The sequence below is a fragment of the Anolis carolinensis genome, chromosome 2 (genome assembly GCF_035594765.1).
Source record: "Anolis carolinensis isolate JA03-04 chromosome 2, rAnoCar3.1.pri, whole genome shotgun sequence".
Taxonomy (NCBI): Eukaryota; Metazoa; Chordata; class Lepidosauria; order Squamata; family Dactyloidae; genus Anolis; species Anolis carolinensis.
In genome coordinates this window covers 168,054,604-168,198,782 of record NC_085842.1, presented here as the reverse complement: position 1 = coordinate 168,198,782, position 144,179 = coordinate 168,054,604, and the positions used below count along the sequence as shown (strand labels likewise).

At 41.1% G+C, this 144,179-nt stretch overlaps 4 protein-coding genes across 7 annotated transcripts; 2 read left to right on the top strand and 2 right to left on the bottom strand.

The window, feature by feature from the left end:
- Nucleotides 1–47,378: 47,378 nt before the first annotated feature.
- pin1 (peptidylprolyl cis/trans isomerase, NIMA-interacting 1) lies at nucleotides 47,379–94,000 on the bottom strand. 2 transcript variants are annotated; one of them, XM_062971050.1, is made up of 4 exons: nucleotides 93,848–94,000; nucleotides 80,265–80,465; nucleotides 61,218–61,328; nucleotides 47,379–48,916 (listed from the first exon to the last, which is right to left on the bottom strand). In XM_062971050.1, exons 1-4 carry the CDS (start codon nucleotides 93,903–93,905, stop codon nucleotides 48,807–48,809), a joined length of 480 nt encoding a protein of 159 aa, XP_062827120.1. In that variant the 5' UTR covers nucleotides 93,906–94,000; the 3' UTR covers nucleotides 47,379–48,806. The 2 variants fall into 2 exon arrangements, with proteins under 2 accessions (XP_062827120.1, XP_062827121.1); XM_062971051.1 differs by lacking the exon at nucleotides 93,848–94,000 and adding an exon at nucleotides 89,946–90,055.
- Nucleotides 94,001–95,441: 1,441 nt separating this feature from the next.
- On the bottom strand, nucleotides 95,442–103,195 carry ubl5 (ubiquitin like 5). 2 transcript variants are annotated; one of them, XM_008114445.3, is made up of 5 exons: nucleotides 103,055–103,195; nucleotides 99,112–99,246; nucleotides 98,275–98,358; nucleotides 97,047–97,084; nucleotides 95,442–95,687 (listed from the first exon to the last, which is right to left on the bottom strand). In XM_008114445.3, the coding sequence occupies exons 2-5, from the start codon at nucleotides 99,165–99,167 to the stop codon at nucleotides 95,644–95,646; spliced, it is 222 nt and encodes a 73-aa protein (XP_008112652.1). In that variant the 5' UTR covers nucleotides 99,168–99,246; nucleotides 103,055–103,195; the 3' UTR covers nucleotides 95,442–95,643. The 2 variants fall into 2 exon arrangements, with proteins under 2 accessions (XP_008112652.1, XP_003223260.1); XM_003223212.3 differs by having other exon boundaries at nucleotides 103,015–103,155.
- On the top strand, nucleotides 103,153–114,244 carry fbxl12 (F-box and leucine rich repeat protein 12). Of its 2 annotated transcripts, none has more exons than XM_003223251.4 (3): nucleotides 103,153–103,291; nucleotides 106,680–106,752; nucleotides 112,589–114,244. In XM_003223251.4, exons 1-3 carry the CDS (start codon nucleotides 103,182–103,184, stop codon nucleotides 113,408–113,410), a joined length of 1,005 nt encoding a protein of 334 aa, XP_003223299.3. In that variant the 5' UTR covers nucleotides 103,153–103,181; the 3' UTR covers nucleotides 113,411–114,244. The 2 variants fall into 2 exon arrangements, with proteins under 2 accessions (XP_003223299.3, XP_062827119.1); XM_062971049.1 differs by lacking the exon at nucleotides 103,153–103,291 and adding an exon at nucleotides 104,943–105,911.
- Nucleotides 114,245–123,049: 8,805 nt separating this feature from the next.
- LOC107982279 (hepatic lectin) lies at nucleotides 123,050–143,977 on the top strand. The gene is made up of 6 exons (XM_016994992.2): nucleotides 123,050–124,635; nucleotides 127,188–127,295; nucleotides 134,900–134,965; nucleotides 137,579–137,730; nucleotides 140,559–140,674; nucleotides 142,315–143,977. The coding sequence occupies exons 1-6, from the start codon at nucleotides 124,551–124,553 to the stop codon at nucleotides 142,454–142,456; spliced, it is 669 nt and encodes a 222-aa protein (XP_016850481.2). The 5' UTR covers nucleotides 123,050–124,550; the 3' UTR covers nucleotides 142,457–143,977.
- The last annotated feature ends 202 nt before the right edge of the window (nucleotides 143,978–144,179 follow it).

Genomic DNA, 144,179 nt, shown 5'->3' with positions numbered 1-144,179 from the left:
AGAGAATTCATGGGAAAAGAAATAACTTCATGGGTGTCTATTAATTGGCAAGTTGTTTACCTAAGACAGTGGTTCTCAACCTGGGGCCCCCAGATGTTTTTGGCCTGCAACTTCCAGAAATCCCAGCCAGTTTACCAGCTGTTAGGATTTCTGGGAGTTGAAAGCCAAAAACATCTGGGGACCCCAGGTTGAGAATCACTGACGTAAGAGTTAGTTCAGGCAACACAGCTGTAAAGAAGTGTGATGTTTTAATTTATGGATGACATGTTTGTTTGACTTTGTTTAAACAGTCAGGTTTGGCTATGTTTAAGTATTAGAGTTGCTATTTCGTGGGGGAAGGCAGGTTACCCTAGCAACGGGGGCGGAGCTAACCGCTGTTTGAAGAAAAAAGGAGGGAACGTTTTAAAACCCAGTTTCTGTCTGTGATTTTTAGTCGCAGGAAGAAGACTGATTCTCATGTGGAGGATCAGGGTGGCTCAAATAAAAGAATTTGAGTCAGGTCTAAAATAAAAGGATTTATTTTAGATAGTCTGTGGTTTTGAATCACAGGGAGCAGTCTGGTTTCAAGACTGAAGGAAACCAGGAGGGACAGACCTCTATTAGGCCAGACTAAGCAAGTTAGGGACTTGTTTAGGGTCAGTTATAGAGGCTGTGGATTAGGGAAAGTTAATCCCAGTAGATCCAGGAGGATCAGGTTTTAGTCTGGTTGGGAGGAAGAAGTATTTTGAAAGTTTGAACACCTCATATCTGTTTGTAACCATTAAGCCAGGGGTCCCCAAACTTTTTAAACAGGGGGCCAATTCACGGTCCCTCAGAGTGTTGGAGGGCTTGACTAGAGTTTTTTTTAAAAAAAACTATAGACAAATTCCTATGCACATGCCTCATTTTGAAGTAAAAACAAAAACAAAACCGGAATAAATACAGCCTTGATGTTAATAACAACACCAACAACAATAATAACAACAACAATAAAGAGGGTTGGAAGAGAGCCCTTGGGCTACTGAGTCCAGCCCCATTCTGCCTTTGTGCACCCAAAGCACAAACAAAGCACCCCTGACAAATGGCCACCCAGACTCAATGTTAATAATAATAATAATAATAATAATAATAATAATAATAATAATAATAATAATGAGGGTTGAAAGAGACCCTTTGGCCATTGAATCCAACCCCCTTCTGCCTTTGTGCACCAAAAGCACAAGCAAAGCACCCCTGACAGATGGCCACCCAACCTCAATTTTAATAATAATAATAATAATGATGAGGGTTGGAAGAGACCCCTTGGGCCATTGATTCCAACTTCTTCTGCCTTTGTGCACCAAAAGTATAAGCAAAGCATCCCTGACAGATGGCCACCCAGCCTCAATGTTAATAATAATAATAATAATAATAATAATAATAATAATAATAATAATAATAATGGTTGTAAGAGAAGAAGAGACCCCTTGAGCCATTTAGCCCAACCCCCTTCTGCCCTTGTGCCGTGGGGACCGGATAAATGGCTTTGATGGGCCGCATCCGGCCCCCGGGCCTTAGTTTGGGGACCCCTGCATTAAGCTAAGTGCCTTTAAAAAGTTATAAGAAACCATCAAGCTCTGTACAAGCAATAAACTTGTTTTGATTTTATTCCACCTAAGTCTCTGTCACAATTATATACCAAGTTAAGCGACATCATCATCTGAGGTAAAATAAACAAAGAAATCAGTAAAAAGAACCAGTGCCATCTGCCTGACGTCTCCTCAAATGGTGGCAGCGAAGAAGATAATTAAATAAATAATTAATTAAAATCATCATTCATAAAACATCTTTATAATTGGTGGTATCTGTGTGTGTGGTGGGATCATAAAGGATTCCATCTCTGTCACACATCTCACACCTCCCCACAATTGGTGGCAGCGGTGGGATCAAAATGGATTCCTCCCTGTCACACGTCTCCACAACAGCGTTCAAAAGAGAAGCTAGGCCTGAGTTCCCTGGTTCTTGTCTCAAGTCAAGGCTTGATTTTGGATTTAAGATTCTATGTTTTTGTTTTATATTCCTGCTCAAGTTTTACTAAGAATACTTTTGCTTGTGGATTTAAGCTGTTCTTGTAACATTCTGGCTATTTCTGGACTACATTACCTTGGAATTTTCATGAGACATTTGTATTACTGCCTGGTTACCAACTTTTGTTGGATTATACATCTTCTTTCCTTATTCCTGTTTTTCATATATTTTATGTGTTTTTACAATAAACTGTTTGCTTATACTTTGGACTCTTGTGTGGTGCTATGGTCATACAGGTTTTCAGGCCTGGGGTGCAGTAACCACAGTAGAAAAAAACAAAGGAATTCAGTGTTCCTTTTAGTTTTTTCAAGGACCGTGCTAAGGTTTTGCCTTTTGCCACTCAATTCAGAGAACGAGATGGTCCCTTTCTTGATTAGAGTTAAATTACAGTACTCCCATTAACCTATGGGAAAGTCAACTCAGGGTTGTAGACATTTGCATGAGTATAGGTAAAGGTAAAGGTTTCCCCTGACATTAAGTCCAGTCATGTCTGACTCTGGGGGTTGGTGCTCATCTCCATTTCTAAGCCGAAGAACCGGCGTTGTCCATAGACACCTCCAAGGTCATATGGCCGGCATGACTGCATGGAGCGCCGTTACCTTCCCGCCGGAGCGGTACCTATTGATCTACTCACATTGGCATGTTTTCGAACTGCTAGGATGGCAGAAGCTGGAATTAATCGCGGGAGCTCACTCTGCTCCCGGGATTTGAACCTGGGACCTTTTGGGCTGCAAGTTCAGCAGCTCAGTGCTTTAACACACTTCGCCAGCGGGGCTCCCTTGCATGAGTATATAGGGCAGCTACTTCCCTTGTACCAGATCTGCCCTGGGGGGGAGGGGGGGGACTGAAACCAGCCTGATCCCTCAAGTGTGGGGAAAGAACATCATTCTGTACCAGTGAAATGAAACCACCAGCCTAGTTCACTCTGTTCATGGGGAGAAACAGAGCCTCTGATGGCGCATTGGGTTAAACCCTTGTCCCGACAGGACTGACTGAAAGGTCAGCAGTTTGAATCCAGGGAGTGGGGTGAGCTCCCATCTGTCAGCTCCAGCTTCCGATACATGGACATCCCCTGGACAACATTCTCTCACACTAAAAGCAACTTGCCATTTCTCAAGTTGCTCCTGACACAAAAAAAATTGGGGTAAGCCTTTTTTTTGTCTGTGGAAACGTTTTGAAATAACTGTGGAGGGTAGGAGAGCCACATATAGCCTTAAATACCTTCCTTCCATTGATTAGCCTGCAGGGGTGAGTCAATGCATACTCATTAGGCTTCCTCGTCTCTTTTGATCCCAGTAGGCAAACACACACAAAACCATGGGAGATAACTAAACTGTCTTCAGATGGGACCACGTTGAAATAATACAGTTCTCTCCTACAACTATTTATCCTTACTTGATATAGTTCACATCTAGAGGTCTATGGCTTTATTGAAGCTGCCTCTGGTACCAGGGCAAGACCTGAAGCCCCTTGGTGTTGCTAAGCAATGGGAAGAGGAGTTTTGTGGAAACAGAGCTCAGAGTCGCCAGGCAACCACAATGGACAATTCTTCCTGTTATGAGACAGATCAAGGCTAGCTGAGGAGCAGCCATTGACAACAAGAAAAAAGTCTGGCCACCTGTTGAGATGGGAAGAAGATGGAGAGATGGTCTTCTGAAAGCTAGTTGCTCTCTGTGCCTCCGAGCAGAGCCGGTCCAACAATGAGGCGAATTAAGCGGTCGCTTCGGGCACCAAACATACGGGGGCGCAGTCGAGACTGCTTTTTCTGTTGGTTTGTTGTAAAACATGATGTTTTGGTGCTTAATTTGTAAAATCAATGTAATTTGATGTTTAATAGGTTTTTCCTTAATCCCTCCTTATTATCCAACATTTTCGCTTATCCAACGCTTTTATTTTTCAGTGATTGTTTTGGGGGATGCCAAAATTCTGTTCGCCTACACTTGAAAAATACCTAGGGCCGGCTCTGCCTCCAAGTCTTATATCAGCTTATGGTGACCCTATGAATTTCATGGGGCTTTCTTAAGCAAAGGATACTCAGAGGTAGGTTTTCTCTGAAATAAAACCAACAGCAACTGGCAGTCTTCCATCCAAGTTCTAACCAGGCTAACCTTTCTTTACTTCCAAGATTAGACTGCATCTGGTATTATACGTGAAACATTCTTATTTCCTGTAAGAGAAACATACATAGTTGTAGTAGCAGTAGTGGTAGCAGTGTTTAGCTCTGCATTGGAAAAAAGGGCAGTTGTGAATCTCTGATCCTGAACAGGATCCCAGTCTAAAGTACTGTCCCTACACAAAACAATTTCCTCCCGAATGTTATTGCTTTAGCTGCTGCTGGCTCCGAAAGATATTGTTTACAGCAAACAACAATTTTGGGAGCATAATATAGCCAGGAGGAAGATGACTTTGCTAAGAGAAATTAACACAGGGCTGTGGTATGACTCACTTTAATTCTGGTTGTGAAAATCAAATAACATAACTTGTCTTTTGTCCCAGCTAAGCCATCCATATATTTAAGACCATCTCTTTCAGTCTGCTGAGAAGAGGACGGAGTCAAGTTTGGGTCTAAGCAAGTACTGAATGCAGAGTAGGCCACTGTTCAAGTAGGTGCTTAAAAAAAATAAAAGACAGAGCTTGGAAAAACTCTTGTTGACAATAATTCCCAGAATCCACAGCCAACATGACCACTGCTGGGAATCACGCTCCCCAAAGTAACTTTCAAAGCTCCACAAGTTACTTGCAATTAGTTATTTTTCCAATATGCAAGGCACAACTACAATACCGTCAAACCTAGGGTGCATGGTTTTTTTTTATCCTATTTAAAGTGCTTTAAAAATGGTTATCTGCTGAGTCCTCCACTCTCACTTGCATTGCAGGTCTATCCCAGATGTTAAGATATCTTCCATAAATGCTGAATTAAGTCTTTGGCATTGTAATTTACTTCCAGGGGGATAACGGGGGATAAGATCTTCTGGGGAGGCCCTGCTCTTGGTCCCACCTCCTTCTCAAGTGTAGTTGGTGGGAACGAGAGACAGGGCCTTCTCAGTGGTGGCTCCTCGGCCCTGGAACTCTCTCCCAAGCGAAATTATATCAGCGACTTCCCTCTTGGCCTTCAGAAAGAAGACAAAGACATGATTGTGGGACCAAGCTTTTGGCCAGTAAAGTTATGCAGTGCAAGAAATAAATAGGCAATATGTGTAATTGACGATTGGAACGGCCCCGGTCTACGATTTTGGAACATGTGATTTTAATGTTTATATTAGGTGTTTTAATTCTATGCCTTAATGTCTAAATGTTGTCTATATTTTATGTTTTAGTGGCCTTATTGATTTCAATGCATAGTTATATGTTTATTGATTAGATATATGATTTGGTTTTATATGTATGTTTGGCATTGAATTTTGTCATTAAATCGTTTTTCAGTCCCCTCAGGGATGAGAAAAGCAGTAAATAAATACAATAAATAAATAAATAGATAGATAGATAAATAAATAAATAAATAAATTATGATGGGAGGGAAGTGATGACATTGCTCCCCCAATAAGAACTCTCATCCCTCAAAGAAGTTTTCCTTCGGTCCCAAATTTCCAGCATTGCAGGTAATAAGACCTTGAAAATTATTCACATCCTGGATTCTTATATTTGCTGTGTTCTCATTCCCTTAGTCATTTGGTCTGCCCCCCCCCTTTTTTTGGGGGGGGTGCCTAAATTATATTTCTAAATGCTCAGTGAAAATTTTATTTTGCTTCAATGCTAGAAATAACATAAAACTATGTTCATGGTTAGCTTATTATTTATTTATTTGTTTACTTATTTACTTATTTTGATTCTGCTTTTCTCCCATGAGTGGGCTTCAAAGCGGCGTACATGGCTAAAAACAGCAAAATAAACATAGTATAAAAAATTCAACAAAACATAATAAACCACATAAATAGATAGCACACAATACATATCATAATTAGACAGATTAATAAATTACAGTGAATATCATTAAAAATTCCCTAATCTATTAGCTTAATCCATTAGTTGGTAATGAAAATGTTAAGGCAGCAGTAGCTAGTTTTTGGATATTGCAGCTGCAAGCTTCTGCCTTTCCCTGCTCTGCCCATATCTCCAGTATTCAGTATATTTCTCTGTTCAGACTTTTATGTGTAAAGAGATGGTAGATGGACAATCAATATGAAACCCCACTGATTTTCAGTGCAACAAGTGTGCCTAATTGTGTTACTCATCATTTTGTGTTGGGACCACACCAAGGTGCCATCAAAGTGGTAAAATGCTTTGTCATTGAAATGAAATCTCCTGGATGAGCTTAAAGCACCACATGGTTCTCAGTTGTTTCTTATGGAGGAAGCAATGTGGAGGATGAGCGAGCTCGATTTTCTTAAATTTTAGAGAGCTGACACATTTTCTTTTTCAGAATTAAAACTAGAGCCATGCTTTACTCATACACTCAAATTATTTTTAGAGAAGTCTTCCCCAAACCTGGCCAACTAAATGTTGTTGGGTCATAATCTCAGCCATCCCACCCAGCATAACAAGGGGTCAGGGATTTTTATTTTTATTTTATTTTTGGTGTCAGGAGCAACTTGAGAAACTGCAAGTCACTTCTGGTGTGAGAGAATTGACCATCTGCAAGGACGTTGCCCAGGGGATGCTTGGATGTTTGATATTTGACCATCCTTGTGGGAGGCTTCTCTCAAGTCCCCGCATGGGGAGCTGGAGCTGACAGAGGGAGCTCACCCGCTCTCCCCGGATTCGAACAGCCGACCTATCAGTTGTCAGTCCTGCTGGCACAAGGGTTTAATCCATTGCGCCACCAGGGGCTGCTCTTTTTTCACATTTTTTGTTATTTTATTGTTTTATCCCACTCTCACCCTCCCCTCCTTGCACATGCAATTTATACAGCAAGCTACAGAAGTTCCATTTGAAATATCATTCTCAATCTTAATATTTCCACTCCACATCTTAGCACATTCTCTAAATAATTCCTAAATGGTTCCCACATCCTCCTAATTATTTTAACCTTTTCAGTTTTATCTATATTGTTCCATTTGCAATTTGTTATTTCCCCATTTAACATATTAACTATATACTTACACCAGTTTGTCAGAGTCCATTTTCTTTTATCTTTCCAACCCCTCACTAAAATAATTTGTGCACATGCTATTAATTTGTCAACCAATTTTTCTCTTTGTATATTCTTCAGATCTGTTATGCTTGCGTGTAGTACATTTCTATTAACTATTACTATTTGTAGATTTAACATTCTATTGATTTCTCCTTCAATTGTTCTCCAGTATTCTTGCATTCGATCGCATTCCCATATCATGTGATTAAACACCCCTCTTTGTTCACAACCATGCCAACACTTGTCCTTTATCCCTGGTAAAAAAAACCGTGAAAGCTGTGCAGGAGTTCTGTACCATTTTTGTAACATTTTCCTTCTTGCTTCCCTTAATACATCACACTTTTCTTTTGCTATATTACTTATTTCCCATTGGATGGTTTTTCTCTCAATTTCCATGTCCATTCTCCATTTTTGGAAAATTTTCTCTATTATTTCTTCTTTTACCGTTATGATTTGTTCATACAGACCTCCTGCTACCTTCTTTTCCTCTCTCAAACATTTCCTTATCGCTTTCTCAAATGGTTCTCTAATTTTGTCACTCCGTCTAAAAATTTCCTGTCTTATAGCCCAGCTTCTGGTGTGAGAAAATTTGCTGTCTGCAAGGATGCTGCCCAGAGGACACCCGGATGTTTGATATTTTATCATCCTTGTGGCAGGCTTCTCTCATATCCCCGCATGGGGAACTGGAGCTGACAGAGGGAGCTCACCTGCTCTCCCTGGATTTGAACTGTCAGTCAGTCAGCAGTCCTGACGGCACAAGGATTTAAATTTTTGTGCCACCGGGGGCTCATAAGGAGCCCCCAGTGGTCAGAGATGACAAGAGCCACTGAGATCTGGTGTCACAAGATCAGGAAAGGTCATTGTAGAGTATGAAAGATGCTGTATATGACTATACATATACACACACATATGTGTGTATATGTATATGTATCCTGTCTTTTCCTCAATACTCAGGGCAGTATACAAATTATTAAAACCAGTACAGACTAAAACATGTAGAAACATCAGTATATACATTATTTTAAAACAATGTAAGATTCTGTAGAATACAATTTAAAAATCACAAAAGGTTTTTAAAATCAACAAAACTGCACACTACTAAAAGCCCATCAACATCAACTTCTGAAAGCCTGATAGAAAAATAAAGTGTTCAATTGCTAGCAGAAGGAGAGGAAGTGGGGAGCCTTTCTAGCCTCCTTAGGGGTCGGGTGTTTAGTCTGGAAGTGGCCACCAAGACGGTACTCTACTGTTCCTACTTAAGAGGTGTGCCCAGTATTTGTTCCATTTGTTTCATTTGGGTATTTGTTTCATACCGTCCATTTGGATGGCACGAAATGAAAGAGCCTATTTTCAGAATAAAACAAAAGATGAAACGAAATAAAAAGTTGCACGGTTTCGAGCTATGTGACTTTCCTCACGCGGCCCAGGGAGTTCTTCCACATGCGTCAGAGGAGGAGGAGGTGATGTTTGTGGCTTTTGGACAGTCAGAGGCCAAGGAAACTGTGATGTTGCCAGCATATTTAATGGGGTGACCACCCTCAAAATGCCCATTGTGAGCACATCCTTGGCTGGTGCTGGCTGGCTGCCTGGTTTGCTGCTGCTCGCTCATCTCAGTCTCTCTGTGCTTGCTTGCTTGCTTGCTGTCTTGTTGTCTTGCCTTCCTTCCTTGCCTTGCTGCCAGGGTAAAGAGATGTGTTAGTATTTTATTTTTTCCCCAAGCTTAGCTGCTTGGCTTCTATTTTTTATTCTTTCTTTGATGGGAAGGGGGCTGGGATTTTTGAAGGGGTGGGGGTGAGGTGGATTTGGCTGGAGAGCATGCACAGCGTTTTGGGGGTGGGGGAAAGAAGGGGATCTCTGAGGTTCTATTTGCTGTACTATGATATTTATAAATCTTTAAATCTTTTATTCTTAATTCTTTGTTTAACACACACCCCCTTTTCCTCCCCCTGACTCTTCCAACAGGCTTTTGGAGAGTAAATTCCCCATCCCCGTGATAGACCTTGTATCTATGACCATTTCCACATCATTGCACTTTATCTTGCCCTATCTGTTTATGATAGTCACATGGTCCACCCCACCCCAAGTTGCTCTCCTATTGACGGTAGCACTTAATCAACGACCTTGTTTACAATATTCACTCATTGCACTTTACCCAGTTCATCTTATCCCCTCTACTTGGGTGCCAAATTCATGTTTTTACTTTGATTATCATTTTATATTTTATCATGTTTTGAGTGTTAATTTAATTTTTGTGTCTGTATTTTCTGATGTCATTTTATTTTGGTTTGTTGTTTTACCCTGGCTTGGCCTCATGTAAGTCGCCCTGAGTATCTGCAGGGAGATGGAGGCGGGCTATAAAAATAAAACATTATTATTATTATTATTATTATTATTATTATTATTATTATTATTTAGTATTGTTTTTAAAAAAATATATTTTTAAAGGAAATAAATTGTTGGGCTTCTACCCTCTCCATTTAGATAACTTTTTAAAAGTTGGTGGGCCATTTTCACCCATCTAGCCCTAAAATTGAGGGGAGGACAAGCCTTTGAAGCCTTCCCATTGCCACCAATGGTCAGAAAAAAATTGTTTTTTTTGAACACGAGACAAAAATCCCATTCAGCTATGGTCCCATTTTTGGAAGTGGCAAACGAAAATGAAAATGGAGCGGAATGAATGAAAAAAAACAAATCGGATTGTGATTTCATACAAATGCACATCACTACTAAGTATGCTGGTTGACAGTTAGTGGCACTGAAAGAAGATCCTACCGTGTTTTCCCGAAAATAAGACAGTGTCTTATATTAATTTTTGCTCCCAAAGATGCTCCAGATCTTATTTTCAGGGGATGTCTTATTTTTCCATGAAGAAGAATTCACATTTATTGTTGAACAAAAAGAATGAACATTTATTATATACTGTACAGTAGTTGTCATCATAAACCAGCATAACCAGACAAACTGTTAATCCTATCAAGAATTTCTTGTTACTACCAATATTTCCATGTACTACGCTTTATGGTACGTACATTTACTGATCCTGCATGCTCTGGTGTTCTGTTTGGCGGGCATGCTTCCAAACAAAAACTTTGCTAGGTCTTACTTTTGGGGGAGGCCTTATATTTAGCAATTCAGCAAAACCTCTACTAGGTCTTATTTTCTGGAGATGTCTTATGTTAGGGGAAACGGTATCCCTAAGGCCTCGGAGCAACAACAAATTCAAATATTCAAATCCTTCAAGAACACAGGTAAGATTGCATTATATCTGGGACTGAAAGAAATTCAGCCCTAAACTAGGAGTCATGCAGACAATATAACAGTCTTTCCTCATGTTAATTCTGCCACTTCATGTATTTATTCTTCTGACTCCCGTATCTCTCTTCATCTCCAATACCTCTTCAGAAAAAAATGGCAACCTATCCCCATTTCCCAGATCTAAAGATTTACACATGCTTAAGAGGATGTGAAAGAAAGAAAACAGCAGTACAGATAAAAATGATTAGCAACCAAGTTCATTACATATGAGCCTGGTTCTCTCCAAGGCAGCTGGCTGATCTAGGCACAGTCTTTAATGAATCACACCGGGAGAAGCCAGCTCAGTAAATTAGACCTGGCTGATGATCCAATTAAGACACTGTTTGCAGAGGCACTAGAACCCACCAGGGGCTTCTGCATGGAAAGAATTCAAAATGGTGTTCAGAAATGGTGTTCAAGTCACATTATTTATCTTCCAGGAGGCAAGAGAGCAAAGTGCTCTTCCACATCCTGTTTTATTGAGTTGGACTGCATGATGCACTTCCCCTAGTATAGGATCGGTGCAAGATATGAGATTGAAACACTGATTCAATCTCCATCCAGAATGCAATCCAAGTGGATGCTTGTTGTTCCTGTGCATCTTGAAGTCATTTCCAATGTACAGCAGCCCCAAGGCTATCACAGAGTTTTCAGGGACTGAGAATGCGTGACTCACCCAAGATCAGCCAGTGGACTTCTATAGTCAAGCATGGAATTGATCCCTGGTTTCCAGAGTTGTCGCCAAATGCTCAATCACTACACCACTGTTTCTCAATCCAAGCTGAGTATAATCAATTCCCGGAACATTCCTCTACATGGGCAAAAGGTGAGAGAATAGCATGGAAACTTGCCTCTTCTTGACTCTTCCATTATAAATTAGAAAACTTTTTACCCGGGCTAGATTTGATCAGCTCGACATTAAGTCCAAGCTAGGTAGACATCAGAATATCCCCTATACGAAGAGAATCTGTGGGTGTAGTGAGGTAGATGCAGAAGTGGAGGACTCAGAACATTTTTTCTTAAAATGCCCCTACTACACCAGAATTTGATCTCTCTATTTAGACCCTCTGCTGGAGAATCATACTCATTTAGAGAATAAGGAGAAATTGCATATCCTTCTATAGGGTTCAGATAAAAACTCTATTTTAAAACTGGCCCTTTTTACACAAAAAGCGCTGGCCATTCGTGAGAAGATGGAAGCTGAGAGCTGATACATTATTGCCACTAACAAAATCCAAACTTAAAATTTACTACGGACAAGACACTTGCTTTACTTACCCCTGTCCTTGTTCAAACCTTTCCTTAGGAAATTACTAATTTTAACCTTTTTACTCTGTATTTGTCTAGGAGCGGGTTATTAGGCCGCAGGTCGGGATGTTTTGTATCTTTACATGGTTTTATTGTATGTATGCGTAAGTGTGTACGTATTGTATGTTTTACATGTTTTGATATGGTCAAAAGTGACTAATCAATAAAGAATTGTTGTTGTTGTGACAGAGTAGAAGACAATTCAAACAACACTATTTCATTCCTTTCAGATATCAGAAGTCATCACAAAAATCTCTGGAACAACCATAAGAGCTTATTTTTCACTGTCTCATCCTTTGTCTTAAAATTGTTTTAGTAGATATTATGAAATAACAATAGCAACTGTGTTACTCATGCAATCCTTTAAATAGCACAATAGACATTGGGGATGGAAGCATTTACAATATACTTTTATTAGTAACTGTTATCATGCTTAGATTTTTTTAAAATGAAAGAACATTCATGCACATTGAAACTGCTCCATGTTCTATCTATCTATCTATCTATCTATCTATCTATCTATCTATCTAAATATTTATATCTCACTACCTAGTAAAGATCTCATGGATGTACAATAAAATCAATCTGTTTTTGAAGAGCTAAATATCTGAAACATCACATCCAAAATATCATAAAATCACATCTTATCTTTTCTTCACAAGCAGCCTATAGACATCCAAATTCTGGATGATGAAGCTGAATTCGGCTAAACAATTTTGGGGATTTCCATGAATCAAGATATGACTCCCTCCTCCCCCACGCCTATGTGAGTAGATCAATAGGTACCGCTCCGGCAGGAAGGTAACGGCGCTCCATGCAGTCATGCTGGCCACATGACCTTGGAGGTGTCTATGGACAACGCCGGCTCTTCGGCTTAGAAATGGAGATGAGCACCAACCCCCAGAGTCAGACATGACTAGACTTAACGTCAGGGGAAACCTTTACCTTTACCTTTATGCAGTACATTAATAAACAAATAGTGAAAGACTTGGGAAGTTGCTATTTCCAACCAAGTGGGGCTCCCTGATCTTGAAGTCAGCCATGCCTAGGCTTAAAGATAAAGATGTTTTGCTGCAAAACAAATCAACATCAAATTTCCTATCCTGACATCTAGGTGCAGCACCATTTCCAAGAACAGGGATGATCTGCAAGACAAGGAGAAGATGTCTGTAATGTTGAGGCTGTGATTTCAACTTGCCTCTTCCACCTCTGTATATGCGGTCACTCGCATTCTCCCTTTGCCTGTTTTGCATTCTCCAAAAGCACTTCAAGAGATGATGGGCAGGGAGAGTGAGTGAGAGAAATATAAAGCTGCTCATATGGCCAGGCATGGAGATGACTCAACCTGGTGTTAATACCCCAAGGAGCCCTATTTGCTCACAATAGCAAAATCCCATCTTCTACTGTGATGACTCAGGCTGGGAATCTCCCTGTGGGGTCTGGCCTATGCACACTGCTTTCCTGGAAGGAAGCAGCAGCACAGCTAAAAGAGGCTGTATTTTGTGATTATAGTTTACAATTATAATCCCATAACCACAGCATGTCTTCTCCGGACATGTGGCTTTCTGTCAGAGTGAAACTCAGACATCAGGAAAGACAGCTTCACAGTCAAGGGGCAAGGGGCAGGTGGCATGCAAAAAATGAGGGAGTTGCTCAAAAGACATGTTACGTAGAGTCAGAGTCAGGCTACAAGCTTGTAACCCTGTAAACAGGGTCCCTGGCCCTGCTACCCATGTTTCCACTATGGATTGGATGGCTATGATGCATTCACACGTCAAATCTATGATAGAGGTATGCTATCTAAATTTATGCAGAGGGAATTAGGAATTTTTGTGCAAATGTGCCACCCAGATTCTGACACTGAAAGCCAGAGTTGGTCCAAAACATTTCACAGCCTGAAGCCAAAAAAAGGTGGCCAATTGTCCCAGTTTGGCAGAAAGAGCCCTGATTAATCCTCTGTCATCCCACTTTTTGGCTGCTTTTAAAATGCCCCAGATTCTCCTTCCCTTCCCTTTTTGCCCTCAACATACTTCAGTTGTTGAAAACTGATCTCAAAGTGCAAAACTAGTTTGTACTCATTGTATTGTCAAAGGCTTTCATGGCCAGAGTCATTGGAAGGTTGTGTGGTTTCCGGGCTGTGTGGCCATGTTCTAGCAGCATTTTCTCCTGATGTTTTGCCTACATCTGTAGCTAGATCTTCTGAAGATGCCAGCCACAGATACAGGTGAAACATCAGGAGAAACTGCTGCTAGAACACAGCCTTGAAACCACACAACACTCCAGATCCTACTCAATTAATTCAGAAGGGAGAAGAAGGCAGGAAAGGTCAGAATTTTGATTCAGACTCAAACAAACTGCCTTACTCTCTGCCACTTGGTTGTTATTTTTGCACAGAAGTCCCAAACAGTTAATAATTTTTAAACTGCTCTTTTTACAAAATTTCACAGGGAGCCCATCAATGATAAAACTATGCATTTTTATCTGCAACAGTGAAGTTTATGATCATAAAGATTGCTAGAAATATTTAAAAAGTGTGCCAGTGAAAACGGGACAATATATGTGCAGAAAAGGGCAGCACTGGAATCACTAAATAGTATACGGAGTAAAGAAACACATCAGATTGCATTATCGTTTTGGTAAGCTGCCCCAAGTCCCCATGGGGAGATGGAGCAGGATATAAATAAAATTTGATTGATTGATTGATTGTCTATAACATTTTGTGAGGTTTTTCCGTAGACAGATATAACCACAAGACTATTTTCCATAAAGCCAGTTGAAATGTACTGTATCAATATACCTATAAGGCCTAAACTTTGTGCTAATATACTTTTGAACGACCAGTACTGAGTACTGTGCATTGTTGGGTGAGTAAGTTCAAAGATGTTGAGGTGGGAACATCTGACTTGCATGACAAACAAAGAGTTTGACGTCTTGTGACAGCAACCAGAGTTTCATAAGCAAAAGGTTGACGGATTGATTCAGGACGATTGTCGTATCACTCAGAGAGAAATTTCAAGCATTATCAGCATTTCACAAGAACTTGTGGGTCACATTATTGCTTTGCTTGGCTATCGGAAGATCTAACTCTTTGTCACGCAAGTTGCTTAAGTCACATTGACTGACTGTCTGCGCAGGGTTATTTATTTATTTATTTATTTATTTACAGTATTTATATTCCGCCCTTCTCACCCCGAAGGGGACTCAGGGCGGATTACAATGAACACATATATGGCAAACATTCAATGCCAACAGATAAACAACATACATTAGACAAACTCAGAGGCATTTTTAACATTTTTCCAGCTTCACGATTCCGGCCACAGGGGGAACTGTTGCTTCACCGTCCAGTAGTGGCTGTACTTCCGCATTCCTTTCCTCGTGTTTTGCTGGCAGTTTTTTTATGGTGTTGTAAATTAGCCTCCCGCATAAAGCGTCCCTAAATTTCCCGACCCGGGCTTCGAACTCATGACCTCTTGGTCAGTGGTGATTTATAGCAGCTGGTTACTAGCCAGCTGCGCCACAGCCCGGCCCTTCGCACTTTAAGAACACAACCATTCAATGTTAAGGCTTCCCACAAAATGGACTGTAGAGGAGAGTCTACTGAACAAGCCAGTACCTGCCGCATACCAGTACTGCCATCTGTTGAGGAGTTACGAAGGTGGAGGCATTACTTTTCATTCAACCCTCGTATGACTCTCATTGTGGCTCCTTCCCTTCCCTTTCTTTCTTCCCCTCATACACATGTCACTCAAGCCAATCCAGTGACAGGCCAATCTAGTGACATCACAGGGGGCCAAACCTTCGCCTAATAATAGGCTTTTTGGTACAGATAGATGAGCACAGAATGAGATACATACTTTGATGTGCGTATGTGTGTGTGTGCTTATGATTTTGTCAAATTTTCTGGTATTTTAGCTACATTACCGAAGTATGTTCTGGTTCAGGAGGAGCCCATAGAGAGAACACAATGAACTAATAGGCAGGGTGACACAACCCTAGTGATGCCGCTGGTAGTCTGAGTGCTGTATGTAAGATAAGAGTGTGTGCTGTTCACAGATATATGCATGCCTGTTTATGAAGCCTAAGAATGACGCTAGATGTGCTCTCTGGACTAAAAACATTGTGCATCCTCAATGTAACCATGTACCTTAATGTTTGTTGCCCTCACTTTTTTTTTCTTTCTTCCTGGCCACTTGGCAGTTCTTTTATCCTGCTCTGCTTCAAAAAAGAGAGAAGTATTTATAACATGCTCATTTTATTTTTCTTTTATAACAGCCAGTAAATTCTGGTATATACTCCAGTTATGTTTTGCATCTCCTGCATTGAACTCAAAGGAAATTAATTGGATGTCATAAATTCCCCTATGTCTAGTGTTAGTTCTGCTGACTGACAGTTAAAGAAATAATAACCTCAAACTACATCGTGATGTTGTTCATTTAAGATGACAATGGCTCCATTAACTACCAGGCATTTGAAATGAAGTTAATGGGAACTTGTACTGACAGTGCCAAACTGAGCATTGACTGCAAAAGATTTGTATATACCTGTGACTGTGGAGGAGGCTTAACAGCTGGCATTGCAATAACTGTGGAAATGCAAAGCTGAGGCAAGAGGACCCAAACAACAATCTCATTCATTGAAGAAAGACTCTTATTTTGCAGTGAAACACTAAGACATAGAACACCATAACTGCACCAAAGCAGAGTTCTCTTCTGTAGATCCTCAAGTAAAGGTAAAGGTAAAGGTTTTCCCCTTGACATTAAGTCTAGTCGAGTCCAACTGGGGGTTGGTGTTCATCTCCATTTCTAAGCCGAAGAGCTGGTGTTGTCCATAGACACCTCCTAGGCCACGTGGCCGGTATGACTGCGTGAAGTGCTGTTACCTTCCTGCTGGAGCAGTACCTATTGATCTACTCACATTAGCATGTTTTCAAACTGCTAGGTTAGCAGAAGCTGGGGTTAACAGCGAAAGCTCACTCTTCTCCCCGGGTGATCCTCAAACTTTCCCACAAAAGAGCTAGCAGGAGACATTTAGAAGAGCATCCAACATTTCAGAGATGAAAGCCAAGATATGTGGCCAAATAACAGCAGAGTGTGAATAAGATGACAAAACATATCAATGTGGAAAAACACATAAGCTAAGAGGCAGCAGTAGTTTGCTTTTGCCTGTGTCTACGAGGAAGGGGAAAATCCAACCTCTCCCTTCTCTTTCCTTCTGAGTTGTGCTAACTGTTCTTTACACATTGAATTCGATTTCTGGAAACTGAAGTAATGTGAGAATAAAGGAAGAAAACTGGAGGAAAAAGAGAAATTGGGACATTTTAAAAACAGCTGAAAATGGGAAGCTAGAGGATTAATTGGGTCTGTTTCTGCCAAATTGGGACAGTTGGGTAATATGATTTTGCTTCATGAGGCAAAAGACAAAAAGATGCTTCCACCTACAGATCTGACTGCCTTCAGTACTCGTAATGATACAGCATCTTCCCCCTTCCTGTTTGAAGGCATCAGGCTGGAATAAGACAATGCTGGACCAGTTGCCTGAATGTCAATCTCTGGCCCCATTTATATGGCCATGTGATCCAGATCATCAAAGCAGATAATCCACATTATCTGCTTTGAACTGGATTATATGAATCTACACTGCCATATAATCCAGTTCAAAGCAGATAATCTGGATTTTATGTCGCAGTGTAGATGCGACCAAAGTCCTCCAAAACAGATGACCACTCCTCCACCTAATGGTAGAATCAGCCCTATGACATGATTGATATGATGAGAAATATTTCGTACTTTATAGAGTTACTAAAACAGTGGTTCTCAACCTGTGGGTCCCCAAATGTTTTGGCCTTCAACTCCCAGAAATCCTAAAAGCTGGTAAACTGGCTGGGATTTCTGGGAGTTGTAGGCCAAAATACCTGGGGACCCACAGGCTGAGAACCACTGTACTAAGAGCTGGGGATGTCACTGTCCTACTAACCCCAGCAGCCGAGCTAGCATATCTAAAAATGAGAATTGCTGAGAACAGCATTCCAGCAACATCGGCAGGGTCACATGCTTCCCACCCGTCTACTCTCAGACTAGTCATTAATAAAACAAAAGGAATAAATAATCTGGCATGGCATCAAGAGTTTGGGAATGTTACTATTTTGGACCACAACTTCCAGAAGCATTTTCTCCAACAGGTCACATGTAGTGAACTAACATCAGATTATAGTAAAGATAGCAAAAATATCAATGAGGACCACAAGACAGTCCAGGGGAGGCTGTAGCAGTGTGCCTTTGCTTGGATCTACTGGGAAGGATTCTGCTCTCTCATCTACTCCACTCTTTCCCCTGCTGAGTTAAATGACTGTATATTACTTTGAGATTTTGAACATATTTTGCAGCAACTGAAATAAGCAGGGGACAAGGCAGGAAAAGAGGAGGAAAATAAAAAACAGACACTTTGAAACCAGTGGAAGAAGTGGAAGATCTATGGATTAATTGAGGTTCTTCCTGCAAAATACAGATAGTTGGAGGTTATACTGAATCCCTCAGGGTCAGTGACACTTCCAGTTGCAAAACTAGATGAATCACAAAGCAAAAAACGGAATGTTTCCAAGCTCTCTCTAGCTGCAGGCAGATTTCTAGTATCCTCTGAAAGTGTGTACTCCGGTACAAGGTGTTTTTATAACAAGAGTGGAATGTGCCAATTTTGGGAGCCAGACATTTTTCAGTCAAATGACTTAATCCTTGTTATATGCATCCATGTACGATGCAGTCAGTCATGCGAATGTTGTGCCATCTCTCAAATCTGAATGACACAATGTGACATGATGATGAGAGAAGAGCAACAAAACGGGCTGCTGTGTCCCATCACAACTATACGGATGGCATAACATAAGGGGCCGGGCTGTGGCGCAGGCTGTTGAGCAGCTGCAATAAATCACTCTGACCATGAGTTCGAGGCCAGCCAATGGTGGGGTGAGCACCCGTCGATTAAAAATAAAAAATAGCCCCTGCTCGTTGCTGACCTAGCAACCCGAAAGATAGTTGCATCTATCAAGTAGGAAATAAGGTACCACTTATAAAAAAGTGGGGAGGCAAGGTTAACTAATTGACAACCTGGAATGAGGAAGTGCCGTCAGAGTGGATGATGAAGCAGCTGCTCCCCCGTGGCCAGAATCGAACATCCCCTCAGGAGAAGGTTAACTTGCCTCTGCGTCTGTCTCTGTCTTGGTCTCTGTTTGACGTGTTTATGGGCATTGAATGTTTGCCCTATGTGTGTATAATGTGATCCGCCCTGAGTCCCCTTCAGGGTGAGAAGGGCGGAATATAAATACTGTAAATAAATAAATAAATAACAGTGCCATTGCGTTTACTATTTTATTCAAGCCATCCCCTTTTGACAGACTACTGGGGCCTTAATGAAGCCAAAGGCTGATCGGAGAACAATATCTGGAAAGATTATTCTTTTCAGTATGAATTGCTATCTTAAATGGCACAAACTCTGGAAACTGGTTTGCAGGAGAGGTTCAAGATCATCATTTTTTGTACTTAAATCTTTGGCTATGCAGGCTACAGGAAAGCATTCATCCAAGTAGATTATAAGAAAGCTATTTATTCGGCCTGAGGAGACCACCATCATATCCCCAGCCATGTCCACTTTTCAAAAAAGAAGGATGAATATTCCCCTCCACAAGCACATTTTTCACAAGAAAGCCCATCCTCACAATATCAGATGGGAGATATCCATAACTTCTTGGGCATGGTGGACAAATTCAAAGAAACGTCAGGAAGGTAGGCCTGTTTGTTTCTGAAACAATAAAAACTTTCCCAATACTTCCAAGGGCTGGTTGGCAGCCCCATAGTTTTGTATTTTGGGACAAAATACACCATTGAAAGCATGTTAGCTCATGGTAAGGTAAAGGTTTCCCTTTGACATTAAGTCTAGTCGAGAATGACTCTGGGGTGGGGGTGCTCATCTCCATTTCTAAGCTGAAGAGCCGGCATTGTCTGTAGATGCCTCTTAGGTCATGTGGTTACTGCATTACCTTCTTGCCAAAGCGGTACCTATTGATCTACTCACATTTGCATGTTTTCGAACTGCTAGGTTGACAGAAGCTAGCCAACAATGGGAGCTCATCCTGTCCCATGGATTTGAACCACGACCTTCCAGTCAGCAAGTTATGCAGCTTAGCGGTTTAACCCGCTGCATGTTAGCTCATGAAACAGCATTAAATCCTTTGTCAGGAAAAAGGCAGGGGTCAAGTGAAATGAAATTAGTCTAATTAATTAATGTAGCATTGCTACCAGGAATATTCTAGGGATGGAGGGAGATGGTTATTCACACTGGGATGGAGGGCAGTATGGTATTGGGTTGCTGAAGGTAACCAACTGCCATTGCCTTTGAAATCTGGAACAATAAGACCTTTCATGTTCTAAGATTAACACTATGTTATTCCTATTCCATTAGACAATGCTGTTATTTAATATGACACATATAAGAAGTTTTATTTAAAAGATAAGCTAAACTACAACCAAAATATATTTCTTATTGTCTCAAGGATTAAACCAATTACAAGATGTTTTTTCCCACCCCATCTTGACAGTCTGGAGCAAACATACGGTTGACATACATTTTTTTTCTAACACCTTCTTCATGTCCAGATGCTACCCAAATTTAGCCTCATTATTTGACACATAATTATTTTGGCTTCAAATCCACCAAGCAAATTTCTTTGGCAGCAGGAATGCAATAATTTTTAAAGTAAATTATAGAATATTTGTTTCCTTTTTGTGACATCCATTTACTTCACTTGATGCAAACTGAGGGTTCATTGACACTGTAGAATTAACACAGTTTGGCGTGACTTTAACAGAAATTGCCCAATGCTATGGAATCCTGGGATTTGTAATTTGGTGAGGCACCAGCGCTCTTTGGCAGTGAAAGCTGAAAGGAGAACGACCATGACTCCACAGCATTGAGCAATGGCAATTAAAGTTGTGTCAAACTGCATTAATTCAACAGTGCAGATCCACCCAACTTGAAAATACAGAAATATTTTGTACTCAGCAGAGGAAAGAGAAGCCAGACACTTCCCAGTAGGTTCAGGCAAAAGCAAACTGCTGCAGCCTCTCCTAACTTGTGAGTTGTTCCTTGTTTTTAAACGTTGCCATCTTGACCACCCTTTGACGTCTGAAATCTTGGGGCTCGTCTGGTGTTCCCAGGCATGAATTTATTGTGATATTGGGAGATCGACTGATGGATGATCCCTGTTCATTGTGAGTGGTGCAAGTAATGGAGATTGTGGTGTTTATGCATACTTTATGAAAAAGGTGAGGCATGACTTCGGGAAAATGTCCTATATCATTATCTTGAATTTTCTAAGGGAAGCGGGGAGTTCTCCAGGTCATCTATTCGGATCCCAATTCGAGTTCTATTAGCTGGGTTTTTGATAGCACTTCAGTGTTGCTTAGCCAACACATAGCCCAATTTTCATCTGTGAAATGTTGGATGATCATAGAATCATAGAAGAGATGTGAGAGAATTGGCCGTCTACAGAGATGTGTCCAGGGGATGCCCAGATGTGCTGCTGGGAGGCTTCTCTCATGGTCCCACATGCAAGAGTTGACAAATGAGAGCTCACTCTGTCTCACGGATTTGAATCGGCAACCTTCGGGTCAGCAACCAACCTTCTGGTCAGCAGTCCAGCCGGCACAAGGGTTTAACCCATTGCGTCACCGCGGCTCCTGTATTGCTTATACAGTGGCATTTGATTGCTTTATATGGCCAACATGGGCTTTAATTACACGTTTTTAATGCAAAAAAAAAATTCCTTTGGTCTGTCAACCCTCTCCTAGGTTGCCAAACCAAAGCAAGACTTTTTATTAAACGACCTTGCAAAAGCATTGGAGAAAAGCCAAATGCAAAAACAAATTTCAGCAGATCTTTCTGCTTCCACATGAGCCCTATCTGTTCAAATCACAGCAAAGCACCAAATCAGGGTTCATTTATTTAAAGCAAGGCTGCCCACGGTTTCCTTTTGGATATGCTGGGTCAACATGACATCACTTCCTCTGGGCTCATTTTTGGGCAGCTTCCTTTAGCCACAGCCATGCTTTGCTGATATTGGGCTCTGAAGGGTAGAGATCTTAGACTGGTGCTGGATTCAGAGAAATCCCTTAAATTTAATTTGTTGACAGCAATAGTAACACATCCTGACCACATCACGTCAGCAGCTTTGCCCTCTCCAGAGGGATCATTTACAGTATTTCTTCTGGTTTTTATCCAGTGCCCCCCAGGAACAGACTATCAGATCTGGTAAAATCAATCACATGGCTATAGCTGGTCATAAACCATTAGGAAAGAAAACTCTCATTTGGTAAAGAGCAAGACCTTGGCTCGCATCTTCATGAGAACATGGGCTGGGATCCCAGAAATGTGGACATTTGCATTAACTGAACATCTTATTATTTCGTAATAGCAGCAATTTCAAAGTCAGCGGTTCTTGACATCTCTAGAGTCATGACTTTGCTGCAGAATCATTGTAAAGAAATGATTCACATGAATAATCTCTATGCAACCTTTCACTTTTAAAATAAATCAGTGAGGATTATAAATCCTTATGGTTCTGGACTAATCCCTTAAAGGCTATGGGTACCTTTTGTGTTTTTGTTTTATTTTTCAATAAAACTTAAGATTTATAGCAATCCACACATACTGCTTGGGATCCAGACTTCCTCTTCCATGAATAGATGGTCTGCTTATTTATTAGTAATGTCTCTCCTCATAAACATAAACATACATTACTCTTCTCCTCTCCACTTTTTGATCCTCACAACAATTGTTTGAGGTTGGTCAGGTTACCTTGAATCTCCTACTGCGAGAAAAGTAGGATATCTATAAAATGATGTGCTGGTGGTATATAACACCTGAAAAGCTCTCTAAGATATATAAAAAGAGCTCCAATATTTGCTGGAAATGTAATCAACAAGTGGGGTCCTGGGATCATATGTGGTGGCCATGTAAACATGCCAAGAAATATTGGATTCAAACACACACAGTAATTCAGAAAATTTTAGGGGGGAGCATCCAGCTAAAACCGGAGACTTTTCTACTTGGTCTGACTGATAAAAATAACCAGGATAGACAATGGCAATATATGACTACAGCAGCCAGACTACTATATGCACAGAAATGGAGGAGTACAATATCAACAATGGAGGAATGGATAATAAAAATGATGGACTTGGCCAAAATGGACAAATCAACACATCTACTAAAAGAAGGGACACTGAAACCTACTTTAAAGACTGGAAAACCCTTTATTCACTTTTTGCATGAAAAAGTGAATGACTTGCCAATTCTGAGTTTTGAAGGATAAATAAAAGAGTTTTTGTTGATTTTTTTTCATGTCAGGAGCGACTTGAGAAACTGCAAGTTGCTTCTGGTGTGAGATAATTGGCCATCTGCAAGGACGTTGCCCAGGGGACGCCCGGATGTTTTGATGTTTTACCATCCTTGTGGGAGGCTTCTCTCATGTCCCCTCATGGAGCTGGAGCTGATAGAAGGAGCTCATCCGCGCTCTCCCCGGGTGGGATTCGAACCTGGCAGCCTTCAGGTCAGCAATTCAACTTTCAAGTCACAAGGCTTTTATCCCCTAGGCCACTGGAGGCTCCAGGACTGAGGTTTGGGTGATCCTGAACTGGCAACCATATTCTTGTTAGAACTGTAGTAAGGGATGGGGATGATATCTCCACCAATATTGCCCCTCTTCCCATTATTACTATATTCTGTTCTTTATGCATTTAGGATCCCTGTAGTATCTTGCAGCTCTGAAGTCTGAACTAGTTGAAAGAAGGACCTGAGGAAGAGTCTCCATTTTACTCCCTCCCCAGAAGCTGTCCCACAAAAGTTTGGTCTCAAAGGTGTAGAGGGCATCTATCCCTCAGTGACTTCTATGACTATGAATGTTTCAACCTCGAAAAGGTAATTGGCTTTTCTCAGGGATAGATATGACACAGCAGACCATTTTCTTTCAAGATGTATAGTGTTTTTTAAAAATAGCCCTGGGGAAAATGTGAGCTATCTTTTACTGCTAGCAAGGCAGACTGAATTTCAATGGAACATAGTGAAGAGAAAAACAGGGAATTCAAATGCAGTAAGTCTAGCAAAGAATACCATTCAAATACAGCCCAAGGTGTATAGGAGTTCTTGAAGGCACCTAAAGGAGTTCATTGGAGCTCATCTACTGGACTAATTTATGTTCCATTAAATAGCAATCAGGAACGGCTGAATGTTTTATGCCTGTGGTGTAGTGAATCCATAGTGAATTCTAGTTCAAACTTTAAGGGAGCTATAAAATGATCGCAATATACCTCGATATAGGTAAAGTGTGAGCTGAAATATTGAGTAGATTCAGCAAGAAACCATCAGCATGGAGCGCCACTTGTCATTTTGCAGTCCTGGTGTCTCATTTGCCTCCGCCACAACCACCACCACCCTCATAGCACTCACTGTCTACAATTTTGACCTGTTACTGAAACAGGCTTGCTTTTCTTTTCTGAAGTGTATGAGATATGCTCTTTTGCACGATTCTATAAAAAAAGGTAAAGTCCAGTCATGTCTGACTCTGGGGGTTGGGGCTCATCTCCATTTCTAAGCCGAAGAGCCAGCGTTGTCCGTAGACATCTCCAAGGTCATGTGGCTGGCATGACTGCATGGAGCGCCGTTACCTTCCCGCCGGAGCAGTACCTACTGATCTACTCACATTGGCATGTTATCGAACTGCTAGGTTGGCAGGAGCTGGAGCTAACAGCAGCCGCTCATGCTGCTCCCAGGGTTTGAACTCTATAGTGCACACTAAAAACCAGAGCGAGGTCATATATCTTTATTAGGGGTGTGCAAAATAGTAGAAATCCATTTCGAAATTCAGGTGGCCCATTTTATTTTGAAAATATTTTGAAATATTTGGGGGGGGGGGATTTGTTTCAAAATTGAAATTCAAAAGTTTCAAAAATTCAAAAATTCATTTCGTTACTTTTGTTCCATTGGCAACAATAGGGGAATGTTAGAGGCTCATTTCTCCATCATTTTATGGCTATAAGGATGAAATTTGTAGGACACATTTACAACTCATGTACTGATTTTTGGGGAATTTTTACATTTTCTCTCTCTCCTCCTGAGAGGAGGGTACAACTTGCAGGAAAAAATAGGGAATTCTGGGACTTGAGGTCCAGGACAATGGGGAAGAAAACCAGCCTGAGATTGGCTGAGGTAGACCATGTGATGCAACAACAATAATAATAATAATAATAATAATAATAATAATAATAATAATAATAATAATAACAACAACTTTATTTTTATACCCCGCCTCTATCTCCCCAAAGGGGACTCAGGGCGGCTTACATGGGGCCAAGCCTGAATAAAAACAATAGCAATATAAAACACAACAATAGACAAAAAACATGTACAATTATAAAAATTTAAACATTAGCCAATAAAAACAAATGACAAGAACTAATAAAAACATGGATTAAATATTGCTGCACTCAACCCCATTGCCCCGATAGAGAGATAATGCTGCTTGCTTCAACCTGGGAAAAAACAGTCAGGATATAACAAACCTAAGAAACTTTTACTGGCATTCCATTGGAGGGCTGTTTTGTTCTGTTTGGGTTCTAAGGGAGCCTTCCAATATTTTATTTTGGTGCCAAATTTGGCCAAATTCTGAATCAACCGCCAGAATTTCGCACACCCCTATTATTAATTTTGTAGAAAGGTGGTTTTCAGCTTCTGTTGCTCCTTATACAACCAGATAACAAGTACAGTAGAGTCTCACTTATCCAAGCTAAATGGGCCGGCAGAAGCTTGGATAAGCGAATACCTTGGATAATAAGGAGGGATTAAGGAAAAGCCTATTAAATCAAGATAAAAAATTAGGTTTTAATTGGGAAGAGGTGACTTGGGATAGGATTTTAAAATTAGAAAAGAAAGTAATATCAAATATCTATAATATATTACTTACCTGGTGGACTGATAAGGGAACAGGTTAAAAATTGTATGATAAAATGGGCCCAAAATTTAGAAGACCAGTGCAAATGAAAGAATGGGAGCAAATGTGGAACAAAAATTTAAAATATACATATGCAACGGATTTGAAAGAGAATTGGATAAAAATGTTCCACAGATGGTATACTTCACCGAAACAATTAAGCAAAATGTATAAAACAGTTTCTGATAAGTGTTGGAAATGTAAAGAACTAGTTGGCTCCTTCTATCACATGTGGTGGACATGTAAAGAAGCAACAAAGTTTTGGATGAAGATTCATGAAGAATCACATAAGATTTTTAAAAGAACATTTATAAGAAAACCAGAGTATTATCTATTAGGATTTACAGACTTAGACTTACAATTGACGGAACAAGAAGATAAACTTTTTACCTATATTACAACTTCCACTAGAATTGTTTTCGCTAGAGAATGGAAACAGGAATCAGTCCCACCAATTGAGGAGTGAGTGGAGAAGATAAGAGAAATAAAGGATATGGACGAATTGACTTTTTTGTTGAAGAAAAATACAGGCAAGATAATGAAAAGAACGAATTGGGACGATCTTCAGGACTATCTGGATAATTTGAGAAAATTATGAGAGACAATTTTGCTAATTTTTTTTCTCCTTAGCAAGAAAAAAATATTATTGAATAATAAGAAAATATTATCCAAGAAGATGGAATGGAAGTCATTTTTTTTTTTTGCTTTTTGTTTTTTTGGTGTGTGGGTATATTTTTGTAGATTGTAGACTTTTATCTTTCTCTCTTTTCCCTACTTTTCTATAACTTGGTTGTTCTCACTCTTTCGATGTAATATAAAAAACTTAATAAAATTCTTTTTTTAAAAAAGGAAAAGCCTATTAAACATCAAATTAGATTATGATTTTACAAATTAAGCACCAAAACATCATGTTATACAACAAATTTGACAGAAAAAGCAGTTCAATACACAGGAATGTTATGTTGTAATTACTGTATTTACGAATTTAGCACCAAAATATCACGATATATTGAACACATTGACTACAAAAATGGCTTGGATAATCCAGAAACTTGGATAAGCGAGGCTTGGATAAGTGAGACTCTACTGTAACACCTACTGACACTCTCTCTACTATACAAAAATCAAAGGCATAGGACCACTCACCAGTTTTCAGCCTGGCACACTTAACATTGGTGAAGGAAGAGACTAGCAGCTTCCTGGACCTCAGGGAACCACAGAATTTACTTGAGCAACAGTTGTGAGTGTCCAGTATGGCAGCTCTTGCCCAAATTCAGAGACAGCACATCCTCCCTGACTCTGAGAAGATGTTCACCATTATAGAGGAAATATAGAATAACAATATTGGAACTGCACTATTATAGAGCGTTTCTGTCGCACTTTGGGAGTGGGGGGGGGGGCTTGTAGGTTGTGTTGGATTCCAGATTCCATTATCATTGATTTATGGAACAGTGATGTGGTTGATGAAAGTTGGAGTCCATATATCAGAGACCTCTATACAACCAGAGGCCAAGAAAGATCAGTTTGCTCAAGACAGGGTTGAGAAACTGTGGATTTTCAAATGCAGTGTGCAGTGGGTTAAACCCTTGTTGACTGATGACTTGAAGGTTGGGTTGCTGACCTGAAGGTTGCCGGTTCGAATCCAACCGGGGGAGAGCGTGGATGAGCTCCCTCTTTCAGCTCCAGCTCCATGCGGGGACATGAGAGAAGCCTCCCACAAGGATGGTAAAACATCCAGGCATCCCCTGGGCAACAGACTTGCAGACAGCCAATTCTCTCACACCAGAAGTGACTTGCAGTTTCTTAAGTCACTCCTAACATGAAAAAAATCAAGCCAAGTCAATTTGACCAATAATCAGGGATGATGGGTGTTCCTCCCTCTGATCTAACATAATTAGAAGCAATCCCTGGGTTACAAAGATAGGTTCTGTAGGTTTATTCTTCAGTTGAATTTGTTTATAAGTCAGAACAGATATATTTTCAAGTGTAACTCCAATCTGTGTGTGTGTGTGTGTGTGTTTTGGATAGCATAGGGAAGGGTTAACTGTTGTGACTGCGCCTTCGGGGACTGTGGATGATAATGGTGGGATCAGGAGAGGAAGGAAAAACCCTCGCGAGGAGGGCTCGTTGGAGGATTTGCACAGAAAGAGAATTAGGGACCTCAATGGGGAATCTTCTATGGAAGATTCAGATGGAGAGTCTGTGGAAGAAATGGATGCTGGGGAACAGGTGGTGGCTGAGGAAGTGGGCACTGACTGGGCACGGGCACCGGAGATGCCTGGGGAATTGGGGCCCATGGATACTGCTGAACCTTGGGTATCTTCAGAAGCAGATCCCACTTGGTCTGTTTGGAGGAGGGAGGATGGATCCTCAGGTGTGCATGGTGTTGGGCGTGGGCAGGATGACTGGAATTCTGATGAAGAATTAGGCACGCCCGATCCAGGAACTTTAGCTGTGTGGAGTTCTGATTCAGATTAAGGATTTGGGACACCTGCTCTTTGGGTGTTGGTATTTGGACACCCAGGGAGAATTGGAATAAATTGGGAATGTTTGGTCACTTCACTTTGCATGTGGCAAGGTGTTGCTGGGCACCATTGGGATTCCTGTATGTGTTAAAGAAGACTGGACTGGGACTTTGCTTCAGATCTTGTAATGCCTCATGGGCCTTGTAGTCCTGCTCCCAGTGTCACCGTGGCTGATGAAGATGAAAACATGGGGTTTTCGCCGGCTCAGCAAGAGCCGGAATCTTTCCAGATGCCTGATGTTGATGTTTTTGCCCAAGAACCCATCAAAACAGACCTTGAGCAGCTCTCACCCCCTTTTGCTAGGAGACAGTCCTATGCTGCGGGCAGGGGAGTGAAGGAGCAGGTTCGCAGGAGTTTGAGAATTGCAGCTAAACAAGACACTGATTAGCCATGTTCCCCTGGGAAAATCTAGGGAGTCTCACATCTGGAGAGAGCTGTGTTTCGTTTCCTGTTCTCTAGGGAAAGAGAACGCTGGACACCTGCTTTGCAGGAAAACGAGACCCAGTTAAATGTGCCTGGCACGGTAGGTTCCGTGCGGAGTCAACAGAGCAGCTCCAGGAGTGATTTCGTGTTTCCAGCCTAGTGTGGACTTCGCAAAGTCCGCAAACCCAGTCTCCTTGCTTTGCCTAACCAAGTATTCAAGAATCGCCTTGCCTTGTTCCTAGCCACGGACTTTGTTCATAGAATCAAGTCTTGTTTCCAGCCTTGTTGTGGAATTACCTTGGACCTTGAAAGACTCTGGACATTTCCCCACACTATTGCTTGGCAATAGTGTGTGTTTCGGTTTGTGTGAGGACTCATGGGCCTTGTAGTCCTGTTCCTAGTACTATTGTGGCAGACGAAGAGGAAAACATGGGGTTTTCGCCGGTTCAGCAAGAGCCGGAGTCCCTTCACCTGCAGGATGTTGATGTTTGCCCTCAAGAATTCAGCCAAACAGGCCTTGGGCAGAACTCCCCTCCGTTTCCCAGAAAAGAATCTTATTCCAGAGAAAGGGGAGTCAGAGAAGCCCAACGGAGGAGTTTACGCTTAGCTGCCAAACATCAAGCTGATTAGGCCTGCTTCCCTTGGGAAATTCTAAGGAGTCACACATCTGGACAGAATTGGGTTTCGCTTCTCGTTCTCTAGGGAAAGAGTTCTGTGGTGGGAAAACGAGACCCAATATAGGTATTTGGCGCGAGGGATTCTTTGCGGAGTCAATTGATCAGCTTCGGGAGTGAGACCGTGTGTGGACTTCGTAATCCCAGTTCCTTGCTTCCCGGATCAAGCTTCAAGCCTTGCCCTGCCTCGCGGTTTTACCACGAACCCTGCTTCATGCTTCATGTTTTGCCTTGTCTCCAGTCAGGGATCTAGTCAAGAATCAAGTTTATTTCCAGCCTTGTTGTCAAGCTTCATTGGACTCTAAGACTCTGCTATTTCCCCACACTATTGCTTGGCAAAGTGTGTGTTTCGGTCAAGTGGATTAAAACTTTGAACTCTAATATCATTTATTGGACAATACATTTTTGGACTATATTTGACCTCATTCGAAAGGTCTGCTTCTGAACTATATTCTTCACTTGTTTTTATTGATTTTATATATTTCTTTAATAAAGATATTAGATAGAAACTGGCCTCTGTGTATGGTTATTGGTGCTCTGCTGCCAGGGTTCTGACAGTTTGTTGGATTCTACTTTGAACTCTAATATCATTTATTGGACAAAACATTTCTGGACTATATTTGACCTCATCTGATAGGTCTGCTTCTGGACTATATTTTCTACTTGTTTTTATTATTCTTATATATTTCTTTAATAAAGATATTAGATAGTTATTGGCCTCTGTGTTCGGTTCTTAGTGCTCCGTTGCCTTGGGCGTGACAGATCTGCTGTTGCCTCCGTTGTCTTGGCTCTTTGTGCCATTTCGTGGACCTTGAATTGATGACTACAACCTCTGGACCTTGGACTGGAATTCAACCCTGTTTCTGCCTTCGCTCTCTGATTGGTCTACCCACGGCTCTTGACTTCTGGCTTGCCTCCTGACCCTGCTGCTGTCTCCTGTCCTGACCCTGGATCAACCTGACGACGTCTCTTCACTTTGTCCCTTGAGCTCCTGGCATTACCTGCACTCTCGAAGCGGTTTGCTGCTCTTCCTGCTATTTCGACTTCGGACTGGTTTGACGACATCTTCTTGCACTGTCACTTTAAATCCCCAAAGCCTGCTGCTTGCCGCAGTAAGGGCTTTGAGCCGTACCTTCCCTTTTGCACCGGCTCCAAGTTTGTTTACAAGCTCCTTTGCCCGGTTTTGGTTTCTGTTTAGAGCTTTGTGTTAAAACTGCTAGCTTGTGACTCTTGGGAGTTTTTTGGGAGTTTCCAAGTCTTTGTTTTGTTTTGGCTGTTTTTCCAAGCCAACTTAGTTTGTTTAGAGCTGAATTGCAACACCTTTTGTTTAATCTGGATTATTTGCTTGGATAATCCGGTTTGTTTGCTAAAGCATACTTTTTGATATATTTTTGTTTGGACTGCTTTAAAACACTGAAAGTTAAGTGTTTAAAGCCATCTTTTGTGTTTGTGTCTATTTTTGGGGCTATCTCTTGAATAAACTCTGTTTTGCTCTCAAATTGGCATCTGACTCTTGACATTAACACTTCTGTGGTGTTTGTTTCGCGGTCTGTGCCCCCTGTTCAGAAGATTTCATCTCACTTTCTGTCCCTGTGAAAAATTTGGCTTGTTGTGGAAACAAGGATTAGGGATAAAGCTTCAGTTGGGACACCTTTTTCCGCATGATAACTCTTCCAGGAGTGAATTTCCCTTCCTAGGGGTAGATTTTTCTCACTTCCTGTTGACTCAACGCCCATTCTGAACTATTAGTCATTTATAAATTGAATATTTGTAACTCGGGGACTGCCTGTACTTTGAAGTGAGACCCTCCTAGTTTAGGGAAAGGTACCACTACCATTAATTCAAAGACTGCAGCCCAGTAGGCTGTTTACTTATGATGTTTGTGTCCTAGCTTTCCTTCAGTGGGCTCAAAGGGACAGGTGCCAGCTCATTTGTAAGTTAGGTGTTTGTAACTCAGAGACTTCTTGTACTAAGTTCAAGGAATATTTTAATCCAGACCCAGTTGCATTATCTCAGAAAGCTCTTTTCATATATGCTACTAGATTGTATTGTCTTTCTGTCACCCCGGTCATGGCTAGTAATACTGACATTTTACTGATTGTATAGTTGGTGACCAATTATTTCCTTCACAGCAAAGAAATGAAAATCTCCCTTAATGTGTTTGCAGACTCATAAATGTTGCTCAAGCACAGCATAAATTATTGAATTTCTACCTTTGCCTTTATGTTCCATTATTCAAAGGTTTAAGTGACTGCCTTGTTTTGCCAGCATACAGCTGACAAAAACAGACCGATCGTGGGTGGTGCCCCTTTAAGGGTTCTGGGGATCACAATGATGCAATTAATAAAGCCTGCAATCCTGAGGATTTATCTGTTATGAATTTGGATTTGCCTCCTTATGCCAAATAAGCCTGTGATGATTTATTTTAAAGTCTGTGACGCAGGTTGACCTAAAGCTTGGAGGTGTTACTGGCTCAGTTATTATGCAAGAGCATGCAAAAACTAAGTTTAGAAGACCTTGGAAGTCAGGAGTAGGACTTTATGACCCAACAGGTGTTCATGAGCTCCAGCCTCCACACCCAGCCAGTTTGACCAGTGGTGGGGAAGATGGGATGTTGTAGTCCAAACAAAGTTTAAGCAACCACAGTTTCCCTATCCCCATACCGATGTGTTCCTAAAAATCACTTTTAGATGAGAGGTGCTACCGGTATTTCCATGAAATAGATCATTCTTGTTGCTCGCCCAAAAGCTATTGTTGGGAAGAAACTGAAAGATTTTCTTAGGCCAGCATTTCCCTATCTTCTGAGCGCAGGCACAGTCTTTTCCTGAAGGAATAATGGTCTTTTATCATATGGACCAAAGGATTGCTTTCTTGGGTTGTTTTAAAGGGAAGGATGAGGGTAGATCTCTCCAATTATATGCTCTGTCCACAAAATCGGGGGGAGCCTTTGTAGGTTGGGACCATGAATTGGTTCATCTAACATAGCTTCTTTCCTCCCATCCTTTTAAAACGTTGAAAGCTTCCTTGAAAGTTACAGTTTTTGTCCTTCTTCCTCCTCCTTTCCTGCCAGTTAAAACGAGTCACAATACAACCTGCTGAAAGAGCAAGTTCTCCCATTCCTTGAATGGCTGTGAATAGAGGGTGTATATTGAAAACCAATGGTTCCTGAAGTTCTTGATCTGGCTACTATTGTTTTTACTTTCAACAATGACAAAGTAGATATTGCCACCACAAAGGTGCCAGCTCCTAGAATTTGGTTGGCAAATTGCTGTTTTTGCTGTTGTACACCTTAAAATTGTTTCCAATCTTTGGTGACCTTAAGGTGAAACTATCATTGAATTTGTGTTGTCGAAGGCTTTCATGGCCAGGATCACAGGGTTGTTGTGTGTCTTTCGGGCTGTGTGGCCATGTTCCAGAAGCATTCTCTCCTGACGTTTCGCCCACATCTATGGCAGGCATCCTCACAACCTCTGAGGATGCCTGCCATAGATGTGGGCGAAACGTCAGGAGAGAATGCTTCTGGAACATGGCCACACAGCCCGAAAGACACACAACAACCCTATCATTGAATTGTCTTGGCAACATTTTTTCAGAAGAGCTTTTTCTTCTTGGGCTGAGAGAGTGTGACTAGTTCAAAGTCATGGGTTTCATAGTTGAGTGGGAATTTGAACCCAGGTCTCCAGAGTTACTGTCCAATGGTCAAGCAGTTATACCATGCTGGATTTCCCGAATGAATTTAAGGCAAAGGTAAAGGTCTTCCTCTGACATTAAGTCTAGTTGTGTATGACTCTGGGGGTTGGTGCTCATCTCCATTTCTAAGCTGAAGAACCAGCGTTGTCCACAGACACCTCCAAGGTTATATGGCCAGCATTACTGAATGGAGCACTGTTACCTTCCCGCCAGAGCAGGGAAGGGACTCCAAAGGGACTCGGGGCGGCTTACATGGGGCCTTGCCCAGACACAATAATATAAAAGCAAAAGCAAAACAATAAAACAAATTACTCAACAATTACTCGGTACCTATTGATCTACTCACATTTGTATGCTGCTAGGTTGGCAGAAGCTGGGGCTAAACAGCGGGAGCTCACTCCACTCCCAGGATTGAACCGCTGACCTTTCAGTCAGCAAGTTCAGCAGCTCAGCAGTTTAATCCACTGCTCCACCTAGGACTAGAATAAAATTACTGTATTGTAATTCCCATCATAAAAGATAGAAGCTGGAGGACAACATCACCTGGAGAGTTCTTCAGTGTGCTAATTAAAAGAGGGGATGAGTGCCTCCTCTTTCTCCTCTGTTAATATTTCCCACTTCTCATTGCACATATCCTCCTCTTTTGTTCAAAAACAGTACAAAGGATTTCAAAAATGCACCACCTATGGTGTAGTGGCTTAAGTGTTGAGCTAAGACTGTGGGAGACCAGGGTTCAAATGCCTGCTTAGCCATGGAAACCTACTGGGTGACTTTGGGGATAAGTTATACTCTCATCCAGTCTTTTAGAATCACAAAATTGAAAGAGATCGCAAGGACCATCCAGTCCCACCCCCTGCCACGAAGGAACATAGCCATCCAGCTTCTATTTCAAAACCTCCATAGAAGGAGACTTCAGCACACTACAAGGCAGCATATTCCATTTTTGAACAGCTCTTATCAAGAAGATCTTCCTAATGTTTAGGTGGAATATCTTTTCCTGTAACTTGAATCTATTGTTCTGTGTCCTAATCTCTAGCAGAAAACAAGCTTGCACTCTCCTCTTTCAAATACTTAAAAATGGCTATCATGTCCCCTCTCAACCTTTCCCTCTCCAAGCTAAACATATCTTACTCCTTGTCTGAGATGAAAGCAAAGGCCAATATTTTCAAAAGAAGTCTTGCTGAGAAAACCCTGAAAGGGTCACCAGCTCAGAGTCAACTTGAATGCATATTAACAACAACAAAATGTATTCTCTCCATTCTTAAAAGCAAACAAATTAGAGTAAGGCATACTCACTTTCAAGCAGCAGAGGCTGATGGTGCTCATATCGGTGGGACTGGATCCCCACTTCATATTTGGTCCATATTTGAAAGGATATATCTAACATCCTGAACCCTGTCTGCCCAAATAGGTTCAGTACCTTGGACAGAGGGAATCAGCACGGTGTATTGGTTGTACATGCTGAACTATAATTTCAGAGAACAAGGTTCAGATCATGTTATCGAAGGCTTTCATGGCTAGAATCACTGGATTGCTGTGAGTTTTCCGGGCTGTATGGCTATGTAAGCATTCTCTCCTGACATTTCACCCACATCTATGACAGGCATCCTTAGAAACCTCACACCTCTGAGGATGCCTGCCATAGATGTGGATGAAATGTCAGGAGAGAATGCTTCTGGAACATGGCTATACAACCCGGAAAACTCACAGCAACTCAGGGTTCAGATCCCCACTCAGACATGAAAACCCACTAGATGATTTTAGGCAAGTCAGTCATACTTAGCCTCAGAAAACCGTATGATAGATTCACCTTAGGGCAGGGGTCCTCAAACTTTTTAAGTGGAGGGCCGATTCACAGTCCCTCAGACTGTTAGGGGGCCGAACTATGATGAAATAGCCCAAAATTAGGATTGCTGTTGTTGTGTGCATTCAAGTCATTTTAGACTTAGGTCAACCTGAAGTCTAAAGTTTAGGACAGGGGCCAGGCCAATGACCTTGGAGGGCCACATCCAATCCATGGGCCTTAGGTTGGGGACCCCTGATCTAGACGATCTCATAAGACCATCGGTAAGCAAAGAGACCTCCAAAGACCATCTAGATGGTCTCATAAAACCATAGGTAAGGAAAGGTACCTCAAAGACCATCTAGATGGTTTCATAAGACCATACAGAAGGAAAGGGCCCCCCAAAGGCCATGTAGACAATCTGATAAAACCATAAGTAAGGAAACCCTCAAAGGCCATCTAGACGGTCGCATAGGACCATAGGTAAGGAAAGTGACCTCCAAAAGCCATCTAGATGGTCTCATAAGGCCGTAGCTAAGCAAAGAGACCTTCAAAGACCATCTAGATGATCTCATAAGACCACAGGTAAGCAAAGAGACCTCCAAAGACTGGGTAGACTTAGGTCAACCCTATGTCTAAAATTTAAGACAGGGGCCAGGTAAATGACCTTGGAGGGACACATCTGGCCCCCGGGCCTCAGTTTGGGGACCCCTGCCTTAGGGTCACCATAGATCAGAAACTACTTCAAGGACATACAGCAGCAACCCTGGACAGCTCCTTTAAAATTCATCTTAAACCGGGAGACAAAATTCACCATGCCACTATCATGGAGACCAGGAACCACTCCTGCTTTTGAGACCACTCATTGTCCCTATGTCTGCATCACTAGTGTTCCTTGGCACAGCCCTGTGATTCATGCAATCATACAAGTCAGGAAATCTCCTTTGAGAGTTGGTCTACTTACTGCATCTTTGGATAGGGTTACCACGTTGAAAAATGGAGAGTGATCCTCTGTCATTAATGGTTGTGTAGAAGGGGGAATTCCAACCAATGCTGCGTGCCTACATGACAAGCAACACTTGTTAAAATTCCCTTTTCTACACAACCATTAAAGGTACCAGAGCCCATTTTCAAACTGGAAAGCCAATCATTAAGCCAAGAGAGACAGACAAAACAATATCCAATGCAGTGAGAGAGCCCAGTTGGCTTCTCCTACTTCCTGCTGAGACAAGGCAGGAGCAACTGACAATGCAGTGATGCCATGAGTGGACACTTTGACTACACAGAAATCTTTAAGGCATATTCAAAGTCTTCTTGGGGCACATAGTTTGGACAGTTCTCTCTTAGGCCTATCTGTAGATGAAACAATGTGAAATTGTTTCACTTCCCTATAACTATTCTTTCTTCTGGTAAAATAAATGCCTTTTGGGGGCATTCTCTGAGGCAGCAACATTTTTTGTTATCATTTGTCCTCCAGAAAACCGGTCCTATTTGTTTCTTGTAGCCAAGCAAACAGATTGAAGAGAGAGATTTCATATAGATAACCTGGGCATTGCTTGTGTGGTTCTAAAGATATACAAGTCTTCATAAAACGCTTAAGAAGCTATGCCTTCAATCTCTGGAGCAAGCTGCCTGGCATAAAAACCTAAGCATGTCCCCACTGTATCTTTCCAGTAGAAAGTTTCTGTCTGCCAAGGCTATCAGCTTATCCCGATCTCTGGTCCTGATCTCCCAACAGTTCTATGATTTACTGATAATAGCAAAGGAATGGGAAACCTCTGGCCCTCCAGATGTTGTTGGATTATAGCTGCTGGCATGCTAACCCCATACTGGTTAGGGCTTATAGGAATTAAGAGTTTGACAATATCTGGAAAGCCACCCAACCCAACCGATAATAATAATTTTTCCATGCTATGAAACATGGAAATCACATTCCATGCTACACTTAGAAATCACATTTACACTACACAATTAGAGCATTTTGACATTATTTCAACTACTGTGGGTCCATTCTGTGGACTCCTGGGATTTGTAGTTCATTGAGGTCCTTAAATTCTCTAAGAAGCTCTCATGCTGCAGTTCAGTGGAGTGAATTAGAGCTCTGTAGCAGAGAATCCAAAGTACTTGACTGAATAACAAATTCTTGATGTATTAACATGTAGCTATGACATTTTAGTAGCACCAGACAGCTATAAATGTATAGTGTACGTAAAAAGGCCTCAAAGCAAATCATGCCAAGCTAGTTTTATACAGAGGCTCTTTTGGAGGCTTGAAATGAGGCAATATGAGAAACAAACTGAGAGCTTGTAAAGTGATCATTTTTTGATAGAGCTGACCTTTTTATCTACCTTACCTAGGAGCCCCCAGATGGCGTAGTGGACTAAGTGACTTGAAGGTTGGGTTGCTGACCTGAAAGCTGCCAGGTTCGAATCCCACCTGGGGAGAGTGTGGATGAGCTCCCTCTATCAGCTCCAGCTCCATGCGGGGACATGAGAGAAGCCTCCCACAAGGATGGTAAAAACATCAAAACATCTGGGCGTCCCCTGGGCAACGTCCTTGCAGACGGCCAATTCTCTCACTCCAGAAGCAACTCCGGTTGCTCCTGACACGAAAAAAAAAATCTACCTTACCTGGGACTGAGAACATGTGGTCTTCCGGGTGCTTTTGGACTAAATCTCCCATGATCCCTCACCACTAGTTACCCTGATTAGGGTTGATAGTATTTGTGGTTCAGCACTACCTGGAAGACATTCTTCACTTCATGAAGCCCCCAGTGGCGCAATGGGTTAAATCCTTGTGCCGGTAGGACTGCTAACCAAAAGGTCGGCAGTTCGAATCCAGGGAGTGGTGTGAGTTCCCATCTATCAGCTCTAGCTCTCCATGTGGGGACATGAGAGAAGTCTCCCACAAGATGGTAAAACATCAAACATTCAGGCATCTCATAGACAACATCTTTGCAGACTGCCAATTCTCTCACACCAAAAGCGACTTGCGGTTTCTCGTCACTCCTGATGTTGTAGCCCAGCCTCCATCTGAGCTGTCAGGTGAGCCTGAGGTTGGCCTCATTCAGACTGTGATTGTCCCTGCACCTGCCTTGCCAGAGGACTCTGGGTTTGGGCCTGAGATGCAGCCAGAATTTGTCCCAGTGGATTCTGGGACCAGAGAATGGTTGCAAGCAGGCAGTTTGAACCGCATTCCTCACAGTAGTCAAGGTCGGATCTCCAGGTGCCAGATAGACATTCTAGTTTGGATGTAGGAACTGATAAAGTGGGGAGGGATAATGAGCTCGACAGGAGGAGAGCGATAACTCAGTTGAGAAAAGAAAAGGAGTAGGCGTCTGCTTTTAAAACAAAATAATGAGCTACTTTCTCATGGTATGGGACCTTGAATTTCCCTTAAGAGGCCTTGCTTTCTCTGACACAGCCAGTGGTGGTAACGTTGCAAATTCAAGAAGGAAGATCTTTGCTTTGTGTGTATTTCTGCGGCCTTGTATCTTATTTCAAGTACCTGCCTTGCTTGTCCTGTGTTTCCAGTTGATTTTGTAGTTTGGATTTCTGTTCCAGCCAAGACCTTTGCCTTGTGTTCCAGCCGAGACTCTTGTTGTGTGTTCCAGCTTGGACTCTGTACCTTTGGAGTTTTGTTCCTGCATTCCAGTGTACTTTCCTGTATTTCCAGTTTGATTCATGTCTTGGATTAATCTGTGAAATTCTTGCTTGGACTATCAACGATATCTTTTGTGGGGCTTACTTTGATATCCAGATTGGACTGTGTTCTTTGAGTGATTTTATAGACTCTTGCTTCAAGATTATCAAGTACAGTACTTTGTTCTTGTGGATTTAAACCCATTTTATTGACTCTGAATTTTGATTTTCTATTGCTTGCATATAATCTTCAATAAATGGCTTGCTTATATTCTGGGGCTCCAGTGTGGTTTTGAGGTGCCTACGCAGCTTAGAGGTGCAATACTTGACATGAAAAAAAATAATTATTCACTTCAACTCTTAAGTCAATGTTGCCCATATCACTGGCTATTATCATAGACTTAGGGTGCAAGTACATTGTGGAATGAATCCAGTCTGACATCATTTTACTTGCCATAGCTCAATGCTATGGAATCCTGGGATTTGTAGCTTCATGAAACACCAACACTCTGGAAGGGAAGGCTAAAGCTTTATAAATCCACAAATCCCAGTATCTTATAACACTGAGCCAACCAGTTAAAGTGCTGTCAAACTGCATTAAGTCTATAGTGTAGATGTACCCTTAGTCACTCAGACTCTTTATGCTGGGAAAGCCTTTTCCAACCTAATGTCCTCCAGAAATTATGACTTTCAACTCACATCTGGTCCATCCAACATGGTCAATAGTCAGGAGTGCTGAATTATAATCCAAAACATCTGGAGAAGGTCCAGTTGGGAAAGACTGTACTTGGAAATGTATCAGTGGCCTTCAATATGCAAAACCTATGATCTGCCACCAAAGTACAGATACAGAAGACAGAAGAATTTCATATATACACTGTCTGGGTTTTGTTTGTTTGTTTTTGTTAATTTAAGGAATGCATATAAAAATGAATAAATTAGGGGAGAGGTAACACAAAAAGGTGTGCAGTGACTGAAAAGCACAAACTAAAATGTATTATATTAAGAGAAATTGGTTGCAAGAAATGTTTGTGTTCGGCTAAAGAGAAAAAAAAACGGAAAACAGCAAACGAGATGAGGAGAAATGTGCTCAAAAGTCCATATGAATATTTGAGCATATTTCTTTTACAAAATTGCAAACTGACAAGGAAACAAGTTATAATTAATTTTGGGACTGCAAAAGTGGAAAACAGGAAGCAAAATAGATTTGTTCACCCTACCTATACCCCCCCCCCTTTGATTTAATGCCAATGTCTAGTCCTATTACTTCACCCAAACATAGATCTATTAGGAAATGGCCAGTACTTTCACTTCATCTAAATGTTCAGCTCCAATGAAAATGCCACTTTCCCAGAAGAAAGGCCTTGGCACATCATAAAAAAGGCAGATGAAAGCCCAAATGGCAATCTGTCTTAATTCTCTGGACAGAATCCCCAGTCATGTAATAACTCCCGGGTGGCAGCCAGACATCTTCTAGCCTTATTCAATGAGGATCTGACAGCAAAGTGCTGCTTCCCCTTTGATGAAAGTCTCCTAAGAATAATGGCCTAAGAAATGTGATGGTTTCCTCTCATGGGAAATGCTGAAATGGTCCTGCAGGAAAATGTCTACTAATGGATAGTGGATGATGGCATCACAATGATTCTGGTTTCCTAGTAACCTTTCAACTGCTCCATTACACAGAATTGGCTTGGCTTGGTTAACCTTAAAAACTTTAAAAACTGACACTGAGAACTGGGAAGCCCTGGCCCTTGAGTGCTCTAACTGGAGATCAGCTGTGACCAGCAGTGCTGCGGAGTTCGAAGAGGCACAAATGGAGGGCTTAAGGGAGAAACGTGCCAAGAGGAAGGAGCACTAAGCCAACCCTGACCGGGACCGCCTTCCACCTGGAAACCAATGTCCTCACTGCGGGAGAACATGCAGATCAAGAATAGGTCTCTTCAGCCACCTACAGACCCACCCCCAAGACACCAGAAATGGAAGACAATCGTCCTCGACCTACGAGGGATCGCCTAAGTAAGTACACAAAATATTTTGCAGCAAATTGAGAAAGAAGAGATACATGGTTGCATGATGGTCAGACAGCTAAAATTAGGGCCGGTGATTCTGCTACAGCCAAGAGCGTACTGTGGATGCATACACTATAGCATTAATGCAGTTTGACAGCACTTTAACTGCAATGGCTCTGTGCTATGGAATACTGGGAATACATCACCATTCTTTGGAAGAGAAAGCTAAAGATCTGGTAAAACTACAGCTCCCATGATTCCATAGCATTGAGCCACTGCAGATAAAATGGTGTCAAACTGCATTCAGCCTACAATGTAGAAGCACCCTCCAGCAGAGAGTAAGACTGGCTGTGCCACATACCAATTTACAAAAAGAGAATAACAGAAAGAATATGGAAAGATGTCAGGATTGAAATTAATAAGGAGAAAACAATGCTAACAACATGACTAAAGCTGAACAAAAAACTCTTGTGTGAGAAATTAAGTTTCCAAGTTGTGCAAAAAAAATCAAAATATCTAGGAGTTAACATCTCTACTAAAAATTCCAATTTATTTAAGGACAATTATCATAAAAGTGAGCCCCCGGTGGCACAGTAGGTTAAACTTGCTGAGCTAACGGTTGGCGGTTCGAATCTGGGGAGCGGGGTGAGTTCCCACTGTTAGCCCCAGCTTCTGCCAACCTAGCAGTTCAAAAACATGCAAATATGAGTAGATCAATAGGTACCGCCCCGATGGGAAGGTTACGGCGCTCCATGCAGTCATGCCAGCCACATGGCCTTGGAGGCGTCTATGGACAACACTGGCTCTTTGGCTTAGAAATAGAGATGAGCACCACCCCCCCAGAGTTGGATACGACTAGACTTAATGTCAAGGGAAAACCTTTACCTTTAGCTTATGATAAAATATTGATATTTTTAAAAGTTCTGTTTAGGTGTAAGGGTTTACAACTGTCACATGGGTAGAATCTTAGCTATCAAGATGAATGTTCTACCTCTTGTTTCAAACTTTACTGATTATAACAAATAACATTCCATTCAAACAATGGCAAAAAGACTTGTCAACTTTTATTTGGTGAGGAAAGAGATCTAGAGTTAAAGTATTACAAGATGTCAAGAAAAGAGGAGGAATGGGTCTTCCTAATCTGAAAGTCTATTATTGGGCTGTTGTTTCACATAGCTGTGGACTAGTTAATTTTCAGTAACAAAAGACCACTACAATTAGAAGGAGATGGTATGAAATCTGGGTTTAATGCCTACCTTTGGTATAACAAAATAAAAGTGGATTCAAACTTTAATAACCACTCCACAATGAGATCACTGTTACAAATGTGGAATACATATAAGAATAGATTATATTCAAAGATATCATTATGGTGCTCGGCTTGCCACATGAAGCTTTGTTTAGAAGACAAATCTCTCTGGAAGGGAAATGACTAATCTGTAAACACTTGTTGAATAATGATCAAAATAGACTAAAGACAAAAGAAGAGTTAATATTAGAAAGTGTTATAATACAATGATTTGCACATAGACAATTTTATGGAAAAATGTTTCAATATGTGTATTCTACGGATTGTTTTTAAATGATTGTGTCTTGATTATGTGTTTTAGCAATGTTGTAACTCATCTCAAACCGTGAGGAGGTGGGTAAGAAATAAAATTATTATTATTATTATTATTATTATTATTATTATTATTATTATTATTATATTACCAACTTGATGTTAGACATGCCCCGGCGACTCTTGACGCAAGAAGATTGGTTTATGAAGACTGGTGAAGTTGATCAAACAAACCTTAAACAACTTGATGAAAGACTGGTATTTATTATCTTTTTACACCAAAGATGGGGACAAACTTTTACTATTCCTTTTCTGAATTAGAAAATACTAATAGTCTAAGGGTGGTATTCGCAATATCTTATGGTGTAGAAAATGAAAAAGTTAAAACCAACAGGCAGAGAGTGTGAGGCTCAAGGTGTAGGCGTTGTTGTTGTGTGTATTATATATTTAGTAGTAGGGGGCTGTCATAGTTGTAGTAAGGATGATTATTGTAGACTACATTGTATTAGTTGTAGCTGCTTTTTTATATTAAGAAAAAGCACTTGGTTGGTTTTGTTTTTGTGGGTGGGGGCATTTTGTCGAGTTCTTTATATATTTGGTTGTTTGTGAGTTTGTTGGTGTTTTTCTGTTGAATTAAAATAACATTAAAATGTTTTTGGCTATTTCAATGAATACTCATTGGGAGCTGTATTATAAGACTGGGTCTCCTTTCCTCATACTCATATGCATTGAATAGCCCTGGCCAAAGAGCTTTCCTCAAATTAAAGCCAAAAGTGAGCCCATCCCCAAAATAAAGGTCATGCTCATAGTCTACTCCAAGAAATTATCTACCTCCCTATACTTTATAACATAAGAATCTTACCTGTTTTCGATGAAAAATTGATGTTTTTGGCACATTGTGGTCATTTGAGGTGATTTTCTTTTCTCTGCCTGCTCCTCTACTCCTACTTCCAGGTGGTTTTTTGCCATTGTATGACTAGAAAAATTAGATATTTTTTTTACAAAAAGAAAAATGTTACTATGGAGACAACCTACCTCCCCACATTGTTAGTCTTTTGGTTTTCTCTCAAGTTTGTCTCACCATAGAGTGAGTAGAGGTGAAAAAATGAACACTGTAGACACCATCCTGGAATTTGGGTACATTTAAAATCTCAAAGGATGGCCAGTTTCTCATATGGATCATGGGGAGAACCTTATATCCTGCCCTTCTCACCCGAAGTGACTCAGGGCGGCTTACAATGGCAACAATTCGATGCCTACACAAACTCGATATCAAACAATACATAAAATCAGTTAAGACTATTAAATACAATATAAAATTACAATGTATAAATTTAAAAACGTATGATCAGATCTTAACTTTAACTTCCTTAACTTCCTTCATGTTTACAAGTTTCACTCAGTACACTTTGCCCAGTCCATTGTATGATTTTATTGCTGTGTTTTATCATGTGTTTTATAATGACTGTGGTTTTATTTTTTTGATTTTATTTTATGCCTTTTAATTTTATTTGTGTGTTTTTTGTATTTGATACCACTGTATGCTTGTTTTGTATCTGTGAGCCGCCCCGAGTCCCTCTGGGGAGATGGTGGCGGGATATAAAAATAAAATTATTATTATTATTATTATTATTATATGGATAACATCAGAGAGCCATTTTGACACAATTAGCCTCTAACAAAATCACTATCTGCCCTTAGGACAAAGCACACAGAGGATTTATTTTATTTTTATTTTGAGGATTTCTACCCTTGTGGTTTTAGTTGGTCCTTTGTTTTTTTCGTGTCAGGAGCAACCGGAGTTGCTTCTGGAGTGAGAGAATTGGCCGTCTGCAAGGACGTTGCCCAGGGGACGCCCGGATGTTTTGATGTTTTACCATCCTTGTGGGAGGCTTCTCTCATGTCCCCGCATGGAGCTGGAGCTGAAAGAGGGAGCTCATCCACGCTCTCCCCGGGTGGGATTCGAACCTGGCAGCCTTCAGGTCAGCAACCCAACCTTCAAGTCACAAGGCTTTTATCCCCTAGGCCACCGGAGACTCCTGTTAAAAAAGAAGTATTGACCAACAAGTAACTTCTAGAATCCATTTGGTAACTTGGCAACGTAAATAGCAACAGCAACAATTGGACTAGTGATTCCTGGATTGTTGGCTAGAATCTGAATTATTCATGCTTTAAAACTCCAGTCAGTAACACCCGGGAGACTGTGAAAGCAAAAAACAACTGAGGATGATGAAGAAGAAGAGGACAGAGCGTAGACAATACAGGTATGCTCGCTGCTTCCAATTTATTCAAAATGCTGAGACTCTCTGAATCTCCTCTTCCATTCATACATCTTTATAACGTCTATCTTTATAATGCTTTATGCATCAAGCAGGTCTTCCTTCCTACGGTGATCTTAATTCTCAGGAAACACAAATTTGGCCCATCACACAAAGCAGAAGTATCACTATATACTATCATTTAAGGGGAGAAGACAAGGGATAACAAACATCAAATAGGCAGCATGAAGTTTGTAGATTTGTTTTTTGGTTTCTGTGTGTGTGCTGGGTTTGCCTCTTTAATAGTTGTTGACATTTTGTAGTAGCAGATAGTATGTAGCTGTGTAGTTTTTAGTTTTATTTAGCTGTGTGTGTTTTGTTTTTCTTGACTAAAATGACTTTAAAAATAGGCCACCACACAAACAGGCAGATTTTCTTAGTAGAGGTGTGCGAAACAGCTGAAATCCGATTAGTAATTCTTTCAGATTCATATAGCCCGCACTTTGATTAGGAGGGGTACTGTTTCGATTTGTAATCCAAATCTTCAAAACTTTGTAATTGATTCGTTCCATTAGCGGCAATGGGGAAAATTGCAAGTCCCGTTTCTCCGTCATTTTTATAGCTACCAGGATGAAGCTTGGCATACTTGTAGGCAAGATTTACAACTTTAAGCCTGCTAAGTTTCAGAACATTTTGGTCATCCAATGTTTTTAATGAAATTTTTAGTTATTATTTTTTAAAAAAAAATACAGAAGGTGTTCTCTTGAATTTCTGTACAATGAGACAACATAAGCAAGGCATCAATCTTCCAAAATTTCAGAAAGATTCATTCATCTACTGATTTCTAGGAATTTTTAAAAAGTTGTTTCAATTTTAAAAATATTTTTAACCTACAAGATCTACTCAATTTGTGGCACAGTGAAACAACATGAGCAGGGAAGCAAGCTTGCCAAGTTTCAGAAGAATCCGTATATCCGCTGATTTTAAAGAATGTTTCCAATTCAAGCATGTATGATTAACCTACACAGCCCCGTTGTTCTGGCATGAGCAGAATTCTGGGAAATGTAGTTTAGGACAGGTGTTTTGGCCAATACCTCCCACAAAATCCCAGCAAGTCTACCAGCTGTTAGGATTTCTGGGAGTTGAAGGCCAAAACATCTGGGGACCCACAGGTTGAGAACCACTGTTCTAGACCTACTAACACTCAGCAGATGTACATAATTTATTCTCACTAAAATGCACTGGAATCCTCATAAGATCAGAAAATACGGCAACAAAGCAATTTTTTACAAGTCAATTTGAAAGTTAAAACTTATGAATTACAAGTTGAGTATTCCTTATCCAAAATGCTTGACCAAATGTGTCCCATAGTTTGGATTTTTGAATGTTTGCATATACATAATGAGATCTCTTGGAGATGGGACCAAGTCTACACACAAATCATTTGTTTCATATGAATATTACACACATAAACTGAAGGTAATTTTATATACAATATTTTAAATAATTTTGTCATTAAACAAATTTTGCATATATTGACCTACCAGAAACCAAAGTTATCACTATCTAAGCCATCCACATGAACAATTGTAGAGTATTTTCAATTTCAGAATTCTGGATAAGGATGGTTCAACCTGTACCACCAGTTTCAGAATGGAAAGGGTTAGTATTATTCTTCTGAATTTTAATTTCTGCACTTCTGATAATGTAATCTGGGGTATGACAAGAGCGAGAGCCCACCACCAACCCATTTACAGCATTGTAGAAACTACGATCAATCTCGGAGAATGTAGTATGTCCTTGATTATTTTTATTCTTTTTTCCATCTCTCTTCTCTAATACCACCAACCTCCATCCTCCAGCGAAATGGCCCTTTGAAACTTGAAATAAACATTCCACCTCTGTCAATACAAAACCCACTCCACAAGACAACACTTAGCGTCTCCTACTCAATGATTTTCCATTAGTGCTGCCCTCCAGAATTTGTTACTTACCAAACAGCCTTGGCAAGTCTGATTTGCGCATCACTGGGCAGGTTGTAAAAGGAGTGGAGGAAGTATAGGGAAAAGATGCAGTGGGCAGCAATATCAGCCATTTGCCACACACCCAGCAAGCCACACTCAGTTCACAGCCAAGCAAACTGTGTTTGGGATGGCAGCTCACAAAACTAGGAAGGACTGTTTGTTTTATTATTATTATTTATTTATTTTAAGCCATTATTTTAAGGAGAAACACTTTGGCCACTTCTGTAGGAGGCTAACAGAAACAGAATATGACAGCTGAAATTTCAGAATATAATGAGGCAAACTAGGAATGAAAACCAAGCCATTGAGATGAAGTGAGTCACAACAGATCATGATTTTTTTTTCATTTCTCTTTGAACACATGGTGCTTTGTATCTTAAAATAATGATTTGCTCCTACAATGAAGATATCAGCTCAATTCATTAGTGTGGTCTGGAAATATATACAGTATAACTGCAGGACCAGTATCCACGGTTTCATTATCTACGTCTCACAAACTATGTCCTTTCTATGCATTTAGGTCCTTCAGCACAACTCTAGGATATTCTTGGAGAAGAGATATTTCATTTCAATAGGAGCCACTATTATCCACAGTTTTGCATATGTAAACAAAGTCCACAGATGTATCTACAGTTAACCCTCTATATTTGCAGTTTTCACATTTGTGGATTTGACTAATATAGTATTACTTATTATTGCTATACCCCTAATCCCAGCAAATGTGTAGTGCTGATTGAATGTGGAGGGGGAAGCACCTCTAAAGCAGACTGATAGTCAGAAACATTCATAACTTTAATGTTCCACCTAAGCTTTAGGTGACCTGGCAGGGTTTCAGCGGAAGGACTGTTCTAATAACTTCAGACAAGTTCTTTTAGACATGGTAAGTTCTGCTTTATGGTGAAAAAAGAACAAAGATACATACAATCAAATAGGGCAAGAGCAAAAAAAAAACCCTCACAAAAAGAAACACAGCTCAAGGGCAAAACTGGTGATATTTAATTGGCAAGTTTCTTAAATTTTATTTTTCTTGCATAAGAGAAAGGGGACACTCTCTCTATACAAATATATACACAAAGCTTGCTTGAATCAGACCAAAAGCGAGGAAATTTGTAGGAATCTTATTTTACTAAACAGAAAGCAATGCACCACAACTGAAAATATGACTTTACAGTGTTTTCTTAAAACACAAATTGATTGTGACCTGCCACCTAAAGAAAATAATAACATACTAAAAAAATATCAAACAAACCCATTGAAACCTACATCTACCAGTCTTCCCATAAGATGGCATTTCATTAGCAAAAACCAAACATGGGAATGGTTAACATTCAGTCTACCCTAATGCAATCTAACAAAGACTTAAACTATAAAAGTGGTGAGAGAGAGCTGTATGAGAAGAGTAATGTCTTTCCTGGTCCTAAAAAAAGGCATGTTCAAGTTTTAAGTCAATGTGAAGGGATACTGGAAGAGAACATATAAGCAAGTTAAAAATCAAGTGTCTGAATCCAGAATCTAGGGAGTCATAAAATGCCCAATTTGAAGTTTTGCACAGGCAAGTCTTCTGTATTTGTTTCTATTGGTGGGCTGGTGGGTGAGAGAACAATATAGTAGAAGGGGCACTCATCCCTTCAGATTCATGGAAATTCCTCCTCTATGGACACAAAACAAGGAAGCCAAGTGGAGTCCATCTGAACACCGGTATGGCTAGTTAGGACACTATACAAATGAGGTTGGTACTTCACAGGAAGGCTATCTTGCTGAAAAATTGTTCTTGTTATAATAGGTATCCAAGAGCAATTTTTCAGTGATTGCCCATCAGAAAACTGAACACCACTGAATTTTGGGGTGAGGCGAAAAGGGAACATAGTACTTTTAAACCTAAATAAGGACATACACTAGTGGAGAAGATGCTGATTCAATCTAAAACACTAAGAGCTAAATTTTGTCACCACCAGTGGAGCCCTGCAATAAATAACTCTACTATATGTTGGATGGGAAGCTAAAGCATTGACAAATTATCCTGTAAGCACAGACACATCATTTTAACTGGAGGAATCATCAGCATCAAACTCATGCAGCTCTGAATTCATTTTTCTTTAAAACATCCTCCTCTCTGTGCCCCAGAAAGACACTACTGTCTCTCCATTTTGGATTGTTTTCAGCCTCGCCTAACCATGCATCTCTATAGAACGGGGTGGGTGGGGGAAAACATTACATCAAGGGTCCAAAGAAGGAACTGAGATATGAAACAAGGTTTTTCTTTAATACAGAATAAAAATTAAATTGCTAGATATGAAGTTTGTTCAGGGACAGAGAGCGCTCAAAGGGCTGGAATAAAGGTTTTCTCGCCCCTTTTTTCCCGCCACCCTTTCCTTTCCCAGCGCTTCGCACCAAGGCACTTTCACTCTGTACGCAGGATGATATGGATCCCTGAATCTGTGAATACTGGTCCGCTCATCTCGCCAGTCCTCAGCGCAAAGGAGGCATCTTCAAAAGGTTTCTGCATTTGACCTACCAGGGAGAAGAAGAGAGTTCAATTAAATATAACTAGAGAGCGACAGGCAGCATATCAAGAGAACCTCTGAGCCAATCAGGAACATCCCAAATGTGTCCTCTTGGATCATGAGCAAGATACAAAATGTAGATATATAAATAATCATGGAAAGCCATCCCAATTTAACACCTATTTAAATGTTGAGGGTAAAATATTTTGCTGTGCTGCTGTTTTCATTGATGGTGTGCACATATATGTATTCCATTGCATTGGATATATAATAGAAATCAAACAAGGGGTGCAAAAGTTTGCAAATGATTTTAATTGGCACTAGTATACAACAAATACATTACACACTATTCTTTGCTTTTGGAAAAATAGACCTGTTTTATCTCTTGGCAAAACTCTTATCTGCAATACTCACACACAAGCCCTTCTGCAAACACTCTACTGTTGGGTTCTCTTGAGAGTTATACAGCAGGCTCTTACCTTTCGCCCAACTCCCTTGGCACCAAAAACATGTCAATCTTACGTTCCTCCACCTTAAATGCACTCTCTGGCACAGAGGTGGGAAAACACATTGTAATGTGCATTCCTAGGCATCCTCAAACATTTATGAGACAAGAGGGCAGTGTGAAAAACATAGACTGGGTGTGCATTTTAACATTCCAGATCCTAAATCGAGCATTCTTAGCTACTTAAAACTGAGGAATCCTCAAATATTTCTTGTTAACTGCAGAAATCAAGAAATGCAAGAAAATATAAAATCCAAAAAACAGATATATCATTATTAGGTCAACTGAGAAAGCATCCAATATTTTGTGAATTTTGTTAAATTTTGCTACATGGCCAACACAGTCAGTCTTGAATATGTTTCATTAATCAGGGTCATCCATAGGATATAAAATGAGGTGGGGTTGCAGCATTACATAGTTAGAATCATAGAATCATAGAATCATAGAATAGTAGAGTTGGAAGAGACCTCAAGGGCCATCTAGTCCAACCCCCCGCTAAGAAGCAGGAAATCGCATTCAAAGCACCCCCGACAGATGGCCATCCAGCCTCTGCTTAAAAGCCTCCAAAGAAGGAGCCTCCACCACGGCCCGGGGGAGAGAGTTCCACTGCCGAACAGCCCTCACAGTGAGGAAGTTCTTCCTGATGTTCAGGTGGAATCTCCTTTCCTGTAGTTTGAAGCCATTGTTCCGTGTCCTAGTCTGCAGGGCAGCAGAAAATAAACTTGCTCCCTCCTCCCTATGACTTCCCCTCACATATTTGTACATGGCTATCATGTCTCCTCTCAGCCTTCTCCTCTGCAGGCTAAACATGCCCAGCTCTTTAAGCCTCTCCTCATAGGGCTTGTTCTCCAGACCCTTAATCATTTTAGTTGCCCTCCTCTGGACGCTTTCCAGCTTGTCAGCATCTCCCTTCATCTGCGGTGCCCAAAACTGGACACAGTTTCAAAGTTCAAAGAAGGCATTCTGCTTTCCAATGCTCTCCTACCACACATGGTGTGGAAAGGGGATTAGGATGCTACAAACAGTCCTTCCTAAAATCAGAAAGCTAGTATAACATGAAGGATGATTCTTGTTTTGCAAGGCTTACTAGTCGCAAAGTGTATTGTTATTGTTTACATGTAGTGATCAGCACTTCGCTTGCAGACAAAGCCATGGTGCTGCAGAAAGAAACTAGGTCTCAACTGCTGGCCTCTCTCTACATCTGTTTTCATAGCACAATGCACAGTTGAGGATTCAAATGCACCGAGGGCCCACTGAAGGTGGCACAAGGCCAAGAAATGCTATTTTATAAAGAGAAGTGTGGAGAGGATGCTTAATTTCATTCTTCAGTTGTCAGTTCTTCAATTCGAGGACTTAATGGAGGTTTGGGAGAATCTACAACTTGAAGAGAAAACAATTCCTGAAAATGTCTAGGAATAAAAAAGGCAGCTGCCTCGGTAGTTATTTTTCACCAATCAGAATGCATTGAGCATGGGTTCAGGATGCAAAAATGGCCTTGGAGCATCCTGAAGACATTAACACCTAAATTTTATTCCTTGCTTTTATATGTTGGGCAATGTGCTCTATATTGGGCTACCTTTGTACCAAATTTGGAAACTCCAGCTGGTCCACAATACGGCAGCCAGATTGGTTACAGGAACGTCTAGGAGTGAGCACATTAAACTTATCCAAATGTCACTCCACTGCTGCCAATTAGTTTCTGGGCGAAGTACAAAGTGTTGGTTTCAACCTTTAAAGCCCTACATTGTTTGGGTCCAGGTTACCTAAAGGATAGCCTTCTCTCGTACAATCCGTCCCGCACACTGAGATCCTCTGAGGGGTGTCTGTTCCCATCAGCCAGAACCTGACTGGCAACCATCACCCAAAGGACCTTTTCATCAGCCGCCCCACGACTGTGGAACAACCTGCCAGTAGAGCTCCGACAGCTAGATCAGCTGTCAGAATTTAAAAACCACGTAAAAACCTATGTCTTCCAGCAGGCCTACCCAGCCGGTCTTTAATTATGAATTTTAAACTCCTGTCATGTGTTTTGGTCTCTGTTGTGTGTGATTAATGTGTACTTTACAGAAATGCTTTGATCTGTATCTTTTATGGAAATGAACTTTAATGTGTGTAGAATTTTTAAAGGATTTCTGTGTTTTTAATGGTGCTGTGACCCGCCTCAAGCCATTGAGAGGCGGGAGAGAAATAAAATTATCATTATTATGCCTCATTTAGGCTAATGTAATGGCAATAAACTGTACAATTCAGAGGTATTAATGTTTCTTTATTCTACACAATCCCTAACACTGTATTGATACTAAAGATTGACAGGAGGGGGGGATTCCCAGGGATGTGGGGTAGAAAATATAACTTTCCCTGGAAACATTCTGATGCTACATTTTCTCTTGCTTCTCAGTCACAATTAGTCAAAGAAAATTTGTGGTAACATTGCCTATGCCCATCAATTCATCGATGAAACAAAAAAGTTTAACTAGCTGTACTGGATCAGTTTTTTCTCAATGTAAAATGGAATTATAAGAGGTACAATGGTGACACAGAGGGCCAGATAGGTCCAAATAGATGTTTCAATTCTATATATAATTGAAATTGTAAAGATATTTCTGGATTCTCTGTCCTTCAATAAAAGAAAGCTAAACTGTTGATATGTTATATCAAGTACAACTCTCTTTAGTTATATGCCCTTAAAATAGTGCTGTTTCAATCATTTTTGTTGAATATAAAGGAAGTATATGCCATTTTCATTATTATCACAAATCTTTCAATCATGGAATTTCCACAGCTTTGAATATGTTTGAATATATTATTCAAACCAAACATGCTAAAGGAGATATGTGGAGAAATATAATTTTTCCAATTCTACTTTTTCTGGAAAGAAATAATGGGTACCTCTCTGCTGGACATTGTGTGAGAAACCCAATCTGTTCTAGTGGTTCTTTATCTATTTGCTATCCGACTTATCTGACCTTATCTGGGACAAGAAAAATATGTTGTGGTGTTATGAATCCTTCTTTGCCTGCCTGAACCAGTTCAGTCCCAGCAATAAAAGAAAAAGTTCTTGCCATGTTGGTCCACTGTATTTTCAGCAGAGGCTACTTCTGGTTCCTGCATTTCTCTTCTTTTCTCTGCAAGATCGTGTTTTCTGAATTCTGACTTTTCAGAAAGTCTCTTTTCATGCATTACTCCATATTAGTTCATAACGCAGACTTTTTCCTTCTCACATGCCCTCTTTCTTGACCCAGCATCAGCTCAAGTCAAGATTATTCTAAACAGATAAAGTTCAGAATCCACAAAGCTGGGAATCTGTTTTATAAGAAGAGATCAGAATGTGGGGGCAAATGCTAAGAGAAAAGGCAGTTATTAAACAGCTGCAGCAAGGCACAAAGCAAATGATACCTGTAGCATCTTATTTTAAGGAAGTCCAGGAGTCAGTAGCTCCCAGCTCAAAATAACGAGACTTTTAAATATTGCAAAAGGGCACCACCTCTGCAGAAACTCATTTGAGTTCTGGGAGTTAACAGGAAGGAAAAAACAGAGAGGTAAGCTCCATGCTGCCTGAACTCAGCTCTGAAAGCCAACACAAGCATTGCTGCCTTGAGATGCCCGACATCGCATGGATCAGGCTAAGAAAGACCAAGTAAATCTCTTGTAAGTTTATGACCCTTGTCTAAGTGTTGCAAGCCATTGCTGTAGGAGACGAATATAGAAAGCTTAAAGGCAGTGTGACAGATGAATCCTTTCCCCCCTTCTTTAAAAAAAAGAGTGACGTTTGGATGATATACTAATCTCTTTGCGGGCTCTGTACGAGCTGTGCATCACAGATGCATCATGAGTCTCGGGAAGGTGGATAGAATTTATATATTCTACTTTAGACTTTAAATCCATCTGTGCCTTTTCTTTCTAGTTGGAACTCTAAACTTTCTTTTCTAAGATTAGTAATTATGTCTTTGGCCTGTTATTTCCCATGAGTCTTAGTTCACAAAAGGATTGGGAAAGGAAGTGAGTAAAGAGACATCTATCTAACATCGCAATAATCCTAGGTGTGTGGCTGCTAGAATTATTAAAAATGAAGGAGGGGGACATCTACACAGGAATGGGATTTCTTCCTTGATTTTCAGCTTCGACCATAGACAACAGTGAAAAATGTAATATCCTCCCAACAAGGACACAGAAATGGTGGGAAAGAGGGTTGCGAGGAAAGATATAAATTGAGATGAGAAAAGTATATCTTATAAGAGCCCCACATGACCCTAAAAAGGGATCTGAAAGTTTTCCCAATTTGGGGCAAACATAATATTTTTTGGATGGACTGTGATAGGTATGTGATCCTACAAGATATCCTGTCTGTACTGTCAAAAGCCTCTGCCTCCGAACTGTAGGTTTTTAGTTAATTTAAGATACACTTTTATGGTCCCCGGTAAGGAATACATTGGATGTCTTCCATTGAGATTACATGAGAGGATATACCTGAGAGACAGGCAAGCTCTCTCCCAGCCACAATTAGTTTACTGTATGCTAAGAAAGACTATTTGTGCAGGATCAACAGCCTTCCTAGACTCCAGGCACAGCTCTGACACAGCAGCAGATGTATATCTTCCCTAGAGTTAATGGAAATTAATTTCCCCCTACTGGCTAGGTAAACCAGAAACAAAAACACAATTTTGCTCTACTGCATGAGCCTAGCGGGAGACTTTAGACTCAACAGTTCATCCCTTTGCTTTTGGCTCCCTGCACCTGATAGATGGGGTTGTTCTGTTGAAGGACAGAGGAATGTTGATGGATGAGGAAGATTTAGAAATTATGAACAGTGCTGATGGTAGAATCATAGAATCATAGAATAGTAGAGTTGGAAGAGACCACATGGGCCATCCAGTCCAACCCCCTGCCAAGAAGCAGGAAATCGCATTCAAAGCACCCCCGACAGATGGCCATCCAGCCTCTGCTTAAAAGCCTCCAAAGAAGGAGCCTCCACCACGGCCCCGGGGAGAGAGTTCCACTGTCGAACAGCTCTCACAGTGAGGAAGTTCTTCCTGATGTTCAGGTGGAATCTCCTTTCCTGTAGTTTGAAGCCATTGTTCCGTGTCCTAGTCTGCAGGGCAGCAGAAAACAAGCTTGCTCCCTCCTCCCTATGACTTCCCTTCACGTATTTGTACATGGCTATCATGTCTCCTCTCAGCCTTCTCTTCTGCAGGCTAAACATGCCCAGCTCTTTAAGCCGCTCCTCATAGGGCTTGTTCTCCAGACCCTTAATCATTTTAGTCGCCCTCCTCTGGACGCTTTCCAGCTTGTCAACATCTCCCTTCAACTGTGGTGCCCAAAATTGGACACAGTATTCCAGGTGTGGTCTGACCAAGGCAGAATAGAGGGGGAGCATAACTTCCCTGGATCTAGACGCTATTCCCCTATTGATGCAGGCCAGAATCCCATTGGCTTTTTTAGCAGCCGCATCACATTGTTGGCTCATGTTTAACTTGTTGTCCACAAGGACTCCAAGGTCTTTTTCGCACACACTGCTGTCAAGCCAGGCGTCCCCCATTCTGTATCTTTGATTTCCATTTTTTCTGCCGAAATGAAGCATCTTGCATTTGTCCCTGTTGAACTTCATTTTGTTAGTTTCGGCCCATCTCTCTAGTCTGTCAAGATCGTTTTGAATTCTGCTCCTGTCTTCTGGAGTGTTAGCTATCCCTCCCAGTTTTGTGTCGTCTGCAAACTTGATGATCGTGCCTTCTAGAATCATGCAGGAACAGGATGTGGCAGTAGTCACCGGCTTTCCTTCTCCCCAGATCCCCCCCCCCCCCCGAAAAGATCACACACATTTAGGAACAATATATTTATATTTGATGAAATTACCATAACCACAAAATACAAGGGTGTGGGGGCCAATTTAAATTAGTGATTTAAATTGTTTCTCATTTTGTAATTTAGTTTATAATTGATCGTAATTAAGTTTTTTATTTTAAACTCCACACACTTCTTCAACAAATATGGATACTAATTAATTGCTACAACAAATATAATTAATTGGTTTGCATTAAATAATTACTCTTTGCAATATTTGTCTTTGCAAACATGCATGAAACAAGATACTTGAACTTCCATATATCGGGAACGTTCCAAAAGTAAGGTTACTTGGCAAGAAGAGAAAAAAGTGTTCTTTGCTCGCTAAACTTTCAATCATTCATAATCTGAGCAATGAATGCACTGCAGAGCTCAAGTAGTTAGGAAAGATGTATAGGAATACAAGAACATGAACAGGAATACAAACTACATAAATAGAATCAACCACGCCGCCTTGGTAATGATCAAGAGCTGTACAATATTCTAGGCTGCTGCTCCTTAATACATACTATGAAAAGTAATGTACTGGGAATACTGAGTCCTTTGGGTGTTTTGGATTTCAGCTCCAGTCAGTGTGGCCACTCTTCATATGGGCATCACAGCTGAATACATATGGAAACACACAAATTTCCCAATCCTTGTACTAAGCCATGGGTGGGAAACCCTTTTTATGCCAAAGGCCATTTGGATAGGTATAACATCATTTGTGGGCTATACCTTTGTTTGTTTGTTTATTATAAATGATTATGAAATAATTATATATTCTTATATTATTGCAAATTATGAAATTATATAAGAAACACCAAATGACTATTTTAAAGGCCATACAGCACAGAGAGCTGTCTTCACGCACACATGCCTACCAACTTAAAAACAATAGTGGGTGAAGTAGAACATGCCTGCGTGCAGAAAGGAATCTAGAAATGGCTCAGGCCTAAATAGCAAGCAGCCCATAGAAGAGTCAGCATGATGGCTTGGAGGAGCAACAGGATCCAAGGAAAGTGGGTGGACTGGGGCAGGCGTCCTTCCCCGCACCAGGCTAGACCAAATGATTTTTGTGGGCCTTATACGGCTCACGGGTGGACCTTCCCGATCTCTGCATGATGACCTGTTGGGAAACTCATGCCAAAATCGCCATGGGCAGAAACAACCCAAATTGAAGGCCAAATGCCTGAGAGGCAAAGGCATAATAATTAGAACCCTATTATCCACTAGAACAGAGAAGGAGACGGAGCAAGGAGGAAAAGATCTAGTTCAAAAATAGCAACCTGCCTCCCACCTCTTGAAGTGATGCCAATTCAACAGTCTACCTTCATCCCTGTGTCAACCATACTACCATAACAGACCAAGCAAAAACGATCCACACAAATTATAGTCAGGGATCCTGTGGAGTAATGAAACATTCCTGCTTGAAAAGAGCAGTAAGAGAGCCAGAGGAGAGCAGCCAGGGCTTGTAAAACCCCTGGTTCCACCATCTCCATTTGACCTGTGTCTGCACACCAGCTAGTTTAACCCTGGTCTCAATCTGGGGAGGCCATTGAAGGTTCTCCCACACCCACAACAACCACAGCTACATGGTCTTGGGTGTGAATTATTTTGCTTTGATTGCTTTTTTAATCCTGCATTTTGGATTTGGAACATATCCAATGTTCATATATGGATTCTTGAGGTCTTTTCTGTGCACTCGAATTCCCTTAATCTTCATCTGAATTTCAGTTTTTGCATTGATTGTTAAAGGCACCAGATCTGAATCATTACTTGGTTAGTATCTGAGTGAGAGACAAGGGCCAGACCAAAAGATCTTGGGAGCTGTGTATGGCTCCCAGGCTGTACATCCCCCACCCCCAAACTAGGCAAACCTACAACTTACTCACTGGCCAACTGACACTGCAGTGACTCAACAAACAAATGGAAAGAACCAGAAAATTCTCTGAAGTGATGAAAAAGAGGGAAAATGTAGATTTAAATAACACTACAAGGAGTAAAACTACCTCTGAGTATTCCTTGTCCAAGAAAATTTTATTAAATTCATGGGATCACCACAAGTTAACAGTGACTTGAAAGCACCTACACACAAAACCGTAAGAAGGAGAGAAAGATGAAGGAAGATTCTTTTATGATGGAGTCAGCTTATAGAGAAAGGCGCAAGTTGGGCGTGAGTGTGCTTTCCTCCATAAATTCTTGTAGGATAACAGATATGCATACATATACAAGTTAAAGATTGTAAGAAGGGAAATGTTATTTTTTCCCCTTGGATTGTGTATTCCATAGTTTGGACAAGATGCCCTTCTAGTCTCTTCCAACTCTATGCTTCTATCATTCTAAGAAGGGAGAGCCATTCCAATTAGACTGAAATACAGAGTTTCCTCTATTACCCTTTCTTCCGCCCCATTCCTTTCCTCCTCCAAGTAGATTTTTTTGTCTGAAAGCCAATTTTACTCTCAAACCAAGAGATCCTGATTTCAAAATGAAGAAAAACAACTGCCTGGGCTTCAATAAAGTCATAAGAGGATACGTCAATTACTTGGTACTTTTTTTAAAAAAAAGAGAAGATGATAAATTGGAATGTTTGAGCCATTTCACTTCCAAACATAACCAGGATTCATGGTTCTAATAAATTACGGTTTTGCAGTTCCACAAAATGAATGAAATGAGCAAAAATATGAGAGATTGGAAGCGGTGTGTCAGGCAAATGTGAGCAGCTGCTTATGCCACCAGTGCCACCCAGTGGCCAAAGGGATACTGCTAGTTTTGCCAGGCACCATTCGTCCCTCTCATCTAAAACCATCTCTTTCAGTTCAGTCACCCAGGATCAGTGCTGGGCTGACAGTTTCTAAATGAGACTAAACTACCACTCACTGGCAGCTCAAGATTAATGGCTGTTTCATTACTTCCTGATCCATAAAGTGTCAATATTAGCAACCATCTTTAAAAACATGTGCACGCCCGCCCGCACGCACGCACACACACAGAAATATTTGACTGAGGAAGAAACGGCTGCCACTTGACAGCAAGAGATAGAAATTAAGACAAAGAGCAATTAAAATGCTTATCTCTATGCAAAGCAAGACCTGGATTCCAAAAGAAAAAGTTTTGGCTAGATGGAAGTCCACAGAGTCTTGGCTAATGGTTGCGCAAACATTATGTGACTCTCATGTAGTTTGGGCTTTTATGGTTTCTAGCAGAAATCGTTGCCTTTAGAAACAATATGGGTATGCTAACGAAAACCTGGTAAAGTCACTTAGCCTACTTGTTTTGCAAACAGATGTTCTGCATGCAAGGAAAAATGTTCACAAATACTTCACTCAAGTTCACATGTAAAACTTTTTTAAAATACTTCATTCAAATGTAAGAAATGAAACTTATTTTGCTTCCATACTTTACAAGCTTCTCATTCTTCTGATTGGGACCTGTTCCGTGAGAACAATACATCCATTTTGGGACTAAAACAGAGCTGATATTCTCTCTTCTGGATGATGTAAGGGATGAAAGGTCAAGATACCCAGTGTCTTCCTCATACCACTAGGTCTCAGCATGCTCCCTGCAATATCACTGGGAATACGCCAGTGTCTGCAGGACTCAATTTTCTTGAACCCATCCCTTATGACTGAGAAAATCCTTTTAGAGAGACCCATACAGCCAGCCTGCTGGAGAACTACAACCCTGCTAATGAAATCCATTAATTCAGTAATGGGGAGCCAGCATAGTGTAGTGGTTTGAGCGTTGGTTTACAACTCTGAAAATCAGAGTTCCTGTTTGGCCATGGAAACCCTCTAAGCGACCTTGGACAAGTTTCAATCTCTCTCAACCTCAGAGGGAAATAAATAGTAAACCTATTTTGAACAAATCTTGCCAAGAAAACCATGTTTTAGGGTCCCCTTAAGCTTGCCAAAAGGATGTCTGCTCCTTACATTGTTTTAAAGTAAACATTTCACATTTTTCCCATCAACAAATCCAAGAAGCATGGTAACTGGGTGAAGGGGAGAGGCTGTCCTCTCTGCTTTAAACCAAAAATTGGATATGTAGTAAACAGTCTGCTACCTTAATCGCTTTTTTATGGACACCAAATCGCACAAGAAAATTTGTGGGACTCACACAGCCATCACTAAACAGCTCATAAAAAACCCTTAAGCTCATTTGATAGAGGCTCACTGTCTACAGTTACCGATGTATTGCAGGGTCATTCAGAGGGGGATAGCTCATCTTCTTAGGGAAACACATCGCAAATGACAGCCATAAAGGTGCTGTAATCTCTGCAGCGGAAGACAATATCCAACTGAAGTTGCCTTCTGCATGCAAAGATGTGCAAGTGTTTTTGCAGATAATGGTATTTTTTCACAGGAGGACCACAAATCGTTGAAGGCTTGGTATTCAACTTTCATCACAGAAATAAATATTTTTAACCAATCTCTCCCCCAGTATCCAGCAAAGACAGAAAAATGCACCAAAACTTCATATGATGAAGACTTCAGTGTTCATTTTCATACAAAAGCCTTTAGATAGCCCTTCAAAGTCAGCCAAGTACAGGTAGTTCCTGCTGAAATTTAGAAACCTAGGGATAGGTTAGGACCGGCAACATGGAATGGCTTCAGCATATCAAACAGCCACTCTGCACAGTGAGGAGGAGCTAAATACATTCTTCAAAAACAAACAAACCTACGCCAATGATTTAAATTGACTGCAGAATTCTGAGGACTGATGCCCACTTGAATCCATGAAGCTGCCTCAGACCACTGGTTGACCTTACTCAGCAGTGTCTACTCCAACAGCAGTATTCCATTCGCTGAATTTTAGAGTTTTTTACTGAATTCCTGCACTTTCCAGATGAAGCCATAGAAAAGGCAGGATCCAGCAGACTTGGCCAACATGCCTCAGGGCAAAGCTAGATAAACCACAGCATCCCTTCCAGCTCTCTTGCTGCGCCAAAGGCGAGGACAAATTGATCAATCAAATGTATAACGCAGCAGGTGGAACAACCTCCATAGTGGTGAAATCGTTAAAAGAGCAGGTAGCCTTTAATACAAACACACAATAGAAACCAACTGGAGGGAAGGAGGAAGCCAGGCCTCAGCTGGTGCAATACAGTAGACAGAAAGCTTAATCATACGGAATGAAGCAGAGAAAGGCCTTAAGTTGTAACAGATGGGAAAGACCAGTCACTTTCTCCGTGATCCTCTTGGGAAGAAGAATGCGCATGATGCAACCCTCAGTTTAGTTTACCATGCCCTAAAACAAGTGTTGTTTTGTTTTGTTTTATTTTGTTGTTTGTTTCAGAATGAAAGATCCCAATATGTGTTGCCTTAATTCTCTCAGGAACTATCTGGAAAGCACATAATACAAAGTGAGACCACACAATCTGGAGACAAGGCGTTTGTGGACAGCACAACAGTGTGCTATCAGTGCACTCTTTCAGTTTCAACACTGCAAGCTGAACACAATCAACAAAGAAGCCATGGTCATCATACAACACTCAAGAGGTGCAATCCCTGATTTATGATAGTTAAGCTGATTGGGAGCATAAGAGATCTGACTGCTAACCACTACAGTTAATATTCACCATAACAAGAGCAGCACTATTCCTTACAGTGCTAATCACAAGCAGTTGCCAAGTGATAAACATACTTTCTATCCAAGAAACAAAACCCAGCATATGTAGGCTGGAATTTTGTGCACAAGCACAACATTGTGAACTACTCAAAGCAGGACCACAATTTCAGGGTGCCTAAAACATGGTCAAGAAGCTATGGACACTATTATCAGTGTTCTCTGGGTCTGTACCTTATTCCAAGATAACTGACCTTGTTTTTAAAATAGCACATGTATGCTTCCTACTTAGCAGGTCACATGAAAGCCATTTTCCATCCCACTCAGGAAAGAAGTGTTTGGCACATCCATACCTTTTACAAACTTCCCATTCCTCTTGGGAAGGAAGGTTGTACACACATAAAATCCTGGCTCTACTCACCCCTTCCAAAAGTGCCCAGGTCTCCCCCTGCCTTGGCCGAGCTGCAGTCACTGAACTGTGATGCTAAGGTTTCAAAGTCTTCTTCTCCAGATTTAATCTTCTGGATGTAGCCTGTAAACAGGAAAGAAGAAACAAACATTGGTGAGAGAGCCAATAATCTGTGTAATCCAGTGGTTTCTAACCTTTGGGCCTCCAGGTGTTTTGGACTCCAGTTCTCACAGTTCCTAACAACTGGTAAACTGGCTGGGATTTCTAGTAGTTAAAGTCCAAAACACCTAGATGCCCAAAGGTTGGGAACCACTGGTGTAATCTTTCAGAAAGAGAAGGAGAGATAGCTGGACATTTTCAGATGATAAGATGATGTCTTGGGCTGTACAACCTCTGACTGCAAGGGGTTTCAAAAGGGGAAGTGTCACAAAATAATGCCCCTTTTGATTAAAATAAAACAAAACAAATGTCCCTGTAAGTATATACATGGAGACACTTCCTCACCAATGTCTGAAGAGAGCCCCCAGATGGCGTAGTGGACTAAGTGACTTGAAGGTTGGGTTGCTGACCTGAAAGCTGCCAGGTTCAAATCCCACCTGGGGAGAGTGTGGATGAGCTCCCTCTATCAGCTCTAGCTCCATGCGGGGACATGAGAGAAGCCTCCCACAAGGATGGTAAAAACATCAAAATATCCAGGCGTCCCCTGGGCAACGTCCTTGCAGACGGCCAATTCTCTCACTCCAGAAGCAACTCCGGTTGCTCTTGACACGAAAAAAAAAACAACAATGTCTGAAGTGTATAATTCAGATACACATTTAACATCCTGATAACAATTAGAGTGAAAGGCACAAATACTTCCTACCAAAATTAATCCCATCTGCTTAAGCCAGTGCTTCTTGACCTATGGGTCCCCAAGTGTTTTGGCCTACAACTCCCAGAAATCCCAGCCAGTTTACCAGCTGTTAAGATTTCTGGGAGTTAAAGGCCAAAACATCTCGGGAACCAACAGGTTGACAACCACTGGCTTAAGCCATTCTAATCATGTTGTATCACTGTTAGTATTACTACTACTACATGACCCAAACTGCCTAACTTGTGAATCAATTCCATATTTACATTTGTCTGCCAAGTCCGCAGAGCTACAAAACCTAGTGTTCCGTCCCCCAGGACGATGGTTTGCCTTACTTATTGGTCGTTTGTTTGTTTTCCCTCCTTTGCATTTTGTTTCAGCCTTTGGCTGCAAAGCCCAGGAAAGGTGGCTTGAAGTCTGCAAGAGCTGGCTGCAGTTTTCTTTGCAATGATTGGTCAAAGAGTACAACATCTTAGGACCGCCCTTTTTACCAGGGTCTAGTCTCCATTTTAGAGTTTCATTCTGGCTATAGTCTTCCAACGTGCTGGAGCTGTGCAAGGCTAACTGGGACAAATCATCCTCAAAACCAGGCCAATCTAAGCCTATCCAAATTAGATAAGTATTGAATTATACTGATCTGGAATAGGAAATCTAGTTAGAGGAGCAGGGTTATTCCATCGCTTCTAGAACTAATCTTTGCTGTAAAGATAGGGAAGGAAAGAGTTTCTCCTTCTAATATAGACAGCGTGATTAGGGTATAGTGGTTTTATAATCACCTTTGCCTTCTGGAACCAGGGATAATTCTGCAACTAAAACCTATGGAAATTTGTTTCATTTCTGCAACTTTAAGATCTGTGCCAGGTTTACAACCTTGTATGAATAAACATCCTTTTTTGAAGTTATCCAGACTCAGTCGTTCAATATCTATAGGACAGCTTATAGGGATTTGCAGTTCGCCCGGATAAAGGACAGCACGTTTCAGTTTTATAGTTTTTTTATTGTCCGGCGGACGGCACAGTTTTGAGGTAGATCAGCGGTTTTTCCGCTTGAGCTAGCTTGCACGGCTTATAGTTTTTTATAGTTTAGGAAGTTTAGTATAGGCCGCGGCTTTTCCGCCTGAGCTCAGTCTGCATACCTAAAGACTCTACCAGCGTCTGAGGCAGTGGAGCCCGCTCTCAGACCTGAAGGAGTCAAATAGTGGGGCTCTATTTCCTTGCTATTTGGCTCGCGTGTGCGCACGTGGCCCAGTGGCTTTCTGGGTTTGCACAGGCTGTGCAGTTCCCAGCAACGTCCAGGGCTCCCTCGGCGGTAGACCTCGAGCCGCGGAGCACCAGCGACAGTTCTTTGGCTGGCTCTGAGGCGTGAAGCCCACCAGAACCAGGCTAGAACCTGGACAGGCCTGGCAACGCTGCTGCGAGTTCGGCCGGAGCACTCGGCCGGCTTCGACCTGCCTCATCATCCTGCGGTGGTGACCTGCCTCATGGTCCGGCGGTGGTGACCTGCCTCATCGTCCTGCGGTGGTGACCTGCCTCATCGCCTGGCGGTGGTGACCTGCCTCATCGTCCTGCGGTGGTGACCTGCCTCATCGTCCTGCGGTGGTGACCTGCCTCATCGTCCTGCGGTGGTGACCTGCCTCATCGTCCTGCGGTGGTGACCTGCCTCATCATCCTGCGGTGGTGACCTGCCTCATTGACCTGCGGCGGTGACCTGTCTCATCATCCTGCGGTGGTGACCTGCCTCATTGACCTGCGGTGGTGACCTGTCTCATCGTCCTGCGGTGGTGACCTCCCTTCACAGCGGGGAGGAGGCGTCTCTTCTCTCCTCCTTTCCAAAGCCAGCCTCGGTGCTCCTTCGGCGGCAGGCCTCGAGCCGCGGAGCACAAGGTGCTTGAAAATTTGGCGAAGTCGCCATTTTGGCAGTTTACGTCACTCGGGCAAGGGAGGTATCAAGTGGCAAGTTGCTGTCAGTTGGCATTTTGCAGCTTGCCTACCAAAGTTTGGCGCCAAAGGTCACAATCTTTGTAAAGTATAGTTACTTAGTGATATATATTGCTATGGTTAAGTGCTGTGAATTGTATTATATATTGAATTTGCTTTTATTGTAAATTTACTTGCAGGTATATTGCATTTGCCTTTGTTGTAAATTTACTTGCTATTAAGAATACATAATGTCTATGCAATTTCAAGATGATGCAGATGGTATACCTCCTTCTGAGGCTGAAAGTAGGAATGAAAGGCCCCAAAGGATAAAGCACCCTTCAGCCAAGATGCTAGCCCATCTAATAGATGAAAAGGAGCTCCTCCATGTGAGGTTAGGTTCGGCATGGGAGCGAATTGTAACATTAATGGACAGAATTGAGAGCTTGGGTATTACAAGGGTGCCATCCATATTACAGACAGACCTTGAAGAGACCTTCGGTATTTGGAGGGGTTTGGTGTCTAAGATAGTCCAGGTCCTCGAGCGCATTAACGCCAAGGATTCAGAGTTAGAAATAGTGAGTGTCTTAGCTGACACTAATGAGAAAGAAAATAAGGTGAGGGCAATTCTAGATGCCTTGGAATTTAGTTCTCCATCTGTTAATCTAAGGTCTGAGCCAAAAGGAAATCAGTCTTCCTTATGCAGCCATGAGACCAATCTTTTAAAATCACCTGCTGTGGCACTTAGTCTTAAGTCCAACCGCTCTAGCCAGGTATCTAAACTAAGGGAGTGTGCATCATCTAAACATAGCCACTCTAGCAAGTCTTCTGCTGCTGGGAGTGCCATCTCTTCCCTAGCTGCCTTGCACATTAAGGAGGCTGCACGTCTGGAGCTAAAGAGCAAGGTAGCGGGGGCGGAGGCTGATGCTAAGGCAGCTGATCTCACCCTTCCCTTTAAAGAAGAAGAGCAACGACTGCAAATAGAACAGGCCCGTAGACAAAGCGAAATGCAAATAGAACAGGCCCGTAGACAAAGCGAAATGCAAATAGAACAGGCCCGTAGACAAAGCGAAATGCAAATGGAACAGGCCCAAAGGCAAGGTGAAATAGAAATGCTTAGAATAAGGATGGATGCTACTGCCAAAAAGGTAAGGGCTGAGACTTTGGCCAAGGCCCTAATTGAGCCACTCACAGAAGAAAATGTAAGTCAGTTGCCGAAGCAGGACCCTTCTTCCAAGGTGCTTGTGCATCTTAATAGCTTAAACAGCCAGTTTTCGGATGAGGAACAGGAAGACTTCTCTCCTTACCCAGAGCAGGGCCCCAAAGTCACTTTTGAGTTTCCTGCAGAGCAGAGCGTCATAGCGGGGAGCTCACCCTTGCCCGAGCTACCTGTGCCTCCTGCTAAATCCCTAGGTCAGTCAATCAGGGCCTCAAGGCCAAGTGCTAGTTGGCCCTTACAGACAGCTGCACAGGGAGCCACCGATTCGTCAGTGGTCGATGTCATCCCTCCAAGAGGCCAAAGGTTGACGCAAGGTGCACGGTGGGAGTCCACTCCACAACAGCAAACTCCTCAATTGTTCCCTTCGACGCCAGAGTCCCAGCTTGTCTCCATCATCAGAAGCCCCAGAAGAGATCTTAAGGACAAGGGTGTCGAAAAGTTTTCGGACAAGCCTGAGGAATTTCTTCTCTGGAAGGCCACCTTCCAGAGAGCAATCAGAGACTTAAAGTTATTGCCTGAGGAAGAACTGACTCTTCTGGCTGCATGGTTGGGCCCAGCCTCATCCTCACAAGTTAAGAAGATCTACGCAGCCCACGTAGCCGATCCCGACAAAGCCCTGGAAAAGGCCTGGGCCAGGTTGCAGCAGAGGTATGGGGCCAGCACAGAGATTGAAGCATCTCTTATGGACAAGCTCCAAAGGTTCCCAGCTTTGAAACTCAAAGACTTCAAACTCTTGTGGGACCTCAGCGATCTCCTTACGGAATTAGAGTCGGCCAAGGAGAATCCAGAACTGCCCGGTTTGAAGTGCCTCGATCAGCACCTGTCCCAGAGGCAGATCTTGACCAAGCTGCCCTTCACTTTGCAAGAACGCTGGGGACAGGAGGTCTTCAACTACAAGGAGGCCCACTCCCAGGCATACCCTCCATTTTCTCATTTGGTCCAGTTCATCACCAGGGCGGCCAGAGAAAGGAATGATCCGCAGACGGGCCTCCCCACCTTATACCAAGGGACCCAGCCAGAGAAGGCACCTAAAGTGGAGAAAAAACCATCCAGAGAGGCCAAAAGACCGGTTAGTGTTAAGGCTGTTGAAACTCAGCACAGGGCCAACGAATCCAAGTCAGAGGTGAAGGAGGTGCTCTGCCCCATTCACCAAAAGCCTCACAGTTTGGCCAACTGCCGGGAATTTGGCAAGAAGCCTTATAAAGAAAGACAACAGATTGTACAGAAGCTGGGCATATGTTTTAGGTGCTGTGGAGCAACTCCTCACTTTGCATCCAACTGCAAAGAAAACGTCAAGTGTGAGAAATGCAACAGCCTCAAGCATTGCACCGCAATGCACAACTCCAGTGTCATCTCCCACCCCAAAGGGAACGTTTCACCAAAAGAAAAGTCAGCAGTCGAAGACACCGACAAGCCAGTCGTACCAGAGATGCAGGTGGAGGTTTCAGCAGTCGCCTGTACAGAGCTGTGTTCTGACTCGCACCAGTACAGAGTTTGTCATCCTATCTGCCTAGCGGATGTATATCCAGCCAAGAGCCCTTGGCTTAGAAAGAGACTCTATGTGGCCCTGGATTCACAGAGCGACGCCTCCCTGGCTACTCCAGAGTTCTTCCGCATGTTTGACCTTAAAACCAAGATGGTTGACTACACTATGACTACGTGTGCAGGAAAGAAGAAGTTGCAGGGTCGCATAGCATCCGGCTTTGTTGTTTCCTCTTGCGACCAGAAGAGGCAGTTCAAGTTGCCAGACCTGATTGAGTGTTCCTCCATCCCTCGGAACAAAAAACAAATTGTAACTAGAGAAGTTGTGGAGGCTCATCCACATTTGCGACGATTAAAGAATGCCATACCTGCTTTCCGTCCAGATGTGGACATTGCCCTTCTGCTTGGTGCGGACTGTCCGAACTTGTTCTATGTGAACGACCAAGTTAAGGGACCTCCAGGGGCGCCCATTGCTCAGCTGCTACCACTAGGCTGGACAGTTACAGGCCCAGTGTGCATAAACAAGATGCACCCACCATCGTCGTTGGACTCCAATCAAGCACAGGTGCTTAAAGGTGGACGTCCTACACTTGTGCGCAGTTGCCTAAGTCACATCTCAGTCTACTGCCAAGCAATAACTCCAGAGTATTCCTCCATCTTCAAAGTCTCTGAGAGAGACGAAGCCACAGCGCTCTCGAAAGATGAGCAAAGGTTTTCGGACATTATGAATGCTCAAGTCTCACGAAGTGCAGAGGTGAAAGCCTGCAAATCAACCACAGAAATCAAGATGGGCCAAAGATCTTGCCTGGAACCACACCGTTTTGAATGTTTTTCGGAGTGGCACAGTCTTCTTAGAGCAGTTGCTAGGCTTATACATCGTTTAGCTTGCAAAGATAGTGAGCCTTTACAGGTCCAGGATATGATAAAGGCTAAGAGCGTCATATTCAAGTCAGTACAGAGATCTGCTTTCAAGCAGGAAATAGCTAGGCTAGAGCAAGGGCTCAACATCCCTAATCAAAGTCTTCTAAATGAGTTAAACCCATTTCTAGACAAGGAGGGTATTTTGAGAGTTGGAGGAAGGTTAGCCAAAGCTAAACTCAAGGCGTGCATAAAAAACCCCATCATCATACCCCCTAATAGTCACACTGCATTGCTGCTCGTTCGGCATCACCATGAAAGGATCCATCATCAGGGTAGAACTCTAACTGAGGCAGCCCTTAGAAATGAAGGTCTGTGGGTAGTTAATGCCAAAAGGTTGGTCAACAGTTGTATTTTCAAATGTGTTAAATGCAGGCGCCTTAGGCGAAACTGTCAAAGTCAGTTGATGGCAGAAATACCTCAGGATAGGACTTTGACAGACCCACCCTTTTCCCATGTGGGAATCGATGTGTTTGGTCCTTGGGAGGTTGTCACTAGGAAAACCAGGGGTGGTGTTGTAAATAACAAGAGGTGGGCAGTTTTGTTTACTTGTTTAGTAATACGAGCTGTCCATATAGAAGTCATAGAAGGGATGGACACTTCATCATTTTTAAACGCATTAAAAAGGTTCATAGCCCTCAGAGGGCCAATTAAGTCAATTCGGTCGGACTGTGGCACCAATTTTGTAGGTGCGACCAAAGAACTCAATTGTGTGTCTAGGTTTGGGAGAGACCCAAAGGTTCAGAACTTTACGAATACTGAACAAATTATGTGGACTTTCAATGTTCCTCACGCCTCCCACATGGGTGGTGTTTGGGAGAGGATGATTGGTATTAGTCGCAAAATCCTTAATGCCATGCTTTTGAGTCATAGGTCATTGACGCATGATGTTTTGGTGACACTTATGGCGGAAGTTACCGCAATTATCAACAACCGGCCGCTGGTTCCCCTTACCAGTGACCCTGAGAACTTACAACCACTGACTCCTGCACTTATTTTGACACAAAAGGTGCCAGGATGGAAGGACATCATGTTGCCAGTTCCGGACGGAACTCACCGTGCCCTGTGGAAACAGGTGCAGTCCTTGGCCAACCACTTTTGGAAAAGGTGGAAAGCTGAGTACTTAAGCCAGCTTCAAGCTAGAAGAATCTGGCAAAGCCCACAGGACAACATTGAGGTTAACAACGTTGTGTTGTTAAAGGACAAAGACTTGCCCCGCCATGCATGGCCCATGGGCATTGTATTAAAGACCTTTCCTTGCCCGGACGGTAAGGTCAGGAAAGTTCAATTAAAGACTTGCAACAGAGACAAAGTGTCCATTTTGGACAGACCAATTAGTGACCTCGTGTTGCTTATTGGAGATGTTTAAAGTTCTAGTGTTTGTATTGTCATATGTGCAAAGGTGTTTGTATGTTTTTGAGTGGTAAATTCCCACATCCTGGGAATTTAAGCGGGGAGTGTTCCGTCCCCCAGGACGATGGTTTGCCTTACTTATTGGTCGTTTGTTTGTTTTCCCTCCTTTGCATTTTGTTTCAGCCTTTGGCTGCAAAGCCCAGGAAAGGTGGCTTGAAGTCTGCAAGAGCTGGCTGCAGTTTTCTTTGCAATGATTGGTCAAAGAGTACAACATCTTAGGACCGCCCTTTTTACCAGGGTCTAGTCTCCATTTTAGAGTTTCATTCTGGCTATAGTCTTCCAACGTGCTGGAGCTGTGCAAGGCTAACTGGGACAAATCATCCTCAAAACCAGGCCAATCTAAGCCTATCCAAATTAGATAAGTATTGAATTATACTGATCTGGAATAGGAAATCTAGTTAGAGGAGCAGGGTTATTCCATCGCTTCTAGAACTAATCTTTGCTGTAAAGATAGGGAAGGAAAGAGTTTCTCCTTCTAATATAGACAGCGTGATTAGGGTATAGTGGTTTTATAATCACCTTTGCCTTCTGGAACCAGGGATAATTCTGCAACTAAAACCTATGGAAATTTGTTTCATTTCTGCAACTTTAAGATCTGTGCCAGGTTTACAACCTTGTATGAATAAACATCCTTTTTTGAAGTTATCCAGACTCAGTCGTTCAATATCTATAGGACAGCTTATAGGGATTTGCAGTTCGCCCGGATAAAGGACAGCACGTTTCAGTTTTATAGTTTTTTTATTGTCCGGCGGACGGCACACCTAGCTCTCTGCAAACTTTCTTCTAGCACTTATACTGTCCTCTTACAACCAACTCTTCTTTGCCTGCTTCAACTTCCAGATGGCCGGAAACAGACAACTGGATTTTTAAAATTACTGTGTTTCTAAAATTGGGTAAAAGGAAAGAAAGGTAGGAGAAGCACATTATTACTCCTCTATTATTTCACAGCACTCAGCCATGGCAGTTAAAGCGGTGTCAAACTGCACTGTTTTACAGTATAGATGCACCCTAAGACCTCCAATACAATTTTATAGGATGCTTGTGACTCAGGTATAGTTAAAATACGGAATTCACTATTATCCACATTTTTGGTATACGCCTGGCTACGTATCAAAAGAACTTTAATTGCCGTAACAAGTGGCTATTCACAAGCCTGGATAAACACCATAAACATCTAAAGCATACATCATTTCTGATAAGTTCCAGCCTTCACAATAGTTTTCAATAAAAAAATAGTAATTGTAGAGTTAAAATTCTCCAAACAAAAACGCGAAAGGCAATGATGATACGCCTGTCAAACAGATGCTTCCCAAGGGCTCTATTTAAACAATTCTGGGCTATAATTATGTTCATCAGGTACAGTAAGTCTGTTCATAGAAATTCAATGAGGCTCAGCTGTTTGATTGCGACTAAGGTGGGCATCCATGCAATAAATTCTTTAGCGAGATTTTTTTTGTTGTTGTTTATAATTTCACCTGCTTATCTTTAGGGAGATAATAATAGACTATTTTCACCAAGTCAACAGTATCAATTGCTCTTCATATCCCTATCGAGCCAAAGTGCACATCACCAATTTTGAATAATTATATGCAAGCGCCTATGACCTTTACAGCAAATGGTGTTTACCAAGGACAGATGGAGGTACTGACAGAAAATAGATTCTCCTCGCCCTGATCATGGCATTTCCTCCTCAGGAGAATACAAGAAAAAAATACAGTGATAATAAAAATGACAAATAAATGAATTCCTAACGGGTTTTATCAACCTCACAGCAGGAACGTTAGATGAAATAAGTTTTAATCATGTCTTCCCTTCTGTCCTTTAAGTGACGCAGAAGATTGCTCCAACACAAAAATCATCTGATAACAAAAGGACTTTCGTCTCCAGGGCTATCAACCCACTCCCTCAATACATTTTAAACATTACTTGAATATAAGAATTACATCTGGATCTCATACAAAACAAGATTAAAATGTCTCTCTCTATAACGTTATCTGATGATGGAAGCCTTGCACGGCTGTGCCCAGCAACACCTTTTCATTTACTTGGATTTTTGAATCTAGGAGAGATAACATTGAGGGAACAGTTGTTATTGGAATTTCTAATTGAAGATGTGGTTTTGGAACATTCAGGTGTCAGATAAGCACCCTTGTGCTCTGCGTGCACATTAAACTTTTCAACAATTTCATGATACCAAAATCTGCCCAGTAAAAAGGAAATTAAGACAAAATACTTACCCTGATAGGATAGCATACCACCGCTCCAAGAAAATACTATAATAGTTCAACATCAGAACTGAAGACGCTCCTAACAGTGGCAACTCAACAGAGCCTAGGAATATAATACTAGATATAATTGGTGCCATCTTGCATGCTCTACCATTTCAGAAAGTCAATTCCAGAGAATTGGGAATCCCATCTCTTACTGAACACTCTAGCTTTTCACTGTCTCTTCTCCAATATCTATAACAGCTGTCGCAATTTAAGACACAAGTGAAGACCTAACTCTTCCGGCAGGTCTACCCAAACAGTTTTAATTACTAATTTTAAACTTGCATCTTATGTTTAATTTTTGTTTTGTGTATTTTAATATGTATTTTGTGGAAATATATTTTAATATGTGTGTTTTAAATAATGTTTTTAGATGAATGTGTGCATCAGCAATGTTGTAACCTGCCTCAAGCTGTGAGGAGAGGTGGACAAGAAATAATAATAATAATAATAATAATAATAATAATAATAATAATAATAATAATAATTAGCATCATCATCATCAAATTGTTGGTTGTCACTGCTAACTCCTTTCTTGAGTCCCTTGAAAACGCTATGCTAGTTACTAGACTACAACAGAGAAATAACAAAGTGGAAAAAAATTGCTTATCGTGGCAAAAGATTTCCATATCATCCAAAAAAGCCAGAGAAATCTTTTCTTTGAATCCTTTAAAAAGACAGTGATTTTCCATTTGGGCTTGTCAGTCATTGAACCACACAATACCTTAACTACCAGCCCAGGGAGGCCAGGGACAGCAATTCTCATAACCAGTCCAGAATAGAACTGAGCAGAACATGCAATCTAAAAAAATTTCTATCTGGAGTGGTTGGGAGACTGCATAGCAGATCTCAAATCATGAGAGCGAAAGATTTCTTGAATAATTTGATCTTGTGCTCGCTTCCCTCAAGATGATGAGGTCTGCATAACTGTTTTGGGAACCTATGGCCCATCTCAGACTACACTACATACTTCTGCCTGTTTTGGCCATTACTTAGTGCTTCCTGAATTTAAATTTACTACTGCCTGTTCTTGCCTCATGCTCTGCATACTAACATCTACTGCCTACCATGAACACAAATTTCAACCACTTTTGGGTTAATGAGTACCAATAAACTTGAAAGAAAATGCTGTTGTTTATACCCACAGCTGACAGTGTTAATATAGTGTTATTAATGAGGCAACACAGATTATCCTACACAACACTAAGCATTAAACCAACTCTATCTTTATCTAGTGTTGATACAGAATTCAAGGAAACTAAGGTCTGAATCTCTACTCAGTCATGGAAATACGCTAAGTGATATTGGGCAAGTTGGGCAAGTCACACTCTCTCAGCCTCAGGGGGTTAGGGTTGACATAACTCAGAATTTATTTGAAGGCTTGGAATATCAAGTCAGTATTGATTGATTGACTGCTTATTATTTTGTGACAGGAACCTGGGAAGTTCCTTTATATCAAGTTAGATCAGGCAGCTCATCTAGACATGTTTTGAACCTGTCTGACACTGGCTGGCAGTGGCTCCCATATTAGTAGGGATTCTTGGATCCAACTTGAGAAGTGGGAGAGTGAACCTAAGACATTTGCATGCAAAATATATTCTCTGCTCCTGTGCTGAGTGTGCTCCTCAATATAAACCCCATCTTTACAGAAATGTTTTCACCTGGCAAATATCCTCCTATAAAGATTCTGTGCATGTGTCTATCAAATCTTTGTAAACAGTTTCTCAACATTTAAATAAAATAGAATGGAGTGTAAAAAAAATCCAGAGGACCATTCTGCTCCCACACCCCAACCGATGATAATACTGATGAGAAGCAGCAAGATTAGCATGTGTGCGAATAAGTATGCTCAATACCACTGCAAGAGGTATTTTTTTATATGCTACATAACGTCTAAATAATACCCATCTGGAAAATGGTTTGGGGATAGGTAATTTTATTCCAACTAAATTGTAGGTAAAATATCATGTTTGGAAGCTTGCAGCCAGACAAAACAGGGCTGTTGCATGCTATGCTTCAATGCCTTGCATAGTTCCTTTGCATCCCCTCATCTAGTAAGTGGCAGAATTATGTTAACGAGGTCATGCAAATTTGCTTAATTTGCATAAATGTGTACGGATTGCAGCATTCAGCTTTTCCTTCAATCCTTCAGACAGCAAGACTTCAGTTCCTCTTAACACAAAGCACACACAACCTGGCCCACATGATTCCAAAGGAAATGACAGCTTCCTTTAACTGTGCTACCAAGTTAATTAAAAGCATTCAAATGTATGTGTGCTCAGGTGAATTCTAGTCACAGGTCAATTTATGGTGATCCCATAAACTGTGTTGGATTTTCCAAAGGAACAGAAAGATGATTTTGCTAAGTTCTTCCTCTGAAATATAGCTTGCAGCACCTGTTTTTTGTTGGCAATCTCCCACCCAAGGACTAACCAGGGATGACCATGCTTAGCTTCCAAATTCAGACAGAATTTAATGCCTTTTGGGTATTTAGCCTTAAGTATACCTGAATTCCTTCAAGTAATGTCAGGTGTCCAGAAAGATGGGAGCGGAGAGGCAAGATCCTTAGGAAAGGAGGACTTTGTGTCAACTATCCTTGCCCATGACAACTGTGGATTTGATACTGTGGTCTTAATTCCTAAAATAAGCAGGCTGGAATGAAGTTAAAATGTAAAAGGTAACCAAAAGTAAAGTTTTCCTAGTTCTTTTGCCATCATGTTGCTAGAAGAGGACTGGACAGCAGTGTGAGGCTAGGAGTCAGATTAGATACCCAGGAATCCCAGGAGACCAGTATAAGACAGCATCTGATGGTTGCACCACCCAAAGTATTTACTCCTACAGAAACACAAACACATTTATTTGTTTCCAAATGTCTTCTAGATATGGGGACATCCTCACTATTTTTGAGGCTTTCTTGGGCATTTTCAGATCATTCAATAGTACATCTGAATTAAAATGACTGACCTCAAAAAAGAAAGAAGATTCCCACCAACTCCCCATTTTATTATTTTACAAAAATCCTTTAATGCAATGCGTTTGATAGATGACAAGGGACTCAACTGGAAAAAGATGTGCATGCTTTAAAGTGTGAGTACTGAAACAATCATTTTAAAGTAGACTACATTTTAAAGGAGGGCCACTGAATGTTTAATACTTATGTGATCAAACATATTCTTATTCTTATCTTGTGAGCCTCAGTGCGCTCAGTCCCCTTCTATGCTGCCACATAAAATCAAGATTATCTGCTTTGAAATGGATTATATGGCAGATAATGTGGACTGTCTGCTTTGATAATGGCATCGTTGAAGGGGTCTCAGTCTAAGTATATATGCAGCTATCACCACAATTTCCAAGATGCAATGGTAAACTCTTCAGTGTTAGATAGACAATTTTGGGGAATGATTGTCAGAAGTACCAAAGTACAAAAAATGCTAAGTTAATTTTTGCTACTTTGATGATTCAGTCAAATGCATCAAGGTTTTTTTCCCTAGGGTTCGAGTAGGATTTTTTCACAATCCAGTCTCAGAGCAGCAATACACAATGTATTCCACTATGTAAAGGCATTTCTGCACATGTGAATGATATGAAATTGATAGATTAATTGTAAAATGTATTTATTTATTCCACTTACATTCAGTCTTTCTACTTCTAGAGGACCCCAAGGTGGTTCAGCATTTCAGTCCACTTTGTGGTCTTATGATATAATGCCTACCTCTCCCTCAAGTTTTTCTTAGTGAAGTTCCAAATAGAATACTTGGAGGAGAAATTAGCTGTTCCTGTGACAGGCATGGCCAATTGCTGGGGACTAGAGGAGTGCATTGGTTGCCCAGATCTCAAAGGGCTGTACCTCTAATAACAACTCTAATCCCCATCTCAGATACCCTCATGGAACATAGAAGACAATTATGCCACAACTTTTGCTTTCTTTGGGTCATTGGAAGTTAATTTCCTAATCACTTCTTGCTAGAAAGCAGGCTTCCATCAGGCTGAAAGCTGCTAAAACATGGCAATGTTTCCCCAAGTCTCCCCTTTCCGAAGAGCATTTGTAGTTATTTGGGGTCAAAAATGGGCCCCAGAAATGATCTGAAGACACATACCATCTGTGAGCTACACTTTCTCTCCACTGACACAAATGACAATACAGTATACTATAGATTGGAGGGAGAAGTGGCATTGCCCTCTCAATAGAAATTTAGAATATTTATTAGACGGGGAACTGCAAATTAACAAGGGAATCCATACTGTTCAATTCCTGGCATCTCCTGTGAAAGAATGACAGAGAGCAAATGCTAATTAAGACCTGGGCCTCAACATCCTACAGCAAGTTAAATCATGAAGACTGCAACTTGCAACACTCCTCACCCCTGGTTATAGGAATTCTGAGAATGCAGTCCAGCAACATCTGGAGGACCACATTATTCCCAATTCTGCCTTGGGCAGTTGGTCCCAGAGTAGACAACGCTGAACTAGATGGATCAATGATTCAGTGTAAAGCAGATTCAGATGTTGAGGGAAAGGCGAGTAAGCTTTTGTGACTTTACATAGTAGCAAAGCAAGTATAATATATAACCTAATATTCAAGTTCAACGTAGGTGGACCCAAGTCACACCAAATGTAGAATAACAAAAGTTTTATCAAGGGCCACATTTCCAAAAACTGGTGCAGTGTTTGTATTTCTTAATTTAAAAATCATGACAATAGCTTAATGACAAAGCACTAACTACACCATATTTTGCCAGATGCACTGCTAATCAATGAAAAAGGGAAACGAATGAATCTGAACTGTTTTTTTGTTTTTACACAGAAGGGCAGACTAACAACATTCAAACTTTGTTGCTTTAATGTAGCAAATAAATCTGTGCTGATATCACATGAAAAGAGATTCTCTATGTCCATCTCCTTCATACCTATATGCACAGGTTCAAAACAATGAAAGGTAAACTCTATTTTATATTGCAGAATTAGAGAAAATTTGTACGCATCCATCTTTCTTCACTGGACTCCATTTCAGCTCTTATTTATGTGTCTGCAGAGTTATAAAATAACTCAATTTAAAAGCCACCAAGCCTCTATGGTGGAAAACTGAAGTGATGTATGCACACTCCCCAGAGCACAAAGAGCATTTGTGCAGTGCAGTCTGAAGACAAATGGGGTATTGGTGATTATCTTTCCTGTCCTTATCTGTGGTCTATCTTAGAAATGTCACATGGTGTGAGAAGGTGTAAGTCATAATTTCCAAGAAAATTGAATGAAGCCACCACAGTGCATTTTTGCAATGGACTTGACAAATCTGACTTCACAAAATGTGACTGGTATCTGGAAGGCCCACCTTGGTTGTCACACTGAGCTTCTGAGACTCAGCACAAAAATCAAAGTGCATTAACTAGATTGAAAGATATGACTGTCATAATTTGAAAAGCACATTTTGTGGAGTCCTGGTGAGAATGAATATGAATATAACTCCTTACATAATAATGCATAATTGTCAAGATAATAAAGTATCATAAATGTCCATCTCAGAATCAGAACCGTATATAAGCCTCTACTCAGTCAACCCAGAATTTACGCTTTCAAAAGAAAAGCAGACATTTCAGGGAATAATTTATTATGGCCCTGAAACATCTGCCCAATGCCAAAATTTTGTAATCACTTCTGTATAGTAAGATTAATAAATAAAATAGGTTTGTTCATTTTTAAAAAAACATGTGAACGAAAACTTCTCAAGAAGATGTTTATCTGAAAAGAATCCAATGGAGTAAAGACCTAATGCAGACAGTCATTATCCATTCTGTTGTTGAAGGCTTTCATAGCCTGAATCACTGGGTTACTGTGAGTTTTTCGAGCTGTATGGCCATGTTCCAGTAGCATTTTTTCCTGATGTTTTGCCTATATCTGTGGCAAGCTTCCGCAGTGGTTTGTTCAGAGGTCTGTTGGAAATGAGGCAGTTGGAGTGTATATATATCTGTGGAATATCCAGGGTGGGAAAGAACTCTTGTCTGTTTGAAGTAAGTGTGAATGTTGGAATTGGCAAGCTTGACTAACATGGTCTAGCATTTCTGTGTTCTCAAATAAGACAGGGTTCTTTTCCACTATGGATATTCCACAGATATATGCACACTCCAACTGCCTCAGTTCCAACAGACCTCTGAACAAACCCGGAGGAAGCTTGCCACAGATGCAGGCGAAACGTCAGGAAAAACTGCTACTGGAACTTGGCCATACAGCCCAAAAAAACTCACAGCAACGCAGTCAATTACCCAGTTTAAATAAAGACTGGTGGTGATATCTCTTCACTTAAAAGGAGATACTGACTTATAATATTGGGGAGAAGAAAATTTGATGCAACATAGGAAGAACCCAAGGCACATAGGATAATTTGCATTTGTCACTAGATTAGCAACAGGGAGAGAAAGAGAGCCCTAACTCCAATGGCAAGCAGCTTCATTCCTTCGCTGACCCATAAGCTCTGATTCCAAAATAAGAAAACTCTCCATCATCTGATAACACCAAAAATGCAAGATATTCCATGCAAGACACATTTTTCCCTCTAAACTCGATCAAGCCAATTATGTTGTCCCATAACATGATAAACTGGAGAGATGATCATATCAAAGTGCCTGTCCCTTGGCAAGGTGCTTTCTTGCATGCAAGTCATGGGATCGATTCAAAGATCATGTGAAGATCCCACTGCTTCTAGAGATCATGCTGGAAAGGCCTAGGTTAAAGAAACTCAAGCCTTTCGCCTCAAAGAGAACAAAATACCATTGTCGCTATGACTGAGGCTCACAGAAAGAATCTGAACTTACTGAGCATTCTAAGATGGTTATAAATACACTATTCTCTTTTATAGAAGTCACCTGCATTTTCCATTCACCTCTTACACTATCAAGCTATAAAGAATGTATTTGTCCTCTTTCTAAGAGAAGTTATCATGTATGCTACAAAAACACAGGCGCTAAGAAGCCAAAAATTGGATTCCTGGGCACTAATATTTTTCTATTTCCTAATACTGACAATGTGGATTTTTCCAGCACATTGGATGAACTTTAGCCCTGTTGACTAGAGGTCAGGAGTTTAGTGTTTCCAGAACACATTTATAATGTTTAATGAGCTTAATCAGAGATCTGAAGCTGAGAATGGTTGAGTACGCATGCATGGCAACAGATCACATGTATCTCACAGATATCCCAGGCCAGTGGCAATTTATTCAATCAGTTATGATGCCCTCTTGTCTCCCTCCAACCACAAAATAAATATTCAACATAAAGGAAAATGTGTTAACAAGAATTGGTTTTGGCTTAAAATACAAATTTTATTTTCAGTATAAAAACAAACATTTTTACAAAGAAAATACAAAGCATGCCCCTAGGGTTGCATTACAAAATAAACTGCTAATGGTGAATATGAGATGACAGAAACAATCTGGAAGTTGTAGCAACTGATACTTCAGTAGCCAAATAATTCAGCAGAGATTTGAGATTTCCTCCAAAATGGGTGTGCTACATAAGAGATCACTCTGAAAAACTTCAACTCAAGGCCATTCATGATACTAGCATGCTTTGGGTTCTCCCCATTTGTTTGTTGAACTGAAGCCTAGAAAAGAGAGCTGGCATCCTTGGCAACAGATGTCCTTTTGTGACATCATACGCATTCTAGAACAGGGTTGTCAATATGAGCTGTCTGACCTATTTTACTTGATCCCAACCACACTGTAATACTCTGACTACAGCACTAGAGGGAGTAAATTCAACTGATGTGAATGAATGGCTGAAGTTTTAAATTTTCTGTGTGTGTGAAACAAGAGGTGAGAACATGTTTTACTATGTGGTACATGCCAGGTGAGCAGGACAGCATTTTCTAACAGGTAATTCCCATTCAAGAAAGACTTCTTTATTATTTGGACATCTTAGGCAAATGTTTTTAAGAACAGATCACATCAACAGCGGATAAAATGATCAATAACACCTGAACAGTGACACTTCATCTCAGATGGAGGCTGCACTGATTGAAAATTCCTGCAAACAACGTTCTGGACATGGATTGCTATGGAAAAGCGCATTCGACTTGGTTCACCCTCCAATATGTTACCTTTTAATGCAGAAGAGTATGCCTCAATACTTTCATTTGGAGAGCAGAAGGGAACTTGGCTTTTGAAATATTTTAGATTTTCAGTTTGACATATTGTACTGGAATAGATTTCATCACTTCATCTGATGCATATGTGAAATAGGCCTTACAACATAACTGATGTAATGTCAGTCTCCTGGGTCAGTAATTCCCAAGTTCTGGTTCTGCAGGTGTTTTGGACTTCCGCTTCCATAAACTGACCATTGGCCAAAGGGACTGAGGCTGGGGGGACTTGGAAGTCCAAAACATCTGGAGGACAATAGTCACTGCCATAGGTCATGCTGTTTATGTTTCGGATAAAAAGCACATCTAGTGCTCGACTTTACATGGTACGCTACCATACTGGCTTTGCAAAATTTAAATCAGGATACAGAACAATGGATTTTTGAGTTAACATTCAACATTATTTACAAGGAAATAGGAGAGATGGGAAAGTCATTATAGTCCAGGCATGAACAGGGGAAGTGAAGAATGGGCAAATAGCCTTGGAGACCTTGAAAAGGACACACCTTTACAGACATCACTCATTTCCAAACACATCTCAACAATCCTAAGCTCCAGAGATGTTTAAACAGAAGAACACAAGATTCTAAATAATCTGAGCTTCTGGTAACACACTGGAATCTGCATTGCACTATGCATGCTTGATTTCTGGGGGGGGGGGGGGGGGGGAGATGGCTCTAGGTAACTGGAAATACGCAGACAAAAGAGAGATGAAATGTGAGGCAGCAAGTCCCACTTATCTACTGGCTGCTGGGTTCCCCCAGAAATACAAAAGGAAACCATTGCATAGAGTGTGAGCTTCCCTGGAATGGAAAGCAGAGGAACTGTGTATCAAGTTCTCTTTCCTTTGCTTTTACTTGCCATTAATTAGCTCCAAGGCCTCCTCCTTGCTTCGGGTGATCTTATCCTCCCTCCATGATGAGGGCCTCCTAGATTGGTTATGTTTCACCAAGAGGTGTGAGCATCGCACTTTCGTAGGTTCCCCTTGCCCATTCTTGCTGTTCCCAGTGGGGCGCTCCCATTGGCTGGCATTTGTAATGTGATTGAAATAATACACACGACCTGCAAATAAAAAGAGAAGATTTTAGTTGTCGGGTAAAAGAGATCCCTCAAGAGTTCTGCTTCTTACCAAAATGTATCATCTGTGACTTCCTGCAAATGTTATTCTAGCTTCAAAGTATCTTTTCAACATTTAACCCACTCTCCCTTTCTTCACAGCCAATCTTAAGTTTTCCTTCCTTCAAATCTCCTCTCTTCCAACAATGCCAAGGACATGAACCTCAAGACCGTGCTTTGGAGCTGGCTCCAAAATTGCTGCTTTTAGTTTGGATTTTATTGCATATTGCTGCATGACAAACACAGTTGCCTATTAATATTTTTTCTGGGATTTCAAAATACATTTGCAGAAAAATTCCAAAAAGGGGAAACCAAAGGACTATGATGTAACTTAACTCTTGAGGTATTATATCTTCAACAGAAGTAAAATCCTTTATGTGGGCTAGAATTTGACATGTTAGAATCATGGAAGAGACCTCACGGGCCATCCAGTCCAGCCTCCTGACAAGAAGCAGGCAAATCACATTCAAATCACCCCCGACAGATGGCCATCCAGCCTCTGCTTAAAAGCCTCCAAAGGAGCAGCCTTCACCACACTCCAAAGCAGAGAGTTCCATTGCTGAACACCTCTCACAGTGAGAAGGTTCTTCCTAATGTTCATGTGGAATCTCCTTTCCTGTAGTTTAAAGTCATTGTTCTGTGTCCCAATCTCCGGGGCAGCTGAAAACAAGCTTGCTCCCTCCTCCCTGTTATATCTATGCAGCGCTTAAAACATTTTCTCAAATTTAATAGTAGAGACTCCTTGAAAAATTCAAATTTCTCTACCCAAGAAAGAAACAGCTAGCTTTGCACAGAACAGGGACATCTGGATCACAACACAAGTCTCTGTTCTGTTCCTAATGGGAGTTGAAATGTTATTTCCTGTTTTTTATTGCTCTAGGTTTTAAAGATCAATTCAGGGGGTGATATGGTTTTTAACTGTGAATTATAAAATACTGTTTATATTTAATTCTGCTTTACTGTTTACTTATTTATATGTTTTAAATTGTATGCTAATGCTTTTATGGCAAGCTGCTTTGAGTCTTCTGCAGGAGATACAAAGCAGGGTATAAATAAATATAAATATAATAAGAATAATAGTAATAATTCCTCATGTGGCTAATAAGGGGAATGTCCTCTGGCTGCATTGAGATCTCTCAATACCAACTTAACTGAGAATATTTCAAGCAGAAGGTAGACCTGTGTCTCTAGCATTACCATCATTTTTATCCTATTTGATTTTTAACATATTTTCCTGTTGAAGAAATCAGAGAATCTTCCAAAATTTGCATGCTGTATTTTATGCTTTGTGGCTGGTCAAAAAAATACTGCTGCATATATGGATCTTGTTTTTTATTGTAGCTACCTTATGTTACTGAATATGTAAGGTGAGTATGCCTGTGACAAAATAAAATAGCATGATCAGCTTCACTGGCAAGTCTTCCTCTATCCCTGCAAGGTCATTAGACCATATGGTACCAAGAGAAGGTACAAGAAAAAGTGGTCTCATTACTAAGTCTTTGTGTATGGAGAAGTAACTCTGGAAGAAGTGAAACCATCAAATATAAAGCCATGGCTATATGATACTTACGCCATTTTTAAAGCCAAACACAATACCATAAATTTATTCTGGAAATAAAGTGGCAGACAACAAGGTTCTTGCAATATGAAGTTTGTGCTCCACATGCTAGCACTGACTAACAGCCAGCTGCCACATTTTGGACTAGTTACAGGTTCTATATCAGTGGTTCTCAATCTGTGGGTCCCCGGGCGTTTGGCCTACAACTTCCAGAAATCCCAGCCAGTCTACCAGTTGTAAGGATTTCTGGGAGTTGAAGGCCACAACATCTAGGGACCTACAGGTTGAGAACCACTGTTCTATATTATTTTGAAAAGGAAACCCCACCACAGAACATGAAAGTAGATTATGCTCTCTAAGACCTCAAGCTTTGCACTGTTCCCTGTTCTCAAATTATCAGAACAGAACAAACTATGTGAACACCATCCTTTCATAAATAATAGTTCTGCCAGTAACTACCAAACTTTGAAGGGGCAGGGTTTTGGTTCTGTTAAGTGAAGTATTCCTGCTGATTATCTTTGCCTATTTATTTATTTACAGTATTTATATTCCGCCCTTCTCACCCCGAAGGGGACTCAGGGCGGATCACATTATAACACACATAGGGCAAACATTCAATGCCCATAAACACATCAAACAGAGACTGAGACACACACGCAGAGGCAAGTTAACCTTCTTCTGAGGGGATGTTCGATTCTGGCCACAGGGGGGAGCAACTGCTTCATCATCCACACTGACGGCACTTCCTCATTCCAGGTCGTAAATTAGTTAATCTTGCCTCCCCACTTTATAAGTGGTACCTTATCTCCTACTTGATAGATGCAACTATCTTTCGGGTTGCTAGGTCAGCAACGAGCAGGGGCTATTTTTTATTTTTAATTGACGGGTGCTCACCCCGCCACGGGCTGGCCTCAAACTCGTGACCTCATGGTCAGAGTGATTTAAGGCAGCTGCTCAACAGCTGCGCCACAGCCCGGCCCCAATGTGACCATGTGTAGACCTAGGTTTAAGCTATATCACCCAAGTCTACTGATGGCCTTTGGGGCAGTGATTCTCAACCTGAGGTCCCCAGATGTTTTTGGCCTACAACTCCCGGAAATCCCAGCCAGTTTACCAGCTGTAGGATTTCTGGGAGTTGAAGGCCAAAAACATCTGGGGACCCCAGGTTGAGAACCACTGCTCTAGAGTGTCATGCACTTTACTAGGTTGCACACCTAGATTTTAATTTAGCATTTAGTGTGCTAAAAATCAGTATCACAGGGAATCACTCATGGACAAGTATGATTACCTTCCAAAGGGAGTGCCTTTTGTTGGCTTTGGTTTGCTTGGAAGACATCGGTATGTGAACTTGTTTATATGTGGGGATTGGTGCACGACAACCAACAGACAATTTTCTCAGAAAGAGGTTTTAATCCAATGACATAGATACCATGACAATTTGTGACCTTTTATCTGTTGCAGTCTTTTCACAGCCATTGTAACATGTAAAGTGATGCATAACAAATATGTATATACACATCACAACTTGGAAAATCTGGTGCAAACAAACATTCTCTGTTCAGACAGAGCAACAATTATGACAAACTGCTTGGTTGGTATCCCATGTGAACTGAGAACATCAGAGAACATCACAATTCATCGTAGAAATCTCTGCAATGCAGAGATTCTGTTGCAGACAAATCACTGCAAATGATCCCTTCAGGACAGAAAGTATGAAAAACACTGGACTAGAGCAATGAATGCCTGTCTCTGCATGTTTAATCAGAGCAAATATTTATAAAAACAGGACTTATCTTCTTAGTCAAGGCCTACTCCCCACAAGCCAATGGTTAGAGGTATCCTTCTAACCTCTTATTTATCTGAGAAAGTCTGTAAGATGTCAGATTTGGCAAGTGGAAGAACTGCAACATCAGTTCAAAATCTAAAAGTGCCTCAGAGCCTGAAAGCAATTCCTTTAAGAAGAGAAATAATATCAAAGCTTGTGTGTCTTCTGTAAACACATAGATTCTTCCTCTGCCCATTTACTAGAGCACAAAACACACAGACACTTTCAATACTTAAACACTTTCATTTCTAGTATAACTACCTCTTGAGGTCTGAAAATCCCTGAGTTTGCTCAAATTACCACTTGATAGCAGCTGCTACAAACAAAGCTACCCACATTTGATTTTTCAGTTGCTTTGGAGCAACCACATAGTGATGAAGAGCCCTAATGAAAAGGATATTAGAGTTAGATGGCCAAGAAAGCAGTTTTAGGTCCACTTTACTTATGTGCAGGATGTCAGCAATCCTCCTCCTGCACATAACATAATTAATCTATATACCATCAAGCAGGAGATATGCCCACTGCAATAATCCTGGAGAAGGCTATTGAGAAAGGAGTATGTACAGCTGCAGTTTGTCAGAGCCACATGACTGCACCCTTTCTTCCAGTACATACCTCTCCAAAAATACTATTTTAGGTTTGCTCTGAAGATAAAAGATAGTTGATTTTTCTGATATTGAGCAGAGAAAAACACCTTGTCTCTTTACCCAAAGAGATTAAGTCAAAATAAATCCATATAAAGAGAGGATGAAAAGCCTGGACATGGCAAGGACAGATACTGCTTTTCAAGCACACTGCAGTAAAAAGGTTGAGAATCACAACTGAAAGTCAAAAAGCTCAAAAGCACCTGAGTACCTTCAACTTTCAACTCACTGCCTAGAATTCAAAGTACTTTACTATTACTAACTTTAGATTTCCTTTTCAAAGCTCCAGACAAACTCAGACATAATGAATTCCCAGTTACATCTGCTCTTCCGCTTCAGTTTGAAAAGCTTTAATATGGGCCCTATCTTGTTATGCCAATAGATGTTTTATCTGCAGTACCATGCTAATTCAATAGAGTGCTTGGTCACCTATGCTTCATTGCTAATCCAGGACCTCATTCACTCCAGTTTCCGTATCTATTCCCATCTTTCCTTAGGCACTTTCTGTTCCTGAGGCAGCATAAATATGCTGCTTTAACAATATTTTTTGTCTCAAGTACTATCTCAGGAACTACTCAGTTTCTTAATGACTCTAACTTTCATCTACACCAAGATAACTGCAACTTAGCAAACCGGAACTGTCTTCAGGTAAGGAAGCATGTGTAACCTAGAAGAGAACTGGGAGGCATTTCTCCCTTTAGATACCGCATAACAGAGGTCTTTAAAAAATAATAACAAAAACATGGTCCCAGCTGCTAATAGGAAATCAGTTTCTCCTTAAATGCCTAGTTGTCGTTTGGGTTGGTCATGTTGCCTGCCAGCTTGTAGTAAATAGCAATTTCAAACTGAAGAGTAGATGTGGACATGTTCTAAAGTAAGGAGGGTCATTTTCTGTTCCTTGAAGACCTCAGAGGGCTACACGACACCACTATGGCAATAATTTTAAGCAAACAAATATGATATTCTTTCACTCCTGGTTGCTGGACAGGGCATTTTTGTGGTTGTAACTCTTTCTCTACAGTTTCATTTTGAATTTTTTAAAAAACATCACTGAAGAATGATTTTTCAGCTAAAAGTGAAGGTGAGGGCTGAAAAAGCAGCTGGAGGGATGAAGGTCTAAGAGTCACACAAGTCTCCTGCAGCACTACATACAGCCCATGGCCTGGAAGTATACAGATACAGGTTGAGCATCACTTATCTAGAATTCCAAAATTCAAACTGTCCACATGCGTGGCTGAGATAGGGACAATTTTGTTCCAGATGGTTCGCCATAACCAAACTTTTGCTCATACACAAAAATATTCAAAATATCTATAGCTATAGATAAAGGTTTCACCTTGACATTAAGTCTAGTTAAGTCAACTCTGGGGGTTGGTGCTCATCTCCATTTCTAAGCCAAAGAGACGATGTTATCCGTAGACGCCTCCAAGGTCATGTGGCCAGCATGACTGCATGGAGCACCATTTATAGAGGTATATAGTTATACCTCTATAAATATTAATGTGTATTCATATGCCTCAAACACTTCTATACGGCTTGGTGATCTGGATCAAATTTGGTACATATGCCCTACATTGTTAAAATTGAAATGCTGGTGGGATCTAAAGTACAAAATTCATCTCTTTCAGGCTGCAGGGACCCCATCAAAAATTTAGTCAGGCAAGAGATAATAAGCCTTCTCATAAAAATAAAGCTTCTAGTGGGCTCCCGTGATATCTCAAATTTCCAGTACCCCCAAAATCTCATGATGGTAGGCTGGCAGGCATTGTGAGATACCGTAAGAAGTTTACTCTGACAGTCCAGCACAAGAATGGAGGAAGAGGGAGCCTGGCATCAATCCCAATTGAAGCCAAGGAATACCCCCCAAATCTTCCCTTCCTACATTCTGTACTACAATCAATAAAGCAGTGGCCCAGTGAAACAAGTGCTTGCTGTGTCCATGTTTAATGTTCCAGAAGTTTTCACGAACAATGAAAAATTACAGAAGTATAAAATATTTTTAAAATAATAAATTGATGATATTTTTTCCTCACCTCTCTAATTCAACTATCCTTAAAATTGTAAAACTAATAATGAGTATTTCTAATAAATTTAACTGGGAAACATCAATTATACACTCTAGTTCTGCATAAAATTATCTTCATGCTATGTGCAAAAAGTATATCTGAAATCTCAATGGATTTCGTGTTTAGACTCAGGTCCCATCTTCTAGACAAAACATTATATATATATGCAAATACACATATTCTGAAATCCAAAACAGTTCTGGTCCCAAGCATTTCTAATACGGGATATTCAACCTATACCTGTACCTGTAAATATGTGTCCAGGTCTTTTCAATACTGAGTGAAGTAATACTGTAATCTATAACCAGTCCATCAAATTCATGATTGTAGTGATAATTTGACAACTGAGGGGTGGGCTATACATTAGGAGTCCTCAAAACACAGCTGTGGGTTTCTGCAACATATCCTAACAAGTCTAATGAAAGTCAGAAGCTGATTTAAAGACACTACACAGAAAGCTCAAGACTAAATCAAAAAGTCTGTTAGGTACTAGGTCCTTCCCAACCAAACTGCTTTGCAAGCAATTGATAAATAATAAAGAATTCTAAATAATGTAAATAATAAGAATTGTCTGGGATACTGGAAGCATATCAGATTGCCAATTAGATTGAAATGATCAAGAATGTGTAGTCACATTTAACATTCAAGACCCACATATCACCAATGAATGCCTTAATATTTTCATCACCAGCTGAGACAAAACCCCTCATTAACTACAAAAAGGTAAGTGAAATTTCAGAATGGCAGGATAGAACAGCTATAGCTTAATTAAGAATGCCATTTGACTTGTACCACATCACTTGATAATACCTTGCAATTAGACAATGGGTTCCCTTAAAAAAAAAGAAAACAAAGCCACAACATGCAGACAGTGCGAGATTCATTTGGACTATGGGAAAACATAGCTGCCACATGTTGAGAATGAGATACAGAGCCGTAAATATCCAATGGTTGATTACCACAACAACTTTTAAAGCACACAAAAAAACCCATAAATGAAAGGCACCACTATCCAGAAATACAAATCTATCCCCAAATCAAACCAAAGCAATTTATGAAATTATTTGCATTTATTTTAACATAATCTCAATGAGGTTATCCCAAAAAAGACAAACTAGCCTTGAAGTCAAGGAAACTGCATCCGATGGTAAATTATTTTGCGAATATTACTAAGGCTGTCACCTTTGGGTAACAGAAACTGTACAATTTAATTATGAGAACATTTTATTTTTGTTATAACTGAATACTAAACACAACATTCCTTATGAGTTAGTCAGCCCTTCAGCAAAACCCTTCCACAAATGGTGCAAGAAAAGACAGAAGAGCCAGTGATCAAACAGAAAGACTCACTACAAAAAACAGCAGTAAGACAAGATATCTCCATAATTAGACAAACTCTAAAAATGTAACATTCCCCTAGGAAAAGAAACATTCCCAAAGTTAAATCCATTTCTCATCACAAAACACCCTTTCCATGTCATTTTCTATCCTACTCTCCCACTAATAGGAGATGGGACATATGACGCTCCAGATGTCAATGAAGTACCACTGCCATGAGCCCTAGCCAACAGAGTCTATCATCAGCAATACTAGGAATTGCATTCCAACAACTGCACTTAGAAAATCATCTGAAAACACTGTCAAATCATCAGACTAACCAACCCCACTGATTGCATCCAAACCTATATATACGTTTCCACATATGCCAGTAACCATGGAGGTAAGGTCACGGGAAGAGAGATCCCTGAATCATTTTTACCACCTTTTGACAGAGTTATTGGGATGACATTTTGTTTGAATAATGTTGCCACTTATTGCCATATGATATAAAACTAGTGCCCAGTGATTCAACTAAAATTGTTTGATATTTCTGAAAGAATGCACACAATAAGGTTTATCAGAAACCTTATGGAACAATGAGAATGTATGGCATACATCTATACCCAGATATATGGAGCAAATAAAACAGGAAAGGGCATACTATGTGTGATAGTAGCAATACTATACATGGGGCAAATGGAGCCAAAAACCTGAAAGGAAACTTCTTCATATATTTACTTACTATTTATAAACTTTATTTTCATCCTGCCTGTCCCCCAATATAGGATTTTAAGGCAGATAACAGCAAACATGACACAAAACAACTAAAAACAGAGCCAATGCACGCAAATATGAGTATAAAATGTTTTAAAAATAATTTCATCTTTTGTTCCATGGAACATATAGAAAAATAAAATTAAAACTACATTTAAAAACTACACATCCCCACCCCTAATCCCACTCACAACATCCCCAGCAATCTGCCTCTCATCATTCCCTAAATGCCAGATGGAAGAGGGTCAGTGTGAAGATTATCCATAGAAGAGGAAGATGCCAGACATAACTAGTATATTCCCTGATTTAGCCAAAACTAAAGATCACCTTGAACAGGCAAACAATCAGTCAGATATTTATTATACTAGGACCTGGTTTCGTCTATAATTCAAATGACTGCTCAGCAAAGAGACAGTATTTCTGGATATGTTAAAAGACACTGAGTTTTAAATTAGAAAATAAACCAACAGCAGGGAAGGCAACATTTAATATAAATATTACTGTGTATAGTACAGAACGTAAGTGATTTTGAACTGCCGGAAAACAACGACCACCATACAATGAAATTCAGGAAGTGGAAAGTTCCTGAAAAAGTCCAAAATTGTTACATTTAAATCTCACAAGTGATAACCTATAAAATAAGGGATATAAAGCTAAAGGAAAATTGAAAGAGACTGGGTTAGGAAGAGATTTGCTCTTCAGGATACACAGAGTTAAACATAATAATACAATTGTAGATAAGATAGCCAACACAGATTAGGAAAGATACCAACAAATTTGAGAGGATGTTAGTGGTTAGCAAGCTGTGAGGAAAGTCAAAAGAAACAAAAACGTTTCCAGCAAAAAGTGGAAGTCTAGCCCAAAGAAGAGCAAAACAAAAGTACAAGCCATATCAAATTAAAAAAATAAAATGGAAACAGTGGTACACAGAAACAAACAATATGTGACAGCTACTGAATGTGGGACATGCAAGTTGTTGCAGAATGAAGTGTCCTTGTTCAGAGTTCTATCCATCTATGGCCTTCTCTGGGATACCATGTTCCACCCTCACCTCTCTTTTCAGTTATCTCTTTTTCAGCTGATAGAGGCTACTTAACACTCTCAGTCTTCAACTGATCATTCAGGGGTGGGATCCTCCTTTTTGGTGTTTTCTGTTTTACAAACCCTCCAATTCCTCCCCTCCATATCTCATCTCATCTTTTTCCCTCCATTTAGTCGCTTTCTTTCACCTGTTCCTACCTTTTTCTTTATCCTCCTCCATTGTACAGCACAAATTTTGTCCTTGCAAAGTATGCCTCTTGCTAGCGTTTTGAACAGGCAGCTTTGCTACGCAGCCCGTTCCAGGTTTATCTGTGTTCTTTCTTCCCTCCCCTTTCCTGTATATACCACATACATGCGCAGTCTGACATTTTCTAGATGGTTCTCATATGAAACACTTTATTTTCTCATGATTCCTTTGGTGCTTCTGCAATTCTTAGGGTTGATTGCACTGAGAATACTTCCCTCTTTCTGGTCAGTGTGGGTTTCATTTTATAACAACTGTCCTATGACACCATTTACCATTGATAAATATAATAGTAACATATAAAGATAATCAATATCTAAATCATATATCTTAATCATACTCAGAAAAACAACCAGAAAGATGGGTAAACAAGTGAAGTGAAACAAGGCTAACTCTTAGTGAGTTGTGCTAAGTTCACCATCTGTTTTGTTGAGTTCCCACAATAATTGTAATTATTGCGAGAACTTTTAATTTTAAAATAAATGTTTTAAAATACTTTATTTCTCATTGTAAATTTGGTTTTATTGATTGTTTTATATATATGTATGGTATTTGTATTGTTTTTATAATGTTGTGAGATGCTTTGGGTCCCGTTTAGGGAGAAAAGCGGGATACAAATAAAAAATTACTATTATTATGAATGACAAGAGTGAAAGTACTGCTAGGTGATAGGAAGGGTAGAGAAATATAATTTTTCTTTCAATTTTTTTCCACCGCAGTTACATATGCCTAAAATACATTTTCCGTGAGAGTGGATCTAAAGGATTAAATTAAATAGCTATAACAAGTGATGATATTCTAATTTTAAATTGCAAATTAACAACTCAAAAGTAAATATGTCAAAATTTAACAAAGCTAGAAAGGAGTCAAATTCATCTATTTAGTCATTAAGTCAATTGGTTATTCATGATCTCTCATATTAAATTAATTTGAAAGCTTGAGGTGATAAAAAATTATATGACTACCCCACCTTGATCCCCTTTAGCTTAATGTTGACTTTTTGTGTATTTCATTATAATCTTTTTAATGTGTAAGCATAAGTCTTGATCTTGGGAAAAGGTAGGATATAAGTAAACTGATTGTGCTTTTTCTGCAGGACAAGGAGTTTGACTGGATGACCCCTGTGGTCTCTTCCAATTCTGTGATTTCTGTGAATCAGAAGAAGTGTTGAGATGCATTTTCTGTTTGTCAAAACATCGGAGTGTACCAAGTGATTTATACATGCTACAGATTAAAACGTGAATACATTATACAAAACCGTATTAAAGGGAGATATTAGGAACTTCTTCTGACCTGAAGTCCAAATTCATATGCAAAATGAGTTTCTAGTGATAGGTGGATGCAAAGGATGGGAACAAAAATATCAGCATATTTTATCAAAGAATTATGAAAGACACTTTTAACCATTTAGAATGCAAAAGATGGTATGATGAGAAACCCCAGCAAATGATGTAATAAAGGAGGAGACATGGTCATCTGAGGGGGGGAAACAAACAGAAATTTCTATCTGGTTCCAGGTGTGAGCTTCGCCACTTCTGACTTACGAAATTTACTTTCACAATACATGGTGATGGTCTTTGCCCAATTGCTTTAAAGGAGAATTAAACTAGTTCATAGATGAGAGATTTATCAGCCACTATCAGTCATAATTGACCAGCCAGAGCATGAGTGTTTAAAGGCAGCACACTATCAAGCATCAATTTCTTGGTGGGGAAGATGTTGCCATCAAATTCTACTGATAAGCTGCATGGGCCTGCCCATGTGATTACTGTTCAAAAAGAAAAAAAAGTTCATCATTAGCATGCAGAAGTCTTTAAATGTGTTGGACTCAAAATCCCAGCAGCTATAACCAGTCTGGCCAGTAACAATGAATTTGTATTCCAAAACACCAGCAAATCCCGTGGATAAAGAAAAACTTAATGAGCTCCAATGGGCTCTCGTAAAAAATTTAGTTCATAGATCAACCCAAAAGCTTTCATTCAAAAACAAATTTAAGTGATTTAGAGAAAGTACAAAGTTAAAATCTACATACAAAACCCTGGCCCTGACTGCTATTAATAAGAGCAACATCTAAAAATGCCCTTTGTGAAAGGCCTGGATCTTTGGGGGCAGGGGGCTCCTTATGGGCAGGTGACATGAAGTTCTTCTCTTCATTCAAGGCAAACACCAATAAAAAATAAAAGTAAGGAGAACACTTAATTATCACTTCACTTTTATTATTTGAAAACAGTGTCCACAAAGACAGCAAGGACAGCTGTAGGTAAAGAAAGAGGGGCTAGGAAAGGTTGAGAGTGCAGAGAGTTGTACATAGTCCTGGCCTTTCACAATTCAGGAGGGAATGAAGAGAAAAAAGACAAGAGATATAAATTGCCTTACAAAGAGGACAAAAAGTATTTTGGATTTCAGAATGGAATACTTGCACATAGATAATGAGGTGTCATGGAGACGGAACTCAAGTCTAAACCATCTCGGAAATTAAGATTGTCTGGGGAGGCCCTACTCTTGGTCTCACTTCCTTCGCAGGCGCAAATGGTGGGAATGAGAGACAGGGCCTTCTCAGTGGCAGCCTCTCTGCTGTGGAACTCCCTCCCCAGTGATATTAGATCAGCCACCTCCCTCCTGACCTTCAAAAGAGAGTGAAAATGTGGCTTTGGGCTAAAACAGTGGTTCTCAACCTGGGGTCCCCTGATGTTTTTGGCCTTCAACTCCCAGAAATCCTAACAGCTGGTAAACCAGCTGCGATGTCTGGGAGTTGTAGGCCAAAAACATCTGGGGACCCCAGGTTGCAAACCACTGGGCTAAAGCCTTTGAAGAATAAGTATAGCACAATAGATGAATTGGAATTAAGTGCATTTACTACCGGAATGGCCTGGATTAAGATTGTGGATAGTGTGGTTTTAAGAGTGACTGTAATGTTTTTAAATGTTTTAATGTATTTCCATTTTGATCTTAATTTTAATTTAAATGTTTATTTTAACTGTATATTGTTATTAAGGCATTGAATTGTGTCCTATTTGTAAGCCACTTGAGTCCCCATCAGAGTTGAGAAAGGCGAGATATAAATACAGTAAATAAATAAATAAATCCAAAAATCATATATGTTACATATACACCTTGTGCACATAGTCTGGAGCTCTTTTTGATAATTTTGTGCATGTAACAAAGTTTGCGTTTGCTGAACCATCAGCAAGAAAATGGCGTCACTATCTCAGCCACCAACGTGGACGTTTTTGGGATTTGGAATATTTCAAAATTCACGAAAAGGGGTACTCAACCTGTCTAAGAAAATAAAAAATGAGCACGGGGAGAAAGAGGCCCCAGAAACTATTTGCTATGGGACTTGGCTTATCTCTGAGGAGGAGCCACAGGGCCCTTCCAGATAGACCCTATATCCCAGGATCTGATCCCAGATTTTCTGCTTTAAACTGGATTATATGAGTCCACACTGCCAGATAATCTGGGATAAACAGAAAACCTGGGATCAGATCCGAGGATATAGAGCCTGTCTGAAAGGGCCCACAGATAGTAGGAGTTTCCACCAGCCCTCCCTTCCCCATCTTAGCTCTCCTCTACATTCCCGCAGAGACAAAGCCCCCTTCTTCATATTCCCTGTGGTCTTAATTCACTGACTCGGGACCGGAAAGGGAGTCCCGCTCGCCCTTTGCCACTCCCTCGGGGGGGACAGGGCCTCAGCGCAGGCCCCTCACTCCAAGTCACAGGGAAGGTGGCTCCCTTCCGGCCTTCCTTCTTCCCAAGGCCGGGCCTTCACGCACAGACACCCGCCCGGAACGCCCCCACATCTAGGTACCCGCCCGCCCGCGCTCCCGCCCGCTCGCTTCCCAGTCCGCGGCGGTACCGGAGCTGCGGCTCATGCGCTTCTCCCAGCCCGCGGGGAGCTTCTCCTCCTCCGCCATCTTCCCTCCTCTCACAGCCACCAAGCGCAGAGGCGACCACGCCCACTTCTCCTGGCAACGACGCCGCACGCGCACAATGGCTCCGGCGGCCTCTCTTGCGATTGGCCACCCGGGTGCAGACGCCGCGCTCCTATTGGCTAGAGCGAGAGACCGCGCGCGAGAGGGAAGTAGAGGCCGCCCAAAGCGACTGTCTTGGCATGCCAAAGGTGAGACGGCGGAGGCTGCGAAGGGACAAAAAAGGGCGGGAGCGGAGCGGGTAGCTGTGGGGAGGCTATACAGAGCCCCGCCGCGTGGGGAATGGAAGGCTGGGCTGCGTCGTCGTTGTTCAAGTCACCGCGTCGAAGCGTGCCACCGCAGTGCAGATGTACACCGAAGGCCTCTAACGTTAGTCCAGAATTCCCTGCTGATCGACGTATTGGGTCGTTTTAGTTCGTGCTCAGAACTGCGCATTTGGAACGTTACTGCAAACCAACCACAGTGTCTTCTTGAGTGGAGTCAGTTCAGAAATGCAGTGGGCCCCTTGGTTTGCCTCAAGTCCCATTACACGCAGCTGCAAAGTAAAAGGATGCCCCCTGCTTGCAGAAAATATAGGGAAGTGCAGATGGTTTGCTTTTTAATCACTTACACGCTTACACATCTATGCGTGTATATAGGTCAGGCATGGGCAAACATGGACCTTCCAGGTGTTTTGGACTTCAACTCCCACAATTCCTAACAGCCTACCGGCTGGTCCATAAGGTCATGAAGAATCAGAATCAACTGAATGAATAAACAACAAAAAATTTCGCAACACAGGCCTCAGCCAGACAGCTGTATAAAATCCCCATTGAACTGGATTATATGGCAGTGTGGACTCAGATAATCTAGTTCAAAGCAGACATTGTGGATCATCTGCCTTGATATTCTGAGTTACATGGCTGTGTAGAAGGGCCCACAGTAATAGTTTTACTAGCAAACGAGGTTAAAATCAGGCCCTGTTAAAAGAGATACAGACACATCCATAAATTACAACAAAATGTATGGGGACACCATATATCTCATAAAAAACTAATTTGTATGTTTAAAATATATGATTTTTAGTTATTTCACATAGACCCAAAAGCTTGTTACGTTTGTGCTACACGCTTCAGCCAACACATGAATGTGTTGTGACACACAGTTTGGAAAGCTCTGCAGTACACTCAGTTCCTTTTGTTATTCCAGATAACAAGCACTATTGTGAACTTACATTAGCAATGCTTAAGAATTTTCTCTAAACCAGTAACAAAACAGTAGTGAGAAGCAAAGATTTCCCCTATAATGAAGGAATCTTTTGTAAACCAAAATATCTGACCCTCCCAGTTGTATTTAAATGTTGCACATGTAGTAAGTAGTTGTTATGAATATATTGATATGTAAATAACTAAGCTAACAAGAGGGGTTTGTGTGATGGTACGTCCTATGGACAGAATGATAAAGCTGTGCTACATTATTCTCACTATCACTTCCACAGATAACATGGTTAAAAAATACCTAAAAGATCACATCTGACACACGTCGTTATATCACATTTATTATAAACATTTATATTTTTAAAAAACACACAGTCTGAATACATGTCTTCTAGTTTATTGCCATAAGGGATAAAAATATTACTATCCACAATTCATGCCACTAAACAAGCCATTGATAGTTTCAATGAAATTAGAAATGAAGAAAAAAGAAAAGAGACCATGGCAGACATGAAATCTGCCACAAATTACTGATAGTATAGTTCTAGGTTCATGCCATCATGGATTTCATCTGAAAGGAGGAAGTTAAGGGAATTCACACATGAAAATATTCAGGCCTAGTGAGCTTAATGTGTAAATCTTGAAAAGTCTACCATACTACCAAAATAGCATTTCCTTTGGAAACATCACGGAAGCCAATCCTCATATTTTCAAACTGCCAAAACCCACACAGACCTACAAATTAACACTTTATCAGGGAACAATACACCAGATGTTGGCCTGCAATGTAAACAGGACTTTTTATAAATTCAAGCACATTGCGCAAATCTGAAACATGAAGCAGAGATATCGGCAAGCCTAGAACTAGACCCCCTTTCCTTCTGTAATGCTCCTCTAGATGTTTTGTAGTTCCCACAATTCCTAACAGCTAGTGAGCTGGCTGGGATTTCTGGGAGTTGAAATCCAAAACACCTGGAGGAGCACAATTTGAGAAAAACTGCATTAACTGATAGCATGTTTAGGCAACCTTAATCAACTATAGACATCAAACATTTAACACTGCAGGTTGTTGCTAACAGATTTGTGTAAATGTCTCAAAGAGCCAGTAGGTGGAAAAACCTTTACTGTTGCCAAATGTTTTGTGAACCCAACATTGAGTTAAAAGGGCCCCATTTTGTGATATAAATCATGGCTTTTAAATAAGAAGATTTTAAGACTGAACCAGGGCATGTTGTGAAGTGTTTCATGTATTTTAGGTTTTTTATTGTATTCACTATTTTAATATTCCTTTGTATAATTCTATTTTTGGCTTTATATGTTTTTGGTTTTGAGTTGTCTATTGTATGGATTTTAGGATTGTTTGCCACTTTCAGTTCCTTTTAAGAGAGAAAAGACAGAATTTCCCACTTTTGTAGCTTTTTCTGAAAAAAACTGCATTTCCAAAAAATCAATTTTATTAAAAATGTGAAAGCCCCAAATCTTTGCTTGTATCTGCACATCTAAACACACACACATACACACTGTCCAAGGAGAACTAAAATGTCCACTTTCTATTCAGTTCTCGTTTGCATGGTGAAAAAGGGAAGCAAGTTATAGAACTGGATATTTTAATCAAGTTTTGTCTAAGATTCAATAAGACCTTTCTATGATCTTCAGATACAGGGTGGAATACAAATACTTTAAAAAAGGGAATGCCTAAAGACCCAGTAGAATCAAAAATGTACATAAGACAACTCTGGTCTACTAGCTGAATATTTTGTATATGTCTTTTTGCAAGAGTATGAATAAATCAGAAATGCTTTCAAAGCAACTAATAAAGTATCCAAATAATGTTACTGAATTTAAAGATGACTAGTGAGTGCTGTTCCCTTCTCTGGACTCCAACTCATATAATAAAGCTCTTATTGTCAATCACCAGGATTAAGGATACAGTCTGCCAGTGACACATGGTCCTTGAAAATTGTGTACCTGTAACATTAAAAAGATATAGTTAATTTTGATTTGCTACACAAAACAAATTAACAATGACAATTATTTCTCTTAAAACAGGACATTAACATGATAATCACACACACAAAAATCTGGGAACAATAGGCTTAACATCGAATTTTCCATGAAGATGGCTCTAAACATCATCGTGCAGCAGAAGCAATTGTAACTTACTGTGATTATTATATATTAAGATAAAAGTAACTACTCTGTTTTGGGATGTAATGCAATTTGTAGATTTGACACCTAAAGCCTTAAATGACTGAATCAAAAATATGCTAGGAGTGTCTCTTTCTATACGCCCCACAGACTTGATATATTAATATCTATGTTCTTAGCTGCCTAGAATCTCATTATTGGAACTAGGGCAGAATATAAACAAATAAAATAATACTCATCATGGTCACCCGTTTCCACAACTTCCAGAGATGGAAAGCCGATGGACAACGTGGGTTCCTCATCCTGCCCATACGGTTATACTGGTGTTATTTCCAGTCAGTGATTAGAGATAAAATACTACTTAAAATTTTAAATCCTTTCATGAAAATGACCTGCACTTCACAGGCAGAAAAGCTGTTGTACTGAGTTTATTCTGCAGTAAATATGTATAGATTAAGCTATGCTTAGGATGAAAATACTATATGTGTGTGTGTATATATGTGTGTATGTCTGTGTGTATATATATGTATGTGTGTGTGTGTGTGTGTGTGTGTGTGTGTGTGTGTGTATGGTTCTGCCCCTTTGGTCCGGTACCACCTAGTCTTTCCTTGGTTGCAAGCACTGCTCATTGCTAGAATGTGTCCTTAGGATTCTTCCTGAACTGAAATCAGGCCTGGCTAGCCCTGAATAAGGAAGTTCAGAGATCCACCAATAAGAAATAGAGCATCTTCCGAAAGCTATCCTCCTTCAGAGGAAAGCAAAAAAAATGTACTTTTTCTAATTAAGTTTATCTGACATTCTGGAGTTCTTGCTGAGTGCAGTTTCAAATTATTTAGTTTATAGTGTTTATTGTTTTATGATGCTTGAATTATCAGAACCATTTTGGCTGGGAAGCAATAAATAAATGTTTGTAACAAAATATAATTGGTCTTCCACATTTGCAGATCCTGCATTCACAGCTTCAGTTGTCATCATCCCATATCAAAGTCAAAGTCCACATTTTTACTCACCATTTCTTTAGCACAATCTTGTCCCACCGAGTTCCAGTCTGGGCAGCTATGAGCTTTTTCAGGTCCCGAATGGTGTCATCAGAGCTGAGCAGTAGTACCAGTTAAGCAAAATGTATCTCAAATGGAGGCCTCTTTATCATAACCACTAAGAGACTAATGTTTTTTCACAGACTATTGAATACCTAAAAACAGAATACACACAGGGGCCGGCCCGTGCATAAATCTCCCTACCGACCACCTCTCTCTCTCCTCTGTCTTCCCCACTTCCCACACATGCATCTTTGGAACCATTATATCTTGTTTTCCTAAAGCCCAGAGAAAAAATGTAATTATTTGAATATTTAACCTCCCTACCCAGTGTGGGTAACCTTTAAACATGTGCCTCAATCCATTCTTACACTCCTGGGCAATCTGTATCTCCATTCTGCTTAAGCCATTGCTTTTTGAACTTTGACTTGTTTAACAACAAGCATTCTAATCCAAATGTAGACACTATACTACAGTGATCCTACACTTGGAAATAAAACAGAAGAGGGGAATTATAGATACTGTTGCTCAGAAAATTGCTGGAACAGTAGAATACATTATTTCAGAAGGAAGTGTATGTTAAGACAATTTCTGAGTCATTTCTTATGTTCTCACTTGCCTACACCTATGTTAAACTATGCTCATATTCCAAGTGAACAGTACGCATCACAGATATTTCCCCTGTTAATTATCTGTTTTGTATGTGTCAAGAGTCTTCACAAATAAAACATAGACATTAAATGTAAGGTTAGAAAATATCTTCTGGCTTCCTCTAAGTATTCAAAAATTACATATTTCTGTTTTGGATACTTGCACTTGACTCTCACTTTCTTGCCCAGACGATCATTGCAAACCACTTCAATCATCCCGATCTGGTGTCAGTACTAATCAGAGTACAAGAAACTGTTGAGTTAGGAGACCTCTAGTCTCCTGCCTTTAAGGGTACTGTTGGGAGAAAGAAACAGAAAAATGTGAACAGCCATTTCAGATAGACAGGGGGTTGTTTGCTTTTTCAAAGCACAAACTGAAGAAATGAGATCAGAATTCCCAAATGAATGAGGATTCTGGGTGAATCTTGCTGAGATTTTTAAAATATTATCATACTCCTGCTACACAGAATGTTATGGGTAAGTCCAGACATGCCTGACTTCCACTTGTAACATCACAGGTTTTTCCACCACTTCATCCATTTAGGTAATAATAGATAACTGTATAATGTTATTCAACTGATAACATTATAAGCCCTAGGAGCAACCAGGACACTGAGTGCCTCAGGACAGGATACAAAATTAATTAATTGAGAAGTTCCGCTGCTAAAACTCCTCCTTACTTAAGACTTCTCATATTCATATAAACTATATTACAGAACTCTTCCAGGATGGTTTGTTAACCCCTTAGCTGACCCGATCCTGTTTTTGTTATACCAATTTACTGTTCAAAACAAGAAAAGATGAAAGCATTGAAATGCAAGAGGTACAAATAATCATGGGGAGACTGCCATTTTAAGAAGGCTTAAAAAGTATAGCAATTTCCACAAGGTTATATGTGTTAGCCTGTCATAGCAAAAACAACAAAGACTATAATGATACCTTAAACACTAAGATGTTTGTTTGGTATAAACTTGAAGGGGGGTTGTCGCAAAAACTGCAATCAGTGATGGTTGTCTTAATGAAGTTCATTGAGAAACAGTAGGCCATAGAGGTAGAAAGCCTTAAGACTATGAACATATCTCACTGGCAATATGTACCTTATTTTCAGTTGAGGGTAGCTACTGAAGCAAAGCTGATGGACAACCCTGTCAACCTTCAGAGTGCCACAGAAAACCCATATGACCACTATTTTGTAAACTGTTACAGTTTAACAGTTATCCAAAATCACAAGTGTATCAAAATGGGCAAGGTCCCATCAGACTTATCTTCAAAAGAAGACAGAGCTCCTGTACTCTTAAAGAATTATATAGAAAGCCTCAACATTTTGAAGAAATGAAATGTCCTCCACACAATTACCTTTAAAAGGAATGACATTCCAGTTCTCTTTGGCATCTGGCAATTGAAGGCATAAAATTAAAAACAACATGCTTTTATGTATTGTCGAAGGCTGTCATGGCCAGGATTGCAGGGTTGTTGGATGTTTTTCGGGCTGTATGGCCATGTTCCAGAAGTATTCTCTCCTGACATTTCGCCCACATCTATGGCAGGCATCCTCACAACCTCTGAGGATGCCTGCCATAGATGTGAGCGAAACATCAGGAGAGAATACTTCTGGAACATGGCCATACAGCCCGGAAAACATACAACAACCCAACATGCTTTTTATTCTTGCCTTTTTAAAGATGAAATGGAGCAAAAATATTATGAAATAAAGCTTGAGCATCCCGTTTCTGTGAACCCAAAATGCTCCAAAATTGTCCACATGGTGGCTGAGACATTGATACTGTTACTTTCTGATGGTTTCGTGTACAGTACACAACTTTAGAAATATTTTGTATAAATTGATGTCCAAACTATTTGTATGAGGTATAAACAAAATGTATTTTTGCTATAAGTCTTCTGAATTTCTGAAGATGCCAGCGATAGATGCAGGCAAAACGTTAGGAGAGAATGCTGCTGGAACATGGCCATACAGCCCAAAAACTCCAGCCATTTTTTTCCATGTCAGGAGTGACTTGGGAAACTGCAAGTCACTTCTGCTGTGAGAGAATTGGCTGTCTGCAAGGACATTACCCAGGGGAATCCAGATGTTTTACCATCCTGTGGGATGCTTCTCTCATATCCCTGCATAGGAAATTGGAGCTGACAGACGGGAGCTCACCCTGCTCCCTGGATTCAAACAGCTGACCTTTCAGACAGCAGTCCTGTCAGCTTGAGGGTTTAATCCATTGCGCCACCAGGGGCTCCTGATTCGGGCCATGAAAGCCTTCGATACGTTGAAATATTATGCTGTTTTCAGACTCCCATCTCCAAGATATCTCATTATGTACATAAAAATATTCCAAAATCTGAAGAGGGAAAAAAATCCAAAACACTTCTGATGCCAAGCATTTTGAGTAAAGGAAACTCAACCTGTGTTGTAGTTGTGCAACTTCAAGCCGTTTTCCAATTTGCCCTGAGGTGAACCTATCACGGGGCTGCCTTGGCAAGATTTGGGCTGGAGCTACACTGCCAAATAATCCAGTTCAAAGTAGATAATCTGGATTCAGAAACTGGATTGAATGGTGGTGTAGATGGGGCCTGGCCTGGCCTTGCTCTGAGACCCGGTGAATCAGAATCCAGTGTGTTTCTATAGCTAAGTGGGGGTTAAAACCATGGGCTCCAGAGTCGTAATGCAATGCTCAAACCACTACCCGAGACTGGCTCTTAAGAATCCACCAATAACAACAATAATACCAGATGAAAGGAAAGAGCCTCTTTGCACCCGAACCATAAACAGTTCTGCTTGAAATTCCCCATAAAAATAAAAAGAGAGCCATCTGCAGAAACACAGCTAACCTCTGGGTTGCTGTGAGTTTTCTGGCCTGTATGGCCATGTTCCAGAAGTATTATCTCCTAACGTTTCACCTGCATCTATGGCAGGTATCCTCAGAGGTTGTGAGGTCTGTTGGAAACCAGGCAAGTGGGGCTTATATATCTGTGGAAAGTCCACAGTGGGAGAAAGAACTCTTGTCTGTTTGAGGCAGGTGTGACTGTCTCAATTGGCCGCCTTAATTAGCATTGAATAGCCTTTCAGTTTCAAGGTCTGGCTGTCTACTGCCTAGGGGAATCCTTTGTTGAGGGGGGGGGGGGGGTGTTAACTGGCCCTGACTGATTCATGTCTGGAATTCCTGTGTTACGATCATGTCAGACTACACAGAGAGCCACTGAAATTCACAAGCATATGGACTATTTCAACAGAAAGGACAAAATCATGAAAATGAACAAAATCTGGCTACCACTATTTTAAAAACTCTTAAAATCAGGACAGTAAATAAAGAACACCCAGAAAATAGAGGGATTCCAGACATGAAACAATCAGGGCCAGCTAGCACCTCCCAACAAAGGATGTCCCCAGGCAGGAAGCAGCCAGACCTTGAAGCTGCCAGGCTATTCAATAATAATAATAATAATAATAATACAGTAATAACTTTATTTTTATACCCCGCCCCATCTCCCCGAAGGGACTCGGGGCGGCTTACATGGGGCCTAACCCGATAAAACAACCAAATATCAATGATACAACAATAAAACAGTTATACCAATAAAACCTCAATTATCAGTAAAACAATCGATAAAATCGGCATGAAGCATACAATATTAAAACAGGAAACTAATTCATAAAACCCAGTACAGAATGTGCCGGAATGGGGAAGGTATTTCACGGTTGAAATGGAAAATAAAGTGCAAAATAACATTGGCAACACCTCAAGAATGGGGCTATTATAAAATGGGCAGATATTCAATGCTAATCAAGGTGGCCATATTCACACCTGCCTCAGGCAGACAAGAGTTCTTTCTCCCACCCTGAACATTATTTCACAGATATATACACCCCACTTGCCTAGTTTCCAACAGACCTCTATGCCTGCCATAGATGCAGGCGAAACGTCAGGAGAGTTTCAGAAAACTCAGAAACACAGTGATTCCGGCCATGAAAGCCTTCGACAACACAGATAACCCCACTCAGGGGATTTCGGGGCCTGGAGCACTAAAGCAGCCGGGCCTTGCTACCTTCACCTACCCCAACGAAAGCGGGCCGAAACAGGCGCCGAGGAACTCACACAGAAGCCCGAAGAGTGAAGAAAGCGGAAACGGAAATGTCCCTTACAAGCCCGGAAGCGGAAACCGGAGGAGCCTGGTCGAACGTTCCAAGCAAAGGCAGGAGAAGCTCGGGGGGGGGGGGGGGGCATGATCTCAGTGGGGGCGATGTCGGTCCCGAGCCTCTCTACGCTCCCAGACTCGCTCCTGCACGAGATTCTGGCGTGGCTGCCCCCACGTGACCGAGTGGGCGGAGCCAGGTGAGTGCGGAAACCAGGAAGGGCTCCAGGCTGGGAGAGAGCTCTTATCCCACCGTTACTGCCCTGGGATTCTGAGGGCTGTAGTTGACTGAGCGCCCTGCTGAGGAGTCGGAAGTCCGGGTTGCTGTGAGTTTTCCGGACTGTATAGCCATGTTCCAGAAACATTCCAGAAACATTCTCTCCTGACGTTTCACCCACATCTATGGCAGGCATTCTCAGAGGTTGTGAGGTCTGTTGGAAACTAGGCAAGTGGGGTTTATATATCTGTGGAAGGTCCAGGGTGGGAGAAAGAACACTTGTCTGCTTCAAGCAAATTGATCACCTTAAGTGTCGTTTGTTAGCCGCCTTGAGTCCTCCTCAGGGTAGAGAAAGGCGGGGTATAAGTAAGGCAAATAAATAATTGACTAGCAATGGTGGCGAAGTGTGTCAAAGCACTGAGCTGCTGAATTTGCAGACCGAAAGGTCCCTGGTTCAAATCCTGTTAGCGGAATGAGCGCCCGCTGTTAGCCCCAGCTCCTGCCAACCTAACAGTTCGAAAACATGCAAATGTGAGTAGATCAATAGGTACCGCTCCGGCAGGAAGGTAACGGCGCTCCATGCAGTCATGCTGGCCACATGACCTTGGAGGTGTCTACGGACAACACCGGCTCTTCGGCCCAGAAATGGAGATGAGCACCAACCCCCAGAGTCGGTCACGACTGGACTTAACGTCAGGGGAAAACCTTTTACCTTTTAGTATTGAAAAGCCTTGCAGCGTCAAAACTTAGCAGCTTCCTGTCTGGGGGAATCCTTTGTTGGGAGGATTCAAGACATAATCAGGGCCAACTAATCACCTCCCAACAAAGGATTCCCCCAGGCAGGAATCAGCCAGGCTCTGAAGCTGGAAGGCTTTTCAATGCTAATCATGGTGATCAGTTGCAACATTCACAGTTGCCTCAAAGAGACAAGAGGCCGTCCTTACCCTGGCTGCAGCTACACCCAGTTTGACACCCCTTGAACAGCCATTGTTCCATGCGATGGAATCCTGAGAGCTGTAATTTGCTGATGCAGAAAAGTCTAAAGAAATTGTAAAATTACAACTCCCAGGATTCCATTGCATTGAGCCATGGCACTTGCAAGTAGCATCAAACTACATTAATTCTACAGTGTAGATGCACCTGTCTTCTCGAGAACGCCTCTCTTTCGTTTTAGGACTTCTCCTCACCTAAAATAAGTGATCCACAACATTGGTGATACAAGGAGAGTTCTAAGCAATAGCCATGTTTAATGAACAAAAGAGGAAATCATGAAAATGAACAAAATCTGGCTACCAGTATTTTAAAAACTCTAAAATCAAGCCAGTAAATAAAGAACAACACTCAAAAACAGGAATTCCAGACAAGAAACAGCCAGGGCCAGCTAATCACCTCCCAAAAACAGCTAAGCTTTGAAACTGCAAGGCTTTTCAATGTCAATCAAGGTGATTAACTGCAGCATTCACACTTGCCTTGAACAGACAAGTGTTCTTTCTCCCAACCTGGACTTTCCACAGATATATAAACCCCATTTGCCTAGTTTACATCAGATCTCACAAACTCTGAGGATGCCTGCCATAGATGTGGGCAAAACTTCAGGAGAGAATGCTTCTGTAACATGACCATACAGCCTGGAAAACTCACAGCAACCCAGTGATTCCGGCCATGAAAGCCTTCGACAACACAGTCGAAATGCCCCTCCTAGAATTCGAAACCCTAGAATTCTATTGGATATTGCCATGGCAGCTGTGGTGTGATGTCATAGGGTAGCCCGCCTTGCTCTCCTTCCAGAGTCTTGATGGCATTCCAAAGGGTTCTCTTAGGCAACAATTGCTCAGAAGAGGTTCTGTTGGTATTGCCTACAACACCTGGTGTTGGTTGGTGGTCTCCCATCCCTGTGCTAATCAGGGCTAACCCTGCTTAGCTTCCAGGGCCAGGCAGAATCTGGTACTTTTAGGGTAAATGCCCCAGGGTTTATAGAGAACCACTCCATTAGAAGGACAGAGATATTTCACCTGAGAAGCTTATTGGGAACTGAACTAGAAAACAATCTGGTGGCCACTAGTTCTCCATTCCTAGTTTACAGCATAACATGGACAGCGACATAAAACTGTAACTTTTGTTAAAGATACAGGAGCCTTTATAATAGGAAAAGGAGGTATTCTTGCCTTCTGCTTTGTTTTTCCCCCTGCTTTGAGTCTGGCTGTATGAAAACACCAGGCCTGCTTTGGAGCTACTGTGTACCTTCAGAGCAGCATGTTTGCTCCAGCAGTGCAGAAGGGCTGCTCTGAAAGCATGTATAGAGCAGCTATCAAAGGGAAACAAAAGTTATACATTCACAAATGGTTAGTCGGGGACCCTAATGCATCCTGTTGTAGTGTGATGAATTCCTAGCATTCATTTTTTGGGGTGTAGCCCTTTCCATCCAATAAAAATAAACTGAAACAGTGTTATTTCTATTTGGCTTGCCTAAGGAAATGCAAGCTAAACACGTGGGAATGGCTAAGGTGCAGGATTCTTCAAAGTACTGTTATTCCTATGTTTCCCTCATCAATTAATGTCCTGAAAGGCAGCTTCAAAGGAATCCCTGGCCTACATTTTTTGAGGTATGTTCATCAGTGGAGAGAGTTTTTGGATATTGCCAAAATCCATTTCCCCAATATGAAGATCTAATTTGTGCAGAGAAGCAACTCCACATCCAGATTGAATTCTGAAACAATTTATTTTTCTATAAAAGTGCTTACTATATTCTGTTGCTCCCTCCTCCCCATGTACACCAAGAATGTGGCATTTTTTCACAGTTACCCCCAGTTAGACCCCTTCCACACAGCTGAATAAAATACCACATTTTCTGCTTTGGACTGGAATATATGGCAGTGTGGACTCAGATAACCCAGTTGAAAGCAGATATTGTGGGATTTTCTGCCTTGATATTCTGGGTTATATGGTTGTGTGGAAGGGCCCTTAATCTTATCACTACTTCTGCAACAGACCCCTTGACTACAGTTTTCAGAGGAGCAGCTGTGTTAATCTCTTGCAGCATAAAAAAGACGAAGGGAGGGGAAAACAGCATCATCTTTAAAACAAACTAGTATGTATTTCAATATCGGCTTTTGTGGACGTAAACCCACTTGTTCAGATCCTCTGCATTGAAACTATCTAGGGCCTTTCCACGCAGCCATAAAACCCAGAATATCAAGGCAGAAAATCCCACAGTATCTGCTTTGAACGGAGTTATTTGAGTCCACACTGTCATATATTTCAGTTCAAAGCAGATAATGTGGGATTTTTTTTCAGCTGTGTGGAAGAGGCTTTCATTCCTGCCTTTGGATGAGAAGTACTAGTTGATAATAACTGATCACATCTTTCTTCAGGGTTTGCAAGAGGTGGCGTCGCTTGGTGCGGGACAAGTTTCTGTGGAGACATTTGGATCTAACTTCCTACAAGGTAAGAATGGTCAAACTCCATCATGTTAGTAGATATTTGTGAGCAAGGATCAGGTCAGATGCAGCCAAAATCAATCAAATATGCTAGAAATTGTATACCCAAGGTTTGGTACACGGAAACAAAAATGGGCAGTTGGGTAGACTGACTTTTGGGTAGTCCATATAAGTTATAACAATTAAAATAAATAAAGAATATGGGCTGATTTTACTTCATTCTGTAATTGTAAATTCTGGGTTTGTTAGTTAAAGGAAAGGGGGAGATAGGCAGGGTACCAAGGCTCTGTCCCCAATGACAGATTATCTAGACCCATTTCAAGCCTGGTTATGGAACATATATCTTTGGTCGCTTTGCTGGATGACATATGCAGAGAACTTGACAGGGTAGCGCATCCCTGTTCTCCTGGACCTTTCAGCAGCTTTTGATATCATCGATCATGGTATACTTCTGAGTTGCCTTTCTGGGATGGGGCTTGAAGATACTGTCCTGCAGTGGCTCTGTTCCTTCCTGGAGGCGCATTCTCAGAAGGTGGTGCTGGGGGACTTCTTTTTGACTCCTTGGCCACTGGGGTCCCTCAGGACTCTTTGTTGTCCCCCAATATATACATGAAACCTCTGGGAGAGGTCATCCGGAATTTTAGAGTGCTGTGCGATCTATACACAGGTGACACCAAATACCATTACTCCTTTCTACCTAAAGCCAAGGAAGTGATTTCTATTCTAAATTAGTCTCTGGTATCTGTAATAGACTGGATGAGGGCAAACAAGCTGAAGCTTAATCCAAACAAGACAGAGGTTGCCTGATCAGTCATAAGACAGATCTGGTAATAGGAATTCAGCCTGTGTTAGATGGGGTCATACTCCCCCTGAAAACATAGTTTCACAGTACTCCAAATTTTGGTTCTGAACCCGGAGGCCCAGATATTAGCAGTGACCAGGAGTGCTTTTGCACAGTTAAAGCTAGTGCACCAACTGCACCCATTCTTGAAGAAATCTAATCTTTCCACGGTGGCACTTGTCTTGGTTACCATCCCGGTTGGACTACTGTAATGCACATGGGGCTGCCTTTGAAAAGTGCTCAGAAACTTCAAAGAGCAGCAGCCAGACTGCTGACTGAGACTGGCTACACAGGGAGTTGACAATTCCGCTGTTGCAACAGCTCCACTAGCTGCCAACCCATTTCCGGACACAATTCAAAGTCCTGGTTTTGACCTACAAAACCCTATACGGGTTCGGTCCAGGTTATTTGAAGGACAGCATCTCTCTATGAACTTTTAAGATATCTATGATCAACTGAGAAGGCCTTCTCTCTGTCCCGCCACTCAATTAAGTGCATTTGATGGGAACAAGGGAGAGGGCCTTTTTGGTGGCTGCTCCCAGTCTGTGGAACTCCCCCCGCCCCCAAAAGAAACCGAGATGGCCCCAACCCTTTCCTTCTTGAAGCAGGTCATGACCTTCTTGTGCCAGCAAGCCTTTAGGGGAGAATGATGGGCACACTGCTGGGAAGATTGTGGGTGAGATTCTTGGGGGGACAGTGGTGATTTTTAAATGTAATTTTAATTGTATTTATATTTTAACTGTAGTTTAACTTTATATCCACAAAATGCTATTTAATTTTTTTAAATTTTTATTTGCATTGTTTTAAACCATGATCAGATTGTGTGGTTGTTAGACACCTTGAGTCTCCATGGGGAGAAAGGCGGGGTGCAAATAAAGTTAATAAATTAAAAATACATTGCTTTGCACTATGGTACAGTTATCTTTTCAGCCTCCAAAAGCCATTGCCAACACACTTTCAGGAAGGGCTAGAATCATATGTTTCTGCATTCGTGTCATTTCTGATTTACGTCAAATCTTTAATGGAGTTTTCTTGGCAAAATCTGTTCATGGAGGGACTTGACTTCCCCTGAGGCCAAGAGGGTATAACTTGCTCAAGATCCACCAGTGGGTTTTCATGACTGAGCAGGGATTCAAAACTGATTTCCCAGTGTCCAAGTCCATAACTACTATACTGTATTAGCTCTACTAATACCATTCTATTTTTTTATTATGGCCTTTTTATGTTATCCTAAGAGTTTGAAGAATTTTGAAGCCAGTATAACAGCATACCTCCCATGCAGTACAATTTCAGATGGGCCCTGAATTTGAGGGTTACAGACTCTCGCAGTTTGACTGTTAGCTGCAGAGCTGGATGCATGTTGCTCTTTGCCTTCATGTTTCCTTGTTCTGGGTCACAAAACATGCCACAGCCATTTTTAATTGGCTCTGAACCTTCCCTATTAGTTATATCCTCAAGATTCAGAGTAGATTATAATCTTGTACAGTAGAATTTTCCTTACTTGAAAGATTCACAATTTACATTAAAAAACCCTCCCATACAGATGCATACTTTTTGACTCTGCCATGAGGAAGTATCTAAGCTAGAGATGTACTTATCTGGAGAGAGCAGAACTTTCTAACCAATGGTCACACTCACCAAACTACAACGTTCATGATTCATAGGGACCCGCCTACATGGGTTCCTCACCTCACTGCTCTTGAACCATGGCAGGACTGGGAGCAAAGTTGAGTTCATCCAATCCAGCCCTACTGGCAGTCACTCTTATCTTTTCTGTTGTCTGTCACCATGGCAATGGTAACAGAATTCTAGATTGTACCTGGCCAATATGAGGGTTCTTTTTCTGACATCAGCAAAGGCTCCCACATGACTTGAAGAAAAGAATGTGTGATTTCCCTCTTCTCTTTAGCACCTGGCTATTACTGAGTGCCTTTGCTGGTGTAAATGAAGGCTAAAACTGTAGCCAAGAGCTCTCTAGAGTACTCTCCAGAGCAGCAACAAACAATGAAAATGGTAAGTGCCCTCCTGTTTTCATTATGGAACGGATGGCAATCTATCCTGTTTGAATAGCTGAATCAATTCAAATTAGAACCAGCCAAGTTATAAACCCTCCAGAGCATTCCCGAGTTTACTTAATGCAGGGTAAAATTGGGCTGATTTTACCCAACGTTAAGGGCCGGAAGTCTCTGAACATAGCACCCAAACATAAACAGCTTTACTGTATACCTTTTACTTTAGGCTCTAACTCCTCTGTTCTTCCAACCATGCATCTCTACATAGCCAGCCAAACCATTCCCATTTCTAAATTAACCATCAGGGAAGAAAATAAATTTGGTGGGAAAATTGCTAGTTTTTGAATGTTTAACCTGAATAGTATGTGTCATGCCACGAGGAGGCAAACATCACCTGCTGCCCTGTTCCTTTAAGATTCTAAAGGGGCAGAGCTTAGCCTTGGCTCCTGCCAACCTGGAAATGGCAGTTATTTTTTGTCAGTTAGATTGTGTCAGTTGGTGAAGCACTGGAAGGAAGTGTAGGAAGCTAAAAGGAGCACAGAAATTCACGTCATGTCGGAACTGTGTTCAAGTTAGATTAAGAAACCATATAATGCAGTAATAGAGAAAGTCACAACAACATTGTATTAAAGTCACCCCAAAGATACAAAGAATCCAGTCATGTCAAGACTTTATACTGTGTGGCAATATCCATCCAGAACTGCATAGACTTAAATGATTTTCTTTCCTCTCAAGGGACTTTATAGTGGCAACAAGAGGAAAAGAGATCAGTTTTGTCCATTAATAAAATATTTTGATGTACCAAATACAGTCTCCGATCTGTCCTTCGTGCTATGGTTCTGAAGGGGCAAAGATGTAAAAGATATGTAAAAATACTCCTCTTAATCCAAAGTCAAAAGCAGGAGGCCCCTTTTCTGTGGAGAGGGCGAGGAAGGACACCACGAAAGTTGGATCTTCAAACTGCAAAATAACTATTTATTGCGAGCTTAGCAATAACGACAAAAACATGCATACATCAGTGCAATCAATAAAAGGATTTGTCGCCCTTTCAAAATGGTTGCAAGGGTTTTTATCACTTCTACAGAAAATAGTAAGCATATCCTTATTGGCTTACAAAGATCATTTACCCCATTCGTCTAATGTTGGCTGCATCACAGGCATCTTAGCCATCATTCAATTCCATTGGTTTTCTATGCTGTAACAACATGTGACTCTTTAGACCAGGGGTCCTCAAACTTTTAAAGCAGAGGGCCGATCCACAATCCTTCAGACTGTGGAGGGGCCGAATTATTATTTGAAAAAAAAAATACGAACAAATTCCTATGCACACTGTATATGTCTTATTTGTAGTGCAATACAACAATAACAATTTAAAAATAATACAATATTTAAAAATGAAAACAATTTTAATCAACATAAACCTATCAGGATTTCAATGGAAAGTGTGGGCCTGCTTCTGGCCAATGAGATAGTCAAGTTAATTAGGATTGTTGTTGTTGTGTGCCTTCAAGTCATTTCAGGCTTTGGGCAAGTCTAAGTCTAAAATTATTAATTTATTTATTTACTACCATTATTTACTACATTTATATCCCACCCTTCTCACCCTGAAGAGGACTCAGAGCAGCTGTATGTACATACATTATTATATTATATTATATTATATTATATTATATTATATTATATTATATTATTATATTATATATTATATTATTAATTATATTATTAGCATAGCACAATATTAGCATTATATATTACTATATTGAACTATACCACTATACTGTAATATTACTGTATATGGAATATATAACATATAATTAATATTATTATATGGTATTATTTTTAGTATTATATTGTATAACATTATAATATTTTATCAATATTATATGTATATACAATATATATTATTAAAACTGATATAAAAATATTATATTATAAAACTAAGGGCAGGGGCCAGGTAAATGACCCTGGAGGGCCGCATCCGGCCCCCGGGCCTTAGTTTGGGGACCCCTGCTTTAGACTATGGTGCTTTCATATTATTGACCCTGATCTCAGTACCTCCTTATCTTCCTCTTGTTGCAAATATAGGCTCAAAACCATAAGAGAATCCTAGTGAGTAGTGGGTAACCGGTTCTGACTTGATGTATTGTTATTATTGAAAGTAACTTCTTTTTCTCTGGAACAACTCTTTTTCCAAACATCAGCAGGCCTTTCTCAAAAATAGGCCTTTTGCAACTTAGTTCAATCAAAACATATGGGACTTATAGACAATGGAAGTATCTTTGAAAATTGTCTTTTTAACCCACGTCCCCCTCAGTGCCTTCCAGTTCTTTTAGTTAAGCACAGAGGCAGAACAGTATGCATCCCTATCCTATATAATTGCATTTCCATCATTGTTTTCAGAGAAGGCAATTACTTCTATTTTGTTAAGAGTTAAGATACAGCCCCCGGTGGTGCAGCGGATTAAGCTGAGCTGCTGAACTTGCTGACCGAAAGGTCAGCAGTTCGAATCTGGTGAGGGAGGTGAACTCCTGCTGTTAGCCCCAGCTTCTGCCAACCTAGAAGTTCGAAAACATGCAAATGTGAGGAGATCAATAGGTACCACTCCGGTAGGAAGGTAATGACACTCCATGCAGTCATGCCGGCTACATGACCTAGGAGGTGTATACGGACAACGCTAGCTCTTTGGCTTAGAAATAGAGATGAGCACCAACCCCCAGAGTCGGACATGACTAGACTTAATGTCAGGGGAAAACCTTTACCTTTAGATACAGTACTGACACTGACCTGTGGATGTCAATCCAGGTTTTTGACTAAAATTTCTAAACTTATACATAAGTATAAAGGATAAGAGTGGAATGTGCCTTTTTCCTGGGTCTGTGACTGTAATTATTGTTTTCAGCAGTTATAAGCCCTCTCACATCTTACATCAATTTAATGCATGCAACCTTTAATGTGTTTTTTCTCTTTTGAATCTACTTCTGTCCTCTCAGGTGTCCTCCAAGGTCTTGTGGTATCTACTGAGGAATTATCTGCGAGGCACTGTGCAGACCTTGAAGGCCCAGGGATCCCTTCACTCCATTCGGAAGCAAGATGTATTTACCCCAGCGTTGATGCAGGCCTTGGGCAAGCAATGCCCTAATCTCCACAACTTGTGCCTGACCAGGACAGATCTCCGTCCCCTCCCCTATGATTTTCTCCCCTCCTCTCTCACAACCCTGGAACTGAGCTTCTGTGAGATCCCTTCAGTGTGGTTCCAAGTCCCAGGAGCTGCCCCGGCCTGCAAGGATTTCCCAAGGATCCAACATCTGATTATCCAGAATGTCCCTGCTTTCTCCAACCAGCACCTCTTTAACATCTCAAGACAGGGCACTCTTAAGACTCTTGTCTTGTCCAAGACCTACCGGGTAACAGATGTGGGGATTCAGACAGCAGCACCCCATCTGGGAGGCCTTGAGCATCTCACCTTGCTCCACACTCAAATTGGCAATTCAGCCATGCACTTCATTGGGCGCCACATGAAGTGCTTGCGCAGCTTACACCTTGGGGGCACTGATTTTCTGACAGATGTTGGCCTCCCTTCCTTAGCCAGCTTGCCAGTTTTGGAAGACCTCTGCCTGGACTCCTTCAGCAAGCTTTCTCCAGAGGCCATTGTAGCACTTGCTCAGGCCCTGCCTCGGCTAAAGCGTCTTGATTTAGGCAGCACAGGGTCTGATGATACAGTACTCCACAGAATCCATGCAGTCTTGCCAAATTGTGCAGTGGCCACACTGGCCAGCACTACCTCCAGTACCAATTCCAGTATAGGGTCATAAACTTTAGCTCAGTGGTTCTCAACCTGGGGTCCCCAGATGTTTTTGGCCTACAACTCCCAGAAATCCCAGCCAGTTTTCCAGCTGTTAGGATTTCTGGGACTTGAAGGCCAAAAACATCTGGGGACCCCAAGCTGAGAACCATTGCACAAGTTCAGTCTGTGCCTATTCTTCAGAAGGTCAAAAGATGGCGATATTGGGAAGCATCCACTTAGCAGCATCCTGTTGGAGGTAGAACAGAGCTACTATCTGCAAAAGTAGGTACTGTCACATCCCCAAAGATGGCTCTGTTTCTCAGACCATACTCCCAATATTAGTATTAGAGATTTCTCCTGACTTTGGTGTGAAGAGTAGGAAATGAATTGAGGAAGAAATAATAACTTCAGCAATAAATGCTGGAAGATTATGAGATTATGTGTACTGAATACATATATATCATTGTTCTCTTCAAATCTTCATGCAAACTCAGTTCTGGATTCTTAGTTCATTATTCAAATTATCTCTGTCTCCTTTTAAGCCATCCTTTTCTCCTCCTACCTTTTGACTGGAACGTGTAGCCTTTTTAATGGGAAATCTGCTTATCTAAAATTTCAGGTTCCTGAACATCACAAGTCATAATATTCCTGTCTGTTTTTAAAACACCAGCCTCTCTGCCTAATATGCCAGCTCTTTGGGCTAGTACATGTAGGTTTTTGCCTTTAATGAATTACTTGAAAGCTGTATTTTAAGACTATTTCTGATCATTAATGTGCTTTAAAATTATAACTAATGTAATAACTGTTTTTGTACAATGTAATGAAATATATTTTAACATTAAAATATGTTGTTATCCTATAATGATTTCAGGCTCCACTGAATACCCTTCAGACTTAGCAACTTGAAGAGACAAATTTTCTTTTGATGTGTAAAGGTTCTGATGTGATGGCAGAGCACAAGAGTTCCAACAGATCTAGTTCATTCTTGTGCTGTGGAAAACTAACACACTGAGACCTAACTCTTTGAAGTTTTACCTCCAACATTAGTGGTTCTACATGGACACTTATCCGAGGGCCAATCCAGAGCAACCCATGACTTTTTTTAACACAGTTCAAGGCCACATTAACCCAAATTGGCTCCATGTGTCATGCAGCTTCCACAAAGCTGATTCACACACATACCCCCCACCCCCTTGGGATAAAGGGTAAGTATAGATGTGCCCAAAGGTTAAAAAAAAAAACAACTTTCATTGTATACAATTGGCAACTTGTATTTATACAGCACCTAAAAGGTTTTCTAGAAGTAACAGTATTAAGACTTTTAGAGACATTTCATGAGCTCTGCCTAAGAAACTGGCATTTAGTTTTGCGTATTGATGTCTGGATCTCAAGATAAATTATTTTTCTGTTGCTAGTGGAGTTTAAATTTTATTATCTGTTTTTATTGCAATTTGTATCTGGTTCCATTTGACTGAGGAGGGTATTGACTTCTGCATGCATTAAGATCCCTCTAGAACAGTGGTTCTTAACCTGTGGGTCCCCAGGTGTTTTGGCCAACAACTCCCAGAAATCCCAGTTAATTACGTACAGCTTAGCTGTTTTCAAACTGTTTAGGTAAACCGTCAGCAGAGCTTGACAGGTGCTCACCCCAACTTTTCTGTTGGTAGATATTTTTACTGCTGGTGATTTATCAGCTGTGGCCTAGCCCAGCCCAGATGAAGTTGTCATCTTAATGATTGCTGGGAATGGGAATGGACAAAATCCAAAATTTTAAGTTTTGATTTTACACTTACACAAGTTAATTTCAGTAGATTATGAGTCATTTTCTGGCACAAACCCCACTGAACTCCTAATTAATGTTTTATGTCCCATTCCTCTGTCCTTTCTAAAGACTGTTAGGACGGAAAAAGATGATTAATTTGACTGGAACAGTGGTCAGTTTGATTACATAGAATATGCTACACAACTTTGCAACAAATATCTACCATTATTAGTCGCTAAATGCTTAAGTGTTGTATTGTTTCTACAATACTATAGGTGAAAAGCTGAGTGAAATTTCACAAATCAGGTGTCTGTTGCATAATGATTGTTGTTCTTAAAGGAAAATCGGCATATTTGAAAAGAAACCTAAATAAGGAAAGGAGAAGAAAATTCAAATTTCCTTTAGAATTGTCAGATGCTGCCTAGTATTCTCACCCAGAAAAACTAAAAAAACGTTTTTAAATCAATGAAAATTCTTGATACCCATGCTATAAAACGAAAAGAAATCAGTCTTCCACAAAATTGAATTGCCACATCATTCAGGAAACTGCCGCCGTTCACTGTCCTCCAGATTAGAACATATTTTGCAATGTTAACATGCAGCCTAAGCCAACAACAGCTATTGATTTTGAGTATGTTGTTGATAGCTACCAATTATCAGGAGACTGGCAGAAGGAAAATGTGACATCTCTGGGTTTTGACATCTCCACGTCTTGCCTTTTGTAATAATAATAGTAATCATCATCATCATCATCATCTTTATTTTTCTATCCTGCCACCATCTCTCCAAAGGGGCTCGGGGCAGCTAACATGGGGCCCAGCCCAAAACAGAAACAAAGTATAACAATTTAAAAACACATATCAATAACTAAAAACAGTGGTACAACATCAAATAAAATAATAGATTAAAACATAACATACAATAAAACATATAATGACCAAGCAGTATGAGGTAATGATACAAACAACAACCACTATGGATAAAAAGGGGTCGGGCATATGAAAATACACAATTTCAAGGCCTTTAAATAAAGTGCATGGACAAGTGTCAGAGAGTCGGCTGGGATAATGTGGGATAGGATGAATAGGAAAGGAAATAAAGCGTTAAAAAGCATTGTGTCAGTGATAGTAAAGGTTTCCCCTGATGTTAAGTCCAGTCATGTCTGACTCTGGGAGTTGGTGCTCATCTCCATTTCTAAGCCGAAGAGCCGCCGTTGTCCGTAGACACCTCCAAGGTCATGTGGCCAGCATGACTGCATGGAGCGCCGTTACCTTCCTGCCGGAGCAGTACCTATTGATCTACTCACATTGGCATGTTTTCGATCTGCTAGGTTGGCAGGAGCTGGAGCTAACAGCGGCCGCTCACGCCGCTCCCGGGGTTTGAACCTGGGACCTTTCAGTCTCCAGCTCAGTGCTTTAACGCACTTCGCCACCGGGGCTCCTGTCAGTGTCAGTGATAGGGCTTTAAAAATCAGAACCTGTACTTTGAATTGTGCCCAGAAACAGACTGGCAGCCAGTGGAGCTGCTGCAACAGGGGGGTTGTCCGCTCCCTGTAGCAAGCCCTAGTGAATAACCTGGCTAACTCTTTGGACCAGCTGAAGTTTTCGAGCACACTTCAGAGGCAGCTCCACGTAAAGCACGTTGCAGCAATCCGTTTTAAGTGTAACTCCAGCCAAAAATACATAGCATATATAACAAATGGATAGTATGGTGAAGGGTTAACACCCCTGTGGTGTTTGTCTTAATGTATATGCCCCTGTTCAGAGACTTCACCTCTCTTTCTGTCCATGTGATAATGGGATTCCGAAAAATTTGGCTGACTGCGGAAACAAGAATTGGTGAGAAAGCTTCAGTGGAGACAGCTTTTCCCCATGATAACTCTTCCAGGAATTAATTTTCCTTCTAAGGGATAGATTTCTCTCCCTTCCTCTTGTCTCACCTTTCCTAACTATGAGTCATTTGTAAATCAGATGTTTGTAATTTGGGGACTGCCTGTGAATGAAACATAGATTAATGTCATGTTAAGGCTTGAATCCAATCTCCAAGGTATTGCATCATGTATATGCAAGTATTCTAAAATCCACACACACACCAAAAAAATACAGAACACTAATGGTTTTCAGTCTGTATTACTGACATTCCTTGGTAGCCTTGGGGAATCCCAAATATTAAATATTTGCCTTTGATCCTGCCAGTGTTGCTCACTCTTGTATAATGAAGAGATTTAATTTTGGGAATATACCCTTTACAAGGTTACATGAGGCTGCTGCCTCCTTGTTTTTCATTGGCTTCATTTTGGTTCTAATTGTATTTTGGCCACTTGCCCCTGAGTTTGCTATAATACAAAATGGTTGAATTTCATCCACCTTCTTTTCTGTATTTTCTTTAAATGACATAAAGATAATATCCCCCTCCTTCCATTCTCTATGTAACTATAGAAGTCAAAATTACTTTCTTGCAGAGTTTTCTAGAGACTCGAATCAGGAATGAGCAGCTTTGGATTGGACTCCATGACCAACACACAGAAGGAGAGTGGAAATGGCTGGATGGCTGTAACTATAGCACAGGTGTATATATTTGGATAGCATAGGGAAGGGTTAACATCCCTGTGGTGTTTGTTTTGCTGTCTGTGCCCCTGTTCAGAAGATTGCACCCCACTTTCTGTCCTTGTGATCATTGAATTTTGAAAAAAAATGCTTGTTGTGGAAACAAGGATTGATAGGAATGCTTCAGCTAAGACACCTTTACCTCATGATAACTCTTTCAGGAGTGGGATTACCTTCCTGGGGGTAGATTTCTCTCACTTAACTATGAGTCATTTGTAAGTCTGATGTCTGTAAGTGGAGACTGCCTTTATTTTATTTTTACATGAGCATGAATAGTTGTGATACTTTTCTCCCTTCTGTGGGTGAAAAGGAATATTCATCTGCAGTAGTCTCCTTGTCTTTAAATATCCTAAAATGGTGTGGGAAAATGCTTCTTCTATGAAAAATATGTGATTTTTTTTTTTTAAAATGAAAAAACCTACCGTTTTCTGCATACACAGAAATGTTTCTTGTGCAAACAAACAAATGAAGAACACATATTTTTTTCTGTGCAGAATATTCTGTAAGACTTCAAAAAATGAATGTCAAAAGAAAATTGTGCAAACTGTTGACTCAGTCCAAAACAAATAGTTTTTAGTGTAAGCATCTAAGGATATAGTGCCATTGCTCTCAAGGAGTGCAGTACTTTCCCTGGCCTATGACTCATTTCTTGAATATGGATGCAAAAATAGCAGCGAGAAAAGAATGTCTTCAGCAGGCCCTCCGCTTTAGCAAAAGCACCATGCAAAAAATCTCTATAAAATATGTTCAAAAAACTTTAGATTCGAAAGGTGGATAACCTACCACCATGGCCTGGAACATAGAATAAGCTCTCTCTATACGGTCATGCTAATTTTTCCTGTAATCTCTGATTCTGATCTGTTTCCTTCTTTGGCATTACACTCTCCCATGATTAACAAGAAGTCTTGTCCCGGTGTGTGATCAATGCCTTTCTGAACTCCGGCAAAGAATCTTTCAAAGTCATCTTCTTTTCCTCTGTAGTTGCAGCATCAACTTGGATGATGGTGATATTAATGGGGTTTCCCTGAAGACTTGTTGATATTATTTGGTCAGACTTTGCATTATATCCTTTCGCTTATATCCTTTGGCTGCTCTTGTGACATCTCTCCCTATTATTAATGTCAACCTCACTTCTTAGATTTTTGTTTATTTAGTAAACCATTAACCTTCAGCCCTCAAACAGCACCGATTCTATTATCATGGCATGTAAGTGATGGAGCCTGTCCTCCCCTTGCATCGTGGAATTATATAGCCACAGAGAAGCCTGAGAAGCCTTTATATCTTCCTATGCCTATCTCAGCTATTAGACTCTATCAACCTTCGTGGTGTAGCCTGGCGCAGGTACCTCAGGTGCTGTAAGCCTTCGATTTCCACTGGAGTTTGGCTCCAGGACCCATCATATTCTCCAAGACTTCAAGATATTCAAATCCATGGATGCTCAGATCTCATTACATACAATGGTATAGTATAGTCTTCTTTAAAATGGCTAAATCAAGCTTTGCCTTTTGGATTTATATTACTAATAGCTTGAGGATCCGGCGATGCCCAGGTTATTTGAAAAACACATTATTTGTCTTTGAATGTTAGTGTCGCACCTCAGGCTAGCTTCACCTTGCTAAAGACACAAAGCCACACACAGGAAGTAGTATTTGATTTAGAAAATAGGCAAAAGATAGTTCATAAAAGGTAAAGGTTCAGTTCCAGAAGATAGATACAAAACGAGGCTATGAGCAATTAGTCCATAGAAACATAGAGCATGAAACAAGGTCCTTTTCATAGAAGCCAAAAGTCCCAGCAAACAGAATATCGCCACATGGTAATACAGGAAAGCAAACTTGGTACAGGAAAGCAGACTTGCTTCTTGATCTAGCGATGAAGTTGCATTGACAGATATCTCTCTTCCAGCAGACTGTTTTAAAAGCATGACATAAAGGTATTCCTTTGCCCTTTGACCTCTCGTTTATTAGCTATGCAAAGACTTCTCCGCAACCCTCTAAATTCCAGTCTTGTAGCCCGATCGGGATCCTCAGAGTCAAGGCCACTGAGCTCATTACTGTTATCAGGCGGAGGCAAAGCGCTATCCTCCCTTTCTGCTTCCTGCACCTGAAATTCCTCATTAGAAACAACATCATGATTTATTCCCATGGGAACAACTCCCTGCTCTTCATTTCCCACAGCCGGAACACTCCTATAATTCCCAGCATCAGAGTCATCTTCAAATTCATCCTGAATCCCATCATTATGCACATATAACCCAGAATCCTCATCGTAGTCACACAAAAGCAAAGGCTGAGTCACAACAGTTAGATATTCTCAGTTTGGAGTGGGTGAACTACAATTCCCAGAATCGTGGGTCAATCCTCCCCAAACCTGCCAGTATTCAAAGTTGGCCATTTTGTGTACCAATGTGGTCCAGATCCGTCGTTGGCTGGGTTCAGTGCTCTTTGGATGCGGGTGAACTACAACTCCCAGAATAAAGGCCCATTCCCACAAACCCCTGCAGTATGTTCAGTTGGTCATGCAGCCAAGGTGACCCTTCTTATAGGATCTGCTTAATCAGTGGTTCCCCAGATGTTTTGCCCTTCAACTCCCAGAAATCCTAACAGCTGGTAAACTGGCTGGGATTTCTGGGAGCTGTAGGCCAAAACACCTGGAAACCCACAGGTTGAGAACCACTGTGCTTAACTGTTTATATGAATCACAATAATAACCAATCAGAGCCTGAGTACAAACAGTAAAGAAGGAGAGAATTTTCAGTTGCAGAATTAATATCTTTTAGAAATCAGAAAGAGTAGTGTTCATATACCTTCCAAAGAAATATTGGCCCTTTACCTCTATTCACGTTACTGTCTCCAAAATATAATAGGAAGGTGCATTTTTTTCCCCATCTGACATGCTTGCTGAATTCCTGCAAAACATTCTGAGCTCAAAATGTTGAAAAAAAGGGGGCTATCTCATAGAAAAGCAACTTTTCCCTGCTGATCCCTCCCTTTGTTTTTCCTTAAAGGTTCATACCTTAAGTCCTATCCCTTTAAAATTGAAACCCATCTCTTTCTGCTATGAGCTGGGAAAGCCCATGACATCACCCTACCTCATAATATATCTGTGGCTGTCAGACATTGAGATGCAAGAGACTTGGCAACCGCACTCTTAGCACACAACCTGTTAAGCTTTATGGATGTGTATGTTTGCATTCACAAACAAAAGACAATTGGAGAAGACATTTTATTAAGAGTGAACTATATATTTGGAACCCAGTTGCAATCGACTCACAAAGTTAAGAGATTGAGAATAAAACTTGTCTGTGAGGAAGTAAAATCAAGCCTGGGAATATAGGTCATTCAAACACAGAGGAAAATGCAACATGCTTTACTGGTTGGAAATTAAAGTGACTTTTATAAATGTCATCATTTGATTTTATTAGCTTTGAAAAGTGCAAATTAAAACAGTGAACACTGTGATGGATTTATTAAGAGATAGACATTAGGTTTGGAGTGTTTTAGCATGGCACAGAATTTTTTTTAAAAAAAGGCTCCGTTGTAGATCCCACTGAAAAAACTTGACTGACCAGGTTTAAAGGGAATAGTGATATATGGACATGATGACATCTAGCAAAAATTAAAAATAAACTATGTTATTCCCAGTCAATGTGATACAACTCCTGTTTTCTCTGGAGGGTGGCTTTCCTAAGAAATGACAGGGGAAAAATAGGCCCATGCATCATATTTCTTTCACTTCCTCAAATTTGGAAGCATGATATAAACCCATTTGAGAGGAGACCTTTAGGCACAAGATGGGTCGAGTTGGTTATAAAAAAAATGGTATTACTAACACATGTTTAGTTTATACATTTCAATAAAATCAGAATTGTGGGGGGAAAGAAGGGGGAAGGAAAAAGAAAGGGAAAAGAGGAAAAGAGAAAAAATACCATAACTGATATATATATATATAATATGAAAATGTGAGAGAAATAAAAAGAAAAACAAAAAAAGAAAAACTGTTGAAGGTATATTTGACTTCCATCTACTCCTTGGGGGTAATTTTGAAAATTCGCCCTTGCAAAGAAGCACAGGACACAGTCCTGTCTTTCCCTTATTTTTGCTTTTCTTCTTTACTTCCCTTTTTTTAATCTCTGCTTGTGAGCATCTATTTTCTTCTAATAATGTCTTGATCTAAATTACTAGTTTCATTTTTCTTCATTTGAAGTAGTCCTTGACTGGTTGCTAGTCGGTTTGTTTTTTTGGTAGTCCTTGATAGGGTGATATCAAGTATGAAAGTCTATCCATATTCATTATCTCCATTATCTTGTTTTGCCATTCCTCTGTCGGGGTGTTTCTTTGAGCCTCCAGTTCCTTGCCTTTACTATCCTAGCTGCTGTGACTAGGTAACTAAACAAGATCTCTGTTTCTTTATTTTTCAAGATCCAGAATTCCTAAGAGAAAGTACTTGGGTTCCATTGTAAATTTTATTCCTAATATTTTTTTTAATTTTTCCGTATATTTCCCTCCAGTATTTTTTTTTTTTGGATTGTCACAGGTCCACTATCTATTTCCAACATTTGTTTGACATATTCTTGTAACATTTAGAAAGTTTTTGCAGGGTGATATACCACTGGTACTGTGATGTCTCGGGGACCCTTGCTCCGTGACCCCGCAGCCATCATAGATCAAACTGAAGAGGATATGGGTTTTTTCCCATCTCTGCAAGATTCTGTTCCATTCCAGATGTTCCCTGTTGACATTTCGGTGCCAAAGCAAAGTACGGACGCCCTTGAAACAGAGCCTGGTTCCCCGGAAAGTGTTGTGTTTGATAGAAAGTCTTTTCTCAAAACACATCGCTCCCATAAGGAGTTTTTGAGATGAAGTGTGAGATTAGCAGAGAGAGAGGATTTTAATTAACCCGTTTCCCTTGGGAAGTATCGGGGAGGTAGGCATGTTGACACAGCTACTTTCTCTGGGAACAATAGGGGAGTTAAACACCTGTTGGGGGGAACTCTTGAACTTCCATAAAAGTTCTGCACTGAGCTCTCCCTATCGCGTTGTCAATGTGACTAATCCAAGAAGAACATCGTCCCTTGTTCCTGAGCTCCTAAGCGGCCTTTCAGTACGCTTACTCACGAGTAGACCGGGAGTTGCGTTTTCACTCCTGTTCAAGTTTGGACTGCGTTTCAGATCCACCACGAATTACCTTGCCTAGCCTCGAATCCTTGTCTGGACTTAACTTCAAGAATCTCCCGGTGAATCCTTGCTCTTTCCCCACTCAAACTTCCAAAGAGTTTGCGTGTGTTTTGGTTATTGGATTGTAGACTTTGGACTCTAATACTGGACATATAACTTCATTTATTTGGACTATTTTTTATCTTTCTTATAAGGACAATTGTTTGACTATATACTCTGCATACTTTTGTTTTATTCTTTTATTGCATTAATAAAGATATTAGATTGTTTATTGGCCTCCGTGTTGGTTTCCAGTGCTCACGCAGCCTAGAGGCGTTACAGGTACGTCATTTTAAACCAATGTTCTTTTAAATCATAGGCATATGTATATTTGATCTTGTAATTCCGTATTTTCTCTCATTCTACCAATTTGATTGGATGGCCTAAATTTGCCACCCACTTAACCATACATTCTTTAATTTGTTCTGTTTCAATGGCCCATTCTAATAGTCTTTTATAGATTTTTGTAATTAATTTATTTTCTATTTTCATTATTTTATCCCAAAAGGAATATTTTTCTGCAAAACCCACCTTTATGTCTTTGTTAAAAAGGTTTTTTTGTCTGTCTATACTGGAACCATGAGAAGTTTCTAGACTTCTGTTTAATTTCTTCTTTTTTCTTAATTTATAGCCTCCTTTGTCTTTTGTTACCGTATCTTTGTATGTTGTCCAGATCTGCCATCCTAACTCTCTTCGTTGATTTGCTCCCATATGGAGGTTTTCCAATATAGTTTCGCTTTATGCCTTTCCCAAATTATTATCAGTGATGCTCTTATATAATGATTTGTAAAAATCTTTTCTATTTTTCTTTTCCCATACCAAATATATGCATGCCAGCCTCTTCCCAGCTCAAATCCCTCTATTGTCAATATGTTGTCTTTTGAGAGTAGTCCAATCATCAATCCACACCAGCCGACATGCTTCATGGTGTGATTTCAGATTGGACAATCCAAATCCACCTCTTTTTTCCCATCAATTAAATTTGTGAATTCAGTTATTGGCTTTTTACACTGCCCTATAAATTTAGTAAAATCCTTATTCCATATTTTAAATATCTGCATGTTTCTGATTATAAGAAGCATTTGGGATAAATATAACATTTTTGGAAGGATATTCATTTTAATTATTGCAATTCTTCCCATTAATGATAAATTTAGATGCTTCCAGTTTTCTAGGTCTTTCCTTATCTCCTTCCATTTTTGTTCATAATTATTTTTCATAAGCTGTGAATTCTTTCGGGATATTATGAGTCCTAAATATTTTATTTTATTCACAACTTGTAGGCCTGTTATTTCAGATAATTCTTCTTGTTTTCTTTTTGACATATTTTTAGTTAATATCGTAGTTTTATTTCTATTTATTTTGAGTCCTTATAGCTTTCCATATTCTTCTATTTTGTTTATCCAATTTCTAATATTCGCTATTGGGTTATCTATTACGCAAATTAAGTCTGTTTTCTCAGGAGGGTGGCTTTCCTAAGAAACGGCAGGGGAAACCAGGCCCATGCATCATATTTCTTTCAGTTCCTCAAATTTGGGAGCACAATATAAGCCCATTTGAGAGGAGACCTTTAGGCACAAGAACATGATGGGTCGAGTCGGTGCTTATGAGAGGCAGCAGGATGGCACTGGGGAAGAGAATGAAACAGCCATGGCACCCAGCATGTTAGGTAAATACTTTCCATTGAACCAACTTGAGTTTTGAAAACAAATATATGGTGTATTTGCATTTTATTTTTATTTTATTTTATTATTATTTTAATTTTAATTTTTGAGTGATTTAATGACATACAAAATGTAAAAAGCAAACTAGAAATAATCAAGTACACATAATACAGGTATGCCATTCCTCCAAACAAGTATATTGCCATATTAAAATTTGCATTTTAAACAAGGGTGCAGCGCTGAATTTAATCCAAAAGAAACTTTCCCAAATGGGCATGATTGTCACTATGGGGAAGAGGCTTTATCCTCCCAATATGAATTCTGTCCTCTCTGCCATAAAACATTCTGCCATTCTCCAAATTTCTAGCATGTCAGAGAGTGAGGCACTGAAAATTGTTCACGTCAAGGCTTTGGATACATGCTTCTGTCCATTTTCTTTGGAAGTCTAATCTGTATTTCTAAAGATTCCATGAAAGATTTGAGTGACTGCAATCCTGAAACGTGGAGACTATAGGAAAATTCCCTGGGGAAAGCAAAACTCTTATTTGGGGGTAATGCCGTCATCACCCCCTTCCCACCATTAGCTACACTTGCGCAATGGAAAAAATAGTTCTGCGACTTTGAAGACAACACTAATTGTGCAATTTATTTTTTGATGCTCACCAAGAAACCTTCACTTCTCCTCACTTCACATAGCAATTTGGCATTTGGAGTATTTTGATAATGTTCTCTCTCTCTCTTTTTTTTTTAAGAAATAGTAAAGTATCTGACATTGTTAAGCTGAGAAACCAACAGATAAATGTATGAGGTTCACTGAAACATTGAAAGAAGAAACAGAATTGATAACACAATCAGCATTTCATTCACTTGTTGCAGAGCTGAGAGGGAGTAATCTTCACCCTGTGGTTTTAGGGATTGCCTGAAAGATCCTTTTAAATATATTGTGATATCTTAGGAATGAGTAATGAATGTTCACCATTTATTTTGGCCTTAACAAGAAGGAATAGGATGACCAATCACAGTGAGAGGGGGGTTTTTTTGCATTTTTTTCTGCATTTCAGGACTTTTATAAAAAACATGTTTCTGCCAAAGCTTTGTTGTGATGCAAAAAATCTGCTTTTTTGTGTCCAAAAGCCAACCTTTTTTAATATGCAAAAGTAATTAAAATATTGGGTATAATATTACCTTCAAGTTATTTTTATGAAGTGTATATAAAACAAAAAATGAATTCTGTGTACACTCTTGGGTCTACCCTCCAAGATGTTGTACATACAGTAGAGTCTCACTTATCCAATGTTCTGGATTATCCAACGCATTTTTGTAGTCAATGTTTTCAATACATCATGATATTTTGGTGCTAAATTCGTAAATAAAGTAATTACTACATAGCATTATGGTGTATTGAACTACTTTTTCTGTCAAATTTGTTGTATAACATGATATTTTGGTGCTTAATTTGTAAAATCAAAACCTAATTTGATGTTTAATAGGCTTTTCCTTAATCCCTCCTTATTATCCAACATATTTGCTTATCCAACGTTCTGCCGGCCCGTTTATGTTGGATAAGTGAGACTCTACTGTATATGAAAATGGAAGTGTTAACATTTGGAAAAAATGTGAAATCCAAAACAATTTGGGCAGGGAGGAGGGCGTGCTGGTGTGAGCTGGTAAATTAGCCATGACCATGGCAGAGGGAAGAGGCAGCTGCCTTCTTTACTGCTCCACGCCGGTACCCTGCATAGCCACACCTATCACTACAGTAGAGTCTCACTTATCCAACGCTCACTTATCCAACATTCTGGATTATCCAACGCATTTTTGTAGTCAATGTTTTCAATATGTCGTGATATTTTGGTGCTAAATTCGTAAATACAGTAATTACAACATAGCATTACTGCGTATTGAACTACTTTTTCTGTCAAATTTGTTGTTAAACATGATGTTTTGGTGCTTAATTTGTAAAATCATAACCTATTTTGATGTTTAATAGACTTTTTCTTAATCTCTCCTTATTATCCAACATATTCACTTATCTGCCGGCCCGTTTATGTTGGATAAGTGAGACTCTACTGTATATCTTATTTTCGGGATATGGCTTATATTGTGCAAATGCATAGAAATCTTGCTATGGCTTCTTTTATGGGTATGACTTATTTTTGGGAAAACACGGTAGGTTCTTCAGGGTAACTTTAAGGTAAAGGTAAAGGTTTCCCCTGACATTAAGTCCAGTCGTGACCGACTCTGGGCGTTGGTGCTCATCTCCATTTCTAAGCCCAAGAGGCGCCATTGTCCATAGACATCTCCAAGATCATGTGGCCAGCATGGACTTTATCTGCACGCAAATCATGGTATGCTTCCACTGAAAGTTAAACATACCATGGAAATGCCTGCATAACCTAGCAAATTCCTAGCGAGACCATTTTTTCCTGGTTCTGGGTAAGTGAGTGTGTATATTGGTTACAGGAATCTTACTGTATTAAACTCTCTCCTTGTACTACTTTGCTGAAGATATTTTCTGCGCAAGATTCTACATTTGCTTTCATCTCTTTTTTGATAGGCCAATACATGCCTCAGTGGAAATGGAAATCTTCCTACCTGATTTATATGCTGCTGGCAATTGCTTTTCTGCTGATCATCATATTGTTTGGGATTGTGACTTCCAAGGGTAATTACATTACTTTGAATCTAAATTTTTTCTTCGTGTACTCTGTGAATGCACACTAATGGAGAGACTGCGCCCAAGCTGAAGTTTTAAATTCTGGCGGTAGCCACGCCCCCCCATCCCCGGAGGGCATATAAGGCAGCCCTGGGCGTCCGCTCTCCAGTTCCTTTTTTTCCGCCGCAAGGTTCACTTTGGATTCTCATGTCTACTACTCACTTCAAACGCTGCACTCAGTGTGCCGCTAAAATCCCTGATTCCGACGGCCACGCCAAGTGCCTCTTCTGTCTCGGAGAGGCCCAAGTCGTTGGTACCTGCCGTTTCTGTCTAGCCCTGACGGCTCAGGCAAGGAAGAATAGGGCCCCGAGGCTCAGAGCAGCGCTCTACGAGAAATCGCTCGCCCCCGAGCCCACTCCGTCGACATCGGGCGCGACGTCGATGCTGAACCCGAGAGCGATGTCGGCACCGGCAGCTAAGGCTCCCTCAGTCTCGTCCAGGACATCCAGGGCATCCAAAACAGCTAAGCCCGTCAAACCGCCGTGCACGCTCACCACGGCCACTATGTCAACTCGTTCCGGTAGAGTGGGTCCCTCCTCGACGTCGAGCTCTGTGGCCTCCGTGTCCTCGATTCGATCCCATATCGGGTCTCCTCCGTCGACCTCCGCGATGAAAATCGCCTTTAAGAGGGCCCACGAGGAAGCCCGTCGGACCCAATCCGACTCAGCAATGGTCCCTCCGACGCCGGGAAAATCTCTGAGGGTTCCTTCGAAACAGCCGCTTGCTAAAAAGAGGGCGACCCAACGCTCTTCCTCTTCTGCCTCTTCTAAGAAAGACGCCCCTTCCTCTTCGGCAACCTCCGGTCGTGAATCAAATACACCTGCAGATAGAGAAGGCAAGAGGTTTGACGCAGTGGGCCGAAAGCTCTACTCTGGGGCCCTCCTACTTTGTAGAATGGCGAACTATGGGGCCTGTATGGGTGCATACCAGCAGATCCTTTGGGAGAAAGCACAGCCTTTTTTCTCGAAGTTGTCTGACGAGGACCGATCTGTACTGTCCACCCTTCAACAAGAAGCCGACTCGTTAGCCCATCATCAAATTCAGATGGCTAAACATACAGGTGACACGGCCGGTAAGATGATCGCCCATGCCATTGCCATTCGTCGCCATGCCTGGCTGAGGTCGTCGGGTTTGTCTTCTTCCTCCAGACAAGTTATTGAAGACCTTCCTTTCGACGCTTTGGGTCTTTTCAATTCTGGCACCGACGATAAACTCAAAACTAACCATGATTTTAAGGTTCTGGCTACCAAGTGTGGTGACCAGCCTCAAACGCACCGCACCAGATGGTTTCCTAAGCGCTTCCGACGCTTTCCGCCCCCGTCTTACCGTCACCAATCCTTCAGGCGTCCCTCGGTTTCAAACAACCAGAACCGCCAACAGCCTCGCCGCTCCGCCCATCCGCAAAAACAACGCGGTCGAACCACTCCCACCTCTGGTCAGCCCCATCGGCGTACCTGACGCCACCTCTCTCTATCAAGACTCTTTCTCCGGTATCGATGCAGGACTCATTCCTCTACATCCCTCCCCTCTACCACATCAACCTCACGGCCTCTTTTCAGACCGCCTGGCTCCTTTCTTCCATCAATGGGAGTCTATCACTTCGGATACTTGGGTTCTCCGAATTGTTCGGGAGGGCTATGCCTTAGAGTTCGAAAAGCTCCCGCCCACGGGTCAGATCCTTCTCTCCAACCCTTCTCAGGAGATTCTCGCTGAAATCGACATCCTCCTCGCCAAAGGGGCTATTCAGCCTTCTCCATCGGTACAGGACCCTCAAAGTTTGTTCTCCAGATACTTCACGGTCCCGAAGAGGGGAGGGGGGCTCCGCCCCATCTTAGACTTGCGTGCGCTCAATACCTTCATTCGCCCAACCAAGTTCAGGATGGTGTCCATCGCCTCCATCCTTCCTATGCTTCAGCGTGGAGACTACTTCGTGTCTATAGACTTACGAGACGCTTATTTCCACGTAGCGATCCGGAAAACCCACAGACGCTTCCTTTGCTTCAAGGTCCTCGACCAAACCTACCAGTTCACCGTTTTACCCTTCGGCCTCGTTACGGCCCCAAGGGTTTTCACCAAGGTCGTCGCGGTGGTGGCTGCCCAACTCAGGCTCCAGGGAATCACAGTTTTTCCATATCTGGACGATTGGCTTCTGGTCGGGTCCGACCCTGCCCTCCTCCGACGTCACGTGGACACCACCCTCAGTCTTCTAGACTCTCTCGGTCTCCAGCTAAATCCCGACAAATCTCACCTCTTTCCGTCGAACAAAATCCGCTTCATCGGCGCCTTGTTCGACTCAATCTCTCAAACTGTCTCTCTCCCGCTCGACAGGTTTCTCGCCCTTCGCCAACAAATCACTCTCTGCGAAAACAATCGGAGAGTTCGAGCCCGGTCCATCCAGGTACTCCTGGGCCACATGGCCTCCACAGTTCTCACGACCCCGTTTGCCAGGCTCCACCTTCGGACCCTACAGAGATGGTTTATAGACGTTTTCAAGCCATCCCGCCACCTCAATTCGAGGTTCCTCTCCATCCCGCTCCATGTTCGTCAGTCGCTTCGCTGGTGGAAGTCCCTCTCCAATGTTTGCAAGGGCCTCCCGTTCCATCCGACTCCCCCCTCGATTACCATAACCACAGACTCCTCCAACTACGGCTGGGGAGCCCACAAGGTCTTTGGTCTCGTTCCGAGAGGACCAATCACATAAACTTTCTGGAACTTCTCGCCATCTTCAAGGCTCTGAAAGCCTTCTCCCGCCTGATCTACCAAAAATCTGTCCTCGTTCAATCAGACAACACAGTGGCAGTCTTCTACATCAACAAACAAGGCGGCACGGGTTCAAGGAAGCTGATGCTTCTCTCCTCTCAGCTGTGGGCCTGGTGCATAGCCCACAATATACAGCTCCTGGCAGTTCATCTTCCCGGGATCCAAAACAGCTTGGCAGATGCCCTCAGCAGGATGACGAGTTCCTGCCACGAGTGGATGCTCGATCCCCAGACTCTTCTTTCTCTCTTCCACAAATGGGGATACCCCACCCTGGACCTCTTTGCCTCTCCCCAGAACACACAACTACCTCGATACGGGGCGAGACTTCCTCCGGCCTCCTTTCCAAGCTGCCTGGGAGACGCTTTTCTTCTAGACTGGTCGTCGGAACCGATCTACCTCTTTCCGCCTTTCCCTCTGATACTGAAGGTCCTGCAGAAACTCCGGTCGATATCGACGTCGGCGATCCTGATAACCCCGGCCTGGCCTCGACAGCCTTGGTACCCAGCCCTTCTTCACCTCTCCAGAGGGACCTTTCTCACTCTGCCTCCTCTGCCACACCTCTTGTCCAGAGAAAACGGCCAGATCCTGCACCCGGATCTCCCCTCTCTACATCTCACTGCATGGAGAATTCTCGCCTAACCTCCCTCCCACAAAACCTTCAGGGGGTTCTCCGGGCAGCTCATAAGCCGGCTACAACCAGATCATACACTTATAAAATCTCCCGCTTCCGCGCCTTTCTTCGGTCCCGAGGAATTGCTGCCTTCCCGACCTCGATACCGATAGTGTTGGATTTTCTTATGACTCTTGCAGACCAAAAACTTTCTCTTGCCTCTATGAAATCTTACTTGGCCGCTCTTTCGTGGTGTTTCCAGCAACATGGTAAACCATCCTTATTTTCTGATTACCTTGTCAAAACCTTCTTGAAAGGATACAACAATATCTGTCCGCCGTCCCAGCCGCCTACGCCGGGCTGGAACCTCGAGCTCGTACTTTCCCAGCTCACTTCCTCTCCCTTCGAACCTCTAGCCTCGACTGACCTACGTCTTCTCTCATGAAAAGTAGCCTTCTTGGTGGCTATAACTTCGGCTCGCAGGCCCTCAGAACTGGCGGCCCTTAGGGTTGATGAACCTTATCTCCGTTTCCACCATGACCGAGCCGTTCTCCGCCCGGACATCACCTTCCTTCCCAAGGTGGTCTCAGCCTTCCACCTCAACCAGGACATTGTTCTTCCTGCTTTCTTTCCAAACCCCTCGTCTCCCCTTGAACGGAGACTACATCTCCTCGACGTGCGTAGGGCACTTCTCTTCTATTGTGACCGTACGAAGGACATTCGAAAGACTCAGAGACTTTTTATAGCCCATGCCCCAGATAAACTGGGCAATCCTATTTCCTCGCAAAGGTTGTCTCATTGGATTGCACAGGCTATTGAACTGGCTTACGAGCTGGCCAAGTGTCCACCTCCCCCGTCTGTCCGTCCGCGTTCGACGAGAGGCCTTTCCACGTCGACTGCCTTTCTAAGGGGCATTCCCCTGGACTCTATTTGTAAGGCAGCGATTTGGTCTAACCCCCTTATTTTCGTGTCTCACTACAGGATAGACCAAAAAGCCTTGAAAGACTCAGCCTTCGCTAGATCAGTCTTATCATCCTGTCTGTCCTGAGATTCTCTGACTCCTTACTTTTACTCCTCAGAACTTACCTTCCACACGACCCCCTAGAGGCTCCTCCTCGTGGGTCTTTTCGCTATAGATGCCCCTATGTTTGGTCATCTCGTTATGCTGCTTCTATGTTCACGTTTGCACTGTTTTTCTCTCAAACGATTGTGCCTTATGTACTATTGCCTCTCTCCCCGTCGGGAATGATGCTCTGTACTCGCTCACTCTTATTTGAAATTGTTTATTCCATGACCTACCGAGTTCCTTTCTCGGCGTTATGCTTGTGTTCTATGGTTCCTTCGGACCATGTTATTTGTGATTAATAAAGATGTGTTTGGACATCAACTTGTTGTCAAGGTTTGCCTTGTCCCACCATCCGGGACCTAAGCGTGCTAGTCTCCATTAGTGTGCATTCACAGAGTACACGAAGAAAAAGGACAGGTTGCTTACCTGTAACCGTGTTTCTTCGAGTGTACTCTGTGAATTCACACAAGCCCGCCCTTCCTTCCCCTCTGGCAAACCCTCTTCCTTTCTCGTTGCCTTGGCGGCGCAGGAACTGGAGAGCAGACGCCCAGGGCTGCCTTATATGCCCTCCGGGGATGGGGGGCGTGGCTACCGCCAGAATTTAAAACTTCAGCTTGGGAAGAGTTTCCGTTGGAGCTCGCGCAGGCGCAGTCTCTCCATTAGTGTGAATTCACAGAGTACACTCGAAGAAACACGGTTACAGGTAAGCAACCTGTCCTTCTTCACCATCATCATGACATAATTTAAGAGTTGGGTTCAGAATGTTCTCTGGATGTGGGTGAACTATAAGTTCCAAATTTTAGGGTCATTCTCCCCCAAATTCCTACAATATTTTCTGTTAGTCATGTTGGTTATGTGTGCCAAGTTTGGTCAAAATCTCTTATTAGCTGGGTTCACAGTGCTCCCTGGATGCAGGTGAAGGTCAACTTCCTAAATTCAAGGTCAGTTCCCTCAAAAACCCACCAGTACTCAAAGTTGGGCATGTTCAGTATGTGTGCCAAGTTTGGTCAAGATCCATTGTCGATTTAGTTCTCAGTGCTCCTTGAATGTGGGTAAACTATAGCTTCCAGAATTGTGGGCTAATCCCTTCCAAACCCCACCAGTATTGAAAGTTGGCCATGTTGGGTATGTGTGGTCCAGATCCATGTTGCCAGGGCTTACAGTGCTCTCTGGAAGTGGGAGCTATCTCAAAAAATACAAACAAACAAATATGGATGCTTATAAACATTCACTGTTATGCTATACTAGTTTAGGTACCCAATGATGCCCGGGTTAGGTCATTTGCAACGCTATTTATTAGAGAAAGTCAGTCTTTGCTTTTGCTTTTTATGAATGCTCCCATTAGAACACTTCTATTAGCTTTTATGACAACAGCAGCACTAAAAAAGCACCATCATTACTTTTAAAAACAAATATGCATAGAGAGCATATCCTTTATATTGAAGTGCATTTGCATTTCCAAGAAGCTTTGGCTCTTTTCATGCCTCGTTTTTAAAAGGATGTGATAGTATTTTTTTAAAAAAGCATTGTTCTACAGATATTCAGCATTGCAACAGTATTTTCCATGGAAGGGAAGGACTTGCTGTCAGGTCCCCGGATTTTTGCCCTACTTTTTAAACTCTCATTTTGATTCTGTCTGGAAGCACCCTTAAAAGTCAGCAAGTTGCTTAAGCAGCTTCAAAAGAGCTATGAGTATAAGTATCTCCACTAACTCTGCTGAGGCTTTTGCCTGGCGTATATGGTATTAAAATGTGACAATGAGCTCAGTAGAGACCTACCACAACCTCTGGACATATAAGAGAGTTAAATGAATTATTTATTTATTTACAGTATTTATATCCTGCCCTTCTCACCTCAAAGCAGACTCAGAGTGGCTTTACAGAACACATATATGGCAAACATTCAATGCCGATTATACAGTTAACAAGGACAGACAATGCGGAAGAGTAAAAGCAGTTTTTCCCATCTTATTTCTGGCATCTTGGAGCTGTGCTCGACTCCAGCCATGGGAAGGTGCTGTTGTTCCATCTGCCATGCTGAGGAGCTTTCTTCCAATTAATGTTCTTAAGGGTGCCTTTATTACCTCCTCGCTAAGAGCAGTACCCTATTTATCTACTCGCATTTCTACTTTCAACCTGCTAGGTGGGCAGGTGAGCTGAGGCTGACAGCAGGTGCTCACCCCAACCCAGGCTCGAACTGCCGACCTTTCGATCAGCAGGATCTTTCTGCAGCACAGCAGTTTAGTCTGCTGTGCTAAGCCCAGATTGTTTCATGTATAACATACATTAGAGACTGATTCTGAATATATCAAAGCTGCTTCATTAAACCAAACTTCACTTTTCCAAAATCTATGGAAAATGAAATGATGCAGAGATCCTAATAATCAACATAATCAAGCACTGGTACATATCTTTTCATCTGCAATTAAGATCAAAATATCATCACCCTATTGGTCTAATGGAGGATTGGGTCTTTGGGGACTGATACACAGGTAGTCCCCAGACTACCCAAGGATCAGTCCCCATTGCCATCTCACTTCTTTGGGCTTCCAAAAGTCCAGAGGCGTGAGATGGCACCCACGTCCTCTCCAACCTCTGCCCAAAAAGCCTTAAAATAAAAAACTTACCGGGCCACCATTATGCTTCTCCGGCAGTCCTCTTGACATGTATAAATGATGCACCAGGAGGCTGAAGTGTCATTTCTACCCCCCCCCCCCCGGGGAAAGCCCAGGTTCTGGGAGGAGGTGTGGGACAAAAACCCACACCGAACCGGGTTTTTCAAAACTCGCTTTAACATGGATTTTTTTCCAGTGTGGTAGCACCCAACATTCTCTCCAAAGCTAGTTCTCTGATTCCACCATAGGATATTTAGCATAACATGCCTCCCTTCTCCCATTACCACCACCATCAAAATAATCTTTTATGTAAGTACAATTAGGCATGTAAATAGACCTTTAGTGGTCAATGTCTGACAATATTTGGGAAGCAACATGTAATAACACTCAATATGTAATACTTGACTGTATCTGGCAATGTTAAGAAATAGCATTTTAATTTCAGCACCAAAATTCTGGTATTTCTCACACTCCAATCACCTTCTCTCCTTTTTACTTTTCAGTGCCACCACTTGCTTCACACTCGAACAAAGCAGATGTCAAACCAATGCCTCAGCAGGTTTACGGATGTGAGTTTTTGCCTATTCATTGACTCTTCCTTAACTTTCAGAGCCCTTCTACACATGAATTATGACCAGAGTTAAATTGAGTTAAGGGGGGGGCTAAACAACATTTAGCCAAAATGCGAGAGAAATCAGGAGAATCGGGTTAAATTCCAGAAAACACATGTTTAAAAGCAGCCCTTTAAACCCGGTTCCTCCTCAGAAACACATGCCTTTCCATGCCTGTGTAAACCTTCATGCATGGAAGACAGTGTTTACCTTCCTTCCCCCCATCTGGTCTCCCTCCTGCCCCCCCCCCCCCTTACCATTTCCCTCTCAACTTACTCTCAGTTAGCCTGGAAGCTCAAGTGTGATGCCTAAGGGGTGGGACCTGACAGTCCTTTGTTTCTCAAGCTTTCTAACTGATTTCTTGTCCAGGATTGTTGTCCATGTGTTTTCAAGATAAATGATGCCTGCTGGCTTCTCAGTCATTTTGTGCATGTGGAAGAGAAGATGATGTGCAAGAAGTTGAGAGTCAGCCCTGTGGAACATAGGTCCATATAATTCCACTTTAACTGACATGCCTCAATTCTATGGAATATTGGCAATGAGGGTAGAGGAACCTAGGATTCCTTCAGATACAGCCACAACAATTTAAATGGAAGCAGAGCAATATAACTATATAATGTTGTACTTTCTCTTGGAGACTAAATTCCTGAGGCATTTAATCCCCCAGAAGACACAGGTTCATAGTTCGGGGGTCCTCCTGGATTCAGCAGTGAACCTGGAGACCCAGGTATCTGCAGTGGCCAGGAGGGCATTTGCAAAATTAAAACTTGTGCACCAACTGCACCCATTCCTCGAGAAGCCAGATCTGACCATGGTGGTACAAGCCTCAGTTACATCCCCTCTGGGTTACTATAATGCGCTCTATGTGGGGATGCCTCTGAGGAGTGCTCAGAAACTTCAGATGGTCCAAAGAGCTGCAGCCAGGTTATTCACTGGAGCTGGCTATAGGGAGCGGACAACCACCACCACCACCCCACCCCCCGTTGCAGCAGCACCACTGGCTGCCAGTCTGTTACCAGGCAGTATTCAAAGTGCTGGTTATGACCTTTAAAGCCCTAGATGGTTTAGGTCCAGGCCATTTGGCCAACTGCATTCCCTTGTACAAACCTGCCTGAACCCTGAGATCTTCAGAAGAGGCCCTTCTCTCTGTCCCACCTCCATCTCAAGCTCAGTTGGTGGGAATGACAGAATGGGCCTTCCTTCTCAGTGGCTGCCCCTCAACTCTGGAACTTCCTTCTTCCCAGGGTAGCCAGAATGGCCACTTCCCTGCTGTCCTTAAGGTGTCCGGCTAAAAACTTTTTATTCAGATAGGCTTTTAAAAATGAAGGTGTTTTAAGACCATCAAGGGCTGCTGTGATGTTGTGATGCAATTGCATATGCTTTTATGGTTTTAACCTGGATTGTTTAAGTATTAATGTTGTTTAATACTGTTTTAATATTTGTATATTTGTATATTTTAATTTGTACTGAAATGTTTTTAGTTGTTAACCGCTTGGTGTCCAAGTTACATCCAAAGATACTGAGCTACTCATCAGACCCTGGGCCCTTCTACACTGCAAAAAATGCACACGTAACCGGAATTTAAACCTCTGGTTCCCTGCACATTGTCTGCCTACACAGAGGGCCAAACCCCTGCCTTTTCAGCAAGGGACTATTAGGAATATATTCATAACCTTTTAGGATTATGATACCAATATGGTTAGATATTGGTGCAGTGTAACAAAAATACAGAAGTCTAGGGGTTTATGTGAGCAGAGGTGAGAAAAAGCAAAATAGCCAGCCTCCCTTTCCTTTTAAAGAGTCATGCACATAAAATAAGCATCAGAGACATCAAAAGTAAAATAGTAAAAATATGTTTACTCACAGTCTTGTATGATGATGGTCATACAGGTAAAAACATCTTAGTTCCAAAAGAATACAGTTCAGGATAGTACATATCTCTTAACAAGAAGTAACATCAGGCAGCATGGCTGGATCAAGAAGCTGGAAGAGGCAGGAAAAGGAGGAAGAGAGAGAACAAAAGAAAGTCTCCTCTTTTATGCCCCAAATTCTAAAGGCAATATGTAACTTCCTGTATGTCTCCAGGAAGTATACTCCCATGCAAAACCCCTAAAATGGTACCATCAACTCTGGAATGCAGCTCTGGCTTCAGGTTACTAAGCAACAAACAAAACTAACTACATAAACCATCCCACATTGAAAATGCATGCATGATTGCTAGATAACCCAATAGGGACTGGCCAGACACCCACCTGTGCTGAACTGTTGTAGGCATGGTCACCCAACACACTGCCTTCCCTGGACCCTGTCATATCATTTAAAAAGGAGAAAATGAGCCCTTACCGAGGCTGGAGACTACTGCTGTCCCCGTAGCTCATCTCAATGATGTATTAGAGCTCTGGAGAAGGGGGAATTTTTGGCTTCTAAGATCGGAAAAGATCTAGTGCCTTTAAGAAATTCAGGATCTCACTGACACAGAACATACTTCAAATATAATCTTTCTATTTTATTTCATGTATTTGTAAAGTGACTTTCAAAACTCTGAGGTATTATTGTCACTTTTTTATGTAGTGGCTTTGTGTGATTCTAACGACGCACAATGGGTGCAATTCAGTGGAAAGTGCTACTATTTCTCCCCGGAGAAAGCCACCTGGATGCGAGCCAACAGAAAATGTGAAGAGAAACATTCACGGCTTGTCATTATAAAGAGTATGGCTGAACAGGTAAGGAGAAACCCATCTCTTTTGGAGTAGTAGCTTTCCCCAGCATGGTGCTTTTCAAATGTATTGCATTGCAATGACCATTATGCGTACCTGTTCAACATAGTCATGCTGAAAACACATGCAGAAGATCAAATTGGGGAAGACAGATTTAATTTGTGTGGGTGTTCGTGCATCTATGCTTTCAGATGTGTGTGGGTCTAAGTTTCAAGTCTCCTTTCAACTTATAGTGACCCCATGAATTCCATAGGATTTTCTTAGACAAGGAATATTCAGAGGTGGTGTTGCCAGTTTCTACAGCATTTTGTGTCCATTGGTAATTTTCATTCAAATACTAATTAGGGCTGATTTTGCGTAGTTTCCAAGATCACATGGAATCTGCTGTCTTTAGGGTATTTGGAGGAACATTCAAACCAGGGCTGATCTATGAGAGAGTGAGAAACACAAAGAATCAAAAGAGGTCCTGAAAGAAGAGTGTAGCATACTAATGATGAGAAATGGAGGCTCTTACGTGCGATCCAGAGTCACCCGCAGAACAATAGCATGCCACTCAGGTTTGGAGAACAAAAATACAGGAACTTTACTGATTCCAAGACATCAAAAACAGTAGTATTTACAATGGTCCCTCTGATCACTTACAGAAGTCCACAGTCATAAATAGTCCTTTCTCAGCCTACAAATCTGCTTCAGAGAAGAATACAGTCTTGGTTCTTCTCCCTCTTTGATCAGCAGCAAACAAGCCTCAAAACAGCCTCTCTGAGTACACTGCTCTCTACACCAGCAGTACTCAGTCAGCACTGAAAAACTTGTCCAAACTGGTTCTGCAGCAGCAGAACAGAAACAGTATGAAATCAATCCTCAGATCTTTGCAGGCTCAGCCAATCGGCTTCATGTACTTCATTTTCCAGTTAACACACACAGCACAGTGCCTTTGCAAACCATGACAAAGAGCACTTCTAATTCGTTATCCAGCATTACACTAAAAGTGGTGCTGATCTTAGCTAATTACCCCATAGGTCTGTTTCACAGCACACAGATATGATTCCACTTTAGCTGGTGTGAAGACATCCTATTGGAGCCTAGAATCTCGAGTTTGGCCAGAGGCACGGAATGAGTTCCCTGTTTTCAGATTCCAAATGCCTCTCCCTCAACTGCTAATCCAAAGATTCCATAGCATGTTGCCATAGCAGTAGAATTATAATGCTACAAACACGCAGAGTGAATGCTCTGCTGGATATGTCTACCATATTTCGCTGCATAATAGTCACATTTTTTCAGCAAAAGGGGATGTAACTATTATGTGGTTAAAAAAAAAATTCTAGCCAAAGGGCTTCACTAGGCTGGCAGGCGAGTAAAGCCCCATAACACCAAGGAAAGGGGGCAGGTATGCAGGGAAATGAAGATTCACTCGGCTGCCAATGGAGTGAATCTCCATAACTCCAATGAAGCAGGAGCACAAGTGATTAGCACCCTTTATTCACTTTCACAGGCCTCAATACTGGTTAGCCCTGCTCCATCAGTATTTTGATGGTTCAACAACAAGCCTAATGCAGTTGAATAAGAAGGCCATTAGAGACAAAATCTTTGAAATGGATGCATCTGACAACTTGTGGCAGAGTTTCTCCACTTAGTATCCTCTACTAAAGAGTGACCAATATTGTTAACAATATCTTCAAGACTTAATATCTGTAGCCCTTAGAAAAGCATTTACAGCCCTGTGCTTCCAAACAATGCCATCAGCCTGGCTAGAGGGAAGATATAGAGGGATCCCTCATGCTCGGGGAAAGAGAGGATTTAATACATTATCTGTTACATTGCCCTTTGTATAATGACCCTAGAAACAATATTTTGAAAGGGCAGCATGGTAACTGTTAGCAGTTATCTGTGACTTGTTAGCGGATTATTCCAAAAATATAACATTAAAGGTTGCCATATTTGCAGTTGCAGCCCAAAAAATAAGAGCTAAATTAGTAAAGTCCACAGCGGAGGCTAGAAATGGAAATGGAGATAGTTTGGGATGATACAAATCAGACATTGTATTGTTATCACTTCACTGCTACTGTAATTTTAAAGAGCCAGTATATGGAATAAGTTTTAACATTTATATTAGAAAATGCTTATTGTACTTTTACAATGTATATTATTTGATGTCATGGGCTATGGCTGGTACTATAAACAATTCAATTCACTTGCCCGGGCAGATACCAATTTTGCCACCTCATAAATGGGGGTGCAACTATTAGGTGGCAACTATTATGCGAGGAAATAGATATAACCTTGTCTACGCCATTATTTTAGTCATTGTGTAACAGAAATTAGTGAAGTATAAACAAATTGTCCCAACATAACAGAATCTACAAACGTTCCTTGGCCTGTGGGTGACACTTGTCAAGGCAGAGTATGCTCCCAGTAGAACCAGCCACGGTAGCCCTATGAACAAAAGGAAAGGAGTAGGAGATATAACAAGCATATCCCACAATCCAGTTGTCCTGCAAAAGCCTCAAAGATCAACTGTTGCTACTGAATGCTAAAGCACACCAACCCCCTCCGAACCACCCAAAACTATAAATGTTCTGACAGAAAGAGAATAAAGTAAACACACCCATTGCCTAAAAAGGAAGATGCCATATTAAAAAGTTCACCAGCATTTCCTCCCATTGAGATTATACATTTTATGAATCCATTATATAGGGTGGGGAGAGGGGTGAAGTTATCCCCAGTGTAGCACCCAGGGAGCAGGGTTGCAATCATCAAGCATTTGCCTTTCACCCTTTATGGAAAACGATACACAATCAGCTGTATTTGTCAAGTGTTCTTGTTCACTCTTACAGAATTTCCTCCATAACCAGACCAACTACAACCAACGTTACTGGATAGGACTCAGTGACAGGGATTTTGAAGGAGAGTGGAAATGGATGGATGGAAGTGACAGTCAAAATGGCTTCACGTAAGCACTGAACATCTATCAGCCCCCTCAAATATGTCTGAAAGAAATAGAAGAGATATTGTCCTTCCATTTAAATTCTTTCATTTTGTTGTTTTTTGCATCTTCAAATTGTTTACAACTTATGGCAAACCTATCATAGGGTTGTCTTTGCAGGATTTATTGCGAGGATTTTTCCACCACCCGGTGAGTTTCCATAGCTGAACAAGGAGTTGAACTCTAGTCTCCTAGAGTTCTAGTCTAATATCCAAACCATGATGCCAGCCAACCTGGCTGTCGTCTTACATTTTGTTGTTGGGTGCCTTCAAGTTGTTTCCGACTTATGGCAACCCTAAGGAATTATTTGTTCACCAGGGAGTTCCCTTTATCTTCCTCTGCCCAAAAGACACTCATGACTGAGTGGAGATTCGAACACTGGTTTCCAGTGTTGTAATTCAATGCTCAAACCATTACACCATACTGGCTTTCTTATGTTTTATCAGTAGAAGTTCTAAAAATTCTAAATAGTTGGGATGTTATGCTGTGCATCTATCCAACAAAAATTCAAACAGATAACTGTAACTAAGGCTGTTTCTATGCTGCCATATAATGCAATTTGAACTGCATTATATGGTCAATGTTTGCATTATAATTTGAACTACAAGCAACTTGAGAACATACTGCAAGTTGCTTCTGGTGTGAGAGAATTGGTCGTCTACAGAGACGTTGCCCAGAGAACGCCTGGATGTGTTAGCTGGTAGGCTTCTCTCATGTCCCCATAAGCTAAGCTAGAACTGACAGAGGGGAGCTCACCCCATCTGACGGATTTGAACCGGCAACCTTCAGGTCAACAACCCAACCTTCAGGTCAGCAGTTCAGCCAGCACAAGGGTTTAACTCATTGTGCCATTGTGGCTCTGTAACTACATTACATGACAGTGTAGAACTAACCTAAAGGTCTCCCAAATATCATTTTATCAAAAAACTGTATCCAAAAGTATTAATTACATATTATCCTTAGTCCATCACTAGTGCCTGGCTCTAGGTACCCTTGCCTTTTGTTTCACCAAGTCATTCACAGCTACCCTAATCCAGATAGGAACAATATACAGTAAGAAGAGTTAATCTTTCCCTTAATATGACTACATACTAGGCCAAAAGTTACAAAGAAGTCTGATGAACAATAAAATTCAAATTAAAAGTACAATATTCAAGTTACAAGATTTGGTTTTTCACATTTAATGTAAATTTATTTCCTATGTATGCATATGATGCTATGGTACTGTAAATGAAAAACTAAAATAAAAGAGTTATTAAAAGCCCTTTGTGACTTTTGGCCTACCCTATACCTTGCAGCTTTGGGGGAAAGGGGTGCTTTGTGGGAGTTGATATTCAATCAGAACAGAGCTCATAAGCAAGATTTATACTGCATTCTCAGTGAAACAAAAAGCCTTTGTGTACTTTGTAGCAGTAGTTGAAACCCATCACACATTAATAAACTCTTACAAACACTTCTTCCATCAATTCAACAACATCCCTGATTCCTGTTTTCAGCAGCAATATTATCACAGGGTTTTAGGTCAAAGCAATTGAGAGCCAAGTTTGTTAAAGCCTGGATATGTTGATTTTTTTTCTCTAAAAGTACACATTTTGCTTCAACCACAGCTATTGGGCAGAAGGGGAGCCCAACGACAGCAGTTCCGGTGAGGACTGTGCACATCTCTGGATCAATGGACAATGGAATGATGTCTACTGCACATATCCATGCTACTACATTTGTGAGAAGCTCATGCAAGGAAGGACTTAAACATCTCTTATGAACTGTCCCCAAGGCACAGAGAAATTGTTGTCCTAATTGTCTACTGCTGCAGACATTATTCTAATCCAGAGGCAAGAAAAGTGGAATCTTCCAATATGGTTGGATTGCAACTGCCAACAGTCCTGGTCAGCACAACTGAAAATGAGGAATACTGAGAGTTTAATCACTGATTATGTTGACCATACAGTGCAATTTAACTGCATTGAACATCATTATATGAGTCTCTACAACACATATGATGCAATTTAAATGTATTGAACAGCATTATGTGAGTTTACGCTAACCATATAATACAGTTCCAAATTGAGCCATGGCAGAAGGCAGACATTGTATAGTGTAGATGCGCCCTTAGTAGCTGACAGTGTATTGTGCAAGTATGGTTGAAACTTTCTTCATTTCCACCAATATATGTCTAGAAGTTTTATATTGCCATGTAATTATAAAGCCTATGGTAATTATTTCTGATAACACCTGAACAAGCAGGAGTAAAATTTAGTAGAAATCAACCCCAGCGCTTGGGGTGAACAGTGCAAATCCTGAAAAGGAAGAAACCAGAGAAGCTAAAGAACACACCCAGAAAGCAGACTGGAGATTTGAAATAACCCCTATGACAGTGGTTCTCAACCTGTGGGTTCCCAGGTGTTTTGACCTACAACTCCCAGAAATCCCAGCCAATTTACCAGCTGTTAGGATTTCTGTACATTGAAGGCCAAAACATCTGGGGACCCACAGGTTGAGAACCACTGCCCTATGGGTTTATTGTGGACTTCTTGCCGTTGATAGCCATTGTAGATATGCTGTAATATTATGATTTTATTAGCCCTCACATCACTACAGAATTTTTCATTTGATTCTCTTTAGTTTATGGTGTAATTTTCAGTTCTCTCTTTTTTTCAAATGTTACTTTATGGCCAAAATCCAATTGTTATATCTAACTGGGGCTTACTGAGGTCATGGAGCTAAGTGTTGATTTCTCAAATATTCATTGGTTCAATGAGATCATTCCAGTTGGGATTGACTGGAATCATACGTATGTAGACTTTTTAAATATATGTTGTTTGTATATGACTAGTGCATATTTGTGTTGTGTTATAATTTGCTTTCATCTGTAAATAATGGTCTTTATTTGTTAAATATATCCATGATATGATTATTTTAAGAAGGTTTTATGTTTATGACTTGATTTAATTAGCAGTGCTAATCAGGCTTGGCCTAATGTTTGATGTGAAGATGAGATCAGCACATCAATCAGATAGCATTTAAGTCTCATCTTGCAGCAAATTGCTGAACAGAGGCTTTTGAGGGAAGTTGACTGGGGCAAGCATTAAAATGATTTCTGAAATGCCAACACTAAAATGTTGCTTTGAAATCTGAATGATTTGTTTTCATATATTATATCCTGTAATATTAATAGATTAATATTATATTGTCAAATGATACTGCAGCGCTAGCCTTTTATTGATTTCTTTTTTATATTCAGAAGAAATAAAATGTAACATATTTGTTAAATGGATGTGCCAATTCATTTCAGTTTCATCTAGCAAAGTCACATATATTTCTTTTATCTTCATCTATACAGTCAGCTCTAAACTTTCCTAGGGTAAGGAGCACAGGACCTGTTGGAGATAGCAACTATTAGCAACCATCTCAAAGCTCCTCAATTTATTGTTTTGTCTGTTTTATAATGTGTCGGTTTTTTCCCTGAAGTGTG

Excerpts from the sequence above, each read along its gene's own strand:
- pin1 (XM_062971050.1), bottom strand. The coding sequence starts at position 93,905 with ATGGCGGAGGAGGAGAAGCTCCCCGCGGGCTGGGAGAAGCGCATGAGC. Across the intron at positions 80,466-93,847 it reads GCGCATGAGCCGCAGCTCCG|GTCGTGTGTATTATTTCAAT; the intron begins GTACCGCCGCGG and ends TTTTATTTGCAG. Across the intron at positions 61,329-80,264 it reads GGCCTTGGAGCTAATTAATG|GCTACATCCAGAAGATTAAA; the intron begins GCAAGTAAAAGC and ends TCCTGTTTACAG.
- ubl5 (XM_008114445.3), bottom strand. The coding sequence starts at position 99,167 with ATGATTGAAGTGGTTTGCAATGATCGTCTGGGCAAGAAAGTGAGAGTC. Across the intron at positions 97,085-98,274 it reads AAGATTGTGCTAAAGAAATG|GTACACAATTTTCAAGGACC; the intron begins GTGAGTAAAAAT and ends TTAATGTTACAG. Across the intron at positions 95,688-97,046 it reads CCATGTGTCACTGGCAGACT|ATGAAATCCATGATGGCATG; the intron begins GTATCCTTAATC and ends TCCTCCTTTCAG.
- fbxl12 (XM_003223251.4), top strand. The coding sequence starts at position 103,182 with ATGATCTCAGTGGGGGCGATGTCGGTCCCGAGCCTCTCTACGCTCCCA. Across the intron at positions 103,292-106,679 it reads GACCGAGTGGGCGGAGCCAG|GGTTTGCAAGAGGTGGCGTC; the intron begins GTGAGTGCGGAA and ends ATCTTTCTTCAG. Across the intron at positions 106,753-112,588 it reads TGGATCTAACTTCCTACAAG|GTGTCCTCCAAGGTCTTGTG; the intron begins GTAAGAATGGTC and ends CTGTCCTCTCAG.
- LOC107982279 (XM_016994992.2), top strand. The coding sequence starts at position 124,551 with ATGATGGGTCGAGTCGGTGCTTATGAGAGGCAGCAGGATGGCACTGGG. Across the intron at positions 137,731-140,558 it reads TAAAGAGTATGGCTGAACAG|AATTTCCTCCATAACCAGAC; the intron begins GTAAGGAGAAAC and ends TCACTCTTACAG. Across the intron at positions 140,675-142,314 it reads GACAGTCAAAATGGCTTCAC|CTATTGGGCAGAAGGGGAGC; the intron begins GTAAGCACTGAA and ends CTTCAACCACAG.